Source organism: Micromys minutus (genome assembly GCF_963924665.1).
Source record: "Micromys minutus genome assembly, chromosome: 25".
In the NCBI taxonomy this organism is placed as follows: Eukaryota; Metazoa; Chordata; class Mammalia; order Rodentia; family Muridae; genus Micromys; species Micromys minutus.
Genome location: NC_137960.1, coordinates 3,796,086 through 3,907,965, shown reverse-complemented (window position 1 = coordinate 3,907,965; position 111,880 = coordinate 3,796,086). Strand labels below are relative to the sequence as shown.

The 111,880-nt window shown below is 50.7% G+C and overlaps 4 protein-coding genes across 15 annotated transcripts; 3 read left to right on the top strand and 1 right to left on the bottom strand.

The window, feature by feature from the left end:
* Window positions 1-7,074: 7,074 nt before the first annotated feature.
* On the top strand, window positions 7,075-11,741 carry RPS10 (ribosomal protein S10). Of its 2 annotated transcripts, none has more exons than XM_080938177.1 (6): window positions 7,075-7,181; window positions 7,890-8,039; window positions 8,257-8,428; window positions 10,011-10,088; window positions 11,040-11,095; window positions 11,685-11,741. In XM_080938177.1, the coding sequence occupies exons 2-6, from the start codon at window positions 7,890-7,892 to the stop codon at window positions 11,724-11,726; spliced, it is 498 nt and encodes a 165-aa protein (XP_080794303.1). In that variant the 5' UTR covers window positions 7,075-7,181; the 3' UTR covers window positions 11,727-11,741. The 2 variants fall into 2 exon arrangements, with proteins under 2 accessions (XP_080794303.1, XP_080794304.1); XM_080938178.1 differs by lacking the exon at window positions 7,075-7,181 and adding an exon at window positions 7,448-7,636.
* Window positions 11,742-17,538: 5,797 nt separating this feature from the next.
* NUDT3 (nudix hydrolase 3) lies at window positions 17,539-69,327 on the top strand. 2 transcript variants are annotated; one of them, XM_080938175.1, is made up of 6 exons: window positions 17,539-18,532; window positions 47,382-47,492; window positions 64,249-64,293; window positions 65,340-65,424; window positions 67,862-68,040; window positions 68,422-69,327. In XM_080938175.1, exons 1-5 carry the CDS (start codon window positions 18,434-18,436, stop codon window positions 68,026-68,028), a joined length of 507 nt encoding a protein of 168 aa, XP_080794301.1. In that variant the 5' UTR covers window positions 17,539-18,433; the 3' UTR covers window positions 68,029-68,040; window positions 68,422-69,327. The 2 variants fall into 2 exon arrangements, with proteins under 2 accessions (XP_080794301.1, XP_080794302.1); XM_080938176.1 differs by having other exon boundaries at window positions 17,543-18,532; window positions 68,652-69,327.
* Window positions 69,328-82,712: 13,385 nt separating this feature from the next.
* SMIM29 (small integral membrane protein 29) lies at window positions 82,713-84,634 on the top strand. Its single transcript, XM_080938234.1, has 5 exons — window positions 82,713-82,764; window positions 83,671-83,855; window positions 84,012-84,037; window positions 84,202-84,307; window positions 84,436-84,634. The coding sequence occupies exons 2-5, from the start codon at window positions 83,745-83,747 to the stop codon at window positions 84,499-84,501; spliced, it is 309 nt and encodes a 102-aa protein (XP_080794360.1). The 5' UTR covers window positions 82,713-82,764; window positions 83,671-83,744; the 3' UTR covers window positions 84,502-84,634.
* A 162-nt stretch (window positions 84,635-84,796) lies between these two features.
* HMGA1 (high mobility group AT-hook 1) lies at window positions 84,797-91,768 on the bottom strand. Of its 10 annotated transcripts, none has more exons than XM_080938135.1 (6): window positions 91,651-91,768; window positions 91,295-91,413; window positions 88,697-88,871; window positions 87,418-87,507; window positions 86,910-86,956; window positions 84,797-85,973 (listed from the first exon to the last, which is right to left on the bottom strand). In XM_080938135.1, the coding sequence occupies exons 3-6, from the start codon at window positions 88,829-88,831 to the stop codon at window positions 85,373-85,375; spliced, it is 873 nt and encodes a 290-aa protein (XP_080794261.1). In that variant the 5' UTR covers window positions 88,832-88,871; window positions 91,295-91,413; window positions 91,651-91,768; the 3' UTR covers window positions 84,797-85,372. The 10 variants fall into 10 exon arrangements, with proteins under 10 accessions (XP_080794261.1, XP_080794262.1, XP_080794255.1 ...); XM_080938136.1 differs by having other exon boundaries at window positions 88,730-88,871; XM_080938128.1 differs by having other exon boundaries at window positions 85,421-85,973; window positions 87,418-87,503; window positions 88,730-88,871.
* Between the last annotated feature and the right edge of the window lie 20,112 nt (window positions 91,769-111,880).

Below are 111,880 nucleotides of genomic sequence, written 5' to 3'. Positions count from 1 at the left end.
AAGCCGGGCAGTGGTGTCCCATGCCCTTAATCCCAGCACTCCTGAGGCAGGCAGGGCTGTCTGTGAGTTTGAGGCCAGACTGGTCTGCAGAGTGAGTCGGTTCCAGGACAGCAGCTCAGAGAAACCCTGTCTTAAGTGTGTGGAGGAGGTGCACTTGAGAGGCAGAGAAAGGAATGTCTTTTGGAGTTGGAGGTTAACCTGGGCTACATAGTAAGTTCCACGCCAGCCAGGGTGAAACGCTGTCTCAATCAATCAACAAACAAATAAAAATAAAAACGGAAACTGAACAGTTTAATCTTCACCTTGATGTGATAAACCGAGGCTCAGAAGACAGACATCTGGGAGAAGCTCAGAGCCCAGTCCCTGGGTGACAGAAAGCCTCCTCTGTGCCTGGAGAAGCGAGTGTCCATATGGTAACAGCCTGGCTGCCACTGCAGCCGTTCAGGAAAAAAAAAAAGCTGAGTCAGGCGAGCAGAGCATACTGCCCTTTATCCATTCAATGACAAGGCCACGGGGGTCCTTGTCTTAGTCCCCTACGGCTGAGCCCAGAAAGGTGGGTTAGAAGAACCACCTTGCGTGGTTTACATTATTGCTTTTGTTATTTTTTTTAAACAATTGTTTTTTTTTAAACAAATATTTTTTTAATTGTTGTTGTTTCTTTATTATTTTAAACTTGACATATAGCCAAAAAGACTTAGAATTTCTGGTCCTCCCATCACTGCCTCCCAAGTGCTAGGGCTATAGGTGTGAGCCTCCACGTTAAGTGAATAGGGTGCTGTGGTTCTGGGGGCTTCCAACACAAACCTCAAAGCACCCCACCAGACGAGCCACATCCCCCCCAGATCTCGAAGGACTTTTAAGGTGACCTGACACGTCGGTTCTTCTGTCTTCTCCTCGGTCTGTCCTCAGCCTGTGTTCCGTGAGTAGCAGGGAGTTGTTATGTTAGAGAGACGACAGTTGCCAAGTCAAAGACAGAGCCAGGCCCCAGCACTCCAGGGCTGTGGAAGCGCCTTCAGAGCTGTGCCCACCCACGAGTATTATTTATGGTGCTGTCCGTGAGCTGACTTGTGATTTTTGCTGCTCCATCTGGCCCTCACAGCTCCTGGCTTGACTTCCCCTGGCAGGGCCATATGTCCTGCCAGCCCAGGGAGGCCTGACAGTGAGGGGGCGGGAGGCAGAGGAGAGCTAATTCCTGGCTACCACCCTGGCGGGCAGGGCTGGAGCTCCTAGAATCCGTGGAGCAACTGCCTGCCTGGGTAGGGGTGGGAAAGTAGGACCCCTTCCTCCCCACCCACCCCTTGGTGACATCACTGCCAAGGGTCCTGAGCCATGGAGATAGCACTTGCATGGCTTTGTGTTGGACAAGCCTAAACTGGAATCTCTCCAGCCCCCTCTCTCTTTTTTTTTTTTAAGTGATGTTTGTGCACATGTGTGAACACATGTGTGCGTGTCTGTATGCGTGTGCTATTTTATAAATTTGAGCCCAGGCTGGCCTGGAACTTACTATGAATCTGAGGTAGGCCTGGATACACCTCTCAGGTGCTGTAGTCACGGCGAATCCTGGGACCTGGCAAGGCTCCAAACTGCAGGGCTGGCCCTGGCTTCTGTCACAGGGCTCCAGTTTTCACAATGAAGTTTCTGGAAACGGAGGGTGATGTCCTTGGTTCCTCTGAGCCGTGCGTCTAAAATGGTGATTTAAAATATATGTGAGTGCGCGTGTGCTCGAGCCTGTGTGTGCATGTGTGTGTGTGCCTATGTGTGTGTGTTGATCCCTACAGGTGCCTATGGATGCCAGAAAAAGGTAGCAGATCCTTTGGAGCTGGAGTTTCAGGCAGTCGTGAGCAGCCTCCCTGGGTGCTGGAAACTGAACTTGGGCCCTGTGGAAGAGCAGCAAGTACCTTTAACTAATGAGGCATCTCTTCAGCCCCTCAAAAAGGCATTAAAAAATTAACAGAGAGAGAGCTTCTGTGGACCAGCACACCACACACACACACACACACACACACGCACACACACACACACACACACACACACACACACGCACACACACACACGAACATACACATACACATGCAAATGCACATATTATATGTGGACAACTTGCTGTTGGCTCTTCCGTCGTCAGGCCTGGTAGCCAGAGCCCTTACCACTGAGACCATCCATCGCCCTGGTCCTGTGATGGTCAGTTTTAAAACCAAGTGTGGTATCATGTGTTTGTAATCTTGTAATACTCACACTCAGGAGGCAGAGGCTGGAGGATCAGACGTTTGAGGCCAGCTTGGTCTGTGTAATAGTTGTCTCCAAAAAAAAAAAAAAAAAAAAAATCACAACTAGACTCAGCAGGTGGCCCAAGCCTTTAATGCTAGCCCTGCACGGTGGAAGCAGAAAAGCAGAAGCAGATGGATCTCTGTGAGTTCAAGGCCAGCCTGAGGAGAGAGAGAACCTATTTGGCGGAGTTTGGGGGAGGAGGGTGTACTGGCTGGTTTTGTGTCAACTTGACTCAAGCTGGAGTTATCACAGAATAAAGAGCCTCAGTTGGGGAAATGCCTCCGTGAGATCCAGCTGTAAGGCATTTTCTCAACTAGTGATCAAGGGAGAAGGACCCAGCTCATTGTGGGTGGTGCCATCCCTGGGCTGGTAGACCTGGGTTCTATAAGAAAGCAGGATGAGCAAGCCAGGGGAAGCAAGCCAGTAAGTGACATCCCTCTATGGCCTCTGCATCAGCTCCTGCTTCCTGACCTGCTTGAGTTCCAGTCCTGACTTCCTTTGGTGATGAACAGCAGTGTGGAAGTGTAAGTTGAATAAACCCTTTCCTCCCCAACTTGCTTCTTGGTCATGATGTTTGTGCAGGAATAGAAACCCTGACTAAGACAGAGGGGGAGGAGGCAGGGTCTTATCAGGGTGTGGTGGCACATTCCTTGTCTCAGCGGTTGGAAAGCAGAGAAATGCCACAGTTTTGAAGCTATCTGTGGACTACAAAGAGAGTTCCAAAGCAGTCCCCGGCCATAGAGATGTATATGAAATCATCACTCAAGAAAGGAATCCAGGACGCACAAGAAAACATCGACAGGGTATAAATTGGTACCCACGTTCTGGACTCTGTTTTTCTTGGCGCTGGTTCAATCTAGTGGAGGAGAGTCACAGAGGCAGGCTAGGGCAGTGGACTGTCCCGAATAGGTAAAAGTGTGGTCCCTACAGGGTCAACCCCGAGTGGTTTGCTTGCGTGGAGGGGACCACCAGATTCCATGCAGAGGAGTCGGAGGCTCACCCAACGCACCAGATGCAGGCGACGCAAGCCTGCGTGGGTGCACGCTTGGGTTGGGATCATACCAGGCGCTGTCTGCCCACTACCACAATCTCCTGCGCTGAGAGCTTTAATGGGGCCTTGTAGCACAGATGGCTCTTCCTAGGAGCCTCTGTGTGGGTGGGAAGAGACGACTCGCTCCAGGCTCAGAAAGCTATTCTAGGCGTGTGAAGGGCGACTGCGAACAGGTGAAACCCAGGGTGTCTGCTGAGCATTATCTGGGTTACTGTTTGAGGGGGAGGAGTATGTCTGCTTCGCTGCCTCCAAAGCCCCAGGGGTCAGTGGTGCCACCAAAGCTCTGCCTATAGGGGGCGCTGCCCCTCCAGGCCATCTTCCGTCCCTGACTTGATAGATCCAATTTAAAGACCTAAGAACTAAGGGATGGACGGACCGTGAAAGCCAATACCAGAAATATTTCCTATTTCCAGCCTGGGGGGACCCCTAGGAGGCCCAAGAACCTAGACCCTGGCTTCTGCCCTGGTTTCCTGACTTTGGCTGCTCATCTCCATCCGGGCCACGAAGTCGGCTTAAATGCATTTATCAGCAATGTGTCCAGAGCAGTGGTGACGCAGGGTGGAGTGAAACTGGAGTAGACACCGGCATGGGATTCCTGAGCTGCTGGCCATATTCCGTTCCTTGGCTTAGCGGTCCGCACCTTTCCTAATGCTGTGACACTTTAATATAGTTCCTCATGTCATGGTGACCCCAACCATAAAGGTCTTTTTGTTGCTAGTTCATAACCGTAATTTTGCTACTGTTATGAGTAGTACTATAAATATCTGATATGGGCTGGAGAGATGGCTCAGCGGTTAAGAGCACTGACTTTTCTTCCAGAGGTCCTGAGTTCAAATCCCAGCACCCACAAGACAGCTCACAACTGTCTGTAACTCCACAGTCTGACACCCTCACATAGACATACATGAGGGTAAAATACCAAAGTGTATAAGAAAGGAAGGAAGACAAGTATCAGTCTGACTGTAGATATGTCTGTCTTGATAAGTATGAAGGCCTAGGTTCAGTCTCTAGCAAGGACAGACACACACACACACGAGTTCAAGGTCATCCTTAGCAGCATAGTGGGTTCCAGGCCAGTTTGGACTGAAAGAACTCTGAAATTCTTTCTACCTCTTTGGTCCCTCCCCCAGTGAGCCTGACTTCATCTACTTCAACTGTGGTCTGGACCAAAAAAACCTTCCTGAAGATCCTAATGGACAGAAGGAGTCTTCCTCATCCTGTGCAGTATCTTGGACGCTGTCTGTCTGTCCCCGCCTCAGCCCCAGCAGGGAGATCCAGAGCTCCTAACTGCACCCAAAGCTAGAGCAGCTTAGTTGTGTTTTGTCTCGGGTCCACCTTAGGGGCGTCTGCTACAGTTCGGCTAACAAAAGCAGTCTCTTTAAAACACATTAAACACGTCTGCTGTTGTTTGAAACCCTCTGGAGGCTTTTTCTTCTTATTTTAGGTACAGTGAGCACACTGTTGCTGTCTTGAGACACACCAGAATGCCAGATGGTTGTGAGTCACCACGTACTTACGGGGAATTGAACTCAGGACTCCTGGAAGAGCAGTGCTCTTAACTGCTGAGCCATCTCTCCAGCCCCCTTTTATTTGTTGATACAAGGCTCGAGCTTTCTTTGTAGCTGAGGATAAGATAGTACTTGGGGGTCTTCTTGCCTCCACCTCTCAAGACTTGGGGTGACAGGTTTTGGCCACTCCACACCAGGCTTAAACTTTACACACACAGTACCAGGAACTGAACCCAGGCCTTCCTGAGCGCTAGGCCGGATTGTGCCAGCTGAGCCACAGACTCCCACCCCTCCCTGCACGCCCACAAACTCCAAAGAGACCGAGGTCACAGTGTGCTGGCTGTTGTCTCTCTGGCTCTGTGTCACACAGAGCCTTCTCTTCCTCTTCCCAGTTCTGATTCTTCTGTGTGGGTTTCGGCTCCCCACCCCCACTCCGTTATGTTATTCGATACTACTGGGCTCCAGTCATTTCCTTCACGCGTTCTCATCTTACTCCGGGTCTATGTATTGCTTGATGCGTGCATTGCTTCTATCCATTTTAGCACAAACCCCGTTTAGGCCCAGTGCTGGAGGAAGCCAGTGAACCCTGTGATGCTTATCCTACGTCACCAGAAATTTGGGGACTCTTGGCACAAATGCAGTACAACTGAGAGGAAGCCAAGCATGGGGGTTGGGGAGCACAGTTTTCCTGGGAAGGATTCAGATGGAGCCTGCAAACAAAGGTCAGAAAGGAGAGCTTGATGAACAAAAAGCTCTTATGGGGTTCTTGGGATGAGCTAATGAAAGGGCAGCCATCAACCTGTCTAACTGACCTGAGATGTTCACAAGTGCAGGGTGGGGGAGCTTGTGCCTACCAGCAAAAATCGTGGGAGGCAGAGGCAGAGGGTAGCTGTGGATTCCAGCCCAGCCTTGTCTGTATGGGAGTTCCAGGCCAGGCAGAGACTCTGTCTAACAATAAATGTAAAAGAAAGCAGAGGCTCTGCAGTAGCTTCATTATCTTAGACACTTTTGTGGCTTCAGCCGCACCTGGCTTCTCAGCACTTGAGGCTGTGGCTGGGAGATCTCCAGATGGAGAGCAAGCCCAGTACAACGGAGAAAGCCAAGTTGTCTATAAGGAGTGTTTTCCAGAGCGACCCTCCCCCACCCAGAGAGGGTGCTGTTCCCCCACTTCTTGCGGTGCCGCTGCCACCAGGCTCAGTTAATTTGGTGCTGGGGTTCAAGCCTAAGGCTTCATGCATGTGGCATATTTTATTGAGGAGCCGGTTTTGAGAAGCCAGGTCCTCAACCAGGCATGGTGGTGAAAGCCAGCAGCCCCAGCATCTGTGAGGCAGAGGCAGGGATGAAATCATGTGTCTAAATAAACAAACATACCCAATACATAAAACGTTTAGTCAGACAGGTAAAAGGAGAAACCAACAATGTGAGTTGTGTTTCTTTGGGTGTCGTTGGCTTTGTTTTGAGACTGTGTACCTCTAGCTAGTCTGGAACTCGCTGTTTGCAACAGGCTGGGCTTGAACTCACACACATCTGCTTGCCTCTGCCTCTGCACTGCACACATGCCCTGCCTTTTCAACTACTTTCTCTTCTTCCTATTTTTTTTTTTTTCTTTCTAGGAAGGGTCTTACTTGGTTGTATCTTGCCTGGACACTGTCCTGTCTGAGAGATTTAAGAAGCATTAAGAAATATTTACTCCAGTATAAGCAGGGTTAATTGGGAGTGAGCCCTAATTAGGATGGCAGTTTCTTCCTGCGAATAAATCTGGAATGTGTAAAAAGTAACCCAGTGGGCTGGAGAGATGGCTCAGTGGTTAGAGCACTGACTGCCCTTCCAGAGGTCCTGAGTTCAATTACCAACAACCACATGGTGGTTCACAACCATCTGTAATGGGATCTGATGTCCTCTTCTGGTGTGTCTGAAGACAGCTACAGTGTACTTATATGTAATAAATAAATAAATCTTAAAAAAAAAATAACCCAGTCACATATGCTTTCTTTTTGTCCTTCTGGGATAAGGTATCAGGTAGTTCAGGCTGGCCTAGTCTATCCCTGAACTCAAAGGCTTTCCACCTCCATCCCCACTGAGGGATGCAGAAACGCCTCGCTGCACCGACTGCGTGCACACCAGTTCCCGGTACCACGCACAGGCTCCGATCCTCCGGGTGGGGGAGGAGCTGGGGGGGGGGTGATGACTCGCACATGCGCTCTAGCGTCGTCTCCCTCCTCAGGCACTGCCGAGGCCACCCCAGGCAGCGCTCGGGTCCTGTAGGGAGGCGGGGCCACGCAGCCCGGAAGAGACGCTGCGCCGCGCATGCCCCTTCCTTTCCAGCCTCCGTCTCGGACCCTACAGCCGCCGCGGTGAGTTCCTCTGGCGTCCGGGTTCCATCGGCCGCCATCCGGGCCGTGGCGCTGCCATGGCGGACCCGCGTCCTCGCGGGGAGGCGGAGGCCGTTCTCGTCCTCCCCGCAGTTTATTTCACCAGTGTCAGAGCTCTTGGGGGAGCGTAGCCCTGGGACCCAGGGACTCCGCTAACGAGGACCGGCGTCCCGATGGCGGCGGATGGAGGAGCGGGATTAGAAGGCCACGTGTGGCGGGAAGCTTCCGGGCCAGGGGTCAGCGCTCGCCTGCGTGCATTCCTTTCGCGGCAGGCCCCCTTCACCTTTTCCTGCCCCCCTGCAGTCACTTTAAGTGTTACCTTTGGGGACGAGTTTCAGGGGAGCACTAAGCCCGTTGCTTTAGCCCCTTCGCAGGAAGTGGATCCCTTTTTCTGGATCATTATTCTTTTAAGAAAGAAGCCCCTGATTTTGCCCTAGGTACGATCTCTGGTTCTGATGGCCCCCAAGTATTGTTGACACGGAAGGGTCTGTGTCTAACCTCCACGGCAGATGTGTGTTGTGACCCCTCGTTCTACTGTCCTGGCAAACTCCAAACTGCTGGAGGCCGGACCTGGTCCCTATGGTGGTGTCTTCAGTTTCCGTCCATGACAGTTGTGATCAGGAACTTGGATCCTAGCTCCTGGCCACGATGTTGATGAAGTTCCCGTTCTCGGTTACATCTTTCTTGCAGATGTTGATGCCTAAGAAGAATCGGATTGCCATCTACGAACTCCTTTTTAAGGAGGGAGTGATGGTTGCCAAAAAAGATGTCCACATGCCCAAACACCCCGAGCTGGCAGACAAGAACGTGCCCAACCTTCATGTCATGAAGGCCATGCAGGTATGGAGTGGGACTCCGGGCTGCTGCAGAGGGAGGTGAGGTGCGTCGGCATAGAGCACAGCTCCTGAGAGCAGGGTTCAGTCTAGTGTCTTTAGGCTAATTTACCCAAAAGATTTCAGGCTTGGAACCCCTGACCTCAAAGGATTCCGCCGCCTGCGTGGCTGTGTGCTCCCCCAGTCACTTCTGAGCTAACTGACTGTCTGCCTCTGTCCTGCAGTCTCTCAAGTCTCGAGGCTACGTGAAGGAGCAGTTTGCCTGGAGACATTTCTACTGGTACCTTACGAATGAGGGCATCCAGTATCTCCGAGATTACCTGCACCTACCCCCGGAGATCGTGCCCGCCACCCTGCGCCGCAGCCGTCCCGAGACTGGCAGGCCTCGGCCCAAAGGTATTGATTCTGAATGTCCCAAGAGGCTCATCAGAAACTGCCTTTTGGGGTATTGGTTGTGTGTTTGTTTTTTGAGATAGGGTCTCATGAAACCCAAATGGGCCTTGAGCTCCTTACTTAGCTGGGGGTGACCCTAAACTTCTGATCCTCCTGCCCCAGCTTCCTGAGTGCTGGGTGTTAAAGGTGTGTGCCACTACTCCCAACTCAGAAATGTTCTTATGGCACAGTGGTGTCAGAATCTTGTGAGATGGCATTGAGCTTGAACGGTTTTCATGGCTACAGACCCCAAGGCCTGCATGTGACCGGGTGTGGCAGAGCACTGTCCAGCAGAGGGAGGTGGTGCAGAGCTCAAAGCAGAGCCGTTCATGTGTGGAAGGAGTATTTTGTGTGTTTACTTAGTGAGGAGAAGAGAAATGAATAGAGAGGAGCCAGTTGTGGGTGAATGTGGCCTCAGGATATCCTGTGTTGGAGACTGGAACTCCTGATTCCTGAGATCATTGCTGGTCTACAATCATTTGAACTTCATAGTAGCTGCAGGCAGAGGTGACAGGGTAGAGAGATCCTGAACACAATTGGGTTTTCCCAGGAACTTGTAGAACCACCCGAGGGATCTAGTGGTGGTGGTGGGGTCTTATATCTCTGCTGAACATTCAGAACCCCTGGGGGGAACCATGATTGTTAAGAAGCCTGTGGTGGGGTGTACCTTTGATCCTAGTACTTGAGAGGCAGAGGTTCTGTTGAGTATCAGAACAGCCAGGGCTATACAGTGAGATTTTTGTGGATCAAGTAAAATCAATAAATTACATTTGTGGTGATGACTTGGGCATCCTGAGACAGGGTTTCTGTGGCTTTGCTGAAACTTAATATGTAGGTCAGGCTGGCCCTAACTCAGATCCGCCTGCCTCTGCTTCCTGAGCCCTGAGATTAAAGGAGTGTGCCACCACGCCCAGCCTTCCAGGTTCTCAATCCCAGCCCCCAGGAAGCAGGGGCAAGTTAGCAAGCTAGAGAACAAGACCCTGTCTCAAAAAACGTTGAGTCTGTGCTAAATAAGTCCCTTTGAGGTGGGGGGAGGGGAAACTGGAAGGCACGTGGAAATTGGGTCTTTTCCCTGTGAAATCTGGGTTCAAGTGCAGGTGTCCAGGATCTCATAGCGCCTCTGGACGGAACTGCCACTGGCTGCTTGGTTTTTTTTTTTTTTTTTTTTTTTTTTTGGAGACAGGGTTTCTCTGGGTAGCCCTGGCTGTACTCGAACTCACTTTGTAGGCCAGGCTAACCTCAGACTCAACCCTAACCTTAACCCTGCTTTGTCTTTGCCTTCTGAGTGCTTGAATTGGGTGGCTTGTACCACCACCACCCAGTTTTAATCAAAATGAGAGGAACCAACATAGCGGTAGTGGTAAAGTTTCTGTGGGGACATCTAAGTGTGTGGCACTGTCTGAAGAATTAATGATGCTTGAATAAGAATTGATGACACTTTACAGTCTGGCTCCCAGTGAGAGCTTGAAGCAGGCTGTGGTGCCCATTTTCCCTGCTCTCTCATCATTTGCTTCCCTGCACTCACAACATAATTTGGTTTCTGTAGGTCCAGAGGGTGAGCGACCTGCAAGATTCACAAGAGGGGAGGCAGACAGAGACACCTACAGAAGGAGTGCTGTGCCCCGTGAGTATCTCCTCTGCCAGGGGTTGAACTCTAAGCTAGCCCTGGGATGAGTAAAGGCCTGTGGGTAGAGCTGACATCCCTCCTGGGGAGAGCAGGAGCAGCATCCTCTGTTGTCCCCGTGGGATCCAGTTTTGAGAGAAAATGCTTGTCTTGAGCCAGAGCAGAGTCTGCTCATTGCTGGGTCCTGCTGTGCTCCAGTCATCTGTAGGGAGCTGAGAACAGACCCCAAAGCCCTTGTCACTGAGCCTGCATTTTAGTTATTGAGGAGGGTGCTGCAGTTTTACAGAAGTGAGGATTAAGCACACACCTAGAAGAGCCCGATGAAGCCTGAGGTGAGGGGTGGGTGTGGGCCTTTGACGTGAACACAGGGCCCAAACACCTTTCACACTCATGGTTGAGGGGATCCTCATGCAGAGGGTGGGGCCTGTGAGGATGAGCATAGGTTGGTCGGGATGCTGATTGGAGAAGACTTGAGTAAGGGACAGAAGTGAGGCGGCACAGCCTGTGGTGTGGAATAGTCTCTTGATCGTAATACTTATCGAGGTAGCATTCTGCTGGCCCTGGCTCACCCACCACAATATGAGCTGAATTTGAGTGTAAAACCTACTTTAGTGGAAACCTGTTAATTGGCTGCTAATGCTTAATATCTAACCTAAAACACAGATAATTTACGTACCTTTTACACCTCCTTTCCCTTCACTCTGGCATCTGATCTGCCATACTTTTTACTCCCCCCCCCCCCCCCCCCCGCAAAGCCTCTTGTACGGTTTGGTTCTCGGTGGGCAGAGCGGCTTTCCTGAAGCAGCGTGGTTAATGAGGTTGGAAGGTGATAAGGAGTGTGAGCGGGGAGGCGGGGAAGCCATGTTTCCCACTTCCAGGTGTGCTGAGGAGAGTTGCCTTCCTTACTCCAGAGGTCAGATCTTAGATGACTCTTAAATTTTCTCTTTCCAGCTGGAGCTGACAAGAAAGCTGAGGCTGGGGCTGGCTCAGCAACAGAATTCCAGTTTGTGAGTATCTCTTGTCTGCTCTAAGGCTTGGGCTGGGCTAGTGGGTTCTGGGGGAGTGATGGCTCCTCTCCCTACCGTGTTGGGATCAGTCTTGCAGTGGAACAGTGTGTGAACATGCTTTGCAGATCTCGTATCTGTCTGACATGCTTGTGTTAACTGATGGCCAGGACCCCCAGTCTCTGAATTTATTTATTTCCCGATGTCAGAAACTGAACACTGGTGATTCTCTGGGTCCTTTCTGCCTCTGTTTCTTTATGAAATGGTGACGTTCGCCACTGTAAATGCACAAGTGACCAGCCAGTCCGCATTGCATGCTTGTCCCGAGGGCTGCAGTCATTTGAGAAAAAGGACCTTGGGCATGGATCCCCTACCTAGGCTGGGGCTTTCTTTCTTAGCTCCAAGCATTATTGTAACCGTAGGGAAAACAGACTCAAAACTCACACTGCTCCACAGCCTGTAGGGGTGGGAGGGACTTAGGGGGAATGGTCTGCTCCTGGCTGTTTACTTTTGGGGGTGTCTCCGGTGAGGAGGCCTAAGCTGGGAATCAAGCAAGCAGGGCCGCTGCTAATGCTTTTACTTTGTCTTGCAGAGAGGCGGCTTTGGTCGTGGACGTGGTCAGCCACCTCAGTGAAGTTGGAGATTATGTTGTATTGAATAAACTTTAAAGAAAACATGGTCACTTATGTTGTGTAGCCTAAATGGGACTGGTTCACAAGTCAGTGTGTGAATGGAGTGAAACTTGGTTTGGGGAGTGCCCTGCATGATCCTGTTCTTGGCCTTGCCAGGTTAGCACCTCCCTCCCAGCAGAGTAGGTTTATTTTGATGGCTGTACCTCAGCAGTCAGGGTTTTGGGCATCTACCTCAGACCAGCCATGCTGGGTGCTTATGGAGAGGTGGGAGGTCCCAAGCACAGGAAGGAGCTTCAGGACAGCTTTGAACTTCTGATACTCCCTTTTACACTTGTACTAGAGCAGGAAGTACTGGGAGAGGCCTGGAATTCACTAGTACTAACCAAGGACTAACCAAGATCAAGTTCTGCTGAGGTTTATACAGCTGGATTGTTTTATTTCCAGTCTTGGGAAGTAAGCTGCTGGAGTCCTTACGACTCAGGGCACCTTGGGGAAGAGAATGGCTGTTTTTCTGGGCCTCCAGTGGTGTCAGCTAGGGTGTAAGGGACTGAGAGATGATGTTGCTTTGATCTGAGTAGCAGGCAAGGTGACTGCAGCACATGACCCGTTATGGTGCCCGCAAGGAGCTTGGTTGTGGTTGAGTGGGCATAGGAACATGTCCTTTATCTGCAGGCCAGCCACTGGCCACCCAACATTGGGACTGGGTATGGTTGGTTGGCAAAGTGCCCCATATAGATTCATACTGTCAGGGTGAGTTACCCCCAGTCCTGGTGGCCCTAGGCTGGTATGGGCCACTAGGTGGCAGTGGTGAGTTTGCTGTTAGCCAACAGCAGTGGTATTGAAGCTTGTGAAGTCTTGGCTGCGCTTCAGACACTACAGCCTATGTGCAGTTCACACACCAAATCATCCTGAGTTTAGGGAGGTCTGCAGCTTCTTGCCTGTGATGAAAGTTTTTATCAGCACCCCCCCGCCCCTCAATTTAGGAACAAAACAAAATGGGATCTTGGCAAGACATGGTACAGACCTTGAGGGAGGCAGAGGCAGGTGGGTCTGAGTTTTACATGGTGAGGTATTTAAGAAACCCCCAAAACATGGTCTATTTAAGATCACCCCAAACTAGCCTTTCCTATTCTGTGATTATAGGTGTGTGTGTCAGATGTAAGAACATCTAAGATCACGCACAGGGTAGGAGAAGCTTCCCGGTTGTGATGCAGTCTGTTCTTGGTAATAGTCCTTGTCCCTTGCTAGTCATAGGGGCTCAGGGATATGTGTTGAGTATGTTGGCTCATCCCTGTGATCATTGTGGGATAAAGGTAGATTCAAAAGTTCAAGGCCAGCCTTTCCTACATAGCAGGTTTGTGGCTTGGCTAGGCTGAGATCCAGTTTAGAACAATGCTAAGTTTACCCTGAAGTACCTAGGTTAGAAAACCCAAACCTAGGTGGGCGGTGGCAAATGCCTTTTGATCCCAGCACTGAGGCCAGCTGGTTAGGACAGGTCTGGAACAGAGTTCCAGGATAGCCAGGTCCGCACCAAGAGACCCTCTCTCAGAAACAACCCAAACTGAAAAACCTGCTTGGTAACACCAAGTACCAGGTGTTATCCAAACTTTAAAAAAAAAAAAAAAACTTGGGGGCTGGAGAGATGGCTCAGCAGTTTAGAGCACTAGCCGCTCTTCCAGAGGCCCTGAGTTCAATTCCCAGCAACCACATGGTGGCTCACAACCATCTGTAATGGGATCTGATGTTCTGGTGTGTCTGACAGCTACAGTGTACTCATATACATAAAATAAACAAATCTTTAAAAAAAAAAAAACTTGAGTGAAGTGGGTAGGGTAGTAAAATTGTGCAGGGCAGACTTTGGTCACTTCAGGTAGGCTAAAGACAGCAAGTGAGCAAAAGGCCAGTGAGATGACTGGTAGTTCCCCTCAGGTTCACTTGGTGTCAGGAGAGAACCAGCTTATCAGCTTCTGAAAGACGTCCTTTGACCCGCACACATGCATTGTACATGCTTGGCTGACCCATTCATGCAGTAAACGTTGGAAGAAAATATTAGACGTCCAGGAGCTGGAGAGCTGGCTCAGTGGTTCAGAGCACTGGCTGCTCTTCCAGAGGCCCTGAGTTCAAATCCCAGCACCCACATGGTTCACAACTGTGTATGGCCAGTTCCAGAGGATCTCAGCTGCACAGACATGTGAGCAAACTTAGGTGTTCAAATACTGCTGCCACCATGGAGGTGAGTAATGGTGGCAGTGAGTATGTCGGTTAGCTTGGCTTGCTCACTTGGTCATTTACAGAGATCACTGTCCCCACAGATGTACACAACTATTATTTACCAGTTAAAAAGATAACATGGTGGTGAGATGGTCTGGCAGGACAAAAGTTTGGATCCCAGTGCCCATGTTGGGTGGCGTACAAATGGGTGCTAACTACAGCTTCGAGGGGTCTGGCACCCTATTCTGACCTTTGCATTCACTCTGACAGACACTAATACAGAAAAAGTAAATCTTGTTTGGACTGGAGGTGTGTGTTCTGAGATAGAGTTCACTGTGCAGACCAGGTGGCCGCCTTTTGGAGGTGAGAAAAAAGTCTCCAGACTCACAGGTTGAGTTTGAACTTGCTACCCTGTACCTCTGTGGTGCTGGGACTATGGGTCTGGGCCACTAGGCCAGTGACAGCGGGAACTAGCAGAAGCGCAGGGTGTCTCACTCCAGAATCAAGGGAAGACACCTCAGGCTCTCAGGCCTGCCATTGGCTGCTGTGGCCGCCGAGGGGTCATGGTGAGGCTCTGCATCGGGAAACTGTCAGGAAGAAAGGGAGGGAAATCCATCATTCTCTCCGGGTTCAGGACAGGAAGCTAGGACAGAATGGGGACATCAGTGGGGAAAGTGATGAGAGGTCCTGTTTGGCAGTCCCAGCCTGTGGAAGCCCGGAGGCCATGACTGTTCAGAGCTGCTTTATTGGAAGCCTGTGATAAATGTGTGGCCCAGGTCCAGAGGAACAGCCACTTGAGAAATAAGCCTGCTTCACTGACAGGCCATTGTGAGAAAAAAAGGGCATCTTTAGAGAGGATGAAATATGCAATGGGAGAGGAGACTGAGCAGAGGGACTGGCAAGGACCGGCTTCAGCATGAGAGGGGTTCCTGAGAGAACGGGTGATTGGGAGCCATGAAAAAAAAGTTGTTAGGTCCAAGCTGGTGGTCTAGGTTCCATTGAGATAGCTTTCTAGACTGCATTCTCTCTCTCTCTCTCTCTCTCTCTCTCTCTCTCTCTCTCTCTCTCTCTCTCTCTCTCTGTGTGTGTGTGTGTGTGTTCTGCTATGCTCTGCTCTAGACAGCTTTTTCTTGCTAATCTAAAAACTCTCTAGCTGAGACAGCTCTCTCTGATAGTAAAAAGTCTAAAAGCTGTGTAGATAGTTCATGGCTCTTCTGACCAAAGTCAGAATGGCTGCTATAAGAAATTAATTATTGGATGTTTTGACTGAGTTAGAAATCCTATTAGAAAAAAATTCTTTTTTTTTTTCTTTTTTTCCAATTTTATTAGATATTCTCTGTATTTACATTTCAAATGTTAAGAAAAAAAAATCTTGAAGAGCCGCTTCTGCCCTTCAGAGATCTCTGGATAGCTCTTAATATTGTAAGAGAATTCAGAGATCTGTCTGCCTCTAGTAAACAAGACAATAAGCTAGTTGGGTGGGACCCTGTCCTGAAGTCACCATTTCCACCAAGCCTGGGTCTAACCTTGTTCTGTCCTAGGCTGACCCTGAACTCATGAATCCATCTGTCTTTGTAAGCATAAACAAAAACCTTAGCTGGATGTGATTACCACGCCCTAAATCTCTTTATGTCCTTCCTTAGTAATTTTCTAGCAAGTTGGCTCACAGCTCAGCTGCTTTTGTTCCTTTAGATTTGTGAAGCTCCTCCTATAATTTATATCACATCTTTATTTTTCAAGGTTGAGAAATTATATATATATATATATTTTTTTTTATTTTTTAAGAGAAATTATATATTTTTTTTTGAACTCCTGTATTTAGAGCTCTTTCCCATAGCCTTAAGGGCTGTCCTGAAGGTCCTGCTGTTTACCATTTTGCTGAGACATTAGCCACACCCTTGACTCCTGGACTTGTGCTGGTTCTCATTATCATGGAGTTATTAAAGGGGGAGAGCTATCCTTGAAAGGAAACAGTCCTGCACTGCTTGTGCTAGTTTCAGAAAATACGGACATTATTACACAAAGAAGCCTTACACTCACAGCAGCCATCCACACTCCTGGAGGCTCACACTGCGGGAAGTGGGGCGGGGTGCATCCCAAGGGCAGGAACCCTGTCCCTCTGCTCTGTCCCCACCAAGGCTACACCAGGCTGGGCAAGGGACTAAGAAGGCCCCAGGATGAAGTCTTAGGGAAGCTATAAATCAAAGGGAACTCTAAAATTCTGAAGAGTTCCCACAAGAACCATCAATAATGCATAGTTTTAGTTTGTTTTTAAAGATCTATTTTCTGTGTATGTGTGAATGCCTGTATATAGCACCACACGTATGCAGTGCCTACAGAATCCAGAAGGTGTTAGACCCCTGGAACTGCAGTTACAGGTGGTGGTGAGCCACCACATATGGGTGCTAGGGACTGGACTGGGGTCCTCTGCAAGACTAGTAAGTGTTCTTAACTGCTGAGCCTTCTCTCCACTGCCCGTTGACAGGGTTTCATATAGTCTAGGCTAGCCTCAAACTTGCTATGTAGCCAAGGATGGCCTTGAGTTACTGATCTTCCTGCCTCTGTCTTCTCAGTGTTTGGATTACTGTCACTACCTGCTAATTTGTAATCAATTGTTTCATACATACTGGGCAAATTGTTTCTAAATTGTATTTTGTTGGGTTGGAGAGATGGCTCAGTGGTTAAGAGCACTGACTGCTCTTCCAGAGGTCCTGAGTTCAATTCCCAGTAACCACATGGTGGCTCACAACCATCTGCAGTGGGATCTTGGCGCCCTCTTCTGGTGAGTCTGAAGACAGCTACAGTGGACTCATACATTAAATCTTTGGAAAAAAAAGTTTTAAAAATTGTATTTTGTTGCTACTGATAACATCCAGCGCTTCCTGGTCACTGGTCACCTGTGCACTGTCAGGTGCTCTAATCCCTGAGTCATCTTTCCAGCCAGACTTTCAAAAATTGTAATTTATTGATGTTTTGGCTGCATGTATATATTGGCTGTGTGAAGGAACTGGAGCCACAGACAGTTGTGAGCTGTCATGTAGTTGCTGGGAATTGAACCAGCGTCCTCTGGAAGAGCAGCCGCTGAACCATCTCTCCAGCTCCTTCATTTAGTTTTTGAAAAGCTTTTGATGTGTGTGGACATATATGTCACAGAGCACATGTAACGTGGAAGACAGTTTGTGGGAGCTGGTTCTCTCCTTTCATTATGTGGGTGCCAGGGATCTATCTCAGGTTGTCAGGCTCCGTGGCCAGTGCCTTTTTAAACTGACACATCTCTTGAACCCTTCTAGACTATTAATGAGTATACTGCATACAACATGATTAAAGGTAATGGAGGCCAGTCAGATGGCCCAGTAGGGTCATTTGCAGCAAGGTCCTGTGTAGTGGGAGAAAAAGGATGCCTTTAAGTTGCCCTTTGACCTCACAGAAGCAATCACGGCGCACACACCTGTCCTCACACACGAATAAATTTGTAAATTTATTTGTAAATCTGGAGTATCCTGACAGAATTTTCTAAACGTACATGATAATGGTGCCCGTTTTGGTGCAGGAACACTGTAGCCCACTTTCAAGTCCTCCAAGAGGGGCATCCCAATGTACAGTCAGTGCCAGAAACGATATTGTGTTGTACACATTCTGTCTCTCCTTTTCTGCTTCTCCTGTTTAAGAGGATGACTTCCTTCCTGTTTTATTTTCTTTTGCAGTGCTGGCGTTCGTACCCAGTCCTCGAGCATGCCAGGCAAGGGGTCTGGCCCTGAGCTTCACTCCTGGGTAGCTTTTGCCTTTTTTTTGCACAAATGGCTGCAGGATGCACATACGTCCTGACAGCTACCCACTGACCGCAAACGCCCCGCCCCACTCCTGATCGCCGGCAGCTAAGGCTGACCATCTGCGGCGCGGCACAGCAGACCAGCGCTGTGACCCTCCCCGTCATCAGAGCGCCGCGACCTTGGATCAGGCTGATCCGCTCACCCGGTGACCTTGGGCGAGCCTCTGCTCTCTGCTCAGCGGCGCCTCGGACCGTGGGGTCTCGGGTGGTGCCCACGCGCCGCGCCTCACCCGGCTTCCGCCGCCCCCAGTCCTACGCTGAGTGCGTAGCGGCCGCGCCAGCTCCCGCGGCCTTCAGTGCGGACTCTCTTTTGCGCCGGGCGGGATTCCCGAACGCCGCCTGCGCTGCGCACGCGCGGCTGGCCCGCGGGCCCGCGTGCCCTTACGCGGCTGACGCAGCGCGTCCAAAATGGCGGCGCGGTCGTCGTCGGGGGCGGCGGCGGTAGAGGGGGCGGCGGCGGTGGCGACGGCGGCCGTGACGGCGGCGCGGGGTCTGGGCCGGGGGCAATGAGGCTGTCCCGCCGCGGAGCCGTGTAGCGGACACACAGACCCTCCTCCGCGCCCTCTCGACCGAGCCTGGGGCGCGCGCGCGCGCGGCCGTCCGCAGCAGGCTCCCCTCCCTCGACTCCGAGGCCCCGCACCGCACCCCCCCCCAACCCGGGCCCGGAGGATGATGAAGCTCAAGTCGAACCAGACCCGCACCTACGACGGCGACGGCTACAAGAAGCGGGCCGCGTGCCTCTGCTTCCGCAACGAGAGCGAGGAGGAGGTGAGGCCCCGGTTGGGGGTCGCGGACGCCCGGTGGGGTTTCCTGAGGAGAAGGGGGATGGGGAGGGGAGTAGAGAGAGCCAGAGGCAGGGGGATGCTGGCCGCCGTTCACCCGGGCAGCGGCTCGGCCCTGGGCAGCTCTGCACACGTGCACGGGGCGCAGGCCGGCCTTTGTGGCGGAGCGGAGGGCCGCTCCCTCCCGCAGGCTTGCGGCTGGCCGAGGGGAGGTGGCTGCGGGCGAGCCCTGGCAGCGACAAGCCGGGGCGAGCCGTTTGATTCTAACGTTGAGCTGATGAGTCCTTGTGGTGGAGCCTGTGAAGAAGGGGCATTGGACGCGGTTGTTGTTGTTATTGACTGGGAAACTTCACGAACATCAAAAGCTGTATTTAGGAAGATCTTTATCCCTACGTTTCTCTGCTGTTGCCCAATAGGATGTCTCGTAGGGTGTGCTAGGATAATGGAAAAATTTAGAGTCTTGTTTCTTTTTCCTTAAAGGACTTAAGAAAAAAATTCGGCTTCACAAAGCCGTTTCTGTGGTGATGAGGGGAGATTCAGGAAAGGCGCATGGTTTGTAAATCCACAAAGAATTGCTGCTTTGGAAATTCATAAAATGCCTGTGGGGACACAGGGCCGTCGTGTGCATGGTGGTAAGATGGCAGTTAGCTTGAAAACAATGAAGGGTAGTGAAACAGTGTTTTATCCCGGCCCTCGGTGGGGGGCCGGGGGGGGGAAGCCTGCTGTACAAGTGCATCGTGTTGAAATGGGCGACAAGAACTTGACCCGTTAGTTATGAAAAGCGCTGATAAAAGGGGACGGATGGACTGCCAGGAATCACAGTCCGGAGATATTTAGGAGGAGGAGGGAATTTAAATGAATTGACGGCCTGAAGGAAATCAGTGAAAGCATTCATTGTGCTGTTGAAGGAGTTTTGGAAATGTATATTTTGTTACTTTTCCTTCATTACAAAGGTCCCCAAAAGATGCACTTTGTAAGCAAGGTCATGTAGTAAATGGTGAGCAGGCTTTAGAATACTGGAGGGAAAACTGTCAGCGGTGCAGGCCCTTCTAGAAGCTTTGTTCTCTTCTTTATCGTATGGGAAGTCAGATGGAATCTGGGCTGTTAACGGGAGGAAAGCTAATTAGCATAATGCCAGGCCTCCCTGCAGTACTGTGGTTAGGTCTGCGCATGTTCTAAGTAGAAGGGTGTGTGATTTAGTCATACGAATACAGCAAGACCTTTTGTTTTAAAAAGATCATCCTAGAGGTGAAAATGTGTTTTATAAATACTGGAAAGTTGAGATCCTTAACAAAGGAACAACTGATTTTCCTTTTTGGTTAAAAGTTTTGGCCACTTTGATGTTGTTGCTTGCTTTCGTGTTTTGGCCATGCGCAGGTCAGACCAGGCATAGAATTTGAATTTTTAGGAGCTTAAGATTTTAAAGCATTTGCTCCGTGGTGGAGTTGCCTTTACAGAATTTCTTTTTGTATATTGGTTAATGAGCAAAACCATCATGTTAATCTTGAATGATAGATTCAGTGCATGTCAGAGTTTGGTAAGGACAAGAATGTTACCAGTTGGACTTGTTCTGTTCAGTGAAACACACAGGCTTTAAATGAAGAGCCCACTAAGGTGCCGTGTCTGTTAGGTGGGATATGCAGGTCAACCCAGAGGGGATTTTGGACCACAAAATAATCTCTAAGGTACTGTTTAACTCTGAGATTATATAATTGTGTTGGAAGGGAAGTGATGTGTTAGTTCCAGGGAAACGTCTATGTTCTCAGTAGATGTGCCAGACATTGAAGTGTTGGCTGCTACCGTTGTGGGGAAAGAAAATTCTCACTGACGAGCGCATTCAGTCTGAAATTTTTTAATGGACACTATGGCTTTAATAAAAACAGACTCATTTACAGAACTTTACTAGCAGAATGCAACAGTAATGTAAGTGTAAACGGGACCTTGGTTTTTAAATGTAAGTAGCCATTGTTAAGAAGCATGCATACATTGTGAAGAAAGAGATTAAAACATTAAAAAACAATAATGACTAAAAGTCACCTAGCACCAGGAAACTGACATAGTTCCACGCCAAGCAGTGAGAGCTTCAGAACCCACCCAGGTCTGGACACCAGTCCTTAGCACAGTTACTGAGCTCTCATTGATGCTGAGGGTCTCTGCAGTCAGGGGAAAAAGATGGGAGCAAGCTCGGAGGGGAAGACACAGGAAAGCATCCCGAGCTACAAAGTGCCGGTGACGTCTTTCTTCCAAACTTGTTTTTTTCCTGCTGGTAAATTGAAATTAACGGGAAAAAGTCCCCTGCTTATGGGTACTGCTAGCTGCCCTAACGTTTCTGTAAATGGGCACTGGTGACAGCTGACATAGTTGCCGAGGTGCTGTGACATGGTACCCTCAGCAGCTGTTCCTCCCACAAGTGGAGTTTCATGCATGCACAGACTCTGTTGTCTTTAGTCCCTGTCTCTCTCTCAATCCTGTCATGGTGGACCTTACTTAATTCAACAAGAGACTCCAGTTCTCCAGTGTGTGTGTGTGTGTGGGGGGGTGCGCTTTAGAAACACTGAATGTGTGTTACGAAAGAAACCGCTGCTTAGTTGCTTAGTTACATGCACAGCAGACCTGGGAACTGACCAGCTACTGTAGGACTTGGCACATAGATACCTACTTCCTAGTGTGTTCCAATTTTTATCCCATTTAGAGGCAAGACCTAAGAACAGTTCATTCATTATATGGGTGGCACAGTAAAGAAAGTTAACTTATAATTCATTACTTCTTTTTGTTTGTTTTGTTTTGATTGATTTGGGTTGATAGTTGTTTTGGAAGTCACATTGGAGCCCTGGGCTGGCCTCGAACTCCTGATCTTCCTGTCTCCACGTCTTAAGTGCTGGGAATACTGCTCAGCGGCAACACTTAGGTACTTCTTTTTCCTCTCCTTCAGAGCTGAGTGGACCCAGAGCCCCTTGCATGCTATGCAACTGCTCTGCCACTAAGCTACACCCACAGCCCACAGCTCTGTTTGATTTTGCTTCTTCTTTTTTTTTTTTTTTTTAAGATTTATTTATTTTTATATATGTGAGTACACAGTCACTGTCTTCAGACACACCAGAACTCATTACAGATGGCTGTAAGCCATCATGTGGTTGCTGGGATTTGAACTCAGGACCTCTGGAAGAGCAGTCAGTGCTCTTAACCACTGAGCCATCTCTCCAGTCCTACATCTCTGCTTTTAGATTGAAATTTTGGCTCTACAAAAATTAGCAAATATACAAATATACTTTTATAGTTTTTGAATCAGCCACATCCTTCAGAAGTTGAGTAATGCAGATCAGATCATCTTTGTCACATTCAGCTCTGACTCCTAAGTTGTCCCAGGGAGCTAGTTCTTCATCTGCCTTGGATGAGAGCAGGAGGATTTGAGTGTGCTCTCTACTCTCCAGTGGGAGGACTGAGGACAGTGAGGGACGCTGACCTCTGAGACACGTGATTGATGCTGGGTACATACCAGGTGACATTCCAGTGCCTGGCAGAGTCAGGGCAGCCAGCACCTAAAGGTCAGTGTTAGTTCTGTGAGTCTTAACATGCTTAACTGGTTTGTGTGTGACTACTGGGGGCCTGTGTCTGCCGTGGCCTTGAGTAAATAATACTCGGTTTTTACCCTCTTGGGGGAGTGAGGGCTTCTTTGCTGCTAGGTAGGCCAGGCTAGTTGGCCTCACACTCAGGGATCCTCCTGTCTCCACTTCCCATGACTGTAGGAGGCTTGCAGATGCAGGCCACCTATCTGGCTTTCTATGAGTTTGAGGGATCTTTGGCACCTCAAATGCTTTTCTCCAAGGACTCTCTAGCCTTTAGTTCCTTAAAAGAGAGTTTACCACCCAAGGCCTTTCCGTGGTGAGTGCAGACTTACCTGGTGGGTTGCTGTTTGGTATTTTCTCAGGCTCTAGAGCTCACCAAGTCGATAGGGAGTGGACTGATTCTGCAGATCCTCAGTGGGTACAGACTCTGGTGGCCTGAATGTTTGTCTCTGAAATCCCCCAGAGATAGGTAGGACGTCACTGCAGACCACACCTTCCAACAAGTTCCAAAGAGGGCAGTAAAACACCAGTGCAGTCCCTAGGTGATGATAACAGGGCTTCAGCCAGCTCAGGCTGGTGTGGGCCAGCTCAGGCTGATGTGGGCCAGCTCAGGCTGGTGGGAAGCTGTGTGCTGGGTGTCCTGCCTGGTGTCCAGCATGACATTGTTCTAAGGTCACAGTGGGGGCTTTTCTCTATTATCACACACAATATGGGTGTGATCTTAGTCATACTGTGTGTTCTTTCTTGTTTTATTGGGTTTGTCTTTCTTCTTCACAGTCTTCACTATGTTGTCTAAGATGGCCTCTTAACTCAGTGGGGAGACCAGGATGGGCTTTCACTCTCATTTCTCCTGCTTCACCCAGCCTTCCAACTACTGAAATTGATTGCAGGCACTCACTACAACAGCTGCCCTTTAAAACTCCTCCTTGCCCTAGCCCCGCTTTCTGTTTAGATGAGTCTTGTTTCTCAATCACAAGTTACACATCTCTTGTGTGCAACACGTCTTTCTTCACCAGCTGGTTGGTACAAGTTAGAAGGGTCTTTCTTTCGAAGTACTTCCTTTTGAGATACTTTTGCAGTGCAGGCTGTCCTGGAACTCACTCTGTAGACCAGGCTGGCCTGGAACTCAGAGATCTGCTTGTCTCTGCCACCAGTGTTGGGATTAAAGGTGTGTGCCACTATGCCCAGCTAGAATTCATTTATTTTATCATTTCTATTTCTACAGAGAGATACTGACTGACTCTTGTGTGTATGTGTGTGTTTACATGTGTGGAGGCCACAGGTCCTGTTACAGTTGTTGTTCACCTTATATTTTGTTGTTTGTTTTTGAGACTCATTGGCCTGGAGCTCACTGAGTTAAGCTGGCCTGTTAGAGAGCCCCCTGTGCCCACTTTCTCAGTGCTAGGGTTAGAGTCATGTACACATCCTGTTTACAAAAGAGAAAACTCTGGGTTCTGGGTATTAAACTCAGGTCCTTATGGCTGTTCATTACCAGTTAAGCTATCTCCCTCGGCACACATTTGTGTGTGTACACATATCTCTCTCTCCATACATATAAAACCACATACACATATGTGCCTGCACATATATATATATACATATATATATGTGTGTGTATATATGTATATAGTGAGTGTGTATGTCTAAGTGTGAATGTGTGTGAGAGAGTGTGAGAGAGAGTGTGAGTGAATGTGTGTGAGTGTGAGAGTGTATGAGTGTGTAAGAAAGAATGTATGTATGTAGCTCAGATCACCAAATTCTATCTTCAAACCCTCTTGCCTCTAGATAAATTTACAGGAGTGCATCACCAGAACCAGCTTAAAATAAATTTTTTGAGAACTTTCCTATGGATTAGTTCCTGGGGAAGCTTACAAAGCCAACTGCTCTCCACAGGTGTCTGGGTGTCTGTGGGCCCCGCCCACAGTGATGCTCTCTGTCCGCTGCTCCTGCTGTGGTTTTCCCTCCCCTCCCCCTCCTGCACCAGCACAGGGTCTCACAGTGTATCTCTGGCTGGGCTAAAACTTTTTAGGCCAGGCTGGCCCCATACTCATAGAGATCCTCCTGCCTCTATTTCTCCGTGCTAAGATGAAAGGTGTGAGCCACTTTGCCTGGCCACCATCACTTCCTGTCTCACTTGACTGTTCTCAGAAGTGGTTACTGTGTCCCCGTGAAGAAAGGGCAGGAGATGGCCAAGCCGTGCCCAGTGCTTAGGTCCCAGCACTCATGAGGCAGCTCACAGCCTCCTGTACCTATGGCTCAGGGATCAGACTCCCTCTCTGGCTCTGGAGGTGTGCAGTACACACACAAAATAGAGGAAAAGCCCTATACGCCCGCCATGTCTCTTTTCCCCTTGTTGGCGAACTATCTATTCTCACATCTCCCCCTCTCTGCCACCCTCTCCTGAGCTCTGTACGGTCAGGGGCTTTTCTCCAACATTACTGCAACCGTTCTTGCAGATAGTCCTAAATGTTTTAAATCCGGTAACCAATTCAACATTCTCATGTTATGGGATCTTTTATCTCGTCTCTTCTGATTCTTTTTCCTTTTTCTTTCTTTTCTTCTTCTTTTTTTAAATTTTCTGTCCTGTTTGAGACAGGTGTGCCCAGCCCAGGCTGGCTTGGAACTCAGCTTTGTAGCTGAGCATGATCTTGAGTGTGGACCCTCCTCTCCCACCACATCCAGCTCTTCTCCCTCCCTTCCTGTGACCCTTTCCTTCACATCCTTCTGTGGTGTCTCCACCTCTGGTCCTGCTCATGGATTCCTTCAGTTTTCTGACTTGGTTGCAGGAGTGAGGCTCAGTCCTGAGCCTCCTTCAAGCAGTTGAGGCGTCACGTTGATACTTGCAGAAGCCTGTTTTTAGCTCTGAACTCTCCTGAAGTCAGGACTGACTGCCTGCCTGTGCTCCATGTTTCCATTTGGGAACCTAATAGACACCTCACGTTTCAGGTGCTCACATAGTTTCCTTTTATCTTTTTCACAGGATTTCACTCTGTAGTCCAGACTGTTTTGGAACTTGTGATCCTCCTGCCTCAGCCTCTCAAGTTCTAGGATTATAGGCATGCCTAATGAATTCTGCTTTTTTTGTATTTAAAGTGGGGGCGGGTGGGTTGGAGATTGAATTTAGGGCCCCATGCATGGTGCTGAGCATTCACTTCTTCACTGAGCTGTATACAACTTCAGCCCTCAAACTGAAATTTTAAATCCCCAACAACAGCCAGGCACACAAACCTGCCTCTCATGGCAAAATCAGACCCATATGTTCACTGAGGAAGAGAGGCCTCCTGTGCTGTGTGACTCAGGCTGGACATCTTGGATGCCCTGGCCTTCCCTTACTCCATGCTCACATTTGATCTGGCTGGCATTCCATCTGCAGCCATCTCTCCCTGACCTTCACTCTGTGCCCTCGCCCAGCCCGTTCTTGCTTCTCTCCTGGACGGTTGCCAGGGTAGCTGGCCTCCCTGCTCTGTCCTCCCTCCCATGTTACCCTCTCCATCCCAGCTGTTAGAATGATTCTCTAACCAGAAGTCAGATCATGTTCCTTGCATGCCTGCTAGGCCCATGCCTCAGCGGTGGCCTGTTCCTTCTCTCCCCTCTGTTCTCCAGCTACTTGGCCTCAGTGTTCTTTCTCTCTCTCAAGTTATCAGCCTCACTCCCTCAGGTTGGACCTGGACCGTCGGTTAAGCATTTTAAAGCTGGGTCATGATAGCGCACACCTTTGATCCCAGCACTTAGCAGAGCAGGTGAATCTGAGTCTTAGGCCAGCCTTGTCTACAGAGTGAGTTCCAGGACAGCAGGGCTACAGAGAAACCCTGTCTCTAAAAACTCAGAGACGCATTATTAAATAACACTGGCCTGCGGTCACTGCTAGTGTGTCCTGCCGGTTCTTCCATCTTTCTGTATGCTCAGGCGTCAGTGAGGTGTTTGGTACTGTTGAGGAGCAGCCCAGAGGGGTTTTTGGGTTCTTCATGTTGTAAACTTTTTGTGGGGGCGTGGGGAGAAAGGGGTTCTTTACATTTGTATTTTCATTATGTTGAGTTATATGTGTTTATATATATACAGGTTTGTTCACGAGTGCAGGTGCTCACAGAGCACAGGTGGCAGCTCCCTCTAGAGCTGCGGGTGTCTGGGCTATAGGTGTCTGTGAGCTGCAGGATGTGGGTGCTAGAAATCAAACTTGGGTCTCTGGAAGAGCAGTGCGTGCTCATAAGTGCTGAGCCGCCTCTAGCCCCAGGGTGGAGAGGTTTAGAGAAGGCCTTGCTTCATCAAAGTCTGTCCTGCCCTCAACCTCACCTTGTAGCCCAGGCTGGGCTTGCACCTGTTAGTTCTCCTGTCTTGAGCATCCTGAGTGCCACCAGGGAGGATTTATGGGAATTGACACATAATGTACTAGACCGTAAGCCTGCTCTTTCAGTGCTTGAGTCCAGAGGGTTCTTTTTCTGCTGACATTCTGGACTATTTTTTGTTTTGCTTTGTTTTCGAGACAAGGTTTCTCTGTAGCCCGGGCTGTCCTGGAACTCACTTTGTAGAACAGGCTGGCCTTGAATTGAACTCACAGAGATCTAATGCCTCTGCCTCCCAAGTGTTAGGATTAAAGGCATGAACCACCAACTGTCCGAAAGGAAACTCTTTTTTTAAAAATACGTATTTCTTATTGTGTGGGGTATGGACATGTGCGTGCATACCAGGGCAACTGTCATGAGTTTGTTCTCTCCATGATGGACCTAGGGGTTGAACTCAGCAGCTAGCTTAGTGTGTGACTTAATGTGAACTCTGGCCGTGTGCTCTTCCCTGGGTATTTATGTGCTTATTAAATGCTTTCCTTTGCTGCCGATTGCCGAGGTGACTCAGCTGCTGGACTCGTATTTGGTCACTTGAGGGGCTGAGCCCAGCTCAGCTTGTATAGACGCTGCACTGTTTCTCTCCAGAGGTTTGTACAGGGTGAAGCAGGTGAGGTGGGCATACACACCGTCACTCACTTGGGAGGTGGAAGCAGGAGGGTCAGGAATTTAGAGTCACTTAGACTGTCCGTAATAGAGCGCCTCAAGAGCAAAGAGTAAACAAAACCCCAAGGATAGGAGATGTTTAGAAAAATAATCCAGAAGGATTGTAGGTGCAACTGTTTCAGCCGGTCATGCAGCTGCACGCCTTTATCCCAGTGTTTGGGAGGCAGAGATGGGGATCCAAGTTGGAGGCCAGACTGTAGTATTCCTAGGACACTGTCTGAGATTTTCTTTCCGACCAGCACTGCAAGGTTTTTTTTTTTCCTCAAAAAGGAATAATTTTTGTTGTGGAAAATTATACCATGGTATCTAGAAAGAACTAGAACATATGAATTCCTGTCTGTTTGCAAGGTACAGGTTACTATGAAATAGAGTGCTGTGGACAGGGGTTTGGAAGAACCTGAGGATCAGTTGGAATGTGGGTGGGGTGGTGTCAGGAGTGTGTGGTGCAGGTGTAGACACTTGGCTGTGTTGGGTTAGTCTAAAGAGAAGCATACCTGGTGAGCCAGGCTGGACCACTGGGGCAACCATCTCAGAAAGTTGTCCCTCGTTTCCAAACACAGACATGGCTCTTGTGTAGGCACACTTGTGTGCATGCTTGGATCAGCATAAAGAAAATTAAACTATAATAAAATGAGACTATTGTAAGTAGAAAGTCTTAGGCTAGCCAGGCCATGGAGATTCACAGGTCTGGATACCTAGTTCTTAGAAGCCTGCTTGTCTCAAAGTGTTGATGGTAAAGAACACTCCTGTGAGAGAACAGGAAATGAACTTTCTACAAAAAGAAGAGAAGACGCTCTAAAGAAAGGATTGGCTGGGGATATACACATAAATGTCCCTCTTCCCACAGCCACAGACACTTCTAAAGTCACCCACAGAACAACCCTCAAGAAACACCATTCTGTGCTCTGACTTGATGCCTCACTGGATGCACACTGCTGCAGAGGTTCTGTGCTAGGAGCCTGCAGCCAGAGGAAGCTAAGCAGATACTCATGCAAACCTGTCCTCCAAACTCAGTACTCAGTGTCTCCTTTAAAACTGTCCTAAAACCCAAGAATGTGCAGATCCTAGGGACAAGGAAAATGGAAATTCAGAAAGTATTAGTTTTGGAGGAAATGTATCTAGAACTTGGGATTTTGTCAGGCCAGGTTGAATAGTGATGTTAGTTGTGACGTGGATGAAGCTAGGGTTGTGCTCAGGCTTTAGAGAGGGCTGGAGAGCCAGCCACACACAGGAGGAAAATAGAGTGAGGCATGGCAGAGGGTTTGTTTGACTGGCTTACATGGGGCTGGTGAGTCTACAGTGGCTGTCCTTACACTGGGGAAGTAGATTGTAGCAGCGTAGGAGAGCTGAGGACTGGTAGGCGCATGCTCTGAAGCTCTACCTCAGCAATCCCAGTCCAGAGCCGGAAGCCTGGATGCTCCCCAGATGTGGCTGGTGCTGAGCCTCAGAGGACTCAACTGCTCAGGAGAAGGCACCCACACCTCTGCTGCTTTTCCTGAGACCCCTTTCTATCTGGGTTGTTCTTGGAAGGTCTTTCAGCCTCAGTTAATCATCTTTGGATGCTGCGTGCCACAGAGGTGTGTCTTCTAGGTGATTCTGAGTCCTTTCAAGATGATGGTTTTAAACCAGGCATGGTGGCACACACCTTTAGTCACAGCTGTGGGAGCTGGAGACTAGGAACTGATTTTAGAGCATGGTATGAGATCAGGAGTTGGAAGTTGACTAAGAATTTCTGTTCCTCCCTCTTTCCCTTTCTTTGTGTAGTCCTGGCTGGATTGAACTCTGAGACATACTATCTTCTGCCTCCCTAGTGCTGGGATGGGGTGAGGCAGAACACCTGGAAGCTCTTCCTATTCCTGAGGCTCTGAGACACTTGACTGAAGACACTTTTGCCTTTCGGGGTTGTGGTGGGGACTCAGGAAAGGTCAGCTTTGTTGCTGTGGATACGCTGGGACAGAACTGTCCAGAGCTAGGGATAAATGCTGGGTAGAGCTTTGGGGACTACTGTGACCGACAGGGAAGTTAAGTCCACTCCCACACTGCAGAATGAGGCGGCACATGGCTAGAAAGCTTCAGTGTCAACACCACTGACGGGAAATCCTCATTCTAACTACAACATAGATTCCACTGTGCCTTATGGAGAGAGGAAAGATCTGCTGGTCTGTACCCTTTATTTTGAAAGGAGTTCTTTTTGGACAGGGATGTCTGAGGTTAGACAGTCTTTAAATCTGTCAGCCTGCAGGTAGTGTTATCTGTGGCCTATCCAAGCACTTCCGTGATAGGAAACCAACACTGATTGGTGCTGCTTCTGGTAAAATAATGCACACAAGGCAGGACATGCCTTTTCTTAGGGTAGATCCACAAAAGGATCTCAACAAGTAAAATGGAAAAGGCTTGAACAAATATATTTCTAAGGTCGACTCTACGCCAGTGTTCACCACGGGGGGGGGGGGGGAGGGCAGCAACCCAAGCGCAGCGCACGCGGCTCCGGCAGCAGAAGCTGTGCTGATCGCGTATCCTAGCAGCCGCATGTGTGAATGCATTTGTCAGAAACGGCTATTTTGGGTAAGCCTCTAAATAGGGTGAAGTCCACTTACTGTCAGTTTTCCATGATAAAGGTGTTTCATGTTTGCTACAGCAAATTGTTTGTTATTAACATTTTTATTTTATATGCATGGCTATTTTGCCTACATGTATATTTGTGCACTCTATTTGTGCCTGGTGCCCTGGGAGGTCAGAAGAGGGTGACAGATTCCCTCGGAATCATAGTTGCAAACAGCTGTGAGCCACAGTGTGGGTCCTAAGAACCAAACCCAGGTGTTTGGCTAGAGCAGCCAGGGTTCTTAACTTCGACCTTTCTCTCACCCTATTTTTTTGTTTTTGAGACCTGATAAAACTATGCAGCTCTCACTGGCCAGAACTCATTGTGTAGAGTGGACTGGCCTTAAGCCTGCAGAGATCCTTCTGGAGTACTGGCTCAGAAAATACACACTAGATGTGGCTCACTTGAGCTCTAAAATACCTCCTGTGTGTGGCTTGTCCTCTGCGGCATTGCACGGTGCCCTGTTCGTCAGTCAGTGCTGCTCAGTCTCTAGATGATGTCCTCGGTGCACAGGGAGGCCACCCTTCCTCAGAGAATGACCTAAGTGTGTGTTCATGATGCCTATCATAGTTGTTTTTTCTAGTCTAAATTCTGTACATGCTTTTATTGACTTGTAAGAATGATTTACAGGGCCAGAGAGATGGCTCAGAAGTTAAGAGCCTTGGCTGCTTTTACAGAGGATCTGGGTTCAATTCCCAGCAACCACAGGCTTACAGTCATCTGTAACTCATGCCCTCTTCTGGTCTCCAAGAGCACCAGGCACACATGTAGGCGAAAGAGCCATATATATACAATGTTTAAAAAGAAATTGATTTACCTGTTCCCTGGAGTTTGCTATGGTGACTTAGTTCTGTGACCAGAGCTCAAGAGGCTGCGTCAAAAGCACGGCTGTGAGTGTGAGCGTGTGAGCTGCTCTGCGTGGCCGTGAGTTCCAGCCAGTGCTGCGCAGTGACGTGCTGCCTCTTAATTAATAAAGGAATAGACATTTAACAAATAACTTCATTCTTCTCTGCTGTCGGTAACATTTTTACACCACAAAATACGATAGTGTTGCTAATCACAATAATTACTGTTTTTCCCATCTCACAAAGTGTGCATTTGTAAAAAAATTTATGTGACACTTAACAAGTCATCTTTGAGAATTACTGTTCTTTGGACTGGAAATGGAGCTTAGGCAGTAGAAATGCTTGCCTATCATACACAAAACCCTGGGTTGGATCCCAGCACCTTGTAAAGAAATTGGGCCTAGTGCACACCTGTAATTCAGCACCTGGGAGGTAGGAGCAGGAGGGTCCATAACCCAGGGCTCTTGGCTATAACTAGCTTGAGATGCTTGAGACCCTGTCTCGACATCATAAAGTTACTATTCCGTTTACCATGTTAGACATGGTGGGTATGGGAGTTTGAAAGGGAATGGACCCCCATAGACTCATGGGTTTAAATGCTTTGCCCATAGGGAGTGGCACTGTTAGGAGGTGTGGCCTTGTTGGAGGAAGTGTGTCACTGTGGGGGAGGGATTTGAGGTCTCCTGTGTTCAAGCTATGCCTAGTGTGGCACACAGTCTCCTGCTGCCTTGGATGGAGAGTTAGAACTCTGAGCTTCTCCTATACTGTGTCTGCCTGCACACCACCATGTTCCTGCCATAGTGAGCATGGACTGACCCTCTGAACCTGTGAGCCAGCCCCAGTCAAATGTCACTTTCTAAGAGTTGCCATGGTCCTGGTGCCTCCACACAGCAATGAAACCCAAAGACACTCTCTGTAAACCCCACCCCTCAATTACCTGGCAGTAGCCAGGTATGCTCCGCCCCAGTGACCTGACACTATAAAGGGGGATGCTTGCCCCCTCCTCTCTCTCTCTTGCCTCTCTTGCCTCTCTAGGCCTTTTGGCCTCTTGCAGCCTTACTCTCCCACCCCTACCCCTCCTCTTCCCCTTCCCTTTCCCCCTCCCTCCCCGTGCTCCTCTACACTCTCTCTCTCTCTCTCTCTCTCTCTCTCTCTCTCTCCCCCCCCCCCCCGCCTCTACCACACTCTTAACTCCCCCATGACCTGAATAAACTCTATTCTGTACTATACCGTCATGTGGCTGGTCCCTCAGGGGGAAGGGATTCCCAACATGGGCCCCTCAGAGGCATCTCCCTTGCCCTTAGGCCTCGCCACACCTCCATGGGCAATATGCCCCCCCACTCTCTTCATCCTTTTCCCTAACATTGGTGCCGAAACCCGGGACGTCATCTTTTCACAACATTGGTGCCCCGTGACTTTTCCTTTCATTGGTGCCCCGTCATCTATTTCTTTCACCCTTTGTCAGAAGGATTTAGAAAAGATAAACAAAAATAACTGTTGTATACTTTCTGCCCCTTTCTGTCAGTGCTGGAAAGAAGTCTGTTCTCACTGGATCTCCGGGCAGTGTGTGCTAAGAGAGAGTGTAAGACATCACCTACCTTCCAGTACTGCTTACTGAGTGGAGGCTGTTAAAGATGTCAGAGAGGACCTGGTATAGATGTTTCCCTGGTAGAAAACCAGTGACAGGTTGGAGAGGTGGCTCAGTGGTTAAGAGCACTGACTGCTCTTCCGGAGGTCCTGAGTTCAAATCCCAGCAACCACATGACAGCTCACAACCATCTGTAATAAGATCTGATGTCCTCTCTGGTGTCTGAAGACAGCTACAGTGCACTTATATATAATAAATAAATCTTTAAAAAAGAGAAAGGAAATCAGTGACAGTCTCAGAGATTGTCCCTGTGGCCTCAGTACCTGCAGAGTGTGGGGACTTGTTTGTAGAATTTCAGAGCAATTGACCATGTTCTTTGAAGACACAGGAAAGTGGTTATAGACTGACTCCTCAGTGTTGGGAATTGAACGAAGTGGCTATGCAGGCTTGGGGTCATGGATTGAATATGCTTGGCCCAGGGAGAGGCACAGTTTGGAGGTGTGGCCTGAATCTCTAAACCTGTAAACCAGCCCCAATCAAATGCTGTTCTTATACCAGTTGCCTTGGTCATGGTGTCTGTTCACAGCAGTAAAACCCTAAGATACTTGGCATATGCTCTAACCACTGAATTACTAAGCTCAGATCATTAGTAGACATTAAAAAAGTAGTGTGGCTGTGGTGGTGCACGCCTTTAACCCAGCACTCAGGAGGCAGACAGGAAATCTCCAAGTTCAAGGCCAGCCTGGTCTACAGAGCAAGTTCCAGGACAGCTAGTGATAAACAGTAAGACCCTATCTTAAAAAAAGAAAAAGAAAAAATAACGTATTGTTTATTTTTGTTTTTTGAGATCCACCTGCCTTTGCTTCATGTGCCTGGCAATTTTTAAAATAATATTTAAGCGTCCATGGAGAGCAGAGGTGTAGGGTCCCCTGTAGTTGTGAGCTGTCCAGTATGGAACTAGGGTCTCTGCAATAGCAGACACTGCTCTTCGGCTGATGCTTGTCTTGATTCTCCCTCCTTTTCACAAAGTACCAAGCACATGTGTGCTCACCTGTTCTGTTTTACGTGCTGAGTACCTAGAGTTGCTCAGAGCACCAGCAACCCTGTGTTGTCAGTGTTGGGTCACTGCTGCACTGCAGAGAGAAGCTTCTCTGTCTCCGCTCATGCTGCAGCACTGTGGTCTAGAAGAGCTGACAGCACAGCTTGTCTTCCTTCAGCTGAGCCATTTAATGTGGGTTCTGAGACTCAAGATTTTGTTTCTACATAGTTAATTCACTAAACTCTCTCTGGCCTTTTTTTCTCTCTCCTTCCTCCCTCCCTCCTTCCCTCCCTCCCTCCCTTCCTCCCTTCCTTCCTTCCGACATTTCTCTCACTGGCCTGGAATGAGGCAAGACTGGATAGTCTGGGAGCACCTGCTGTCTCCTCAGCTCTGAGATTACAAACACTGGCTACTGTGCATTTTAATTTTTAAAGACTTAGTGTTTTGCCTGCAGATGTATCTGTGTACCACGCATACCTGGTGCCTGTAGAGACCAGAAGATGGCATTGGATCCCATGAAACTGGAGTTACAGTTATCAGCTGTCATGTGGTTGCTGGGAATAGAACCTGGGTCCCTGGAAGAGCAGCCAGTGCTCTTAACCACCGAGCTATCTCCCCAACTATGTTCTTTTTTTCCCTTTTCTTTTCTTTTTTCTATTCTTTTCTTTCTTCCTTTTTTTTGGGGGGGGGGCGGAAGTCTTAGAGTTTAAATTTAGGTCTTCAGACTTGCATGACAAGGGCTGTTTCCAGTTAAGTCATTTCACAGCATAATATAGATATATTAGCATATCAAGATTTCTTTTGGAAGTCTTAGACACCAATAGATTATTCAACAACCTTTAGTTTTGTCTTGAGATAGCTCTGGCTGTCCTGGGCCTCTCTGTAGACCAGGCTAGCCTAGAACACATAGAGATCTAGCTACTTCTGCCTCCCAAGTGCTAGGATCAAAGGCCTGCACTACCACACCTGGCAGTAAATAATTTTTGAAAGCATTGGCTTTTGTTGGGCCCTTCTGAACAAAACCAAGGCCTCTGCTTGCAGATAACCAAGCTCAGAAACATTGTCACAGACCGAGGTAGCTTCATTTAGAAAAAGACCAGACCACCAGACCAGGAGCATTTAATAGATGTGTTTATAGGCCTGCTGCAGGGCATGGTAATTAGCCAAATGTCCTTGTCAGTGTGGCCTGGAAAGGAAACCAGCAGTCGGGTCTCAGTGGGGTAGTGCGGGCTGGGCTGCCGAGGGTGTGGGAAATCCAGGACTCCGGGTCAGACTCTTTCTGAATGTAATGGTTTTATTGGTGGTTTGGAAGCCTCACATCATGTACGTTACTGCACTTGCCTCCTAGTCCTCACACGCCCGCCTCTCCTCCATGGCCTCTACCCACTCGAGAATAAAGAAAAAAGGTCCATTTTATGCTGTGCATAAGCTCACTGGAGCAGGCTTAAACTCCTGTGTCCAGTGCCCTGGAGCCCCAGCCCTCCACCTGTACTCCTGCCAGACTGCACCTCGGCATCACTTGCAGTTTCTTAGGAGTTAGCCTTGATGGCTTTCTCTCCAGGCTGGGTGACAGAAGGGTGTCCTGTAGCTGGAGTGGGGTGGATGGAGGTCGGAGCTCCCAGTCATCAGTAGGCTGCAGGAATACCTTCAGTGCCCTTCACAGTCTAGTGGGAGGTTGGATCCTAGGCCTCCCTCCACATGGTTCCCAGCTCTGCATGGACCATGAGCATCCACTTGGTCTCCGGTGGCAGTGCCGACTGCTGGTACCAACAAGGTTTTCTGCCAAAGCACAGCCTCCAGGAGAGATACAGACTATGGTGGTCTTTTGAGAAGGTCCTAATGGACCATTCTTCTTCTCCAACATCTTGTCACTGTTCAGAGCTAGGGAAATAGTGCAGCCGGGCAGCTTGTTTGGGGGCTGGATCCACTCTAGGTTACTGCTCGCCATTCTTCCTGCCCTACTGGAAAATAACCTGCTTCTTTATCAACCTTCTCTCCTGTTACACTGTGGCGCTTCCAGGTCCATGGCCACACACCACTCCTTCCACGTACCACTCCTCCCCACACACCACTCCTTCCACGTACCACTCCTCCCCACACACCACTCCTCCCCACACACCACTCCTCCCCACACACCACTCCTTCCACATACCACTCCTCCCCACGTACCACTCCTCCCCACACACCACTCCTCCCCACACACCACTCCTTCCACGTACCACTCCTCCTCACATACCACTCCTTCCCACACACCACTCCTTCCACATACCACTCCTCCCCACACACCACTCCTCCCCACACACCACTCCTTCCACGTACCACTCCTCCCCACACACCACTCCTCCCCACACACCACTCCTTCCACGTACCACTCCTCCCCACACACCACTCCTCCCCACACACCACTCCTCCCCACACACCACTCCTCCCCACGTACCACTCCTTCCACGTACCACTCCTCCCCACGTACCACTCCTCCCCACACACCACTCCTCCCCACACACCACTCCTTCCACGTACCACTCCTCCCCACGTACCACTCCTCCCCACACACCACTCCTCCCCACACACCACTCCTCCCCACGTACCACTCCTCCCCACACACCACTCCTCCCCACACACCACTCCTTCCACGTACCACTCCTCCCCACACACCACTCCTTCCACGTACCACTCCTCCCCACACACCACTCCTCCCCACACACCACTCCTCCCCACACACCACTCCTCCCCACGTACCACTCCTCCTCACACACCACTCCTTCCACATACCACTCCTCCCCACACACCACTCCTCCTCACATACCACTCCTCCCCACACACCACTCCTCCCCACACACCACTCCTCCCCACACACCACTCCTCCCCACGTACCACTCCTCCCCACGTACCACTCCTCCCCACACACCACTCCTTCCACATACCACTCCTCCCCACGTACCACTCCTTCCACGTACCACTCCTCCCCAGGCATCACTCTCCTCCATCTTTCTTGCCTCTCATTTCCTCTTCATTAGCTGTAGTGCATTGGAAGCTTCTGTGTGTCACCCGCAAACCCTTTTGCCCAGACTGCTTTCCACGCCAATGCTCGTCACAGTGAGTTGTTGGTCTGGTTTTTATCTGTGAGTGTGTCCGAGCATCAGCACAGCTGGTGGTTGGGCTCAGGGGCTGAATCCTTTAGAGCTAGAGCACAGCAAATGCACCAAAGAAACGAAAATGAAGTTATATTTGTCTTATTTATTTTCATGGTGCCAGGAGTACATTAGGACTTCACACTTGCTAGGCAGTTTAAAACTAGATGGTTGTTTGAGGGGGCACTTATATTTTATTTATTTGGTAAAGCATGATAGTACAAATTTCCTAATTTATTTAAAACGATTCAAAATTGTGGCAAAATCTTTTGCACAATATACAATTTTTATCTGAACAGCTCTGCAGCCTTCATTACACATTTATGTAGCCGTCATCCATTTCCAGCTGCAGGACACCTTCTGTGACCCAGGAAGGAACCTTGTAACCTCTCAGTAAGTCTCCATTCCTTAATTCCAGAGGCTTGGGCAGCTGCCTTTCTCTCTGAATTTGACTGTTAGAGATTCCCCTCAGAAGTGGACTCAGGCAACTTTGCCTTTCCAGTGGACTCCTGCGGGCAGAGTAGCCTCCAGGCTTCTTCATGTCACGGGGTCAGAGTCTCTGCGCTCTAAAGCTTACACTCCAGCACCTCGATTATCTTTGCCAGTTTGAAAGTCTGGAAATCACTTGTCAACATTGGGCCCTGCCCATCCTTTAATGACTGATTTGATGTGAGTGTTGAGTGTTTCATGTGCACTTTTACAATTACACTTGGCCAAACAGAGCACCAAGACTCTGCCGTGGTTATCTGAAGGCTGGTGACTTTACAGGGGAGACATGCTGGAGAGGTAGGTGGCTGCTCTTGCAGAGGAGCTGGTTTTGATACCCCCTACTCCCTGTGGTGGTTCGAAGTCACCCATAATCACAGTTCCAGGGATCTGATGCCCACTTTCAGGATCCAAGTACATACACAGTGCACGTTCACCTACAAAGCACAGAGGGACCAGCAGTTTGGAGCTTCACAGCTCTTCCAGAGAGCCAGAGTTGGTTTTCTAGCACCCATAGCTAGGGGGAGGGGGGGGGCATTTACCACCCAGCACCGGTGATTCCAGCTCCAGGGAATTTGATGTTCTTTTCTGGCCTCTGAGAATACATATGCACAAAACTATTCCCTACATAGAACACATACATATGCATAATTAAAAATAATAAGAAATTTCAAAGTACAGAAGGGAAACAACTTGGTGAACTTGAGTTGGAAAGCGGAAGTGATTTGGGAGATTTTACAGTGCTAAGGAACAGGTGTGAGTAGATGGCAGAAGAGAGCAGGACTTTTAGCAAGTCCTTCAAGTTCAGTTGTAACTATGGTAATCTGCCAGGCTGTGGGGGCCCACTCCTTTGATGCCAGCACTCAGGAGGCAGAGGCAGGCAGATCTCAGCGTCAGACCAGCCTGTTCTGTGAAGCAAAGGCTACACAGAGAAACCCTGTCTTGAAAACCAAAACAAAACAAATACCTACAATAATTTGAAATAATGTTTGTCATCCAGCTTGAATTTTTTGTTTTAGTATTTTATTTATTGAGCAGGCACGGTGTGTACACCTTCCCTCCCAGTGCTCGGGAGGCACTCGGGTGGAGCTTCCCGAGTTTGGATTTAGTCTGTCTATATCTCAAATCCCAGACCAGCCAGGGAGAAAGCTTACAGAAATGTTACTATTATTGTTGTTGTTGTTGTGTGTGTGTGTGTGTGTACATGGTGTGTGTGCCACAGTGCTCAGTTTCTCGTTCTTCTCTGTGCCGTTGCAGTCAGTTTTACTGTCCTTACCTTCCGTGCTGTGGGAAACTGGATTACAGATAGGCACCTCCGTGTCCTGCTTTTTATGTGGGTTCCCAGGATCTGACTCACACAGTCAAGCTTGTTCAGCAAGTACTGGTTTATCTTTCTTTGCCAGTTAGGCTGTCTCACCAGCTCTCTCTCTCCCTTAATTCTTGATGTCCAGTCAAAGTAGGTTACAGGGTACTGTCCAGCAGTCATTTCTGAAGGCTGTTGGGTGGATTAGTTTCACCTGGACATGTAAAAGTTGTAAGTATGCCGTTACTAAAAATATGCTGCTCAGACCTCTCCCGTGTATGTACTGAATGCATCTATTTTAGGGCCCTATCGAACTGCCAAGATGCCCTAATCTCCCGCAGCTGCTGCACATGCTCCTTACCCCTAAGTGACAAGTCTGCTTCCTTCTCTCTGTCGAAGCTGACACACAGGGTAGCTGTGTTCCAGTACTGCAGGTGCATGAGGAAATCTGCTGTCCTCCTTCCCTGTGGCTGTTGGGTCTTTTGTGTAGCTGCTTCCTCTGGTGGAAGTGTTTAAATGCCAGTAGGTGAGGAGGGTCAGTAAGTAGCGAACACTTGGGAAAGGTGAGGTAACAGCTGTGGCTGCCTTCAACCTCAGGTCTGCCTGCCTCTGCCTCCCCACTAAAGGCAGGAACATTGTATCTTTGTAGTAGTGGTGTGTGGCCCTGGAGGACTCTGGAACTTAGTGAACTCTGGTGAGTGTAGCCTCTCTGCTCACAGGCCTGAGGGAAATAACTTCTGGGAGGAAAGGTTGACTTTGCTGATGGTTTCCGAGAGGTTTCAGGCTGTCCCAGCAGTGGGGCAGGGGCTGTCTATCCTGAGGAGTGTTGGCCCTCACACACCTTGACTCAGGAAGCAGAGAATACAGGAAGTAGAGACAGGTTAGAGCTTGAAAGGCCTGTCCTTTTTGAGTTACTGCTGAAGGCCAGGCCCCAGTTGGAACCTAAAGGCCCTCCCAGTCTTTGATTTGGAAATCCAAAGCCAGGGACCAAGCCAGGGCCTGTGGAGGGGATTTCAGACTCAGCACGGGCTCTGCAGCTATCTCTATAATGCAGATGCATTTAGTGCCTCCTGAATAGTCTCAGGTCCTAAAATGCTGTTCTAAAGTCTGCTTTCAGCTGGAGGATGAAGCTCTGTAGCAGAGCTGCTGCCTTGCGCACTTGGTCCCTGAGGGCTGAAAGCAAAACCAAGGAGCTGAGAGTGCCTGCTGAGGCTCCAGGCAACATAAAAGAGTCACAGACTTTCTGTGTTGCCAGTGTGAACCAGGGATTGTCAGAAATGTTGGACCTGGCAGAGCCACTCAGATCCTGTAGTTCAGGGTCCAGCATCTGGGGTGTGTAGTGGCAGTCCCACCCCCTTGGCTTTGGCACTTTGAGCCTGTGTAGCCTGGACCTGCTTCACTTGGTGCCTGCAGCTTCCTTCCCTCAGCAACATCTCACATTGCTAGCATCCACAGCAGCCTAAGCTCTGCACTGTGACTGTAGTGATAGTGTGTTCACAGCCTCACTCAGCCTTAGGACCCCAAGGAGCTAACACTACAGTACGTTGCCTGGCCACAGTATGAGCTTTTTTCGCTTTCAGTCTTCAATCTTGAGTACCTGCAGACTAGCACTATGTGGTCAGTATTGAGTTCCGTCAGCTGGAGATGTAGCTGGGTCATTGTGGGCTAGCTTCAGTGTCCTCTGAGAACCTATAGAATGACATTTTCCTAGGCCAACCCACATCAGTGTGCCCCTTTGGCTCTCAATGATTGAGACAGGGTCTTAACATGTTAGCTGAAGGCTGGTCTGGAACTTGCTGTATAGTTCATGTTGCCTTCAGATTTGAAATGAGCTTGCTTCAGCCTCCTTTGCACTAGAGTTATGGCAGGCACCACTATCTTTGAAATTGGTTGTATTTTATACCCTGGGCCTTCATTGGGAGATCCCACCTTTTAAACATTTTCTGTTGTCCCAGACAAAAAAATGGGGAGGGTTGCTTCATATAGAGCTTGAAACGCTTACTCCCACGCAGGACCAAAACTATAGATCTACAGACTGAGTGTATTGCCTGGAATCTCCTCTGTGGCGTGCTCCTCGACCAGCGAGGAAAGACGACCACCACCAGAGGATTCTTCTCAGATCACGCTTTATGGGAGCCTCTTGATTGAAGGGGAGAGCAGGAAGCGAGGGGCCCCAAACTACCCTAGCTGTCCGCTTATACTGGGAGAAGCGCATACGGGGCTTGCCATGATTGGTTGTCACCAGTCTGCTGACACCAGAGGCCTCGGGATTGGCCGGAGATAGGTTATATACTGCGCATGAGCAGGGTGCAGCGCCTTAGCTGACAAGAGCATTACTATATATGGAGTTGTTTACCTCAAACCGTGAGGGAGCCAGCACCATCTTGTAATGGCGTCCGCATTCGGCTCCCCACACTCCTCTGCTAAATAAATTAGTCTCTCTCTCTCTCTCTCTTTTTTTGTCTGTGCTGGAGTGGTGTTGAAACAAGATTTCATGTAGCCTGGGCCAGGCTGGTCTCCAGCTTCCCCTGTAGCTAAGGACAATCATGACCTTGACCATGATCCTCCTGCCTCTACCTCCTTAGTGCTGAGATGATGAGCTTTTAAAAATTTTTTAAATTTTTTCTCAGATCTTCATGAGGTGCTGGGAACCAAAATAGCATTGCACACTGTCTAGTTAGGGTTTTACTTCTGTGAGCAGACACCATGACCAAGGCAACTCTTATAAGGACAACATTTGACTGGGGCTGGCTTACAGGTTCAGAGGTTCAGTCCTCTATCATCAAGGAAGGAACATGGCAGCATCCAGGCAGGCGTGGTGCAGGAGTAGCTGAGGTGAACAATGAGAACCGCTCCTCAGGCCTCAGTGCAAACTCAGCTACACAATCTCATTCTGCTGCGTGACAAATAATGTAAGTTTTGTACAAATCCTTAAAACATGAGACATACTAGTTCTCTTTTTTATATACATCTTTTCTTTTTTTATTTAAGATTTATTTATTTTATATATGTGAATACACTGTAGCTGTCTTCAGACACCAGAAGACATCTGATCCCATTACACATGGTTGTGAGCCACCATGTGGTTGCTGGGAATTGAACTCAGAACCTCTTATACTCAGTCAGTGCTCTTAACCGCTGAGCCCCAAGACACACTAGTTTCTTAACTCCCAAAGAGTAACTACCGGGTGAGGCTTCCAGTGGCCCAGGACTTCTGGCCCACACTTCAGCCTCTTCCTTGTCTTCACACAAACTAGTTACCAAGGCCTGAGAACCAGTGGTCAGGTTTAGTGGTTGCATCAAGCTGTCTCTTGGTACCAGTTTTCTGTATTCATTTGTATTACTGTGACCACATACTTGGCAGAAACTCCTCACAGCTGGGAATGCCATTGTGACTTAGGTTTCCTAAGGACCTCAGTCTATGCAGGGACTAGAATGCATGGTGGCAAATGCTCTTCGCAGTACTGCAGACTAGAGCTGAGCACACCGGCCAGAACTGGGGTAGGCAGAGCCTTCACAGGCATGTCCAACTCAAGAATTCTGGGAGCTAGAACTTAGCAGAAGGGGACAAGTGCAGTGAAAACATGGTATGGAGACACTCCAGAACCAAGTCTATGTGTCTGTGTCTGTGTCTGTGTCTGTCTGTCTCTCTCTCTCTCTCTCTCTCTCTCTCTCTCTCTCTCCTCTCTAATTGAATGTTTTCTTTTATAAATCACCTTGACCATGGCATCTCTTTATAGCAAGAATTAGTTGGGTGGATAATGGAGTCCACTAGTATATTCCCATGTGGGAAATGGTTGATGTAAAAGGGCTGGGGAGATGGTTCAGTGGTTAGAGCACTGACTGCTTTTCTAGAGGTTCTGAGTTCAAATCCCAGCAACCACATGGTGGCTCACAAACATCTGTAATGGGATCTGATGCCCTCTTCTGAAGACAGCTACAGTGCACATACATAAAATAAAATAAATAAATCTTTAAAAAAAAAACAAAAAAACAAAAACAGATACTACTTGGTTATAAGAGCAGAAAGTCGGAAATGCCCAAGGTCCATCAAGAAGCCCAGAGCTGTCAGCACACATACAGCCTTGGTTTTGGTCTCTAACAACAAAAACCAAACAGAAAACAAACAAAAATGCTAGAGAAATAAATTATGGTGTGACCATATTAATAAAATCCTCAGAGGGGTTGGGAGGTCAGCAGTTAAGAGCACTGGCTGTTCTTCCAAAGGTCCTGGATTCGGTTCCCAGAGCCCACGTGATGGCTCCTAAGTGCTTGTTACTTCAGTTTCAGGGGATCTGATGCCTCCTCTCTTAATGTTTTATTTTTTAGTCTGTGCAAGTGGTGTCCTACCTGCCAGTATGTGCATGCAGTGCCCATAGAAATTAGAAGAGGGTTTTGGATCTCCTGGAACTGGAGATACAGACTGATGTGAGCTGCTCTGTGGATGCTGGGGCAGAAAGAACAGGACCCTTAATTGCTGAGCCACCGCTCCAGCCAAAATGATGCCCCTTTTGGACTGCGCAGGCACTAGGTACCAACGTGACACACATACAGATCCGGGCAAAGCTCTCAGCATGTGTTCAGGGCAAGTCTAGGAAGCAGAGGCTATCCTTGGTGAAGCACACCCCAGCAGAGGTGGCCTGCAGGTCTGTTACTCTGCTCTACTGCTGGGGCAGGTCCTTTACAAAGGGCACCTGAAGGAAGGAAGGTGGGTGTGGGCTGATAGTTTGAGGGGGCACTTCATTGGTGGTTGTGGGGACCTGGAGGCAGCATGTGAGGCATCTGGTCACATTGTCATAGTCAGGTGACAGAGAGCCTTCTGAGGGTATGCTACTTGCTGGCCTTTTCCTTTCCCCTTCTGCTCACTTGGGGGATCTGCTGCCAGCCATGTTAACAGGCTTTGTAACGTTAGCACCCGAGACATCTGAGTGTGGCTGTGTCCTTTGCTCAGCAGAAGGAGCTGTTTGTCTTGCTCAGTGTAGAAATGGCATGGGTATTGTGCTAACTTGTTATCAAGTATTCAGCAGTGGAGATCTATTGCTGTTGGAGTTTGCTTTGAAGGGGGACACAATGGGGTCATAGGGCTGTTCACATGGGTATCAAATGAGGACAGAACAGTGTGGTTGAGGCAGCTCACACAGCGTAGTGACAAGAGAGTTAGGAAGCCTTGGGCCATCAGCACATCAGCATGGCGCTCTGACGAGGTGGTTGTTCCTGGAGAGATGCCTCTTTGTGCAAAGGCTCCTGCTGCCGTGCCTGCCGACCCAGGTCGATTCCAGAAACCCACTTGGTAGAAGGAGAGAACTGACTTCTGAAAGTTGTGTCCTCTGACCTGTACATGTGCATAGGTGTGTGGAAGCGTGCACACACAGAATAAAATAATGTAGCCTGGCCAGATGTGCTGAGTGCCACAGAAGGGCTGTGTTGGACGTGGATTAGGTGAGTGTTACTACACGCCATTCTCTGCAGAGCGGCCAGGTGGTCAAGCTGTGGAACTCCTTGGTAGAGACTTTCTGTGCCATCAGCTGTCACTGTGGAGAACCTGATCATTTAAGGAAAATGTCTAGAGCAGCCACGCCTCTCCCTGTCATGCACACTACACCATGGTGGTGCAGATGGTTCTCATGGAGCCAGAGCAGCCGAGCTTCAGTCCCAGCTGTCACAGCCTCCGATGCAGAGCTCTGAGCTTGGTCCAGCCCACGATGTTTATCTTCTCACTGCTGTCTTGAGAGTTTGGTATATCTTGCTGCTTCAGAAATTATAGAGATCTCCTGTTTTCTTCCCAGTGCTTCATAGTTTTAGCAACTATATTAAGGTTACTAATCCATTTTGAGGAGGCCAGGAAGCAAGAGAGCTGATGCAGAGGCCATGGAGAGATGTTGCTTATTGGCTGGCTTGAGTTCCAGTCCTGACTTCCTCTGGTGATGAACATCGATATGGAAGTGTAAGCTGAATAAACCCTTTCCTCCCCAACTTGCTTCTTGGTCATGATATTTGTGCAGAAATAGAAACCCTGACTAAGACAAATTGGTACCAGCATAGTGGGGTATTCCTGTATGGGACAAGCTGACCATGTTTTGGGGAGGACTGTGGAAAGACTTTGGAACTTTGAGCTAGAAAAGCCATTGGAATGTTAAGAGCTCTTCGGAGTGTTCTGTAGGAGCTTGGGAGATAATGTTGAGAACAGTGCAGAAGATAAAGGCCTGGCTTGTGAAATTTCAGAGGGGAAATTAAAGACTCTTTGATCAGGGCTGTTGCTGTTTTGATTGTGAAGATTCTGTGGTTTTGGTTAGCTGGGGCTGAAGAATCATCTGTGATTAACAAGATACCAGAACTACTAAAGCAAAACCTTTGCGTTACTGGGACTATTGATGCTGGTCAGCTGGAGTTAAGAAATTGGTGGTGATTACTAAGAGACCAGCATCACTGAGGTGAAATCTTCTGGGAAGTGTTTTCTGAGAGCACAAAGAAGCTGTGTTCCAGAGATAGCCAAGGTTGTGGTTGTTGCTGTGGCTGAACTTGGTAATGTGTAAGAGTCACCCAGGTGGTACTGGTTTTGAAGGCATGAAGGGGTCATGAAGGACAGCTGAGGCTTGGCACTGTGAGAGGCCATGGAAGGCCATTGGTGAAGTTGCAGCCTCAGTGGCAGTTGATGGCCCAGGACTGAAGGGGTCATGCAAAGGAGTTGAGGCTTGGCACCATGAAGAAAGGCTGTTGGTGAAGCTTAGTTGCAGCAGAAGACAGCAGTGTTTTGGAGATGCCAGCAGTGGAGTACAAGCATCTGGAGACCAGAAGACAAGGTGTGTGCTACAAAGGGCAGAGCTGGAGAAGTGACCCAAGCCCTTGGAGGAGCCCAGAAGATTATGAGTGGATCCCAGACATTGGACGGTTTAGAGTTTTATTTCGATTTGAATTGTGACTGTTCCCTGATATTTTTCCCTCTTGAAGGAGGAAAGTATTTTAGTGGAGCCCAAAGTTAAGAGACTTTGAATTGAAAATAAAACTTTGAATTTTAAAAGCGATTGGATATTTTAAAGGAATTGAAATTTTAATATGTAAGAGTTTGTAAAGACTGTTGGGTCTGAAATTATTTAGATCTTGGGGATAGAAAGTAAGCTTAATAGTGATGTGTTTGTGTGTCAAGTTGACAAGGGGTCAATTGTACTGGCGGTTTTGTGTCAACTTGACCCAAGCTGGAGTTCTCACAGAGAAAGGAACCTCAGTTGAGGAAATGCCTCCATGAGATCCAGCTGTAAGGCATTTTCTCAACTAGCAATCAACAGGGGAGGGTCCAGCCCATTGTGGGTGGAGCCATCCCTGGGCTGGTAGACCTGGGTTCTATAAGAAAGCAGGCTGAGCAAGCCAGGGGAAGCAAGCCAGTAAGTGACATCCCTCCATGGCCTCATTCTGCTTCCTGACCTGCTTGGGTTCCAGTCCTGACTTCCTTTGGTGATGAACAGCAATGTGGAAGTGTAAGCTGAATAAACCCTTTCCTCCCCAGCTGGCTTCTTGGTCATGATGCTTGTGCAGGAATAGAAACCCTGAGACAGCCAGGAAGAACAAAAGCCCCATTTCTCTGAAGTTGCTTCTTGCTGGGTTTGTCAGTGGCGACAAGGAAAGCAACCCATACACAGCAGCTAATCCTAGCGCAGATCTTGTAGTAATTTTATCACCACAGTAGCATGTCATGTTACTTAAAGTAGAATTTACATTTCCAAAACAGTACTTTGTAAGAATGTGAGGTTTGTATGTGCTCTGCATATGAACTTGGGGAACTGTCTGGACCCCGTGGTCTCCTTGTAGTCCTCGCCGGACAGATTTTATGGATTGGCAGCAGGAGACTCTGTCATGACAGGAAGGTCAGTGGCTGCTGTGAGCGCCAGAGAGGCGGGAGCAAGTTGCAGCAGCAAAGATGGCTGCAGAGTAGAAGGGGGTGTTCATAGGAGACTCAGCCAGCACCAGAAAGTGACCTGTGGGAAACAGTCGGCACTCCTTTAGCTTTGAAAGTAGTAGCAGCTCTTGTGTACCGTCCCCTGGGAGTCCCGGGGAGTGGCGTGGTGAAGGAACTAGAGGAGTGCGCTTCAGTTCCCACCGTCACCAGAGAGTTGGTCACGTTCAGAGAGGTAAAACTATAACCTTTCAAGATTTCTTTATTTAATTAATGGGTGTATATGTGTGGGTTTGTGCACATGGATGTATTGCCAGCTGAGTCCAGAGGAAGGTGTTGATTCCCCTAGAGATGGACTCCCCAAGCGTGAGTGCTGGGGAGAAAACATGGGTTCTCTGTGAGAACGGCAAACCCACCTGGCTTAGCCGTCTCTAGCCAGTCCTTTGCCTTTTGTCTTTTTACCTCCTTTTTTTGTTTGTTTTTGAGGCAGGGTCTTTATATCCCTAGCCCTGGGTGTCTTGAAATTTACTGTGTCATCCTCCCATTTCTAAGTTAAATTCCAGCTGGGCATGAAGGCACACATAATCTTAGCACACAGGAAGTAAGGGCAAGAGGATCAGGAGTTCAGGCCGGCCAGATTGACTACAGCATAAGACTTTTTTAAACAATTTAGAGTATGCATTAAAAAAGAATTCTGGGGCTGGAGAGATGGCTCAGTGGTTAAGAACACTGACTGCTCTTCCTGAGGACCCAGGTTTGATTCCTAGCACCAACATGGTAGCTCACAGCCATGTGTAACTCCAACTATAGGGACTCCATCTTCTTCTGGCCTCTGTGCACATTGCACGTAGACATACTCTGTAGACAGAAGGTGCTAACATTTCAAACAAAGTAAATAAAAAGACCCCCACTCAGTAGCTGCCATGGCACTTGAGTAGTGGAAGGCCCAGAGAGAGCTCCGCTCTGGGAGTGCACCGTGGGCTGGATACCTCTGTGGCCTGTGGCCGTGCCCACAGCCTACGTTGTCCACCTGGTGGCCTCACTCCTCATCCTTTTGCAGCTTTCCCAGCTGTTTGTGTTGCCTGACCAGCTGTGTGTTCTAAGGGATTTAGGAAAGAGGATTGAAGAGACGGTCAGACAGACGAGTGGAGGGGAGTGCAAGGACCACAGCCCTCGGTTGTTCCCAGAAGATGCCCTTGGCATAACCTGGGCGGAGTGCCTACCAGCACCAGGCGCTGCCTTGTAAAAGTTATTTGGAGGTGTAAACAAGAGCTGGTTCTTAGTTACTGGGGCACTTGTTCTGCTTGAACTGCTTTGTAAATATTTCAAATTGTAAATTCAAAAAATTTTTTGAATGTGACCTCCCTGTGACCTCTGATTTCAGGTGCTGCTCGTGAGCAGTAGCCGCCATCCAGACCGATGGATTGTCCCTGGAGGAGGCATGGAGCCTGAGGAGGAGCCAAGTGTGGCAGCGGTCCGGGAAGTGTGTGAGGAGGTGCGTGCTGTCCTGCATCTCAGCCCATGGAGTGGTTTCCTTGTGACCCCAGAAAGACAGCATTCAGTGGTCACCACAGCCTCACAGCTGCAGCGCTGTGACAGGGTTGTCCCCTTTCTCTGCAGGAGAAAGGATCTCAATAGTGACATCTGTCAGGCTTTTGTGACTTCTGTGGCTCTCCCCCAGCATCACCTCTGGTACTCCTCACACTCAAGTGTGAGTGCTAACACACACTCAAGTGTGAGTGCTAAGAGGAAGCAGCCACTTGGTGAAGCTCATTCTCAGTTACATGGAGGAGGGTGAGGCCATGGCTCCTGTGCCTGTGGCCATGGCTAGTAAGATGGTGCTGGTTACAGTGTGGCTGGAGAGGTGACAGCAATCAGTCATTGTGTCAGCATACATGGGCTGGCTTCCTCCACCACCTCACTGAATGTGCCAGGATAATCCAAAGTCAAACCATAGTCTGAGAACTCACGCCCCAGAGGGCTGGGATGTGGCTCAGTGAAAGAGTGTTTTCCTGGCATGCGGTCAGGCTCCAGAAGTCCCCTCTGAAACAGCGAGCTCATGGTCTGAGAGAGAAAGGCCAAGAGTGAAAGCCCAGACAGAGGGGCGGGAGGACCTGTGAAGAGGGCAGCCGCGGTTTCTCTTGTCCCCATGATCTTCTTGTCACACATAGTTTTTTTTTTTTTTTTTTGCTTGTAGAAAAGTTCTTGGCTAGGCTGTGGCTCAGTTTGTAGAGTGGTGACCTCACACTCCTTAGTCCGTGACTCTAGCACTATATGAACTGGGACCATGGTCCAGACCTAAAACTCCAACACTGAGGTGGATACAGGAAGATCAGAAATTGAAGGTTCTCAGCAGCAGAGGGAATTAGAGGCAGCCTGAGCTACAGGAGCCTCTTCCAAATGGCCACAGAGACCCACCTGCCGCCTCTGTTTGTCTCTTTTTCTTGGGCTCTTACTGAAGCCTGTGAGAGTCTCTTACCCAGAGTGTTCCTGAGGCTCTGTCCTTGCCCTGGCTGTAGGGCCATGACTCCTGTGGGCAGCGGCAGTGCTCCTCTCAGCCTCCCTGTTGTCCTGCTGTCCTTTGATGTCTCCTTATGTTGGCATCGTGATCCTCACTGTCCCATCCTCACCCTCTACAGAAGCAGGGTCTGCACGCTTGCGTCCGTGCTCAGAGCAGCCTCTGCCAGGGGTGACCACCCGGCTCACAGGGCTTGTCTGTGCAGCTTGGCTTTCAGAGCCTCTTCAGAGTTATCAGCCTGATGTAGTGTTTCATGCCTATAATCCCAGCACTGGGGGCAAAGGCAGGGGGATCACTGTAAGTAGTTTGAGGATAGCTTGGTTTATATAGTGAATTGAGTTCCAAGACAGGTGGAAATAAACAAGCACCTTTAATCAAGTGACTCAGAAGACAAAAGGAAGGCTGGTCTCTCACAAATCAGCAAAATAAATAAATAATAAACAAGAGGCTGATCAAAAACTGATATTTTCAGTTTTTTTTTTTGAGACAGGGTTTCTTTTTATAACAGCCCTGGCTGTCCTGGAATTTGCTTTGTATACAAGGCTGTCCTTGAACTCAAGAAATCTGCCTGCTTCTGCCTCCTGAGTGTTTGGATCCAAGGTCTGTGTCACCCCTTGGCTATATAATCTTCAGAACTTATTTGGTTAGAGATTTACTTATATTTTAACATTCACTTTTTCTGTGGAGTAAAGTATGAATGGGTATCTGGCTGTGATCCAGGCCTGTTGGTCCTAGCATGTGGGAGGTGGAGGCAGGAGTCCGCAGACTGTTGCCTGAGATGCTCTGTACACAGAACTCGGGTAATGTGTAATTCGTCAGTTGAGAGCACTGTGCTACACAGGAGTCATACAAGCAGTCTCTGTCACAGAGGTGGCCATGGATGACACAGTGCATAGGCACATAGGCCTGACCTGTGCCAGTGAGACAGTCCCTACGGAACCGCTGCTGCTCAGCAATGTGGCTACACCCTCAGCACTGGCCGCAGTGTGTCAGAAACGGGACGTCCCCGCTCCAGTGCTAGAGATCTGATGGGCATAGGACCCCAGGTGACTGCTCTCCTCTTTGTTGACGTTTAGACATGGTCTTCTCAGCTTCTCAATGGAGCTGGAAGTGCTCTCTGTGAGGAGGGAGGAGTCAGGGTGTGTGCAGGGCCTCTCAGTTTACGAGGGGAAAATTTGTAAACAAACAGTACCTGGCTTAATGTGCCAGTGTATTGGAAGGAAGACTTGAATTCAGGAATTCACCATAGTTCCACTGCAGCAGATGTGTGCCGCATGTTCACAGTGGTTATCTGTGGCTTAGCGTCTGTTCTAGATAATTAGATTTCTTCTCTGCTAACAAAAAATTCTTAGTAACTATGAATGGAACAATACCATTAAATGGTCTGTCACATTAAAAAATCCACCCATTCCAAAATTTCAGTCAATTTAGCATATTGTCTAAATTTCAGTAACAAATTCATATTACTTAAAACACAATATTTGAAGGATGGGCTTCAATTCTTGTAAGTTGGCCTCCATTTTCTAGCAGTTCATAATGAAAATCCTGCCATGGTGACCCTCCCAGGGCTCGTGAGCAAGTGGCCTCCTGGGACAGCCGTGGCTTTTCAGCGAGGTGCCCCTGTAGCCCTGGGTTGCAGAGCTTTGTGTTACGCTCTGGGACAGGCTGTGTGATAGAAAAGCATGGCCTCCTGTGCTCTTGGGTTAGTGTTTCTTGTAGTTCTGCGGGAAACTTAAAACTGTCCTAAAGGGAGAGGTGGCTGGGTCTGAGGCAGCAATCTGTATGAAGTTCTGTTCCTCGAACACTTCTCGGTAAGCCACGAGTGTTGCCATGGATAGAGACGTGTGTGTGTGTGTGTGTGTGTGTGTGTGTGTGTGTGTGTGTTTGTGTGTGTCTGCCTGCCTGTCTGTCTGTCTGCCTGCCTGTCTGTCTGCCTGCCTGTCTGTCTGTCTGCCTGTGCCCTCTGGAGCATGTGCCTCTCGAAGAGAGTAGAGCCAGCGAGCACTCTGCAACTTCTCCAACACTGCCTTCCTTCCTGCCACCCCTGGCTCTGCTGTGAGCTCACTGCCTGGAGCGTCCCTCACATGCGTTGTTCACCGCTCTGAGCAAGAATAGCTTCCACAGCAGGCTGGACTCAGGTGCCTGCACTGAAGGACATTTCCCCGGAGGGAGGGAGGGAGGGAGAGAGAAAGGGAGAGATTGATTCAGAAAGTCTCACCTTTGTGTCCCCTACATGTGACTATGGTGACCCAGGCTTGCCTGCCTCCTGGCATCTCGTTCAGAACTGCTTCTCCATCCTTCCTGGCCTGTCTCATGGCATCTACCAAGGGTTGTATAACCCTTCTTGGTCCTTCTTGTCTGTTAAGGAAAGAAGAAAGGGCCATTGTGAACTTTTGTTTCTGAGACGAGAGTGGAGCTCATGGCTGAACGGGGAGCCAAGGATTAGGTTTCCTCCCTAGCACCATCTATCCCGACTTACCCCACACACAGCCAGAACGGTCTTAACAAGGCTTTTTCTTTTAAAAACGTCACTTTTTAAAATTTTCACTCACTACCTTTATTTTATTTTATTTTTTTTAATTTACTTATGTGGGTACAGTGTTGCTATCTTCAGACACACCGGAAGAGGGCATCAGATCCCGTTACAGATGGTGTGAGCCACCATGTGGTTGCTGGGAATTGAACTCAGGACCTCTGGAAGAACAACCAGTGCTCTTAACCTCTGAGCCATAAAGCTTTTTCTGAGGACTTTTTTTTTTAATTAGCTGACTAATTAACAGATTGGTCGATTTTGGAGATATAGTCCTAATGTATAGCCCAGGATTGGCCTTGAACCTGTTTCAGAGCCAATTAAATTACTCCGTAAAATTTTAAGTGGCTTGTCACATCTGTTCATACAGAAAGCTGAAACTGGATGAACGTGGACTGAGGCTGGAGTGACCAGGACACTGTTATGGAACGTTACTCTTTGTCACTGTCCCTGAGATTTCAGAAGGAGCTTTTGGGGGAGGGTGCTCCAATAAAATACCTAATGGGAGAAGGGGGGTGTTGTGGTGCAGAGTGAGGATGTAGAAGCAGGAGCTTAGAGTGTTCAGTCACCACGGTCACCATGCCTGGCTGTCAGGAAGGGAGTGTGGAGCAGTGGTGCTCACACACACTCCTTCACTCAGCCCAGGCTCCTGCACACGGATGCTGCCTCGCACACAGATGCTGCCACAGATGGTAAAGTGTCTCCGACCTCCATTAACCTAACGGAGGGAATGGCTCACAAACTTGCCAAAGGGCAAGTTTCTAAAGTCTGCCCAGGTAACAGTCACCATCACAAGAAATCCGTCTCCTTGGTGTGCTGCTTAGTGTAGGCTATGGTCCTATGGATAAGTGACAAAGGCAGAGAGTGTCACAGGGTCACGTCAGCAGGAGGGTGGCTCTGAACAGATCAGTCGATTTACTTTACCTTCTGTAGTTCATTTGGCTTTTTCAGACAGATGAGTTAGGAAACAGCGTTAACAGCTCTGCAGTGGGCTACTGTGTCGGTCAGGTGTAGATCTGAGGTCGTAGATAACCACTTCTGTCAATAAGGCGCTAAATTGGGCACAGCAGTGCACGCTGTGACCCTGACAAGCGGGAGGTAGAGCAGGGGATGGTTCCAGTCCACCCTCAGCTTCTGACACCTGCCTCCAGCAAGCAAAGAAGGGAGGCTGCGGAGAGAGGCAAGCATGAGCCTGACTTTGGATCCCCAGGACCCACAGGAGCTGGACAAGATGGCACTCCCTTTAAACCCAGAACTTAGCAACAGAGACAGGTGGCTCTCTGAGAGTTTGAAGCCAGGCCTGCCAGAGTAACAGTGAAACCCCATTTTTAAAAAACAATAGCAAAAGAACCCACACTAAAAAATGATGGATTGAGGAAGACACTGGTGCGCATCTGACCACGGCACTCAGCGACCGTGCATAGTCATGGCATAGCTCCCTCCCGAGATGACCCAGCTTTCCTTTTTAGAGTTGTGTTATAACTAACACATTCTCCAGCGCTAATGTTTACAAATTAGAATACACTTATATTTTAGACTTTGAGAGTTAAAACCAGGTTTCCCACCCACATGAAAACAGCCATCCCTGGTCTCAGACAGTCCGTTCTGTTGCCTCTCGTAGTCTAGGTCCTTTCTGTGTGCCAGTCATCATCCCACACCGCCATCATCACAGAACACAGCCTCACACACCTCCACGCTCTTGGTGAAGGCAGGGTTTGTTGTTCCCTCTCCTTGTGTAGACCCTGTTGCTGAGTTACTCCTACTTGATTAGTAACAGTCAGAGGGAACGTGGGGTAGAGTACAGTGGGGCTGGATATGGGCAGAAGAGCGAGTGTCTCAGGGTCTCTATTCCTGCACAAACATCATGACCAAGAAGCAAGTTGGGGAGGAAAGGGTTTATTCAGCTTACACTTCCACACTGCTGTTCATCACCAAAGGAAGTCAGGACTGGAACTCAAGCAGGTCAGGAAGCAGGAGCTGATGCAGGGGCCATGGAGGGATGTCACTTACTGGCTTGCTTCCCCTGGCTTGCTCAGCCTGCTTTCTTATAGAACCCAGGTCTACCAGCCCAGGGATGGCTCCACCCACAATGGGCTGAGCCAGGGATGGCCCCACCCACAATGGGCTGGGCCTCCCCCCTTGATCAGTAGTTGAGAAAATGCCTTACAGCTGGATCCCATGGAGGCATTTCCTCAACTGAGGCTCCTTCTCTGTGATAACTCCAACTTGTGTCCAGTTGACACAAAACCAACCAGTACAGTGAGCATCAATAAAGATGCATACCTACACACATACATACACACACATCCCAGTTCACTGTGTCAGGCTGGCAAGGCGGAAGCCAGGTTCTGTTCCCAGCATCATTGCTACAACAGGACAGCTGCCCATGACTCCCAGGGCTCAGGCTTCTTTGGACACTAGGCAGACACATACATACACACACACCACACACACACACATACATACAGTTACATATACATATACATACACTTACACACACATAATACACACACACACACACACACACACACACGGGCAAAAGTTCATACTTATACCCATGCACATTTGTTGTATTTGGTTTGTTTGTTGGGATAGGTTTTTCTGTATAGAGACCTGGCTGTCCTGGAACTCATTTTGTAGACCAGGCTGGCCTTGAACTAACAGATCCACCTGCTTCTGCCTCCTGATGCTGGGATAAAGGTGTGCACCACCATGCCTGGCTTACATTTGTTGTTTTGAGGCAGGGTCTCACGATGTAGTGTTGGCTGGCCTGGAACTCGCTGTGTAGACTAGGCTGTTCTACACCTGCCTCTGCCTCTGCTTTTTCTGTTTTCCACGTGTTGGATTAAAGGTACATACCACCATGCCCAGCTAAAACTTTATCGTTGTGTTGAGACACGGTCTACTCTGTTATGCAGCCCTGGCTGTCCTGGAATTTCTGTGTAGACCAGACTGTCCTCAAACCTTCGGACATCCACGTGCTCGTGCCTTCCGGGTTCTGGGATAAAAGATGCACTGCTGAACTCATTAAATGCTCTCACTTTACTTTTTATATGCATTGGTGCTTTGCCTTTGACAGGTGTGTCTGCTTGAGGGTATTGGATCCCTGGAGCTGCAGTTGCAGACAGTTGTGAGCAGCCATGTGGGTGCTGGGAATTCAACCCGGCTCCTTTGGAAGAGCAGCCATTGTCCTTAACTGGCTAAGTAATTTCTAATTAAAAAGCAAGCTGGTACCATGCCCTTATTAAATTAGCTGACGTTTAAAGCACATTCTGCCAATGTTGAAGAAGGTGGCACACAGGAAGAACCTGAGGAAACTGGACAGAGATCTCCCTGAGGAAAGAACTCGCTGCACAAGCTGGTAGCCTGTGTCCTGTCCCCAGCTTCCATGTGTCCCATGGGCGGACACCTGCAGCCTCCTCTGTGGGGAGCTGAGGCAGGAGGATTCTCCAGACCTAGTGAAGACCCTATCTCAAGAAACAGATTGGAAGCAGCTGAGAACACTGGATGGTGATTCCTGGACACCACCCACATGCCTCCACACCTCTGATGCCCATGGAAGCTTCCTCCTGCTGCCTGCTGCCGTCTGAAACTCACTCCTCTCCGGAGTTTCAGCTTAGTCACTGAGTTTTGTGTCCAGTTCTTTTTCTGGTATTAGTGTTTTTAAAGGTTTATTATTGTGTGTGATTGGATGCCATGTGGACGCAGTGCTTGTGTGGGCCAGGAGAGGGCGTTGTGTCCCCTGGAGCTCACGGGCAGCTGTGAGGAAGCTATCCAGTATGGGTGGTGAGATCTGAACCTGAGACCTGGAAGAACAGCAAGTGCTTCAGTGCTGAGCACCCGGCTCATGTTTGTGGTCAGGCTCTCACCTGTACGGCTCGCCTACAGCATCTTTGGTAGATCACAGCGGCACTGAACTCAGAGATCAGCCTGCCTCTGCCTCGTGCTTGGTCGGATTAAAGGTGTGCTCTACCACACACATCCAATTTTGTTATTTTTATTTTTTGAGACAGAGTCTCTCTGTATAGCCCTCATTGGGGCTCCACAGAAACCTGTGCCTCTGTCTCCCAGATTTGGGTTTAAAGGCATGTACCACTAGGCCCCATCAAGCATGTGTTTTAATCTGGTCATTTGGAAACAGAAGGTTAATGCATTTTTTTCAATACTGCCAGTAGCATTTGATCTTTTTCCTTTTATGTGAGCTTTTGCTTGCTGTAGCCTTCCTTCTCTGTAGGCTTCTCAAATATTAGATACAGGAGAAAACAGGAAGATCATTAAAAATTGTGGGCCAGCAAGATGGCTCAGTGGTCCGGGGGTACCTGCTTGACAAGCCAGACCACCTGAGTTCCACCCTAGAATTCAAATGACAGGAAGAGAGAATAACTCTCCCACAGGTGTTATATTACACACATACAAGTCAATAAGCTAATTAAAAATAAGCAGAAGTGGGTGTTCCACAAGTTCAAGGCCAGCCTGGGCTACAGAGTGAGTTCTAGGATAGCCATGGCTACACAGAGAAACCCTGTCTCAAAAACTCTTAAAAAAAAGTAAACAAGCAGAAACGAAGGGACTTGGGATGTGACTCAGTCGGTAGAGCACGTGCCTGGCACGCAGGCACCATGTGAGCCACAGTGGTGTGTATGTGTCTTTAATCCTAGTACCTGGGAGTAGAACCAGGAGCATCTTCATCTCTGTAGCAAGGTGCAGGTCAGCCGAGCTGCTCAAGACTCTGTCTCAGAGAGAAAGGATTCGGCAAGTCAAGGCACTTGCTGCCAAGTCTGGTGTTTAATTCCCAGACTTGCAGGATGGAAGGAAAGAACCAAACTCTGTAAGTTCTTTATATCTCCTTACATTCAGTGTTGTGTGTGAGTGTGTGGGTGTACGGATAAAAATGTAGGAAGCCAGGCTGGACAAGACAGGAGGACACAAACCACTTTCATCCCCATACACAAGAGGCAGAGGCAAGGTGGATCTCTGTGAGTTCAAGGCCACCCTGGTCTACATAGTGAGTTGCAGATCAGCCAGGGCTACATAGTAAGATCTTGCCTAATAACAACAACAGCAACAATAATATTAGGAGCCACCTGTTCTCCGCTTCATCCGAGTGTTGAGATTGGATGCCTTGCCCCTCTGTTTTCCTTGTCTACTGCTCATTTTTCCCTCGGCGATACAGTTTTCCTTTACCTTAGCTGCCCACTCAGGGTTGCCACTTGCATGGCCGTATGCGCCTGAGCTCTGTACATAGAAACCCCCACTGAATCCTACCTTCCCCTGTTCCTCCATTATCTGGGGCGTGTGTGTGCTTCGTAAGACATTCTGAGGTGAAGAGTGGCTAAGCAGCTAAAAGCATTTGCCACAGGAACCTGCCTTGGGTTTCCACCTGTCTCTGATGAGGAATTGTAACCTGTAAGCCCAGTAACCCCTGCCTGCCCAGCTTGCTTTTGACAATGATGTTTCATCTCAGCAATAGAGACTCTAACAAAGACACCCCGAGTCCAGACAGACAAGCAACAATGATAAAGCTCGACCTCTGGAAGAGCAGCAGGCACTCTGACCTCAGCCGCCTCAGCCTCACTGTCGTGAGTCAGTGGCGCACCGTTTAGTCTGCATCAGCACTGTGTGCGGTTACTTACACTCAACAGGGCTTTTCTGCTGTCGGTCACTGAACCGCCTCCCAAGGAAAGATAGGTTGAATTTTCCCAATTTGTTCATTTCACAGTAGTTGCTTTAAATGCTTGCAGTTCTTAATCAAAGAAGTGACTAATTTCAGTGGAGATAACTATCCAAATTATCTTTCAGCCATTTTACAACTGAAACTGTGAGGTGTCATGGTACATGCCTTTAATTCTTGCATTCAAGAGGCAAAGATGGATGAATTTCTTCGAGTTTGAGGCCAGCCTGGTCTACACAGCAGAGTCCAGAACAGCAAGAGCTACATAGAGACACCTAATGCAAAATCCCAAAGCCAGCCCAATAGAAATAAAATTAGATATGAGCTGGGAAAGGTGGCTCAGCCCTGTGTTCCCAGCATTTGTGAGGGTGAGATAGGAGGGCCCACAGTTTAAAGTTATCCTGAACTGTCCCAGAGCTCTGTATCAAAAGCTAAATCACAAAGAAGGAAAGAACAAGCTGCCTTTTACTCAGCTTATCACAGATAATTGAAAGCTACACATTGGCGAGCAGTTAATTCAGTAGCTAAGTACAGAGATTAGAATCTGCTGTTAGGAGCACGGTACTGTGTTGGCCTAGCTTGTGTTGGAACCCTGTTGAACAGAGGTTGGATTACTGGGATAGTAGCCAGTCATTCTCCTGGTAGGTGAAATGAGTCCAGCAGCATCTTCCAGAACAATTGTGTTTGCTTTCCCATCCAGCTCCACATTCCAGGAGGGCTCTTGAGCCATCGAGGAGAGCGTGGTTGGATGTCAGTAGGTACTAGCATAACCCCTGCCTCCAGAGCCTCCACAGTCAGGACCCTGCATGGGACAGGTGTGTCTATCTGCCTGAAGTGGTGTGAGCAGCTCCTGGTCACAGAGGCCAGCTGCCTACCTGCACCACACAGGAAGTAAGTTGAGAGTCATAGAGGTCCTGCCTGGTGAGCACCAGCGTTTGGGTGTGTGCACGGTGGTTGGGGGTGTTCTTAAGTATCCCCTTGTGTTTTTAAAAGGGCTTCATTGAGACTTGTAGGGAAAATCCTGACTTCTAAGCTAGTCTGAGCAAACAAAATCCTTTTCAAAGCTAAAACAGTGGGCAGAGGTGCCTGCTGTTCAGGATGGATGGGCAGCTGAAGTTCAGTCCCAGGATCTCGAGTTAAGGTAAAAGGAGAGAGGCAGGCAGTGTTGGTGCACATCTTTTGTCCCAGCACTTAGGAGGCAGAGGCGGGCACATCTGTGAGTTTGAGGCCTTCTTGATGGACAGACTGAGTTCCAGGACAGCCAAAGTACACAGAGACCTTGTCTCAAAATAATAAAAAACTGGCCCTACAGATATGGCCTTTGACTTCTACGTGGGTGCCAAGGCATACACATGCATGCCCTCAGTCACAGAAACACATCAGTGCACACATGAATAATAAAACAAATGTTAAACACAAGCCAGACACATCTGGAAAGAGCAGTGAAGTCCACACGAGTGGCTATGGGCCACCCTCAGTGGCCTGGAGGTGAAGGCAGGAACTAGGGGCCCAGGGTCATCCAGCAGTGACTTCATAGCAGCTTGGTGTAGCACAGTCCTTAGACCATTCTTGAAACTGTAGGTTCAGTTCCAGCACCACACTAACAAAATCTAATTGCGCATTAAATGTACAAGAAGGCATGTGGTTTCAGTTTAAAAATAACATGGTGTGGAGGAATGTACTTAAGATCCCAGCACTAGGGAGGTGGAGGATGGAAGATTTCGTGCAAGGACAGCCAGAGCTGCATAACAAGCCCTAAGGGCTGCTCTAGCCATCCTGTGGGTGACAGCTTGCCTAGGGTGCTCAAGGTCCAGAGTTCCATCTGCAGTACCACAAAGCGAAGAAACCAAAAGTAACCTCACATTTAGTATCATGACTAAATGGGGGTGGGGCAGGGACCAGTCAGCAGTGAGCACTGTTTGGAGGGGAACAAAAATGATGGCGGCTCATGAGTCTGTGGTCCTCCATCCTTTGGGAGGCTGGAAAAGGCATCGTCACATACCCTCATAGGGGTCCAGGAAGAAAACCAGAAAGTGCTTGAGGCCTCAGTTTGAAACCACTGTGGCACTCAGTCCACAGTCTGTCCAGGTCACGGGGCGGACAGATCTGTGGAAGAAGATTCTCTCCAGATAGGAAGCGGCATACCCCATGTCAGTCAGAGGGTGTGGGCACAGGGAGTTGGAAGCTGGTCTGCAGCTGCCCTGCTGAAGCAGACAAGCTGATAGCATCCGAGAACGTCGAGATGAGGGCTCTCTCCCATGATGCAGAAGTCTGACTGTCAGCCCTGCAGAAACGCCACCACCATGTGGACAGAGGAAGCTTTTTAGATTTTATTATTATTTTTATGTTTGTTTTCCCCACTTGTGTGTAAGTGCATCACATTTGTGAAATGTGTACAGAGGCCAGCGTGAGTGTTGGCTCCCCTTGAGACTTGAATTGTTGGTGATTGGGAACCACTGAGCCACCCGTCCACCCACCATACAGCATCTTTATAATGAGGCTGAACAGACAGTGGGAGTTTTCCAGCTGGGTAAGTTGGACAGGTGAGGTGAATTAACTGGATCTGTACATAGCCAGGACTCTCTTGTGAGCGGGTCACCCAAGGTGGAATTCTTTGGTTTAAAGATCATGTTTTGTTATTTTGTCTTTTTATAGAGAACCTGTAGAAAATGCTATACCCTGTTAATAGCAGGCGTAGGTTTGAGCAGTGGAGAGGCAGCAAACCTGTAAGGAGGAGCTCCTTACAGCTGAGGGGCAGGGCTCCAGAGGCCTGGTTGTCTTTTAATTGTAACAGCAGCAATAATATTCCTGAGACCAGCAAGGTGGCTTCATGCACAAAGGCACCTACCTGCCACCAACTCTGACAGCCTGCGTTCAGCCCCTCTGTTACACATGGTGGAAGAAGAAAACCTATTCCCAAAAGTTGTCCTCTGACCTCCACAAATGCTAAAATGAATCTGTGCTAACTCTCCAGGCCATTTTTCCTTTTGTTTAAAGTATTTCATTTAAAAGGAAAACGTGTTGGTTTTCTGCTGGCCCTCTGCTGGGTTCCTCAGCGAGGCCTTCCTGTCTGTGTCACAGGGGTGCTGCTGACCACACTGTCCCTGGGGACCCTCTGTCCTGCAGACACTTTGATTAGAGTTGCCCCGGGGTTCCTTTTGGGCCCGAGCTTTCCGCCTTCTGCCGGAGCTTCAGTACAGAGCCCACAGTGTTCCCAGCGTCTGTCACAGAGCACTTCGTCTTCCACAGACGCTTCAGTCTCAGATCTTACTAGATCCTGGCTCCTCCCTGAGCGCTTCTCTCCCATCAGTCCAAGGTTGGCTCCTTGGCGTTGGCAGCGTCAGCCGAGGCTTTAGGTTGACATCTTGCTGGGTTTTTGGCCTTCACTTTCAGGTCACATGATAACTGCAGTCGCTCCAGGTTTCAGGTTAGGGTTAGTGCAGTGTTTCTTTCTGTACAGTCTCTCTATTGGGGGAACTCTTTCCCACAGTCCCCAAAGGATATGCCTTCCCCAGTTGAGCCCCATTTGAAACTGAACAGAATCTGGGTGCCCTGGCAGTGAGGTTCATGTCACAGGTGAGATGGCATCTGTGCCAACCAGACACCCACCATGAGGGAAGCCTACTTTGGAAAGAGCTGGCTTACCTGAGAGCTAAAGCAGTGCTCCTCTCGGTAAGAGGTGGGTGGGCCCTTCCTGCTAGTGCTGCAGAGTATCCACAGTCTCTTCAAACAATGGGCACAGAACACCCTGAAGGAAAAAGAGACACAGCCCCCACTCCCACCCCTTTAAAAGAAGGTTTGTTACCTAGGTATGGTGATGCAAGCCTTTGATCCCAGCACTGAGAGTCAGTGGCAGGAGGATCTCTGCAAGTTCAAGGCCAGCCTGATATATCAAGTTTCAAGACAGCCAGGATTACATAGCAAGAACCTCCCTCAAACAAACAAACAGGAATAATGATCATAATAAGTAAAATTAGAGGGCAATCAATTTTTGTTAACTAGGTAGAAAATACTAGAATGGGCACAGACTACTTGTTTAGGGGTTCACGCTTGACTGCTTTTGCACAATTGAGAATTAAACTGAGAATTAAAAGCTATCTACTACGTGCTGGACAGCAGTGTCCCCGGCCCTGTGCATCCGAGCTGCAGGGGGCAGAGGTCAAGGATAACACTGTTTCCAAGGTAATGAAGGGCAGTCTTACTGGCATTAAGTGAAGACACTTTCTGGGTTAGGGTTTGACATAAAGATGATTAAACAAGTCTGCACCGGTGCTGACGGTCCTGTCCAAGTCAGATGTCAAGCTGAGCCGGTGCCTGTCCCGGCCTGCTTTCGAAGTCATGTGTGTAAAAATCCCGAGTTCACACAGCTGGCAGTGTTTGAGACTGAGGAGTTGAGAGTTGGCTTCTGAGAACTGTGAAAACAACTGTAAAGTGCAGTGGTTTGGGAAGAGACATTAAGACCTCCCTTCATTGCCTCAGGCTGCACTGCACAGTGTCTGTGTGAACTGTTTGTAGTGCTGGGATCACACCCAGCCATCCCTGTACAGCCCCTCAGTCCTGACATCCTTTTTTTGTTGTTGTTGTTGTTGTTGTCATTGTTTGGGGCAGGGCGACCCAGGATGTCCAAAAACTCATGACAGTCCTCCTGCGGCATGAGTCACTGTGCCTGGTTTCTGAAACTTCTTTGAGGGAGTTTCCTCTAAAAAAGTACTGTGTTCCAGTTTTTAAAACTGTTAAGTATGGGGTGTTTCTATGGTTTTGTTTGCTTGTTTGAGACAAGTTCTCACCGTGTCTGGCCTGAAGGACACTGAAGACCAGACTTGCCCCAAGCTCACAGAGATCTGCCTGCATCTGCCTCAAGTGCTGGGGTTGATGGCATGAGCCGTCTGCCTGCTGTGTGTCTGCTCTTGCCTGTAGCTGGTGGTGGGTGGCTTGCTCAGGATTCCTCTCTGGTACTGGCCATGTTAGCTCAGGTGAAGTGAAGGAGGACTCAGCACAGGTAGCTTTGTCAGTTAAAGATGGATTAAAAGGAAGACTTGGTCCTGTAGTGACAACATTCTTTGAACTGTATACTAAGTTGCTTTTTTTTTTTTTTTTTTTTTTTTTTTTTTTGATGTTTTGTTTGCTTTTGGTTTTTTGAGTCAGGGTTCTTTGCATAGCCCTGGCTGTCCTGAAACTCACTCTGTAAACCAGGCTGACCTCCAACTCAGAGATCCACTGACTCTGCCTTCTGAATCCTGGGTTCGAAAATATGCACCACCATGCCCAGTGAGTTGAAAGATGCTATATCACATGATTTCCAACCTCTTCTGGAAAGCACATCTCATTTAAGTTGCTCGGTGCAGAAATTGCTGTGTGTGCAGAGGAGCTGTCTGGAATATGCTCCTCTGGGGTGCACAGGGGCCTGAGTCCCATCTCCTCCCCACACAGTCCAGCAGATCCAGCCAATCATCCCAGCGCTTAGAGGTAGAGGCAGGAAGGTTAGAATTCAGGGTTAACTCGGCTATACTGGGCTATATGGGTCTCTGACTAAAAAAGTTACTGTTTGCCTTGTCAACATTTTAAATTGTAAGGCTGGATGACTAGAGCACTTGCTGTTGGGCTCACAGAGGACTGAGTTTCATGTCAGAAACTCACCAGAGTCTGTACTGTAACTCCCGATCCAGAGGATCTGACACCTCTTCTGACCTCAGTGGGCACATGGCGCAAAGACAGGCATAAACATAAAGTAAATGCGTCTTTTAAAAATTCACAGGGTGATTCGTACTATTAATTTGGGGCTCATTTCATTAGTAAATTTTGACTTCTTGGAGAAAAATGAGATTAGTAAGATGGCAGCTGCTGGAGCGAGCACACAGCACAGGGAAGTGATGCTTGTCTGTCTCCCTCCTCACCCCCTTAGCAGGCCTGGGGGCAGGGTAGCTGCTGCCTGGGTTCAGAACAGAGCTGCTGGCCTCTGAGCTGGGCTCGCCAAGAGCACAGCTTCAGTCCAGGCGCTTCCTGACTAGCTCATGAAATATCTGACTTGGAAGAACACTTATTCCTGAAAATGAAAGAGAGAGAAGGTAGGGCAGTTCCACTCACAATACCAAAACCACTGGAGAGGAGTGGATGTAAAATAATAGGCTTAAATTCCTTGACAGTAACACAGAGTACAGTACTTTCAAAATACAAGTCACCCAGGAGTCTAGTTGTAGAGTAGTTTTCTCTACACCACTTTGTGTTCCTGGCTGGGCTCTTCTAAGCCTTCCGCTGCTATCGAGCCCTCAGCTTAGTTCCGGTTACCTTCTGTGAAACCCATTGATCTTGCTGCCCAAGACGCTTTCAGGCTACTTTCCCTTCCCTTCTACATTTTAGAAGATCTCCCCTGTCACTCAGAATATATCCCATCTCTTCCCCCAGGTATCTAGATTCTCTTCCTCTCTCCTAGCCTGTGGGAACCCAGAAGTCCCATTCCTTTCTTTCTACCCAGCCATTGGCCACTGGCATCTTCATCGATAAATCAAAAACCAGTTGGGAACGAGGACCTTCAGCTTCAGTAAACACAGATTCCCCATCAAAGAAAGCATCAAAACCACCCCTACATCTAGTCCTTTTGGTTTGCTTTGGTTTATTTTATTTTTAAAGATAGGGTTTCTCTGTGTAGTCCTGGCTGTCCTGGATCTCACTCTGTAGACCAGGCTGGCCTCAGACTCACAGAGACCCACCTGCCTCAGCCTTCGAGTGTTGGGATTAAAGGTTGGAATCTAGTCTCTTACATCAGTCTCTGTGACTCTTAAGGATTTTGGACAACAGTCCCAGAAAGCTGCTCAACAGTTACGGGCACGTGCTCTCCCTGACGCCTGAGTTTGGTTCCCACACCCATGTGGTGCGGCTCACAGCTTCTTGATTTTCCTGTGGTCTTCCTGCATCCCTGGCGCGCACACACCATGTAGACAAGTTAATTTTTTAAAGTAAATAAATTACTTTAAAGAGGGGGGAAAAGTGTGAAAACCAAAGTAACACAGTGTAACAGGGAGGAAAATAACGGCGATGAGGACTGCTCGTGTCGGCGGAGGCCAATGACCTGGAGTGGACTGGAACGTTCATCACCCATGAGCCCAAAGGCACAGCAGCAATCAGAAGGGCCTTGGGCATAAAGAATGTGTATGACGAATATGGAAGCAACCACGATGACACACCTCTCTCTGCCCGTCTGTGACGTCTATCACCAGAAGATCTGTATGGTTCCGTTGACTTACTGTTTGCTGGGTCCTCTGGCTTCTGAGGCAGCCAAAGACATGTCAGTCAAGACTCTTGCTGTTGTGAGCTGCACTCACACCCCAGCCTGGGCACTGGGGCTCCAGCCTGTACGTGCTGCATGAATAAACAAACACAATCAAATAAACAAGCACGGGGTGTTTGGTGCAGCTTTGTTGGCCTTCCTGTGTCACTGCTGAGCCACGCCCCCAATGCAGGAACATTCTTTACTATGGAAGACTTGAGAGTGACGCAGTGACGTCCTTGCTCATTCTTCTTCCTCCCTCTTTCAGGCTGGAGTGAAAGGGACGCTGGGAAGACTGGTTGGGATCTTTGAGGTAAGTCTGCTAACACCTCTGTTCTGAAAATTGTCAGTAGCCATGTTTTCCTGTCCTTGAAAGGGGCCTCGGGTCTCACTGAACGTCGGGACAAGCAGCATGGCAGACTAGCATTCTGTGCTTTCTCATTACTGGTTTGTGTTTGGGTGCGTGCCTGTGTGTACGTGTCTGGAGACATGAGAACAACTTGATGTCATTCCTTAGGACCACAAAGTAGATGGTACTTTGAGACAGGGCCTCTCACTGACCTGAGCTCACCAGGTAGTCTAGCTTGAGTCCCAGATCTGCGTGCCTCCACCTCCCTAGTGGTACAGGCCCAGGCCCCAGGCGTGTACAGTGTATTGCTCGCACCTTCCTACCGTTCATCCCTCCTGCTCGTCCAAGTGAGAAGGGAAGAAGAGAGGAGGCAGTGGACTGGATGTGAAGGAGGTTTCAGGAAGAAATGGGAATGGTGAGGAGCAGGTCGGTTGGGAGAGAGGATGCAGGCCTCTCTCAGCTCATTAGCCCCACACACCCACAGTCTGCAAGTTCCCTTGTCCCAAGTCACAGCTCCCAGATGGTTCATTTGTTGACGAGTGCTGGGCGTGGCACACACACCTTTAATCCTGGTGCCCCCTGGGAGACAGAGGTAGAAGGATCTCCATGAGTTCAAGGGCAGCCCGGTCCACATAGCAATTTCCAGGACAGCCAAGGCTATATAGTGAGACCCTGTCTCCAATCAATCAATCAATCAGCCAGTCAATCAATAAAAGCATTTGCTGTTTTTCCAGAGGACCCGAGTTTAAGTCTCAGTACTCATGTCTGGTGGCTCACTCCTGCTGCAGAAGAAGATTGGACACACACACCCCCCAAAAAAATAACAAACTAAAAAGAAAAAAACTGTCCAAAGAATGCCCTCTGTTCTGGTGGAGCTCTCCTTGGACAGAAGAGCAGGAGCAGAGGGCAGAGGGCATCCTGTGTCCCGGCTTTGTGGACCGTGTGTAGGAAGGGGAGCTTTAAGTGTCTCAGCCACTAAGGAGCACCTCTCTGTTCCTTGTGTGCTTCAGAACCAGGAGAGGAAGCACAGGACGTATGTGTACGTGCTCATCGTCACAGAGGTGCTGGAGGACTGGGAGGACTCGGTGAACATCGGTAAGTCGCAAGGCCTGAGCACAGTGCTGAGGACCATGGCGCACATGCCTGAAGCTGACCTTAGCTTCAAGTGGAAACATGTCCCTTCCCTAAAGGGCTGTGCTGCTATCCCTCCTCAGCAGATACCAACCCCGGCCTCGGCCTCTGCCAGGATGGGCTACTCTGGCCATTGGGACCGAAGGTGAGAGCAGGCTGCAGTCTGTGTCCTACTTCACATTCTCACAGCTGGGCTAGTGTGGAGAGGCGCAGGCTTCATTAGATCCTGCCAGGCCTGGGTTCTGTCCCCAGCACCCTAAAAATGTTCAAAACATCAGTCAAGTGTGCAGGGGTTGAACAAGAGACCAAGATGGGTGCATTTTATAGCCTTGTCACTCAGTCTGCCAGGAGCCATACCCAGGTTGGTTTGCTTTCTTAATTTCATATACATTGTTGCTTTGCCTGTATGTGGCTGTGTGCGGGCTTCCAGTCCCCTGGAGCTGGGTTACAGGCAGCTGTGAGCTGCCGTTCAGATGCTGGAAACTGAACTCAGGACCTCTGGAAGAGCAGTCAGTGCTCTGAAAAGGTGAGCCATCTCTCCAGCCCCACCACAAGTTTTTAAGGTGGCATTGCTTGTTAGTACGTAGCCCGGAGGGGAGGGCCCTCGCTCCTGACCTGCTGAACCTCAAAGTGCTGAAGGTAAGCACGCACCATCCACACAGCATCCCATACCTGTGTCAGTGAAAACATGGGTCTTAAATGTAAATCACCAGCGAATGAAGGTCTTTGAGATGTTAGCCTCCTTCATGGTGCTGTGTGCGGCAGTGTGGGAAGTGGCTAGGGCTACAGAGCAGGTGCCCTGTCTGAGGAAACAAGGGACAGTTGGCACTGACGGGAAGTAGGGCAGTGAGCGCTGTTGTCTGTGGTGAATGGTGAAGTGCTGCTGATGAGGAGCTGTCCCGGGCTTCTCCTTGTGCTGGTGCTGTAGACAGGGCTGCCTGTGCCGCTCTGGGACACAGTGAGGCAGCAGAACTCCGGGGACCTCACACGCTGCATGCTCCTGGGGCTAAAGGCAACAGCAGGATTAAGGGTCTTTTCTTAGTTGCTGAGAATTGAGCTTGGTGATTTCCCCACCAAACAAAAAGCCCAGGTTCCTTCTTCATGCAACCTGTCTGTATGTTGACATGCATGGAGAGAGATGTGAATGAAGAAATATACCATTATTTCTAATTGCTGAGATTGTAGTTGTTAATGTTCCTGACAGAAAATGGTTAAAGGCCAGCAGTATGCCCTAATGCATGGCTTGGGACGGAGCTATTAGGTCAGTTATTCCCCATTTCATGTATATGACTGTTGTGCTCCCGTGTGTCTGTGTACCACATACATGCTTAATGCCCACAGAACCAGAGATGCCCTGGAAGGGTGGCCAGATCCACTGAGCCTCCCTTCATCCCCAAGTCCTACTTATTATCCATCTTGTATGTGAAGAAAATGGAACGCCAAGGAGTCCATAACTTGCCCAAGGCTCCCCAGCTCTTGGAGCCGGAGGTCTGGGTCCATCACACCAACTTCATTCACAGCCTGACTCCCGGCTGCCGTGCTGGCTCTGTGTTGTGGAGGGAAGCCCAGACCTCCCACCTGAGACCAGTGTCTACCCCCCTGAGCTCTGGCCTCTTCTGCCGCTCTAGCTTGAAGCAGAGCCAGAAAGAGTTTGCACAAGGAAAACAAGTTTGGGAGCACACACCTTTAGTCCCAGCACTCGGGGTAGAGGCAGGAGGATCTCTGTGAGTTCAAGCCCAGCCTGGTCTACAGAGCACATTCCAGACATCCAGGGCTACATAGACTGTCTCAAAAAATAGAACAAACATTAATTTTAATCAAAGGTTAAGTTGCCTGGTGTTTTGTTTTATATTGTCTTTTTTTCTAAATTAGTGTGTGTGCTGTGTGTGCATGATGTGTGTGCAATACCCCCACCCACAACTTGTACATGAACTCAGAAAGCTGCTCTGGAGTGATTGGCTCTCTCGAGTTTTACCTGGTGTCAGCTTGAACTCGGCTCGCCAGGGTCCACAGCAAATACCGGAACCTCTGGGACGCTCGCAGTCAGCCCGCCTCTCTTCTCTTAAACAGATAAAAGTCACCTCATCGGGGATGTCTGTGGGAAGAGAGGACGGTGGCCCCAACTTGGAGGTGTGGCTGACAGGGCTCTGTAATCCTGTGGGGGCTGCCTTCTCTTTTGTAAGGAAGGAAAAGTACTGAGAGTCCTTGTTTGGGACAGATGGAGGTAGGCTGTCATGTAGCCCAGGCTGGCCTTGTGTTCCCGTGTAGTGACCAAGGATGGCCTTCACTTCCGGATCCTCCAGAGTCCTGGGATCACAGGCACCACTGCCATGAAGCCTGCCTCCCTCAGAACTGTGCTGGCTGCCCCAGCCTCTGCTCACCTCTCCCTCTGCCTCCACAGGAAGGAAGAGAGAGTGGTTTAAAGTAGAAGACGCCATACAGGTGCTGCAGTGCCACAAGCCCGTGCAGGCTTCCTACTTTGAGACGCTAAGGCAAGGCTACTCCGCCAACAATGGCACCCCTGTGATGCCCACCACCTACTCCAGCTCCGGGTCAGGCATCAGATGACTGCAGACTTGTGTAAGAGCTGGAGAGTGGAAAGCAGACTGAGCGTGGCTCTCCTCACCACCCCTCCCCTCATGGCCTCCTCTTCTACCCAGATATGGCGGGCAGTGGGGAGGGCACTGAGGTGCTGCTGTGGGCTGTGGCTTGAGGTGGGTGGGTGTGGCATGGTGGGGACTCCTTTCCTGAGGGTGGGGCTGGGTGTAACTCACGAGCACTTCCCTGCATGCCCGCTCCTCCCTGCTCCCTGCACCTCCTCCTCGGGTTCTGAAGCGTTCCCATTTGTCTCATCCCAGCCTGGCCAGATATTTTATCTGACTTTTGTTTTTCCATTAAAAAACACCCATGTGAGATGAAAGTTTCTAAAAATCTGTCCTGTAATGTGCTGTTGTCCCGCAGGTTGGCCACGCCCCCTCAGGACGCCCCACCCACTGTTCTACACTGACTGTAAATAAGCAGCTTAGAAAGGGCTCTTAACCAGTCGGCTTTTCAAAGTTTTGGGGTTTTTTTTTTTTTGTTTTTTTTTTTTTTCCTTTTTTCCCCCCAGGTATTTCTGGTTTGAAGCCCCTCACACTTCACGTTTGTTTAATGCTAGTAACTAGGTGAGCTTCCCCTTCCTCTCTTCCCAGCCATGTCGAGCCTAGCCAAGTCCTCTCACTCCTGGGACCCTGCCTTCTCTAGGCCATTCCCATGCCAAGGAAAACAGAGGGAACCTGCGTTCTTTTCTGTTGCCGAGCCTGGAAAACAGTGATAAACAAGGAACTCTGCCCGGTGTGCTCACAATAGGCTTAAACTGGACGCCTTCACGGTCTCAGACACTGGACCCTCAGGCGCCCCATCTGTCCTGCTGACATGGCCTCGCTCACCCTTACACCACACTGACCTGGATGTGGCCCCATGCTCTGCAGCCATCCCGCATAGCCCTGTCCCCACCCAGGTCCTGGGAAACGCATGGGGGAAAGGTGTGAGCACGAATGTGCCAAGAGTTGCACCGAGAGCATGCTCCGAACATCAGCTTTCTTCCCACCCGGTGTGACAGGGCCCACTGGTGACCCTCTGGCTTGTTGCAGGCTCCAGCCGGTATTTTATGGAGGTTTTGTGCTCAACTCACCTGCCAGTTGTGGTGTTTGGTTGGGAAGTGAAGGTCTTGGAAAGGGCCTTGAGCTAGGAGGGCAGAAGGGGAGCTGAGTCTGGCTTAGTGTGGAAGCTCGGGACTTGTGGCGTTGCCTATGTTGAAACGTAGCCAAGATGTGAAATTAAAATAGTACTTCTCTTTATTTAAAAACTAATAAATACTCAAACTTTGAAAAACTTTTTGCTCTTTGTTCCACTTAAAGAATATATGTGCTGATGCACACCGTCAACAACTCTTTATGATATCACTGGCAGACTAATTTGTATTTTCTATTGAAACACAGATCTCTTTTTTAATTAATTAATTGTTTATTTTTATTTCATGTGCATTGGTGTTTTGCCTGCGTGTGTGTATGTGTGAGGGCGTCAAATTTTGGAATTGCAGACAGTTGTGAGCTGGGAATTGAACTCGGGACCTCTGGAAGAGCCGTCAGTGCTCTTAACCGCTGAGCCATATCTCCAGCCCTCAAACACAGATTTCAACTCAGTGTGTGTGTGTGTGTGTGTGTGTGTGTGTGTGTGTGTGTGTGTGTGTGTGTGAGGGCTGCAGGGGCGTGTGTGGGACGGCTGCAGGGGTATCTCAGGAAACTCTCAGACCTCAGGGCAGAAGTAAGTAGAGACTTTACCAGGAGATTTGAGTTCAGAGACACGTTTGCTTGTGGACAAAAGCTCTGTTTCTTGTTGCCTGGCCTAGAGCGTCCTGAAGTTCTGTCCACAGGCACCCAGGAAATTTAACCCCAAACCTCGATCTCCTGGGTCAGCTCTCCTCAGCCATGCAGCCTAGCGGTGCCGTGCTGGGAAACTGAACTGTGAGCTGCCGGCTGCCCTCTCACACTGCCGTGGGTGTACCTGACTGCCCAAGTTAAACCAGTGTTGAATGTTGTTGGCATCACTGGTTCAGTCCCCTGCAGAGGCCTTGGTGGCCTGTTACAGCAGTTAGCAGCAGAGATTGGACCACCAAGTTCAGCTAACAGAAGCCAGTTCTGAATGGTTCCAGAGTTTGTCATTGGTTTCCCTGTGCCCTGAGGAGTGGGGTCGGTATTTTTCCTCCCTGGCACGGTTAGCATGCTGGCGGCTGTTGCTGGCATAGTTGGAGTTCTTTTGTGATAGATTAGTTAGAGCCACGGTCTTGAACACAGTGAAGAAAGTAAGAAAATAAAACTCGCCAGAGTCCAGACTCTGTCATGGACATTGAGTCCCTGCCGATTTTCCCATGCTTCTCCCCAGCCTGGTGGAAGCTGGTTCCCTTGGGCATATCCTAGACTCTGTCATTGCAGAAATACCCATGAGAGTCCACCATACTCTGGGTAGGAAAAGATAGCATAGAATGTTTTTAAATTAAAAAAAAAAAAGTTTACTTATTTTGTTTGTGTGATTATAGACATTGGAGAAATTGCAGTGAAGTTATGTGATCTTTTTGAAACAGGAGTTCATTGTGTGCATGTGTGATTGGAGAACAAGGAAGAAGCCAGGCATAGTTTAATCCTAGAGTAATGCTTATAATCTCCACATTTGGTAGACTGAGACAGGAGGATTGCTGCCATTTAATGGTAGCCTGGGTGCCATAGTCTTTAAAAGAGGGAGACAGGACAAGAAAGAGTGTGAATCAGCCATGTTAGGTTCTCTGTAGTAATGTCCCAGAAACTGCAGCCACTAAAACACAAGCCCTGAGCCCTCAGTTGGACGAGACCTGTGAGAGCCTGGCTGTCCAAGAGGTCGCTGAAAGCCTAGAGTTGGCACAGAGGACTCCCAGCCTAGCCTTGTGTGGCAGAGCACATGCAGACAGAGAGAGGCCTGCTGGTGGTCTTGCTTCCTGCATCTGCAGGGGGCAGGGTGAGTCACTTCCCCTGGGGGTGGGTCAGTAGTAGCTGCATAGCGGCATAGCCAGGTTCTTAGTGACAGATACTCTGGGTGTGGATCAGGAGTTGGCCTTAAGGGCCTCTGGGCTTACTGCTGAGAAGCCAGTTCACAGGGGACGCCTACAGCCGCCCCTCTATCCTGCCCCTTTCTCACCAGAGGCTGGTTCTGCAGCACGAAGATGGCCTTGCCCCTGTGCATCCTGCTGTGTGTGTAGCATTCTGTCCTTCTGGTCCACACCTGCGATAGAATCTGGTTTTCATTTAAAGGCCTGAGGAAGCACTGTGCTGTGGTGTGCTGTGGTGTGCTGTGCTGTGCTGTGGTGTGCTGTGCTGTGCTGTGCTGTGGTGTGCTGTGGTGTGGTGTGCTGTGCTGTGGTGTGCTGTGCTGTGGTGTGCTGTGCTGTGCTGTGCTGTGCTGTGGTGTGCTGTGCTGTGGTGTGGTGTGCTGTGGTGTGGTGTGCTGTGGTGTGCTGTGGTGTGGTGTGCTGTGCTGTGGTGTGCTGTGGTGTGCTGTGCTGTGGTGTGCTGTGGTGTGCTGTGCTGTGGTGTGCTGTGGTGTGCTGTGGTGTGCTGTGCTGTGGTGTGCTGTGTGGTGTGCTGTGCTGTGGTGTGCTGTGCTGTGGTGTGCTGTGCTGTGCTGTGGTGTGCTGTGTGATGTGCTGTGCTGTTCTGTGGTGTGCTGTGCTGTGCTGTGTGATGTGCTGTGCTGTGCTGTGTGATGTGCTGTGGTGTGGTGTGCTGTGCTGTGGTGTGCTGTGGTGTGGTGTGCTGTGCTGTGGTGTGCTGTGTGGTGTGCTGTGCTGTGGTGTGCTGTGCTGTGCTGTGGTGTGCTGTGTGATGTGCTGTGCTGTGCTGTGTGATGTGCTGTGGTGTGGTGTGCTGTGCTGTGCTGTGGTGTGCTGTGTGATGTGCTGTGCTGTGCTGTGGTGTGCTGTGCTGTGCTGTGTGATGTGCTGTGGTGTGGTGTGCTGTGCTGTGGTGTGCTGTGCTGTGCTGTGCTGTGCTGTGCTGTGGTGTGCTGTGCTGTGTGATGTGCTGTGGTGTGCTGTGCTGTGGTGTGCTGTGGTGTGCTGTGGTGTGCTGTGGTGTGCTGTGGTGTGGTGTGCTGTGGTGTGCTGTGCTGTGGTGTGGTGTGCTGTGCTGTGCTGTGCTGTGGTGTGCTGTGCTGTGGTGTGGTGTGGTGTGCTGTGGTGTGGTGTGCTGTGCTGTGTGATGTGCTGTGCTGTGGTGTGCTGTGGTGTGGTGTGGTGTGCTGTGCTGTGTGATGTGCTGTGGTGTGGTTTGCTGTGCTGTGGTGTGATGTGCTGTGGTGTGCTGTGGTGTGCTGTTGGTGTGCTGTGGTGTGGTGTGCTGTGGTGTGGTGTGGTGTGCTGTGGTGTGCTGTGTGATGTGCTGTGGTGTGGTTTGGTGTGGTGTGCTGTGGTGTGCTGTGGTGAGATACGATCTCTACGTAGCTAGCCCTGCTTGTTCTGGAACTCACTATGTAAAGCAGGATGGTTTTGAACCCACAGAGTAGTTGTCTGGACCTCCAGAGTGCCAGGGTGAAAGGCCTGTGCCACCACACTCAGCTAAGCGGTGTGGGTTTTGTTGCAGTTTGCTGATTTCACGATATTTGGAGTATACTCTAGGCATGTCCTGGTTGAGATAAGATTTAGAATTGAAGGGGAAGAAAACCTAAAGGAATATTTTATTCTTTAAGAAAAAGGGGAATGAGCTGTGGCTGACAATACTGCCCCAGAACGGTCCTTGACGAAGGGGGGCAGGGCAGACAGAGCACTCCGTCGGTCCAGGAGGATCAGGGAAGCCACTTGGCTCTTTCAAAGGTTCTTGTGTCTGCTTTCCAGGGTGGGGCCTGTTTCCTCTGGCTTCAGGGGCCCTTTAGTGAGAACCCTATCATTTGGAGTGTCCAGGTGCAGACTCCTGTGTCACTTTACGGCTTTAGGACAGAAGTTGACTGCAGGTGGGGCACTTGGCTTCCATCTCAGCAGCTTCTGAGGCCCTCAAGCCCTCCTGACTTCCTTTAAGCATTCACCCAACTGGGAGCCATCTGGGCTACAATTTTACTTTTAAACACAACCTTTTCTTTGATTACGAGCAGCTGTGAGTGTTCTGGCCCTAAAAACAGGAGAACTCAGACAGTGCTCCTCACAGAGCTGTTCCACAGGCTGTCTCCTTTACAACAGACCAAGCCAATTAATGTTGTCACCTGCAGTGCCACACTGCGCAGCACACCCTCCTGAGTCAGCTGCAGGCTGAGATGGAAGCCAAGGGCCCCACCTGCCTTGCTGTGGCCGGGCAGGAGCATCTGGGGTCTGGCTGCGCCTGGCTAGGAGATCTTGCCTTCATCCCATGTAGAACTCTGTGGGAATGGGGTCTGAGGGCCCGAGTTACGTCAGAAAGGTTACAGTGGGACTGGAGAGATGGCTCAGTGGTTAGGAGCACTGATTGCCCTTCCAGAGGTCCTGAGTTCAAATCCCAGCAACCACATGGTGGCTCACAACCATGTGTAATGGGATCTGATGCCTCTTCTGGTGTATCTGAAGACAGCAACAGTATGCTAATATAAATAAAATAAATCTTTTAAAAAAGAAAGAAAGAAAGAGCAAGGTTACAGTCGCCGGGACTCAGGGACCCAAGTAGCCGTCATATTTATCTTTCCTGCCCCTTAGACCTTTTATCTAGGGGTAAATGGTCATTTGGTCTAGTCTACAGAGCTGAGACTGAAAATCAGGCTGGGTACTCCAGGGCTTCATAGGGGACACAGCGGATACAGGAAGCACACAAGTAATGCAGTTAGCTGGGTAGGACATTCTAGCAAGTGGCCTCAGAGAAGGAGAGGTGGCTCTGGGTCTCGCTCGGTGCCCCTGGCCCTCAGCACAAGGGCAGAGTGTGGAATCACAGCTAAATGGGCTCTGGGTTTCAGAGCTTCACAGGCAGTGGGACATAACCGTGGTTTCCATTTTCCCAACAGCCTTGCCTGGCACCTCTTGGAAAGTCCAGCATTTCCTCTTGCTTGCTCTTGCCATCAGTCCAGCCTGGCCCCCTTCCCGGTGTCCTTAGAACCCTGCTGGGGAGGCCTTGGCAGTTCTCCTGGGCACTGGGAGAAATGGAATCCTGTCCTGAGAAAGCAGAAGGAAGATGGGTTTTTCCCTTTGCCTTTCTCCATGAAATACCCTCAGGTTCTTCCATGCCTCTCCCCTGGGCTGGGGTGGGGGGCAGAGAAGAGTTCTGCAATTGCAAGAGCCATCCCTCCCCCCTTTACAGCAGGCTAGGAGGAGTCTCACAGAGCACTTCAGCACTTGGGTAGCATCCCCACCCCCACCCCCTACAGCCCCCTCTGTACAAAACAATGCTCACCCTTGTGAGTGACGCCCTAGCCCCATGCTTCCCGGCTTCCTCCCCTGAGCTGGCTCCAGCCATGTGGGGAGGACCTTGGAACTCTGAATGGTAAGCTGGTGCCAACCAATAAAATCAAACACTCAATCTTTGATATATGTCTGCCGAGGCCTGCTCTCTTCTTCCCAGTGGCTTCCTGAGTCCTGTTAAAAACGTTATTTATTGTTCTCCTGGGAGGGAAAGCTGCACATGGGTCCTTCAGCATCTACCTTGTCTTTGGTTTCTGGGAGCAACTGCCAAGTCATTCAGGCGTGAGCAGCCAGCCCCCGCCTCTGTCCACTGGGTCCCATGCCTGACAATCAGTGATTCTGATACACTCATCCTCCCTGTCACCCCCATTGCCCCCTTGCTGATCAGAGATGGTCCCATGAAAGTCTCAGGATTTGCCATTCAGAGAACTGAAACAGGTAACAGAGTGCGGGGGCAGTCAGGGCCTGTTTTAACCCCTGTCTGCATTGTTGAAGGCATGGAAAACAAGGGGTAGACCACCCTGTGCTAAGGATGGGCCAGTCCCAGCCAGCCAGCCCAATGGGGCTTGGCACAGCTGGCTGTCCTCTGGGTGGGCGTGGGGTGGAGTAAAGAGGAAGGGAAGGCAGGACCTGAAGGCAGAAGGCGACAAAATAGGCTGGTGTTGAGGGTGGGGCAGCATTCAGCAAGCTCTGTCCCTTGGCCCCATCATGGAAACAGGGGCTTCACTGTTTGCCTTTTAAGATGAGAGCTTCATTCACTGTGTAGACCATTCTGACCCCAAACCCAAAAGTAGATCCTCCTGTTTCGGTCTCCCTAATTTCAGGTTTATAAGGCAGACAACCATACTGATCTTGAAGAACATTTTTAGTTTAATGAAAAACAGTATAATGAGGTTTGTTTCTAGAAACACACACACCAGAAAGACACAGAAGAACGCCCATGCAGGAGAATAGTGACTTCATGCACAAGGTATGCTCCTGAACCAGAGGATCATGTAGCAGCCGCCCCTGAAGACATGACCAGATAAACACCCGTCCCTTAACACTGACTGGTCTGCTTTCCTGGCCCGGTGAGTGGAAGAGAGGCTTTCAGGACAGAGTCTGGAGGACCTTGTGCAGAGAGACAAATGTGTGTGCCTCTCGGGTGCTGGCGCCATCTGGGTGATGGAGGTCAGTCCAGGTCACCGCGCTGGTGTAGCTGCCACTGTTTTGTGGCAGAAGGGTGGTTGTCCCTGAAAGAGTGCTGACTGACTTTACTGTGGAGTGGCTGCCGACAGGTCAGACACCCTGCTCCTGAGCGCGGAGCCTGTATGCTTACGATGTCCCCCTCCTGTCTGTGGAGGCCCGAGGTCAGTGCTGGGGTCTCCCATTACAGCCCGCCTTGTTCTTTATTTTTGAGATTATTATCACGTCATTCTCTTTCCTTTCTCCCCATGTGCTCTTCCTTGTTCCTTCAAATGACAGCCATCCCCCAGTGCCTGCTCCTCTTTGGTTTTGCAACAGAATCTCAGGTAACTAGGACTGGCCTTGAACTCATGATCCTCTTGCTTAAGCTTCTTCATCTGGGATTACAGGTTCGAATCCCTATCAGGGACGAACCAGCTCATCAGAGGGGTGAGTTACAACTGTCCTGTAGTTGTAACTCGGGTGTTCTTTCTCCGGGGCTGGAGAGATGGCCCAGTGGTTAAGAGCACTGACTGCTCTTCCAGAGGTCCTGAGTTCAAATCCCAGCAACAACATGGTGGCTCACAAACTCTTCTGCTTTGTCTGAAGACAGCTACAGTGAACTCATAAAATAAATAAATCTTTAAGAAGCAAAAGACTTGCTCTGACCCACATCCTACTAACTCTCCTGTCATATCAGTGGTTGAGGTAATTCTCGGGGTAAGTTACAGTGTAAGGGTGTCTTCCTGCAGACTGGGATTTGTATCTAGAAAAAAGATATCAAAAGGCCCCCAGAAGTTTTGACCTGGGTTTGGGGAAGATGTCACCCCGAAGAAAGCAGGATAAGTGCTGACACCGAGAGCAGGTTCTGCCTTCCTGGCAGCCCCTGTGCTCGGTCTGCATGACAGCCAGCCCTGCTCACCCCTGTCCAGGTGTGGCTGCCATCCCTGGAGATCTGGTCACTGTGCTGAGAACAGCTGGTCACAAGCCACACCTTTCTGGCGCAGGCTGACTTGGGGTCTGAAGAGTTAGTTTTCTCATCACTGTCTTGCCAGAACCAGAATGTGAGGATGCAGCCCCTGAGCTTCCAGTCAGTGTCCTGAATACCAGCAGTGTGCTAAATGTGGGTGGTGATTCCAGCCACCCGGCCCAAATGAAAGACACACATTGGTTTATTTTTGAAACGCCTTGGCTACTCACAAGCTGGGTGGTTCTAATCCTCCCTCAGCTATGCTACTTTACCTGGCATTCCTGGCTCAACACCATCTGAATCTACTTTTAACTTCGCTACTCTGTTACCTTCTATGCTGCCCCAAGCTTCTGGGAAGCCTTTGGGGGCGTGGGGGGGGGGCTTTTCCTTTATACCTGCATTTGGGATGATCTTACCTCTGTAGCCTCCCCACCCCCACCCCCAGTCATGGCGATTCTCCTCTCCTCCCCTGCATCCTTGCCCTGAGGCAGACCTGGTGCAGCTCTGCGGTTGATGGGCCCTGTGATTTGCCAGCCCCAGTTACTGTGTTCATAATCGACATGTGTAGCACCAGAGCCAGGGTCGGAGTGATGGTGTGGTTAGGAAGTCTCCCCCAAAGATTAACAATAAAAGCCCAAGCAGGTGGCAGTATTTTGGAAGGGTCTGGAAACCTGGAGACTTAGAGAAAATAGGAAAGAGTCACCCCTTGAGGGTGATTCTTGGAGCTTGTTTGTCCCCGACACCTTGCAGATTTGCTGTTTCTTGACCCTTATGTCTTAAACAGCTAAGTACGTGAACAGGGGCGTGTGTGCATATGTGTGTGCACACACACACCCACATCTGAGACAGAAAAAGCAGCTATCCCTGTCTTTAGGTTGATTGTGTCCATGTCCAGAGCAAGACGGGACTGCATTCTGGGCAGGACTGTGCTCAGCTCACTAATAATACAGCCGACAGAGGCAGTAACGCCACAAACCATCAAATGCTGTCAAACAAGACCCGGGAAGCCAGGGTACAACGATTGAAGGTTTGAGGGTAGCCCAGACTACAGAGTGACTTCAAGACCTGCCTGTGCAACTTGTCTCAAAAATAAAAAAGCACCTGGGAATACACCTTTAATCCCAGCACTCAGAAGGCAGGGTCAGCTGTGACTTTGAGGCCAGCCTGGTCTACATATGAGTTACAGGAATGTAGCCAGGAATACTTAGACTGTCTTAAAACAGACAGACAGACATATAGGTAGATAACTTAGTGGATAGTTAAATAAATAAACAAGCAGCGAAGGGCCTGTGATATGGCTTGTGCCACCAAACCTGATGACCTGAGTTTGGTCCCTAGGACCCACATACTAGAAGGAGAGAGCCAGTTACTAAGAGTTGTCCTCTGACCACACATGCAGTATGGTGCGCACACACACAGAAAATACAAATTTTAAGCCAGGTGTTATAACATACGTGCCTTTACTCCCAGCACTCGGGAGGCAAGGGCAAGCGCTTCTCTGAGCCAGGCTCGTCTGCATAGTTTCAGTCCAGGAGGGCATGTAGGTTGGCAGGAAACTTGCCGAGGACATGCAAGGACCTGGGTTTAATGTTCAGCATTGGCGGAAAAGGCTCGGATGAGGTGGGTCCTTCCCAAAGGAGGAAACACCTGAGGGTTTATGAGGATGAGGTAACCCTGGCTGAGGAAACACCTTGGTCTAGGCTGTGTTGGTTTTCTTACAGTGACCGACTGCTGCCTTGCCATTCCTGGGTCCTGGAACTTGCATTTCTTCAAGCGCATTAGGCGCCACCACAGTGCATCCTGTTGACGTGTTCAGTGCCCCACTTTAGGGAGGCTCTCCCATCTCTGCCTCTGAACTGGACTGTGTCCCCTTGGACACGCCCCCATTCTGAAGATGCTTTCAGACAGCAGAGTCTCTCCGTAGCCCAGTGTTGAGAAAGCAGGTTCCTGGGAAATTCAGGCTGGAGAACAGAGCCAAAGGGCATCATGCAGACACAGTAAATGGAATTTGTGTCCAGGAGCAGTCACCCTAACCACTCGCAGTCACCCTAATACAGAGGCAGGCAGACAGACAGGCAGTGCGCACACTTTCCAAGCACCTTGGTGCAAGCAAGCAGCCCTGGGGGCCATGAAAGAAGGGAGAAAACCTGGAGTAAGAGGGTGGCAGAGTAGAGCGGGGGTTGGGCGCTGGGACACAAGACAGACTTGCAGCCTCCTTAGCTGGAGGAACTGGGGCAACATGGCCACAAGCCCAGGGGCGCGGGTAGAACTTGGGACCGCGTGGATGACTGGATGAGCAGAAACAGATCGGAACAAAGGCCATGCCCCACTTCCGAAAGCTCCAGGGCCAGCGACTGTTGTAGCGCATGTGCAGTAACTAACTCCCTGAGCCTTTACTCCAGACTGGGGTTGGGGACCTGAACCCAACACTTTGCCCAGACCCTCCGGTTTCCCACGGGGCTGCAATATGCTCAGGGGCTTTTGTACTATTGGAGATTAGAGCCCCCAACCCTAAAACAACTAATGGTAGCATGGAGGGGCATTCAGAGAAGCCAGCTATGAAAGCAACTCTGGGAATTCACTCGGAGGGAGCCAGGAGGCCCATCTTTACCGACATAATGAATTTGAGGCTAGCCTGGGCTATATGCAATCCTAATCTTAATTTAAAAAAAAAAAAAAAAGCCAAAAACAACAAAGAAAGCTAGCGAGGCATGGTGTAGCAAGCATGTAGTGGCAGTACTTGGGAAGTACTTGGGAAGCTGAGACACGAGAGTATCAATGCAAACGCAGCCTGAGCTACACAAAAAGACCCTGGTACAAATCTATTACAAATTATAACAATAAATACTTTCTGAAAGGGGAGTGGAGAGATGGTTTCAGCTACTCATGTGCTGTCTGCACAAGCATGGGGACCGGAGATTTATTTTTCTTTGAAGGATTTATTTACTTCATGTATGTGAGTACACTGTAGCTGTCTTCAGACACACCAGAAGAGGTTATCAGATCCCATTACAGATGGCTGTGAGCCACCATGTGGATGCTGGGAATTGAACTCAGGACCTCTGGAAGAGCAGTCAGTGCTCTTAACTGCTGAGCCATCTCTCCAGTGCCTCTTTTTCTTTTTGAAATCGGGATCTTTCTGTATAGCCCTAGCTGTCCTGGGACCAGCTGCATCGGCTAAGCCGTCCTCGAACTCAGAGACCCATCCTTCCTCTGCTTTCTGAGTGCTGGGATCAAAGGCCGGGCTGGTTTATTATTACTAGAACATTTTTGCACCAGGCAGTGGTGCCTCATGCTTGTAGGCAGGCAGATCTCGGAGTTCAAGGCCAGCCTGGTCTCTGGAACAAGGGCTACACAGAGAAACTGTGCCTCTAACAACAGCAGGAATAACTTGTGCTGGAAGAGGTGGTGCGATGCCTCTTGGGCACCCACACACACAGCCGCACTGTAGACTGGAACCTGTCTCAAGACGTCTGAATTACTTGGCCTCTCAAACATGAACTGGTTCTAATGTGTGATACACCCCATGTCAGCTCTGGGCAGTTTCCAGCTAACGATCATTTTTATTATGAGCTGGTTTCTTGTCCTGTCTTTTTACAATGCCTACTGTTTTTTGTTCTGTTTATTTATTTGATACAGGGTCTTTCTCTATATTCCTGGCTGCCCTAGAACGCTATGTAGACCCAGCTAGCCTCAAATCCAGAGCTCTGCCTCCTGAAAGCTACAGATTTAATACGTGTACCACCACACCAGGCTCCTCCGGGTATTTTTAAGGGTTTTTCCCAGGGCTGCTGGGGATGGAACACAGGACCTTCCACATCCTAAGCAAGTACCTTCCATGCACGGAGCTTCAGCACTGGCCACCAAGGCCTATATGAACGATACCCCGTCCTGACCGACTTTGGCTTCCTGGGCCTGTACCTTGCTGGCTTTATTGTTATGTCACCTGGAAACAGCCCAGCCATCTTAGTTTCTGGTTTATTTGGCAAGTACTGTACAAAAGCACAGAGAAAAGAGGACCTTCAGGGTGGTCACACCAACCCCAACAGCGAAGGTAGCCTGGGTAAGGAGACAGGCAAAAGGAGTGGGCCTGAGGTGCCCTTCAGGGGCAGGTCACAGGCGGGAGGAACCTAACACATGCCTATGGCTCTGTTTTGACCCTGCGCAACACACACACACTGTGCCAGTGTTAGTTCTGTGCCAACTTGAGACGAGCTAAAGTCATCTGAGAGGAAGGGTCCTCAATCGAGATGACTCTGTAAGATCAGGCTGTAGGCAAGCCTTTTGGGCATTTTTTAAAATTAGTGATTGCTAGGGGAGGGCCCTGCCCACTGTGGGTGGGGCCATCCCTATGCTGGTGATCCTGGATGCTATAAAAAATTAGGCTGAGAAAGCCAATAAGCAGCACCCCTCCATGACCGATGCCTCAGTTTTCCTGCCCCATTTGGGTTCCTGTCTTGACTTTCTCTGAAGACAGACATCGCTGTGAAAAGAGACGACAAACCCTCTCCTCCCCCGTTTGCTCCTGGGCTGTGATGTTTCATCACAGCAATAGAAGCCTTAACAGAAACAAACAAACAAAAAACAGACTTAAAGTTATAATTGCAGCCTCAGAGCAGCTATCAGCACAGAGCCATGCAGGGAGAGAGAGACACAGCACCCACCACGTTCCACATCCTTTCCAAGATGCTGGCCGGCACACTGCTGGGGCCTCAGGCTGCCCCCCTGCCCTTCGTAGCCTATCAGGGTTTCTGTTCTAGGTATGAGGTGGGCCCAGAGACCCGGCCCTTTGAATACACGGACTAGCCTCCCAGACATCTGGACGAAGAGCTGTAGGCGGGCACTTGTGGAGCACAGCTGACCCAGAACTCAGGAGGTGGAAACGGAAGTCTGCACTAAAGAAAGTTAAGCAGCAACAGTCTCGAGGGTAAATACAAGGGCTTTCCCACTCCCTGGTCCTACCCCCAGTCAGGTGGTGCTGTCTGAGGAAGAGCTTGTGAAGAGTCCCTTGGCTGTCCCTTGTCCTCATTACCATCTGACTGATGAGGGAGGCTTTGCTTCAGTACTGCTGCCTTCTTTGATGGCTTTCAACCCAGGCAGGGGAAGAAGAGGCCTAGTACAGGACTGTCGGTAAATATACATAAACTATTAATACCCATTCAGAGAAGTTTAAGTTTCTTGCTGTGAATATAGGTCCTTGTCCTGCTGGTGTGATGATGGCATAGACCTTTAACCCCAACACTCTGGAAGGCGAGCTGGGTGGAGGTGAGGAGGAAGGGATGAGAGAGGAGGAGAAATGGCAGGAGGGAGAATGCTTGGCTACCATTCTAGAAGCCTGGAATCCCAGCATTTAGGAGAGGACCTGAAGGCAGGATCAGGAATTCAAGATGTCTGGGCTGAAGGCTCACACACACAAGCACAAGGTTGCCCGGAGCTACACAGTGAGTTCAGTCAGCTACACTGATGGGGATGATCACAGTGAGACTTTGTCACAGATAAATAAATAAATGTTGCATCCCATGTTGATGTGTGTCTCGCCTGCATTACCTGCTTTGCCTAGTGTCCGCGGGGCACAGAAGAGGGTGCTGCATCCTCTGGAAATGGTTGTGAGCCACCTCATAGGTGCTGGGAACCTAACCTGAGTTCTCAGTAAGAAGTGCTCTTAACCACCGAGCCACCTCTCCCCCCTAAACGTGATCTTACTCAGATTTCTCCAGTCTGAATAACTTAATAGTCTTTAACGGTCAGACCATGACAGCTTGGACACAAGCTAACCAAGATGCCTGTGACCCAGGCAAGTGACATCCCTCTGCTCCATCTGTGCCCGCACCTCCAACCCCCGAACCGGAAAAGAGCCTCTAGGAGCAAGTATTTGGGCCACAGGATGTGCCCGGCTCCTGTCCCACGCCATCACTTCAGCTTCACCACAATCTGCTTTGAAGACGTGGGGACAGAAAGGAGGGAGGACCTGGACCAGTCGCCGTTATTCTGCGGTCCCCTGCCCGCCCGTGTGCAGAGGGCACGCCGCCCCTCAATCGTCCCGCTGCACGGCCCTCAGTCGCCCCCTGCAGCCGCGCCGTGGACACTGCAGGCCCCCGTCTGGCCCACCCACCCGCCTCCGGATTGGCCAGTGTGCTTGACTGGGACGCTAAGGCCCCGCCTTCTCTCCGGGTTCTTTGATCACGCGCCGGAGGCTCTTCCGGGGCCAGAGCCAACCCAAGGTGTTGCTGTCAGGGCTGCACGGCGGGAGGTAAGGCATGGCCGGGTTGGCTGGGCAGCAGCGCGCCCGCACGGAGCAGCTTGGGGTGTTGGGGTTCCAAGGTACCCATGCAGGCATCGGCTCCTCGACAGTACCCCAGTACCCCCGCGCCGTGGGAACTATCTGCCTGCCGAGGTGGGCCAGCGTCCTAAGAGCGGCCTCATACCTTTCGGGTTCTGGCTTGCCTCCTTGGCCTGAGACCGGGGAGCTCGCGACTGGGTACGGCAAAACTGACCCATGGACATGGGGCAGTTTAGCCCGTAACTCTTCCTCTATCTGAGAGTCCGAGACAGGAACTTGGGCCATCTCAATGCCGCCGCCCAAGGATGATCTCCTTTCTGCCGATGGGGGCCATCCTCTTCCACCTCTGCCTGTCAGCCCTGGCCGGGAGGGACTTAGGCGGACTGTACTAGAGGCAGGCGACCTCATCTAACTGTCCATCTATACAGTGTCCACATTCGTACCTGAGACCGATGCTGAGGACCGAGGGCAGGGTTACACCAGGGACAAGAAGGGTGTAGGATGCAACCTACGGCTCCTAGCTCGTAGCGTGGGAACGGAACCAGAACCCCTTCACATGATCCTAACCTTCACCGCAGTGCAGGCCTTATTCTTTCCCTCCATTTAGTTGCACCCCTGCACCTAACCTTCCCCAAGCAGTTGACACCCTGCAAATGTCTACCAGGCATCTGAGCTAGGCCACACCCTCTTGTTTGTAGGTAGGCTCTGGGCTGGAAACAAGCAGGCCTGGCCGGGATCTGGGCCTGTCCTTGGTGCTCAGAGCTATGAATACCTGGGGCCATCCCAGTGTTTGGCTCTAAGTTTCCCCCTGATGGATCTCCATTCCCAGTCTTGAGGAGGGACACAGACCTGCTGATAACTTCCCTTCCTTCGCAGGGAGCCCAGGGGAGGCGCCCTCCCGAGGCCACCACTGCCCATGCAGGTCACTCAGCCATCTGATTACTGATGTCATGAATAACACGACAGTGCCCAATGTCCCCCAGGCCAACAGTGACTCCATGGTGGGCTATGTGTTGGGGCCCTTCTTCCTCATCACCCTGGTCGGGGTGGTGGTGGCTGTGGTAAGGAGCTCTCACATCAGACTTACTGGGGCGGCTGCTGGGTGGGGCTGGCTTGGTAGCCATGGTACCTCGGGCTGTTACTGAGTGTGGAAGTGGGTCCTCACACTGGGTCATGCCCCACCCCCCAGCTTCCACAGTCCCGTGTCTCTGTTACAGGTAATGTATGTACAGAAGAAAAAGCGGTGAGTGTCCTAACTCCTTGGTGCTATACCCTCTCTACCTTAGCGGAGTTTCCTTTCCAGCCCAATGGGACCTGTGGTTTGAGGGAGGAGAGTAGTCACTGGGTTCAAGTGCCAGATAGTTGAGGGTTGGGGTCTGGGTTCAATCCTACCCTCCTGTTCCCCAGAGTGGACCGGCTTCGTCATCACCTGCTTCCCATGTATAGCTATGACCCAGCAGAGGAACTTCATGAAGCTGAGCAGGAGTTGCTGTCTGACGTGGGAGACCCCAAGGTGAGTGGAGTGCATTCTGGGTAAGAACAATGTCACAGGAGGCCTGTTGCTCCTTAGCTTTAAGCAGCCAGGTACTCCTGACAAAATGCTTGGCAACAGTGAGGACGCAGCCTTACTCTTCCTGACAGGTGGTTCATGGCTGGCAGAGCAGCTATCAGCACAAGCGGATGCCCCTGCTGGACATCAAGACATGACCAGCCGGGCCCTGCTGCCTGCCACCCACCCAGATAGGTACAGGTCTCTTCTGAGCACCCACAGCTGGCCCCGAGCCAAGCCTACTGAGCACCGAGTAGCAGCAGCTTTGTTTTCCCCAGCCCTTGGTGACAGGCCCAGATGTACAGTTGTATATGTTTTGTAAATAAAACTTTTGTGGTTTTAAGTCGGCGTCCCTGAGGTGGACTCCATTGCAATGCGGAGCAGGTGTCTGGGCAGCACCTTTCACTGAGATCACACCGCACTTACCGAACCTCACTACGACCTGTCCAGAAAAGGCTATTTTTTTTTATTCAAGTAACTGCAAATAGGAAACCAGAGGGGAAGCCCCAGGCTGGGACAAATACTGGCCACCCCTCCCCCAAGGGGAGGTGGTCCTACAACCTTTTCCCATCACAGTGGGCCCCCCTCACTCTGCTGCAGCATCCATGGGGCGGCCCCATCTTCCCTAGTGTGGAGTAGTTGGTAACCAGCCTGCTGCACTCCAGCCCCCCTCCCCTAGTGTATTGTGTGTGTGGGGGGGGAGACAGGCAAAATCGGGAAGATAAACATCTGGCGCTGGTAGCAGCAGCAATGTTGGGTGTCTACGAATGAACATTGAACAAAAAAAAAAAAACAAAAACCAAAAAAACCAACACAACTGTCCAGAGGTAGTTTGTGAACAGAGGAAAAGATGGAACCAGAACCTTGGGGGACAGGGAGGAGCAAAAGGAGGAGGGAGGGGACAAGGCTAGCTCCTTAGTGCCCTGCTGGAGGAAGAGTCTAGAGTACTGTGGGGGAGGTGTTGCCTTAGGTGGAAGGGAGATGGGTGGTAACGCCCAGGTGAGAGCAGCAAAGTGGGTGGAGCCAACATTATCCTACTTCCTGTTGTCCAAGGGGCTCAGCCAACCTAGTGCAGGATCTCGGTAGGGTGGGGCAGAAGGGACTGAGAAACCCACCCGGTGACACTTTGGTGGGGGGCATGCTGGGATCTAAGCATTCCTGGCACTGACCACACTGCTGCTGCCAGGTCAGCCATTGGGGCTTGTCAGAATGAGATGGGGCGGAGCCCCTTAAGGCCAGGGAATGCTCCCAGGACCCTCTACAGGGAAGCCAGGAATAGCTGGGCAGAGGGACCCGCAAAACAAAGCGCCCAAAGAGCAATGGCTCTGAGGGAGGTGCGCAGCAGGCTGGGCTGCGGCTAAGTGGGAAGTTAGCCTTGTCAGGAGGGGGCAGGTGTATTGGGGAGGAGGGCACAGGGACTGAGCCAAATCCTGCTCCCGTGGGTGAGGCAGAGCCTGCAGCTGGTGCCTGGTGCGGAAGTGTGCAGTGGGGGCCGGGAGGGACCTGGGAGCAGGGCTTCCAGTCCCAGGAGAAAACTGCTCCTTGGTGGCTAAGGAGCAGGCGGCACTGTGAGTGGTCACTGCTCCTCCTCCGAGGACTCCTGGGAGATGCCCTCCTCTTCCTCTTTCTCCTGTGGGAGGTAGAGCAACTCAAGGACTGGCCTTCATTCTCAGCCAACACCCTCTCTTCCCCCCCTGCTTCCCTCCCTCCCTCCCTCCCAGGCTCTCCTCTGCAGAAGGGGGATGAGTCAGGGCTGAGTGTGTGGGTGACTCAGCAACCTCCACGCTGCTTTCATTCATAAAAACGAAGGATTTAAAGGGAGGAAAAAAAACCATACACACTTGCTCACACACAGGCAGACCCGGCGCCTGGCCCAGGCCTCTGCTGAGGACTGAGGAAGTGGCTCACTCTCCAGTGAGAGGCAGAAGGACAAGAGACAAGAACTAGAGAGCAGTGAGGTGGCACAGGGCAGGTGTGGGGCTGGCCCCGAGAGGGCTCAGGGTGCCCAGTAGCTTACCCTTCCTAGGGTGGGAAGGATGTATGTCCCCCCCTCCTTCCCGAGCGGGAATGTTAGGATGCCACAGGGCCCCACAGCCCTCACAGTGCCAGGCAAACTCCAAAACAACTAGTTTCCTGTTACTCATTCCTGGGGCCAAGCCAGCAGGGCCCCTTAACCCCTCCACCAAGGGAGGGTTCAAGCTCAAGGAAAGACCTTGCCTCGGGCAGCTCAGAAGCAGGACTACCTCACCAAGAGGCAGCCCCCAGGGGTTGCCCATACAGGACAGGGTTCCCTATCTAGATGGTCACTCTGATCTTCCCTGAGGGTCCTAGGAAGGGGATCATAGGCACAAGACACTTTCTGAAACCCCAGTGAGGTCCCACAGCACTGCTCCCACAGTGGGTACTGGCATTAGAAACTATTTTCTGGAGACAAGGAATTCTTGAAGAGGAATATGACCCCGAACTTACTTGTGTGATACGTTTCACACATGCTCAAACACTCAACATGCCCGTTTCAAGGCATCCTTAACCCATTCTTCACCCAGCAAACACAATGAGCACCTACCAGTTTCTTGGGTCTGCCCCTTGGTTTCCTCCCTGGAGTTGAAGTGGCTTTCTGAGCGTTGAGGGAGAAAAAGTAAGTGTAAGTCAAAGTGCCAAACAGAACTCAAGAGATACCAAACAATGAAGGTGACAGGGCTGGCTCAGGACCCCTCGAGCAGGTCCAGCCAAGTGCAGCTGATGATGACTGGCCAGCCCGCACCCCCCACCCAAAACACAACCCTCTCCCTCCTTCACAAGTGACTCAGAGGATATGAGTCGTGTGTTAAAAAATAAAATAAACTTTTTTGAGGCTGATGCCACCGTGACTGTCCCTCCCTGCACACATGCTTCATTTTCATGTCATTCTTAGCCCAGATCTGGCACAGGCCTTACTCTCTCCCTCCGCCTTGCCTTTTTTCCCAAACTTGAAAAGCTATTCCCCACTGTCCTGGGCACCCCACTTTCCACAATTAGCAAAGACCCACAGACACCCAGCATACTCGAAGGACGCCACATAGGAGGAGCCTCACCCGTGTCTTGGTGGCGGCGGCGCCCTTATTCTTGCTTCCCTTTGGTCGGCCCCGAGGTCTCTTCGGAGTTGGCACTTCACTGGGCTCCTTCTGCAAAGACATTTGGGAGTCAGGGAAAATAACCACATTGTGCCAGCCCCTAAGAGGTCACCCCAACCTAGTCTGTAGAAGATGCAGCAGACGCACCCTGGAGACCCCAAACTTGCGTGGCACCCACCACCAACCCCCTGCCCCCAAGCCTTAAAGATTTTAGAGCAAAGATAAATTGGAGATCTCTGGGAGAGCCATCACTAGAGCAGGGAAACCTTAGGGGTGTCCTGACCAACTTTATTAAATAGTTTGTTTGATCTTCTGCAAAATGCCCAATGCTGTAGCCTGTCTCACCTGTCAATGTGGGGAACGCTAGTGTCAGATAAGTTGACACAAGGCAGTGGTCCAGCACTGGCTATGATTGCTACCCTCCTGTCTTTACATGGGAAACCCCTCTCAAGGCCAGAATCAAATGTGGTTCTTCCCAGGCACGGAGGCTTCCCGCTCACAATCAATCAATCCAGGGACCCAGGAAGCTGAGCCAGGAGTGCACCTGAAGCCAGATTGGGCCATACATAGAGCCACAAACTCTCATCCAAAACCAAAACCCTCTCCACAACAGATGCCAGACAGCAAGGGCTTTCCCTGCTAACAGACTCTGCCACCCTCACAGGGCCACCAACAGCCTCTTCTCACTTGAGAGAAGGCTGAGAGCTCCACCGTGAGCTCAGCCAGGTAGGTGGCATAGCCAACATCCTGCTAGGCAGCCTTTCAGAGCCAGGCCTAAGTAAGTGGTATTAAATAACCATCTACTCGGCCCGGCCCAAGACCTTCCCACCAGACATGGGAAAGACACGAGGAAATAGGGGAAATACCGAAACAGACCGGATATAGAAACCCCGAGGGCAACTGAATGAGTCTGACTTATTTGTTCAAAACCATGAAAAAGCTACACACCAGTAAAAGCCTGCTGCTGTCTGTTGGATCCATTCTGACCAAGGCAAAAAATGTACTTTCTAAAAATTATTTTTAACACAGGGTATGGTCTTTCTGATTCCCCCTGCCTGTACCCCACACCTGTCTCCCACTTTTCTAGGTAAATGTTAAGACATGGCTGGCTTCACCATGACCTTAGACACCAAGCTGAACCTCTGGGCAGTGAGCATACACAAGGATAGACATGAGCAAAGAGTCAACCCCAACCCCCCCACCCAAGAAAGGAAACATAAGCAAAGCTTTAGACACCCACCTGACTCCCTACCAGCGCCGTCCCAGGACTCACCGAAGGCTGCTTGCGTGGCCTACCCCGGCCTCGCTTCTCAGTCCCATCCTTTTCCTGCTTGGAGGCCAGGGTCTGGCTGGACTTTGAGCCTGACTCGCTCATTCTCCTTCTCTATGTATGGGGCAGCTAAGAGTGAGTCTGGCTGTGATGCAGGGAGACAAAGCAGCAATTACACAGGTGTTCCCACCACCCCAGCACAGGGCCAGGCTGGCGCCAGCGAGGTATAGCCAGCTGAGACTGGGCTAGAGGGTCCCAGACAAACCTGGGGGTAAACCTGGGGCAAGTTCAGACCTTTCTTCACCACCTCCCGTAGCCAGTGACTGCACTGTGTACGAAAGCCCCAGCCCCCACTCCTGACACCCAGCAGCTCCAGGCCTGAGACCCAGAACAAGTGCCAGAGGGAACCACACCCTCAAGATCTAGGGAGGGTGGCAATGTGTGGAAGAAGGAGTAGAGGGTGTTCCTGAGTCTTGCTTTGATAGCAACTTAAGGAAAGGGTAGATTCTCAACAGATCTTTCCAAGTAAAAGACTCTGAGTATCAAGTAGTCCTTTACCTGAAGTCCAGGACCACTCTGTGTGCGTGTGTGTGTTGGGAGACAGACTGTGCCACAAGGAGAGCCTGTGCCCTGTACTTAAGAGATTTCCCTCCTCTGGGGAGGTCAAGGAGGCCTTGAGACAGACAGGAGACACTGGAGGCCCCAACACAGCAGTGAGGGTACAGGGATCAGGCAGAACTACCTCACTGCCACCGTTGGGGCTCAGACTTATCCCTTTTCAGGGGATTGATCCTAGGGCCTCGTGGACGCTGGGCAGTGCTCATCACCCAAGCTGCCCCCAGCCCTCTTTCCAGATCAAGGCATCCGGATAGTTCTGACAGGAAAGCATTTTGATTTCTAAAACATTTAACGGTTTCCTAATTCTCAAGCATCAAGAGACTCTCCAGATGGTGCGGACTCTGCTAATTATTCTATTACAATATTTCAGACTTGAGACCCCTTTAAGCAGGGTGGCTGGGCCAGCTCCATCATTAGCAGCTTGGTCTGTTCTCTAATTACAGGCCCTGATTAGAACCTTACATTACACCACAGGTCTCCTTCAAACCAAACATCAAAATTAATCAGCTAATGAGGGCTGACCTCACACCGAGGTCTGCTGGAGGCCCTTCAGAGGGGGATCGTGGGGGAAAGCCGGCCCCAGTCCCAAAGACCTCGCGTACATCCAGCTTGCCTGGAGATCCTGGCCAGTCTCCCAGACACTGCTTTGCCACCTGGTGCCTCCCCAATTCTTGCCGTTAGGGACTCTGAAACCACCTGCTCTCCCCAGTGTCCCCACTGAATTAAGCTTAGAGTCCCTGTCCAGGGAGCCCAAGGAAACCCCCATCTCTTCCACCTGTTTCTGAACATCACGGAGGCCGGCCACATTCAGGGGTCCAAGCCCGATGTGCTCTCTTGGGCCTCTAGCCTGTCTCCTCACACGGGTGCACACGCTGTGGCTCCTCAACGTTTAAGTAAGGACCAGAGGAATAACATTCCGGCAGACTCGTTGTTAGAATTTTTTTTAAATAGACCAGAGAAGACTGGCCCAAGGTCACACAGCAACTTGGTAAAATGGAGGTTCTTGTGGAATGCTTACAGACCGCCACTTTGTTTACTGAAAAGCAGGTTAAGACCCTGGCGCCCTCTACTCCAGTGTGAGGGTGCCTTTGCCAGCGTCCCGGCCTGGCAGTTGTAGGCCGGCGCTTCTGGGAGCTAGGACGAGGGGGAGGGGCGAAAGCCCTGCAGGCGCGGGAAACGGCGCACCCCGACCACATGCACCGCCACGCGGGTGCGCCCGGCCCCACATCCTGCCAGAAGGGGCACCCAAGCCCGCCTTGGGGGCAGGAAACCTGGTGTGAGTCGCAGGAAGAAAACCCCCTTCTCCCTCTTCGAAAACCAAAACGGGGGCGGAGGGGGGGGGAACTAGTTCTAACAGAACCCAGCAAAGCAGAGAAACCAGTTTGTGGGGGCGGAGGGCAGGCCCGGCCCTGGGGGCTGAAGAGGCGCAGGGCAGGGACAAAGGTGTGTGTGTGGGTGAAACCCCGAAACCCAGGCCCTCGCGATCCGGCCTCGTCCACACACAACACTATCCTGGGAAAGGCCGAGGTGAGGCCAGAGAGAATTCTAGGGGGCGCTGGGCCCCTCCCCCGCACTTCTAGAACTTCCCTGGCTGAGGGGGGCGCGCGCCCACCTCCCGCCGCTGCGCAGCGCACGCGCCTCCATGAGGCCGGGCTCGCCGAGCGCGAGGTGCACGGGCGCCGCCGGGTGTACAAGCGGCGCTCGTCGCAGCCGCGCGCCCCCTCCCCCTCCGCGCGCCGTTCCCCGGGGTCTCCGCACCCCACGGTCGCGAGCCCGGCACCCTTGGTCTGGGGACCGGAGGACGCGGCGCCCCGCGGACGCCCACCCGGGCCCCGCCGCCTGCGAGCACAGTGCGGCCTCCCCTTGCCGGCGGCCCGCGCAAGCCCGGGGCCTGGGAATAAAGCGGGCAGCGCGCGCCGCAGGCCCCTCGGGCGCGCCGCGGACACTCACCGCAAGCTCCGCAGGCCGCCGGCGGGGCGCGCTCCGGGCTGCCGGGTGCGGCGGGGCTGGGCGCAGGGCACCGGCCTGGGCTGTGCCGCCGCCGCCGGTCGCAAATGCGGATCCGAAACCTGGAGAGAGGGCAGAGTCGCTGAGACCGCTGCGTGCGCGCCGCCCGAGCCCCCGCCGGGGATGTGTGTCACATCCGAGCTGGGGCGACGGAACACGGACGGATCCCGCTCCCCCGGAGGATGGCGAGGGGCAGGAAGCTGGGCACGGCCCGTGCGCGGCCTCAATAAATAATAACGTGATTAGATTCTAGACCTACAGGAAAAAAAAAGAAGCCACCAGAGCGGCGGCGAACTCACGCCTTCTTGGAGCCGCGCCAACACCAGAAATAGCACCGACTCGGAGTCCCAATTAGAAGAGCGCAGCCCCGGCTCAGGGGAGCTTAAAAAGAGCGACCCAGGGGCAGGGGGGACGGGCCCGCCCGCACCAGCCGTGTCACCGGGGGCGGGGCCATGCAAATGAGCCCGAGGATTTAAAAGGGCGGCCGCCCGCCAGCCGCTGCCGCGCGAGGGTAGCTCGTTCGCGCCTAGGAGGCTGCGCGCGCGGCCTACGCGGGCACGCGCGCCGACGGCCCTCGTTTCTCACAGTCCCCGGCTGGGCTGGCGGAGGAGGAGTCGGTGACGGCGGCCGCGGCCCTTTCGTCGCCATGGGGTGCCAGGGGCCCACCTATGAGAGGCCTCCGTGAGCTCCGGCCTCGCGCTGACGCCCGTGCCCTCGGACGCACCCCTTTCCTGTCCCCCTGGGCGGCCCTGCGCGCCGCCCCTCGACCTCACGTCGAGGGCTTCTCCTCGGTTCCCCTCTGCCGCCCAGCAGGTGACAGTCGCGAGAAAAACCCGAGTCCTGTGAAATTCAAACGTGAAACTTGGCAGACGCCAGCGGTTTAAGCGTAGTAACGGCCGCCACCCAGGTGCAGGCTTCAAAGGAGCCAAGCGATTGGCCGGGACACCGCAGGGAGGAGCCACAAGGTGACCTGCTGGGTGGCGTCCCACTGGTGTAATTCCCGGCCCCTGTGGCTGGACAGTTAGACCAGGGGCGCCTGGAAGCCCCTTGAGGACAGGAGTTCGAGTTTCCCGCCTCCCGGAGCCTGGCTCAACAAGACTTGTTGCTGGGCCCGAGGAAGCCGAAGTGGGAAGATGGCGCGCGGGGGGGGGTGGGGGGCGCCCTGCAGGCCGGGCGCGAGCCCTTGGGCGCACCTCCCCACCTCTCGTGATGCAGGGGATTGCAATGCGGGCCCGGTGACACACGACTGTGTGACTCATAACGCTGCTGCTCCCCTTCCTCCGCGGTCAGCCCTCTCCTCGGGGGGCGCGCGGGCGGTGGAAGGGGACGCGGGGGCCCAGAGTGCGCCCGGCTGGAGGCGGGCTGGGAGCCGGGGTGTGGGGAGGCGGGCCTCCCAACTTTCAGGAATGCCTCAGGAATGTTTCCGGTGGGGGTTGGGGAGCGCGGCGGGCCCAGCCCCCCTCTCACCCCCACGGGCCGTAGGATGGCGCCCTGGGCGCGGGGCAGCACGTGCTCGGTGGGCGTGGGGCGCGGGCGGGCGGCCTGGGGAGGCCGCGGGTCCCACACAGAGGTCCAGGTGACCCTCAACTCCTGCGGTGCCACTGGAGAGGGAGGAAGTCACGGAGGGGCGTGCCCATCGGGTGGAGGGGAGCCTAGGGCGCCGGGGCAGTCTGAGGGAGGAGCGGCTGCCCCTTTGTGTGCAGCCGCTGTGGGGGCGGGGCGGGGTGGAAGCGCGCCGCGCCCTCCATCTTTGTTCCCTGCGAGCGGAGTTGGCTGGAGGGGCCCGAAGTTGCTGCGAGCTCTGGGGACCTTCGTAGCGAGGTGTGGCTGAGCAAGCTACCAACTCCCACCAGCGCATCTTCCCGTGGTACAGGCCATTGCTAGCAGCCGAGGTCACTAGGCCCTTGCTATGGTGTTGAGTGGAAGTTTGGAAATGGCCCTGCAGGCCCTTTTTCCCCCCAACGTAGTAGTGACCCCTCCGTGCACACCGCCTCTGACCTGTGCGGACCAGAAAAGGATATCCTTCCCGAATGGGCTTTGGAGAAGCTTGGCCAATTGCTTGGCCCACTTCTAGTAAATTGGCTTCATCTTATTTCTGATTTGCTCACCGGCTTGTTTTGTGTATAGGCAGATATAAATAAATTTCAAGGCAAGTAAATAACAGTAGTTTGTCTCCCTCCTGCCTTACCCACTCCTGAAATAAAAACGGTTTTGCCCGATGACCCCTGTGCACATACTTCCGTGCTTTCTGGTTTGCACGTGCCCCGAATTCCATTCTTTGCCCTTTGCAGTAATATTTAAGCATATGAGTGAGTGAGGGGTGGGGTAAGGAGTCCTGTCCAACCTCATGTAAAGAAACAAAGAAGGTATCTAACAGACCAGGCAAGAGGCAGCCATGAGGTTGAAACCCGATGTTGATTGACTTCCAAGTTCTTGGGGGTACGGTGAGTGAATGAAGTCCTGTGCGCTTTTAAGCTTGGACTTCGGGCAGAAACCTAAAAACCTAGTCAGAGCTGCAGGAAGTACTGCTTAGGTCTGAACAGGCCTTCCTTGGACCTGTAGAGTACATGGAAAGGGTACAGGAGGCTAGTAGGGGATGAATTCTGGGCCCGAATCTAAGTCGTCTTCCTTCTCAAACATTCCAGTTGGAATGTCGGGTCAGATGAACTGTATCCCGGGAGAGCTGACCCTTTAGAATGTGCGGAAGGACTAGTATAGAGAGTTAGAGACTAGTTGTTCCCTGAAGGGTACGGCCAGGGACACTGTGTGTCTCTACTTTCTATGTGGGTTTACACGAAGAGGAAGGATGAGGCATGTCTAACCTGGTAACCAAGCCAGGACACTGAAAAAGAATCTTGTAATAGAAGGCCCTACCTAGGTTTGGGCCTCAAACTTCAAGGAAAAAGTGACTGAGGGGCAGGTGAGGCGGCAGAGAGATGCGGGTCTCATGAGTTCCAGGACAGCCAGGACTATGGCAGAGACACCCGGTCCTTTAAAAGGGGGTAGCGGGTGAGCAGTGGTGCTCAAAAGGCTGAGGCAGGATGGGCAAGACCATGGTAAAAACCCTGTCTCAAAAAATAAATAGAATTAATGGGGTATATCAGCACCCCAGAGGCAGGTGTACCTCTGTGAGTTTGGGGCCACTCTGGTCTACAGACTGAGCTCCAGGACAGCCAGTGAGACCCTGTCTCAAACAAGCACTCTAGAGATGGTTCAGCTCAGTGAAGGTGCTTGTGGCCAAGCCTGATTACGACAGTTGCATCCTGGGATCTCAGATGGTAAAGAGGAAGCACTCACAGGTAAGTAAAAATGTTTCAGTAAGTTACACGTCAGCTATCTGTGCACTGGAAGACTGAGGAGGGTGGCCACAGTTTGGCGGCCAGGCTGCACTATAAGGCAAGTACTTTCCACTGCAATATTAGATTCCAAGGGGGGAAAAGGACCTTCCAAAAAAAAAAAGTAAGAAATTGCGTGTGTTTTAAGTGTTTTGCCCAATGTTTTTCTTTTTCTTTTTCTTTTTTTTACAAAGTGAATACCTTTGAAGCAGATGTGCCAAAACCAAGGAGCAGGCCAGCCTCCTCCCAAGTAGAGCCTGCATCTTAGCTGCTTGTGTCCAGGCGTGTACACTCAGACTCACTTCCTTCCTCGGCCTTCTGCCAGGCAGACTCATCCACGCCACAGCACGTGGCTGCAGAGTTCGCCCGCAAGGCCACGTGCTCACCAAGTGTGAACATCCCACAGTTTGTTTACCCTGCTCTGTGGAAGGGCTTCTGGATAGCTGCTGGTTCCGGCTGGTACAGGGAGTGCTACCGTGGCTGTGCCAGGGTTCCCAGTGAGCAGACCTGCACATCTCCATCGGATGCACGCCTACAAGAGGACCTGCTGGACCACAGGAGGTGTGTGATGTGTGATGCTACGGAGTCACAGGGCCACTTATCACAGCTATGAGCCTGACAGCAGCCTGACCCACACTGCCCCACACCAGCCAGTGTTAGGTTGGCTCAGAGAGCTGGCCCTAGGCCATATCAACCAGGTCAACCCATGCCAGCCACTTTTGGGGCCACTCGGACACAAGGTGCTTGCCCACTCTCCTGGAGTCACCCATACCAGTGCATCTGGTCCTCTGGCAGGGTCAGACCTCAGAACCCTGCTGACCACAAGCTTTGCTGCCAGGAAGCCTGGCCGGCAGGAGTGGGAGGAGAGCCTCTTCTGGTTCCAACTTTCGAGGGAAAAACCGTCAAGCAGAGAGAGAAGGCAGGGAGGGAGCAGCTCTCTACTGCCTTTCACCCTGCTGTAGCTCCAGGACACACACACACACACACACACAGAGAGAGAGAGAGAGAGAATATCAATCCCCAGCAAGCCTAGCTCTTACCTAACCTGAGAAAAAAACTGAGGAAGAGGGGTTGTTGGGTAGAAACAGAGCTATGAGGGTCTTTCTTGTCACGCTCTGACTCTCCCATCAGCGTGGTGCAGTATTCCCACTCCAATCCCAACCGTATTGAAAAAGGAGGCTTGGGCCAGGCCTGGGGGTCAGGCTTTAAAACCCAGCACAGGGGAGACAGAAGCAGGCAATCTCTCCGTGTTCAAGGCCAGCCAGAGAAACATAGTAAAAGTCTTGTCTCAAAAAAGCAAACAAAACCCTTAGACTTTTGCCCCTTTCAGCCTAGCCAGAGGTTTCTCTCCAGGCACCGGGACTGGCACCAGCTGGAACAGAGTGGCTACCCTTGTGTAGTCAAGGCACTTGTGTTGGGTGGAGGGATGGTGGACAAAAAGGACCTGGGGGGGGCTGGAGAGATGGCTCAGCGGTTAAGAACACTGACTGTCTTCCAGAGGTCCTGAGTTCAATTCCTAACAACCACATGGTGGCTCACAACCATCTGTAATGGGATCTGATGTCCTCTTCTGGTGTGTCTGAAGACAGCTACAGTGTACTTATATATAATAAATGAATAAATTTAAAAAAAAAGAAAAGAGGGCTGGAGAGATGGCTCAGAGGTTAAGAGCACCGACTGTTCTTCCAGAGGTCCTGAGTTCAATTCCCAGCAACCACATGGTGGCTCATAGCCATCTGTAATGGGATCTGATGCTATCTGAAGACAGCTACATTGTGTTCGCATACATAAAATAAATAAACAAATCTTTAAAAAAAAAAAAGAAAGAAAAGAAAGAAAGAAAGGACCTGGACAACCTCACTTATGTACTTAGTCTGTGCTGTGGAATCTCAACGCCTGGGTCGGGGAAGCCGAGAGAGTCAAGACAGATGTCCAGCGTGGGGACAGGCTAGGCTTGGGAGGTGGACAGACGTAGACACGACACGTTCAGTCCGTTCCCTCCACACCTCTGAAGCTAGAGCTTCAGATGCTTGGCAGAAAGGGGACGGGCACTCCAGCACTCCCTCCAGGAGCTCCGAGGAACACCCAGTCACTATTGTTATGGGGTCAGAATGCAGGTATGGTGACTGGCAGGCTTCCTGTCCCTGCCTTCTCTGGGGCAGAGGCCAGCAGCTCAGGCTTGTCCTAGGAGGCCCAGACTGGAGCCTGCTCCTCCAGTTTCCCAACAGTTTTGTAAGAACCCGTTCTGAATCTCTTCCTACCTGAAAGGCAAGGCCTGTCCTAGCTTAAACCCTCAGGGCACACAGCCTGAGGTTCTCACCTTTGGTCCCAGCAGAGACACAGCAGATCTCTACCGGTTGAAGGCCAGCCTGGTCTACATGTTTCAGGTCAGCCGGTGATGCACAGTGTACAGTATTTACAAAGCAGCAGCAGCCGCAATAAACAAGGAAACCCTGTCTCCCTGTTCCCTCCCTAGCTTGTCTGGAAAGCCAAGACAAGGGTTGTATGTCCTTTCATTTGTGAGGTCTGTCTGAGGCCTACCGCAGCAGAAGACAGTGACTGCTCTAGGACAGGACGACAGGGCGGTCCAGCCTGAGACAGGACAGGACTCCTGCACCCTCAGGAGGCAGCCCACCATATTTCCCCACGCTGTCCTTTGTCACCATGGGAAAGTGCTGTTTCTCCTGCGGTCACTTGACTGCCCCATGCCCTTTTGTCAGAGGGACGGGCACAGTTTCTTGATGGGCACTGAGAGCAAGCAGGTCTCTAGCTTTCAAGGTTCTCTTTCGTCGTTTGTATTATTACTATCAGTAGTAGTGTTGTTGGCATCCTGTCTGAGTTCCACAGTTACCAGGCACACAATAGGTGTGCCTGACACTATAAAAGGGGCTGATGCCCCCTCCTCACTCTCTTGCACCTCTCTTGCTTTTCCCTTCCTGCCCCCACTCTCTCTCCACTCCCCCCCACTTGCTCACAGCCAGCCTCCTCCCATCCTCTACTTCTCCTTTTCCTCCTCTCTCTCTCCCTCTGCCTCTCTCCGCCTCTACTACCCTCTAAACTCCCCTCCCCATGCCTGGAATAAACTAGATTCTATATCGTCATGTGCCTGGCCCCTCAGGGAAAAGGGATGCCTCTACATGGGCTCCACAGAGGCACCCTTTCCCCCACACCTCCATAGAACATATCCCCCCTCTATCTTTTTATAAACGCATCAATGATAATAATAATTATTATATTTTTGTTTTTGTGTTTCAGAGACAGGATTTCTCTGTGTCATGCTGGCCTTAAACTTAGAGATCCACCTGCCTCTGCCTCCCCAGTGCTGGGATTAAAGGCATGTGCCACCATGCCTGACCCTGTGAGGTCTTCATAACTAGAAGATCAAACACTTAGTCTTTGGTCAAGGAACTTGTGGGGTGCATCCAGCGTGACAGACTGCAGGTAGGAATACCAAGACCCCTCCTACCCAGGGCATCTGCAAACTGAGAATCCTCCCATAGCATCTGCCTGAGCCAGCAGTTTAAGACCCATTAGCTCTGGGGCCTTCAGAGTGCTAACAGGAATTGGGATTCTAATTCAAGGCTCTGGACTGGGCCAGCCATATACTGTTGATTTAGATACCTCTCTCTTCCATGTGGCTTTAATTTGGGAATGGGCTCTGCAGTTACAGGTGAGTCTCACAAGGTCTTAACCTTGTTTCTTTTTGTCTGCTCCTTCATACCTGGGTCTGAGAACAGGTGGGATTAAGCCTTTAATCCCAGCACTTGGGAAGCAGAGGCAGGAGGATCTTGGTAAGTTTCTGTCCCAAAGCCAGGACTATAGAGTGAAACCTGGTCTCCAAAACAAAACAAACAAACAAACCCCACCATATGTGGGGCTGGCAGAGGCAGCATTATCCCGGGAAGTAGACAGAATGCTGGATCTGCTGTCTACCCTGCCTGTGGGAGAGCCCTTTACCTGCCCTCTGCCTCAGAGAAAGGTAGGTACCAGCCGCCTATTGAATTCAGAGCTGATGTATTTCCTAGCCTGGAAACTCCAGGCCACCTTGAAACTTCACCCTGAACCTTTCTCAAGGTTGATAAATAGTCCTGGTCTCCTCTGTTTGGGGATGGCCTGGAGTGGGTCTGCTAGTCAAACCAGGAGTGTTAGGAAGTAAGCAGGGCAGCGGTGGAGGGAGCAGTGAGCACACCCCACAACGTTCCAAAAACGCTTATCACCCCATCCTGGGCTCTGCTTTCTTCCTCTTCAACCCGGCAGGCTGAACACCAGGCCCAAGGCTACCTCAACTGTGAGGAGAAAGTCTGGTGGAAGGATGGGTGAATGGAAGGCCGCCTGAGGGCTGGGGGAAGCTGGTAGCTGGGAGGGGGAGGAAGGGAAGGGAGATGGCTCCTGGTGGGAGTTGGAGGAGGGGATGGAGCTGTGCAGTCTATTGGCCTGGAATCTGGTGTGGAGGGGGCGGCAGAGAGCCGGGCCTTCCCATCATCCTGGCCCCAGTCCCTCCGGTGTTTCCCAGGCCCTTCTCCACCCCAGGCTCACGGTGATTCCAGGGCCCCGGCTCCGTGAGACTGGCTCAGGCAGCCCCTTTGCAGTCTCCTTTCTAGGGACCTAATCACAGCACCACAGATCAGTGACCCTCAGAAGTGGGCAGTGGGCGTGATTAACCCACACGGGGGCTCCTTTACATCTGGTGGGGTCTCTAGGGATAGGTGTGTGAAGAGAACCCAGCGGTTTTCATGCGGACACTGGCCAACCACTCCCGTTCTTGTGGGCAGTGCTCGGCAGGAGCGGCTGACAGCCAGGTTTCTGGGTCACCATCCAGGGAGTCCTGCCAGTTCCCAGGCCTGGGTAAGGAGCATGTGCGCTCTGCCTCTGAAGCTCATGCCCCTCGGTGCCTTTGTCCTTGTCCTTTGGGGCGTGTTCCCATCCCCCACCTCTGGTCTGGCAGGGGCCTCAGCCCTGAGCTCGGTGGGGCAGGGAGGGGCGAGGTGCAAACTGATGTAAAAAAGACTCAAAGCCCCTACCAACGGCAACCTCTCTTGGCCCGAGTCTGCCCCTCCACCATGTTCCTGGATCTGCCCACTATTCAGATGGGCCCCTCTTCCAGAGGATCTGCCATCAGTAGAACAGAAAAGAACTTGTTTCCGCAGAGATAGATGGAGGCTGCCCATCTGATTCCCCACTCACACAATGTCTGTCTGGAAAGAGCGGCATCCCCTGGAAATGTACCCCTTCCCAAGATCCCAGCACACAATCGGGCTGAGATCATAAAAGATGGTGAAAGATCCAGATGGGGTGGAGGTTGGGGCACCTCAGGTCATCCTTGCCGTGTGTGTGTCTCAGGCAGCTGGCTGGGAAGGTAGGGTACATCTCCTGGGGGACCCTGTTGCTTTGGAGACCCCACCACAATTTAGAGAATGGTCCAGTGAGGATCAGGCCAAAGCTGATGGCTTTAGGGATGCCAGGAATCCGGTGACCCTGTCCCCACCACCCTGGCCAGTACACAGTGTCAGCCCCTCCCCCAGCCCTGTGAGCCTTTGTTTTACTTGAAGAGGGAGCTGCTCTGGGTGTGTGGCCTCCGGGACAGTGGGTTTGGGGTCACCTCTCTCCTCCTGCCATGAGAGCGCCGAGGATCAGCCTTGACCAAACGCCTTCCCCAGCTAAGGTATCTGTCTCATGTTCTGTGAGGCAATCACAGTGTTTAGCTGTGGTACCACACACAATCCCAGCACTTGGGAAACAGAGACAGGGGGTGGCAAGTTTGAGGTCAGCCAGGAATATATAGTGACACCTTGTCTCATTAAAAAAAAATCTAAAAGCAATTAGGCTGGCTCAAGTGTTAATCCCAACCCACCTGAGCCTTAACAAGGCCAACCTGGTCTACATAGAGTCCTGGGCCAGCCAGGGCTATACAGTGAGACCCTAGTTTCCAAAATAAACCCACAAACATTGCGTATTAGGGACATCCAAGCAGGCAAAGTACTCACAGACATAAAGTAAGCAAGTCTTTTAAAAACAAACTCAACTGAAGAAGAACATTTGACATTCCTTGGGTGAGTCTGAATCTCTGCCGCACAGTAGCTGGCCTAGATAATTCTCTGTATTTATGGCTCCTTGGTGCTTTCCCTGAGCCCAGAATGCCTGCTCCTTCTGTTGTTTGAGACAGTGTCTCACTAGGTTTTCAAAACCGGGCTGGCCTTGAACTCACAGGCCTGCCTCTGCTTTCTAAGTGTGGAAAACCCCTGTGTGTCAGAACATCTGCTCTGGACAAGACAGGTGTAAATATACCCTGTTCACTGTCTTAGCTTCTGAAAACCTGGCACCTAGTGGGTGTTCAGAATTTCCACCATTGAAGGGAAAGGTTCCTTTGGGGGACAACCTGGGAGGAACATGGTGTGGAACTTTTACTGCCTACCCTGGTACACCTGACACAAAGGACATGTAAGGTGTCTTGGAAGACTGCCAAGGGTCCTCCCTATACGGCCCCCTGTGGACAGGTGTATGCTGGGGCCCTGGCTGTGTCCTCAGGAGGCTGAGGTGATTCACTCTGTTCTCCAAGTACCTAGGGGCATCTGGAACTATAGGCTGAGTGCCGGTGGCCCAGGCTCTCACAAGGTCAGTGTGTCAAAGGGACACAGTGCACTTTCTCTTTCCCCGTGATTCCAGCATGCTGTGAAAGCCCCTTCCACAGGGACTTCCCTCCCAGCCTGACTCAGGCTGCCTCACGCCCGGTGACTCAGGCAGGCACACTGCCAGCCCAGCCCCACATCCTGCATTGCCTGAGCCAGCCAGCCTGAGCCAGAGATGGGGCTGCTGGTGGGAGCCTCCCCAGTCCCCAGTGGTGACCCACCAAGGGACACTCAGCCACAGCTGAAGTAAAACATAAACATGGTGGTGTAGGCCTGTGATCCCAGCACTCTGGAAAATCAGAGTTCGAGGTTGTTGTAGGATCTCCATCAAGTTCAAGGCAGGCCTGGGCTGCATTCGAACCCTGAATTTCCAGCTCTCCGGAGACAAGGGGTAAGAGGATCCCTGTGACTTGAAGACCAGCCTGCTGTACATTCTGGGTTCCAAGGCAGCCAGGGAACATAAATGAACAGATGAAGAAAGACAGTACAGAGATTGAACTCCAGAAGCTAGATAGTCATCAGGGGGAAACTCGGGAAACCAAGCAACGTGTTACACCAGACGAGAGGAGTCAGAGTGCAGGACCAGAAGGAGCAGGGCCAGCATTCTGGGAAGGACTCTGGTGAGCATCCCTGGGAGGTCGGGACCACGTGGATGCGAGAGATGAGCAGAGAGAGGTGCTGGCCATAACAGACCCAGACTAGCCGTTCCCTGCCTACTGCTGAGTCCTGGGGCCTCTCCAGGGAGACTGGCAAGAGCTCCAGCTGAGAACCTTACTTTTTCCCAACTCCATCTTTGGGTCTCAGTCTTATCAGCTCTAGAGTGGACAGAGCCCCAGAGAAGAAAACCACAGAACTGAACCTGCGGCTCTGGTCCTTAGCCTGGCTGCTGCCTCGTTCTTCCTTGGGGGCTGCTCCAGATCACAGCACCGCTGTCTTTTCAACTGGAGGAGTCCGGCAACTTCCCATCACTCCAGTTGCCCTCACTCCCACCCCTCACTGACCTGCCGGCTCCCCTGCAAATAGCCCTCTGTTAAGGAAAGCCCTGAGGTCCTGCCAGCCCCTCACCACTTTGGGTAGTGTAGACCCTTGGTGATGTTGCAGCTCTGTCCCTTCCTGGGGTGAGATGTGGATCCCCGAGGACTGCAGAGCTTCCAATCTACACAGCCAGCCTGGGAGCCAGGTGTGGGAATGTCCACTGGAGACCAGAAAGAAGAGGGGCCTGAATTCAGTGAGGAGTTTCCTGAGCTGGTGCAGGTCCGGAGGAGGCAGGCGGGGCAGCTTCCCAAGTGCCAAGCAGGGTCCTGATGCAACAATGCAACAGTCAGATGGGGTACCTGTGTTTCACGTAGCTGGCTTAACGGTGAGTCTAGCACACAGAGGGGTTGTAACTTTCTTAAGATCATGCAGGAGAGTGGGAACCCTACCTGGCTGCCTAGTTCTAAACCCATCTCTCTAAACCTTTCCTGGAAATGGGGGTGTGTGGCTCCGTGCTGAGAGGCTGGCTTAGCATGAAGCCAACTTCCAACCCCAGTCTCCAGGTGCGGGGAAGGGGCATCACTTCCAGGAAAGTGATGGAGGTGTATACAGAGCCGGGGGAGCCAAAGCCTGGAGCACCCCAGGTTTCCGGGTTTCTCCAGCAGGATTAGGAAAGGGTCAGGGACTTGTATCCCAGAGTCTGAAGTTTGTCCTACCACCATTGTAGTCAAATCAAGGAGAAAGGTCCACAGCGCGGATGAGATGAACTGAGACGGAGTGTTTTGTAAGGACCAGACATGAGAAGACGATTCTGCCTAGAGTCTCGGGTCATCACGTCACAGGCCTGGGATCTAGGGACAATGGCATGCCAAGCTGTTAGCAGCCAGCACGTGGAGGCTGCAGAGTCAAAGACTGCTTAGGACAGGGTTTCATTTCATAACCTAGACTGGCCTCAGCCTCCCAAGGGGTGAGATTTCATTCATGAGTCAACATACATGGCTTCTCTTGTTATTTATTTCTTGTTTATTAATTAAAAAAAAAAAGTTCCATGTAGCCCAGGCTGGCTCAGACCTGATTATTAGCCAAGGATGGTCCTAAACTCCTGAACTTCCGGCCTCCACATTCTGAAAGCTGGGATCGTAGTCCTGTACCACGCCCAGTGTTATGTAATACTGGGGACTGAACCCCAGCCTTTGGCTTCTATCATTACAAGGGCTCCAAAAAGAAGAAATGAGACTTTAGGTGTAACAAAATGTCTGATTCAAGCAGGCAGGACAGAGGTGGGACTGGCAGCGTGCCCTCTGAGGTCTCTTGAGATGGCCCCTGCTCCTGGTGGCCTGCTTCTGTCACAGTTACTGCCACTCACCTTAGTTGCTTATGGCTCCAAATCTCATCCAGAAGTCAGTAGTGATCCTGGGTGAAGAGCTCGCCCTACACGCTAGAGTAGCCCTGGGTTGTCCTGGAACTGGCTCTGTAGACTAGGCTGGCCTCTGCTTCTTGAGTGCCAAGTGTTGGGATTGAAGGTGTCCTTCCCTCCCTTCCTCCCTCGTTCCCTCCCTCTTTATTTCCTTCTTTCCTTCCTCCCTTCCTTCCTTGTTTGTTTTTTGAGACAGGGTTTCTCTGTGTAGCCCTGGCTATCCTAGAACTCGCTCTGCAGACCGGGCTGGCCTCAACCTCAGAGATCTGTCTGCCTCTGCCTTCTTCCCAAGTGCTGGGATCAAAGGTGTGCGCCACCCCTGCCAGGTCAGCCTCAGCGTTCTGAGCTGCATCGTTTTACACAGCCGATTGAACAAGCGTGAGAAAAACGAGGCCTGTTACTGGGCAACTGCGCGGCAGAAGCAGCCTCTATCCCACGTGCCCAGCCTCCCTCCTCTGAGCACTAACTCTACTGTATTTTTAGCTGAGCACACGGCACATTTTGGCCCTCAAAATAGATTGTTTCCTTGCCTTCCCTCGCTAGATATGGTCAGTTAGAAATAAGCAAGATGTTTCTACGAGGAAAACGTTTCCTGTGCTTATTCCTCTCTAGCAGTGAGGATGGGGATGGAGCAGAGGCAGCTACTTCAAACTGAGAGAACATTCGGGAAGAATGCATCCCTGAGAGCATGTCAGAGTTATGTCAGCTCTGGCTGTCTGTGTCTTGTTAACAAGAGAGAGAGGTAACCTCCCTGAGGTGGGATCCATTTGTTCTTCCCAGCATCACTGAGAGAGAGAGAGACCATGGAGGCTCAAGTCTCAACACTTAAGAGGGAGAGACTTGAGGGTCTGGGGCATTGTGGGAAATGGGGTTAAAAGGCATTGCTGAGTTCCCAGGGTCAGAGGCACCTTCCTGAGGCTGCTATGGTATAGGCCCTTGTCCAGCAGAGAAGTGAGGCAGAGGAGCAGCTCCTGAGAGAGGTAAGCTGTTGTTCTGTGGCTGGGTGTCCTCACAAGGTGACCTTTGTCCTCCAGAGTGAGCGTTCCCAGACACGAAGCAAGGCAGGTGCAGGGACGGCTGTTGGGGCCTCAGGAATCTTCGTAGCGTTGGACTGGGACATCTGGTGGGACCCGTGAGTCACTGTGGAAGGAACAAGGAGCCAAAAGGGCGAGGTGGCATCCCTGGGGAAGCCATTGCCGGACAGTCGCAGATGCCCGGTGTAGGAATGGGCCAGCGCAGGGAGAGCCTTGGCTGGCTGCCCCGCACCTAACGTCTTACTAGAGGGAGACAGACCCAGTTCCAGTCAGAGCAGGAGTGGTTAGCTCTGTGAGTACCCTGTGAACTTCCCCAGCTGGGGACAGTTGCTTCTAACAACTGCCGACCCCTCAGGCATGCTGCTTACCTGAGGCACAGCACACGGACGCAGCCGGCAGAAGGTTCTACACAGGTGAACTGCCTTCTTGAAGATGAGGGGCAGTCATCTAGCCAAGCACACTGGGCCTGTGCTCCTCCAGGATGCTGCTCAGGAGGGAGGTTTGTGGCCTCCTCCCCGTACCCCTCAACAGAGGTGCAGGCCCCGTCTCCATGGTACGCATGCATGTGCACATCCGGGCATGTGTGTATTTTGTGGTGTTGGGAATGAAACTTAGGGCCTGGATCTTGCATGGCCAGCGAAGTGACCGCTAAGCTACACCCGCCGGCCACAAATGCCCTCACACCCTAGGAGCTCAAGAGTCAAGATTTAAACTTAATTGGGAGAGGGTAATTTGAGCGTTGAGGGATAAGAAAATACCTGTCTCAATCCAAATACCCTTACTAGTTTGCTTAAGGCACTTGGCTCCTCCTTGGCATGCCCCTGTTGGGATCAGCATCTGGTGTCCCAGCCTGCACCGGTGAACTGTCACCACAGCCCAGAGCCAGAGCGTCAAGACTCCTTTTACAGCCTTGCCTGTTAGGGTCCAGATCCCCTGTGAGCAAGCCCCAGGCCTGCCCCAGGCCTCCCCCGGGCATCCTCCATGCCTGCTCTCCTCAGCTCTCCTCAAGTCTTCCTGCCTAGGATGGTGAGGTCTAAAGCTGAGCCCCGCCAGGGCCACCATGCTCCTGTGGCTTCTCCATGGCATGTTGGTCAGGAGCCTGGCAGACAGGACTCAGAGCTACAAAGGGCTGGAGTGGCCTGGCCTCCCTATGTCCAGGTGGGAGGGCCACGGTGCCCCTTAGCAAGGCTTGGGCTGCTTGTGGTAATGTCCTCAGGCAAAAGATTTCAGCCATGAGGCAACGCATGCTCCTCTGTAATGAGGCCAGAGGCGAGGCCCTCCGGTCCCGATGAGTCAAGTAGCCCCACATTCCGGAGAGCCAAGGTTGTTTTCAAGCTTGGTCTCTCTCACTGCCAAGGGTTCCAGCCATGTTTTCCTGAAGGTCCCAAGATGGCCATCATAAAATGGCTGCTAACCACCAAACATGATGTCTAGACATGACGGCTTGGACTGCAAAAAGGAAAAAGATTTTCCCTAGAAGCAGTTGACAGTTTGTCGCGTGTCATCGTCTCCACACTCCTCTGTTCTGGCCGTGAATCAACCCAAGGTTGACACAGGCAGAGGAAGCGCTCAACCCCTGAGCCACGCCCCTAGCTGTCACTCACAAGCAGTCTCACCCACAGGAGTGTCTGTGCACCCCGTGAGCAGGAGCCATGCCTGCCCTTTGCTCAAGATTCTTTCCAGGGAGGTTTTGGAGCCAGCAGCATCCTGGAAACATAGTGTGTCCTTCCAGGTCAGAAGGTGGATTGCCTTAGGACTTACTATAAAACGCTCAGGTCCCCTAGTATCTGGGTGCCTCTCCTGAGCTGCAAAGGAGGCTGGGAAATGTAGTTTTTACCTGGAGAGCCACGTGCTTAGCTAAAATTCCTGTCTTTATGGAATAGGGGGGAAGGGTAAAAGGGGCCTTTGGCACACTGCCACCCTTCCCCCTGTTAGCTCTGAGTCTACTAGGGGATGTGGAGGTCATTTGAGAAAGTTGTGCTTGTAGTCAGGTGGGGCCAGGTAACCACGTGGCTAACTGGACCCTGGACGGGAGCAAGGGAAGAAACAGTCTGACCCGGGTGTGAGCGTTTCCTTCGTCCCCCGTAGCTACTTTGCTCATTCTGTTCTTTCTTTCAAATGATCATCTTGTTTCATAGTTTGAGAGTTGTGTGTGTGTGTGTGTGTGTGTGTGTGTGTGTGTGTGTGTGTAGTACCCAGAGAGGGCATAAGATGTTCTTAGATGTCCTAGAACTGGAGCTATCTAGTTTTGTGAACTGCCGTGTAGGTGCTGGGAACCAAATCAAAGCTGCAAGAGCAAGCAGCTTTGGAAGCACTGAACCATCTCTCCCACACCTAGAAAATGCTTATTTTCCTCTCTCTCTCAAGGACAACATTTTTATTTATTTATTTATTTATTTATTTAATGTGAGTCCACTGTAGCTGTCTTTAGACACACTAGAAAGAGGGCATCAGATCCCATTACAGGTGGTTGTGAGCCACCATGTGGTTGCTGGGAATTGAACTCAGGGCCTCTGGAAGAGCAGTCAGTGCTCTAACCACTGAGTCATCTCTCCAGCCCCCTAACACTTTAAATTTTTATTTGGCAGCATTTTTTCTTGCATGAAGCAAAAGTTCCACCGCTGTGGAGAAAGCCCTAAGCATGCGCTTATGCTTGGTGGAGAGTCAGAAATTCCTTTCCCAGAGATGACAGCTGCCCACCGCTGTCTTCCCCACTCATTGTGGCCACTGAGTTGAAAAAATTGAAAACAAATCAAAGCGCTGAGTGCTGACCTTTGGAGGATGGTGCTGGACCATAGGGGTCTCAGTACCCACTGCTCCCCAGCGATGGGGGGGGATTCTGAGTCCGCAAACCCCCGCTCCCTGCCGGTCCCCACTTCATCTCGGGTAGCTTCAGAACAGCCCGAACTTCTCTCGACTAGCATCCGAGGAGAATGTAGCGTTTATTAAAGGGCACATCATAAAAATGTGTTAATTAGAAACGGACATGTGCACTATTGAAAGCCAACGTCAAGGACTGGTTGCTGGGGTCCAAGTGCTGGGATGAGGTGGTTTGGGCTAATGAAGACAGGCTGCCTTCTTCCCTTTGGTTCTTGAGATCAGTGTGCAGGCTGGCCGCGACTGTTCCTTCCAGGACACTGTGATGGCTGCACAGCTGCTTGAGCCGTTGTTGCTGATTTTAAAACAATTAATCATTAGCTCAGTGTGGCTGCTGGCACCCTTAATCCCAGCGCTTGGGAGGCAGAGGCAGGCAGATCACTGAGAATTCAAGGCCAGCGGGATCTACAGAGTGAGTTCCAGGGCAGCCAGGGCTACACAGAGAAACCTGGTGTCAAAAACCAAAACAACAGCAATGTCATGGGAAAAACAACCCCCCCCCCAAAAAAAAGCAATGTTTGTGTAAATGCAAGTCTAGTGCATCAAGCACCTGCCCACATACCTGAAGAGCTCAGAAGACGTCAGATCCTAAAGGATGTGAACCCCTGAACAGGTACGGGTGCTGGGAACTGAACCCAGATCCTCTGCAGGAGCAGTAAGGACTCTTAACCATCTGATGAAGAGTGGGGACAGAGGGGCACGCTCTGAGACCATGCCTGACCTTTCCTGTGACCTTTCCCCGGGGAACCTCTCACCTTAGCTATGTGTGTCTGTGCTGTGACCTCTGACCCCTGGGCTAGCAGCCGTCCCAGGAGCAGGCACAGGTTTGTAGAGTCTACACAGGCAGTGATGACCATTACAGTCTTGAACTCGAGAAGCACACCACCACATTCAAGTCGGAGCCCCTCCAGCAGCCTTCATGGTTCCCTTCAGTAAAGACGTCTCAGGGTGCTGGGTCTCCGTGACAGAACACAACCCTTATCTTGCACAAGTTAATCCCTGGAGTGGGATTAGAGGCATGTGCCACCATACTAGGGAATAGTTTCTTTAAAAAAAAAAAAAAAAAAAAAAGGTCTGGAGAGATGGCTCAACAGTTAAGACCACTTGTTCTAAAGGAAGACCCAGGTTCAAGTCCCAGTTGCTACACGGTAGCGCACAACAACCTGTACCTCCAGTTCCCAGAGATCTGACACGTCTTCTGACCAGGCACCGGGCATGACATGGTACTCAGACATCCGTGTTGGTGAGCATCCATATACAAAACATTCAAAATGCTTTTAAGACGTGTTCCATTTACTTATGTGTATGTTTGATATGACACACAGGTCAGAGGACAAGTTGCACGAGTCAGTCCTCTCTGTCCATCGTGCGGGTCGGGCTTCGCCACGAGCGCCTTTACCTGCTTCTCTGGGGAGGAGGAAAGCCGAGTGGTTTGCCCCAGATCACACGGCTAGTATGTGCAGAGTCATCTGTGGCCCACAGTTGTGATGGTCCCATGTCCTTGTCCTTTGGGTACCTAACTCCATTTTTCTTCCCAGGAAGAGGGTGTAGAGCGGCAGAGAGACCCGAGGGTCAAAGGTGAACTTGTGGCTGAAATGAAGGCACCAATGGACTTTGGTTTCTTCTACAGATGGGCAGTAGGTACAGCTCCGTAACAAGTATCCATTAGGGGTTATCCCCGGAAAGACCTGCCAGGAAGTGTCTTCTGTGACTCTTGTCCATGTCCCAGCCTGTCCCTTACAGTCTGGGGGAGCTGGGTCTCAGAGGAGAGGGGATGCGCAGGAACCGCCTGGTTCAGCTTCCCCCTGGCTTCTGTTAGATTCAGGCTCGGATGCTGCTGGCTTTGGTCCCAGCGAGGAGCGCCACCGCCACCTCGTGGTTATGGCTGGCGTTGCAGTGCCTGTTCTGAAAGTGCGATCCCAGGCCGTGTTTGTTGGGTCAGCTCTTGGGATGGACTGGTGGTGAAGAGGAGCAGAGATGCCGAGGTCCGGTCTGTTTCTATGTATTGCAATGTTAAATTCTGTACCTAAAGATCTAGGCCTGAGTGAATTCTCACATTTACCAGCGTTTGTTACACAGACCCCGTTTCTTAATTTAAAGCTATTGGCTAAATAAAAATTGCCACAGCCAATTATTGGAGGGATTAGAGGTAGCTGGGTTTTGAGTTTGCCGTTGGGGAGGTAGCTAGGCCAGCAGTTAGGACGATAAGGGGCTGACTCCTAGTCATTGTCAAAGGCAAATAAAATAACGACAATCTGAGTCTCAGTTGTTTGTAAGCTAGTTGAGCATACGTTTAAATTAGTTGTACAACACAGAGAGGGATAGGGAGGTGGGTGTGGGAATCAGCGAGGCCCCCCTGTGGGTTTATAGGCCATTCGGGCATTCACAGGTGACTCTCTGCCATGCATTACAGCTTGTAGGGAAAGGACTCCTGAAGGTGACCAAGCCAGCTCAGTCAGTCAACAGGTTCTCCCCATACAGGAGCAAGGATTAAAATGAAAGAAGACAATTAGACAACATTGTAGCATGACCCCAGCTACAGGTTTGGCTGTAGGCGGGTTTATTTTTTCCTAGTCTGCTTTTATATCATTTTAATTACATGCAAGTAATAAGGTTAGTTCTAGGTTAAGGGAACAAGCAAGACAAGAAACAAAGTCCCATGATCACTGTTTCTAAGGGATTATTATATCTGAGCCTACTTCCCCGTCCTAGCCCAAAGTCCTGTTCTTGCTTACTTCTTTGTTCTAGCCTAAAATCAGATTCCTGCCTGAGCTTAATTCCCTGTCCTGGTCCAATGCCAAATTCCCACCTGAAGCAGCCCTACTTCCTTGTCTAATCCCAATGTCAAATTCTTGCTAAGCACCCCAAAAGCTGTCCACATCTCCCCCTTTTTAATTTCATAAACAAGACTGTGTCTGTCTTAGGTTATTCTGACAAGAATGCCTTACTTACCCATCCTGGAATATGCATTATCAAAAGCAATGCATTTCTGTCTTAGATAGGGAAGGCTCTGTGCAGAACTTACCCATCTCTGACTGCCAGCCTGTTAAATTAAAAACTCTGGGGGGAGGTTTCCATTTTTAGTTTCAAGCCATGTATTTTGGCCACCAACATGTTGATGTTGTTAAAGGCAACTTTTATCACAATGGGCAGGAATAGAAGTATTTCCAGGACAAGAAGGGCTAGCACAGTCAAGCTATTTATGTTATTCTTGAAGCTTGACCAAGATGTAAATACTGACTTTAAGCCATGAGTAATTTTATCAGCAATATCTGCAGCATCAAAGCTCAGTGGATCAGCATTCATTAAATTCACAATCTGCAAAATTAAAACATCCAGAGAAGTATTAGAATTATGCCAGATACCCTGTGAGTGTCTTTGAGCCTTTCCCCAAGGATAGTGACTATCGTTGTAAAGTTTAGAAGTAACACAAATCCATCAGTATTTAGCATGACACTCAAGATGGCCTCTTACTCTTCAACTCTGAACCTCTTCTCCAATAATCTGAACAGTATCACAAACAACATCAACCCGTTGTTCCACCAAATACCTATCTAAATCCTCCTGAGTACTCAGAACATTAGTAACATTTTTTTTTTTTTTTTTTTTTTGCTAAATGATTAACAAAAGTAGCTGTCTTCTTGTTCAAAGCAATTGCAGAAGCGGTGGTGCTATTAATATAATTAAAGCTGCTATTCCAGCAATAACCAAGTCCACTACCCCCTCTTGCTTCTGCTTAAAGCCTGACTCACTTCATCCAGTATATGCAAGCTTTTTTTCAGAATATCAAGGTCCTGTAATACTCACGGGCAATAAAACAAAAGCTGACTGATAAACCACCATAACAGACGTGCCAGATTTCAACATGCTAACACTTATAAAGTATACAATCAACACAACTAAATTAAATACTGTGGAAGAAACGAGTAATTTTATTTTTGGTTGTGAGCCTAGCCTTTAACGGCTGAGCCATCTCTCCAGCCCAGAAACGAGTAATTTTAACATGACCAATTAGTAAAAGATCGGGAGCCTGGATTCACGCACTAACCCTTGCTCACAGTCCAGATTCTGTCCCAGTTTTATCTATTGCATAAAGAACTGCAGCTAAACTTCCACATACGTCTCTGAAGATGTCCAGGAACAGCCTTCCAAATGAAGACTGTCATTTCCTTTTTCCAATATTGGATTGATTTCTACTCTGGTCCATGACCGAGTCAGAATAACTTGTCAGGTTAAAGAAAAGAGAAGAGACTACTGTCCCAGCC

Excerpts from the sequence above, each read along its gene's own strand:
- RPS10 (XM_080938177.1), top strand. The coding sequence starts at position 7,890 with ATGTTGATGCCTAAGAAGAATCGGATTGCCATCTACGAACTCCTTTTT. Across the intron at positions 8,040-8,256 it reads ATGTCATGAAGGCCATGCAG|TCTCTCAAGTCTCGAGGCTA; the intron begins GTATGGAGTGGG and ends TCTGTCCTGCAG. Across the intron at positions 11,096-11,684 it reads CAGCAACAGAATTCCAGTTT|AGAGGCGGCTTTGGTCGTGG; the intron begins GTGAGTATCTCT and ends TTTGTCTTGCAG.
- NUDT3 (XM_080938175.1), top strand. The coding sequence starts at position 18,434 with ATGATGAAGCTCAAGTCGAACCAGACCCGCACCTACGACGGCGACGGC. Across the intron at positions 18,533-47,381 it reads GCAACGAGAGCGAGGAGGAG|GTGCTGCTCGTGAGCAGTAG; the intron begins GTGAGGCCCCGG and ends CTCTGATTTCAG. Across the intron at positions 47,493-64,248 it reads TCCGGGAAGTGTGTGAGGAG|GCTGGAGTGAAAGGGACGCT; the intron begins GTGCGTGCTGTC and ends TCCCTCTTTCAG.
- SMIM29 (XM_080938234.1), top strand. The coding sequence starts at position 83,745 with ATGAATAACACGACAGTGCCCAATGTCCCCCAGGCCAACAGTGACTCC. Across the intron at positions 83,856-84,011 it reads TCGGGGTGGTGGTGGCTGTG|GTAATGTATGTACAGAAGAA; the intron begins GTAAGGAGCTCT and ends TCTCTGTTACAG. Across the intron at positions 84,308-84,435 it reads CTGACGTGGGAGACCCCAAG|GTGGTTCATGGCTGGCAGAG; the intron begins GTGAGTGGAGTG and ends TCTTCCTGACAG.
- HMGA1 (XM_080938135.1), bottom strand. The coding sequence starts at position 88,831 with ATGAGCGAGTCAGGCTCAAAGTCCAGCCAGACCCTGGCCTCCAAGCAG. Across the intron at positions 87,508-88,696 it reads CGGCGCTGGTAGGGAGTCAG|AAGGAGCCCAGTGAAGTGCC; the intron begins GTGGGTGTCTAA and ends ATGTCTTTGCAG. Across the intron at positions 85,974-86,909 it reads GGGGCAGACCCAAGAAACTG|GAGAAAGAGGAAGAGGAGGG; the intron begins GTAGGTGCTCAT and ends TACCTCCCACAG.